The following is a 140,048-nucleotide window of genomic DNA, read 5'->3' as shown; positions in this document are numbered from 1 at the left end:
GGCCAAAGTTCAAAGCCTCTAGCAGAGTGTGCTGACATGAGAGATGGCAAGGAGCTCCTGGAGCTCCTGTTTGGTCAACCTGTGGATAGAGGGACCCTGGGAAAGTTGTCACCTGTGTCCTTTTCCCCAAATGCTCCTCCCCATGGGTCATTTGACTGTCATTCTTTTTTATCCCCCCCAGATTAAAAAGACCAGCCAAAGCAGAGTAATTGTTAAAGCAGCAGAGAATGGGACAGTTTGAATTAGTTTCTGACTCTCATGCAGAGGGAATGACAGTTAAAGCTGTTTTGCTTTTCCTTTTTGTGCTAATTTTTCTTCATTCTAACCAGGGGATGATGCTCAGTTTGAGATGGACATCTGACTGTCCTGTGAGGATCAGAAGAAAAGCAGCAACCCTGATACCTGTGTGTACCTGATTTGGCCATTAGGATCAACGATGAAAAGACAGAGAGGCAGTCCCAGCAGTCCCCACTGCGTCTCCACCTCCTCCTCTTCCTCCGGGTGCCAAATGATGCGAAGATGAGCTTCATTCCACCATTTCCTCTCCCTGTTTGCTGAGCCCCATCCCAGTGAGACAGATTAGATCGAAGGCCCTTGGCATATTTCTGTAGAACTAAGCAGCCCACAGAGGAAAACTGTTAAGCTCTGGCTTCCCTCCTGCCCCCACAAAATTTTTTTATCCCACTTCAAATCTCACCCTACCAACAATTGCCTGGCTGGGAAGTCTGGGGAGGTGATACAGAGGTTTGGTGGGTTCGCCATTATTCATGTTCTTACCCTCTGTCTCTCCTTCGTATCTCCTGCCCATGTTTCAGTGCTGCGAGAGTCTGGGTTTGGGGTTGTCAGAACCATCAGGGAAATGATAAACAAGAAGAGAGCTGCTTTCCCTTTTACCTTGAGGTGTTTGTCCTTGGGGACAGAGCACCGCTTGTGCAACTCTAGTAGCATTACCCTGTGGCACTGTGTTGAGGTCTGCTTCCCCTCCTTTCTCTGGGAGCAATGTCTTCTGTCTTTGGTATTATTGTTCCTCTTCCCATTCCTTTACTTAGCACATTTGTGCAAAAATCTTTACTCTCTCTACATCATAGTATTCTGCGGATGATACCTAGAATGACCTTGGCAGAGCACTGAACCATTTATGAGTCCCCAGTCTCAGTAGTCACTGTTTTTCAATCCAATGAGCATTGTGATATTGTCTCTGATTGCAGTTTCTTAATATTTTGAATTTAAAGTTGACTTTCAGAATGCTCTAGAGAAGAACTAAACTTATTTCCTTTGTGGACCTGTTTGGCTGCTGACATAGATAAGCAGGGGCTTAAAAAATGTGTTCCTCCCGATTTTCTTGCCTTTCTCATCATACCCTGAATTTCTCTTTCTTTCCCTTCCTCCCTCCTTCCCTCTTTCCCTCTCTCTCTCCTTCCTTCTTCTCTGCCAGGCCATTTTTTCAAATGTACATCAGAGGTACCTCAAGTGTTGGTATCTGATAATATCTGTCACTCCTCTTAGCTGAGGAGTGACCTTTTATTTTTAAGATGACTACAGACCTATTTTTAGATATGTTTTCAGTACAATTTTGGACAGCAACTTTTTAATTACACATCTTCCAGTGTTAGGAAGGTGAGAAATGTCCGTAGGCGAGTCTGCTGTTCCACGTCACCAACGTTCGTCTCCACAGTCCCTTACGAGCTCTTTCTTTCTCCCTCTAGTTTTGGGTGTGCATGTTTGGAGTCGTAGAAGGTGGTTTGTAAACTGGACCATTCTGCCTTGCCATGGGTTGTTCATGAACGCCTCATGCTTCTTCCCCACCCTTTGCTTCCTCATCCCCCCTTCTCCCCACCCCACTCTCCTGACTGTTGACTGCCACAATAATCCAGGGAGAGTGACTCCCCTCATGGAAAGACTAATGCCTCCGTCCTCTCCTAGAAAGACAAGTAAAGTAGCCACTGGTGTCCTGGGAATTTCTGATTGGATTTGGTGCCCTGAACCCTCTTATCAAGAGATCAGATCCTGGGGTGAGAGTAATAGGCCAATTGGCTAAGAAAGAAAGCTGTTTGTTTTTCTTTTGAACTGTGAAAAGACCTTGTTTGCAAATACATTTTAGACAGAAGAGAGGAAGGAGGTCTAAGGAACTTTGTTCTGTTTTCTGCTACAAAATGTGAATAGTTCAAAGAGTGAAACCTTTTGTGATGGTTGATGTCTCTCAGGAATAAGCTGGATCTCCAATACTTTGGGGATGCTTTCAGTCTCAAAATTTGATGATCAGATAAGTATTTTTTGTTTGTTTGTTTAATGTATCCCTGTTCTGATTTTAATTAAACTCTAAACTTTGCTTTACATACTCTTGGAAAAACTTAAGTTGCACCATAATTTGCACGAGAAGTTTGCTCGGGACCTATTTGTCCCCTGGGAGCTTGGTTCTTTGGGAATGGAGCTTTTCATTCTTCATACCCTGACCTTGCCTTCTGTGGAGTCTGACTCCAGCTACAGCCGATCAGTCTGTCGATGAGCAGAAGAGCATCCCCTTCTTGATCTTTACTGTTGCACGTGAAAACTTGGCTTCCTCACTGAACAATGGGGAGTGAATTTAAAACATGCCAGCTGGAGTAGTATCAAGGTGCCGTCTTCCCCTTGCCATCTTGGGGAATCGCTGCATGTGGCCCCCTAATCAGAGGCCATGTTTCTAGTATTTCTTGGGAGTGTCAGCTGTGTAGCAGAGCAGCCTCCCAACCCCTCAGCCTTCTCACCAGGACCTCCTGACTGCTTGGGGCAGTTCTCTCCTGGAGGCTGCTGCTGCCAGAGATACTTTCATCGCCTGGCCTGCATTTTAAAGAATTTCGCAAGGCGACAGATAAACGTCCAGCAGATGACACCTTTGTGCCATGCCTCGTAGAATTGTTTTCAGGGCAGCCAGAATCCAGCAGGTGGTTTACTTCTGGATGTTTGGAAGGAAATTCACAGGTGAAGCCTAAATCAGTCATCTATCCTGGCTTTTTCTTGGGGGAGGGAACACCCTTAGGGCACCGTTTGAGTGAGATGGTTCTTAAAATCATAATGATCATTTCTGCTTTTCTTTTTTATGAGGAAACCGTGTTTCTGTACTTCTGGGGACAATCCATCTTAATGAGAAAGGACCTTCTTCCAAATTCCATCAGGAGACGTGCATTGTCGTGGTTCTGCCTCCTTCATAGTGTGGTTCGTTGAGTTCACCACTTCCTCAGATTCTGTTGAAATAGCTATAGCATTCTCAAGAGCACACTGTAGAGAAGCTGGCTTCTATGTATCGGGCTTCCAAGCCAAGAGTTTTGTCCTTCCACCGTATTAGTTATCTATTGCCGTGTAACAAATTACCCCCAAACTTAAAATCTTAAAAGAGCAGACATTACCTGTCAGGTTCTTTGGTTTAGGAGTTGGGAAGCAGCTTAGCATGATGGTTCTGGCCCAGGGTCTCAGGCAGTTGCAGTCAGGATGTCAGCAGGTCTACAGTCATCTGGAGCTGGAGAATCCACTTCTAAGCCCTCTTTGTGTCTGTTGGCCTCAAAGTTCCTTCCCCTGAGTCTCTCTGTAGAGCAGCATGAGCGTCCTCACACCAGGGCAGCTGGCTTCCCGGAGTGGGTGATCTCAGAGACAGAGGGCAAGGAGGAATCTGCAGTGCCTTTTATGACAGTCTGTGAAAGCACACACCGTCACTTCTTCCTTATTCTGTTTCTTAGAAGCAACACTCGAGGGGAGGGGAATTAGATCTCTCCTACTGAATGGAGCAGTATCAAAGAATTTGTGGATATGTCTTAAAACCATCTCAGCCCAAAAGGGGATGAAACCAGGTCAACAGTGGGGGAAGGTTTAAACTAGATGATAGGCTGAGAAAGATTCTCTAAGACATGCATCTACCAACTGGGATAGAAGACAGGCTTTCTCTCTTTCCCCAAAGCCACCTGCTGGTGTTGAGAGGGGTGATGAGAAATGGCAGTTCCCAGGAGAATATAGTCTATACATTTGCCTGACTACCAGCAGCCCAAGGATGCTTCTTTGCAAGTCCTAGGCATGGTGCTTAAGACGCAATACCACTTACTTGTTATCTCCCTTAGCCAGGAATTGGCAAAGGGAATTGGATCCTTCTAGCTGAGCCACTAAAGCTGACTTAATTGGAGACAGGGTTGTCAAGCAGAGGGAGCAAATGTGAATTAGATGTTTGGTTACTGGCCTGAAGAAAAGCTAACAGTTCATTTGGGGTGAAATAGCATCCAGAAGCTAGGTCACCACCAGAGTTGATGCTTGGCACCTGGTCTCTCCAACCACACCAGCTGAAACAGACTTGGGTTGGGTCTCTCACCCAAGAAGCCACTTCTCAGTAAAGTAGGGAACATCTGGGGATTAGAAATGTCTATCGGTGCTTGATTGTTCCTTTAAGTTCAGCGTGCAGGTTAACTGCATGCCCACCTCGTCCTTGTCCTCGGTTTCCTGATGGAAATGGGTTAAGAGAACCAGTCCCGTTTCACCCTCGAGAGAAACTTAGATGAGGCTTGTCAGTTCAACACATTCTTAGTGAATGTCTGCTGTGTGTTTCTGGCACCTGTGTCCAACCAAGTTTTTAGAGATTTCAGACATCTTAAAGATGCAAATTCTTGTTTGCGTTTACACTCTGCCTCTTCCCAGCGTTTTCTTATCTGTAGCTCTGCTTGCTTTAGAGTATACTTGAATAAAAAGCATTGCTGCTGAGGCAGCTATAAGAAAAGGTACTTCTTCCGGAAGTAAGGAACTTGTCTTTAAAGCACCTTCAAAGGAATTTTGTTTTTCCTTGTGATTTTGGGGTGGAGTCAAAACAGATGGTCTTTTATTTTTTGCTGTTTGGGTTACCAGCCTTTGGCCTCACAGACCTTACTTACCTTCCCAGTTCAAACATTACCATTAGCATGCAGCCTGCTGGACGTGTGGGTCTCACCCCCAGGGTCCCTCGTTCAGCCAGTACATGTTGAGTGCCTGCTTTGCATCAAGGCAGCTGGTGTAAGGGCCTCATTGTGTTGGCAGCAATATCCCAGAAACAGTCTTTTTCCATTCTCCCCATCTGGGATACTCGATGAGGTATCAAAGCATCTTGGCTGCTTGAAGCCAGGGCCCTTGGCCCTTTACATTCCCCTTTAGAGAGGAGGCCCACTGCCTTTCTCTGTCTGGGTCAGAACTTTTCATTCTTGGAATGTTTCTGGACTACATGTATATGGGCAGCTATTTATTAATCTGCGGAACCCAATCACTTACCCACCCATGATGTCTGGGAGGGGGGTAGTATTTGTTTTAAAGAACCATTGTTTCTTTAGGGGGGCAATTTCTATCTAGACTTTGAAGGGGGCATAGTTACCACACATATCCCCTGCCCCCAGGTTCTTTACCTCTCAGCTTTTAATAAAAGATGAAATCAGATCTTGAGGCACTTGGGTCACAATTTAGAATGCGTATACCCCAGGTGCATTTCCTGTTCTAGTAACGGTTTTCCAGGTTAGTATTGGAGTTTCCTTGAGTCTAGCTCACAGAAATTTCTTACTGAAGACTCTAAGGATGATTGATACATACTTGTTTTTTTCAAACAGTCATTCATGTCTTCTTTGCCATCCTCTGGAATTGAAATTTCCTTCTCTGGGCTGGTCCTGGAAGTTGACACCTTTTGGCAAAGCTTAGATTTAGAAGTCTTTCAAGTCCCTCTCCAGATGGTCTCTGGTTACTCTTTGCTTAACCTCTGCCTGCAGCCCTGACAGACCATACTGAATGGATGCCCAATGGAAAAGATTACCAAGAAGAAACATGTTTCCTGGGGTACTTAAACTCTCACTCTGCCACCTTTCTAAGAGTGGGAGGCTGGCAGAGAGATGCTGCAATGCTTGATAATCATTTGGCCATATTGAAATTTCCAAAGGGAGCTCTTGCTGGTGCTTAAAACCAAAATTCCTGGACACCTCAAACTTAGAGAATTCCATGAATCTAGCACAGAATATCTATTCTTGCCCCAATGTACCCCCTTCTTTTCCATCTTAATATTAAAAAAAAAAAACTCAAGCCCAGGCCTAGGTTAATTTTTACTTGAAACCAGGAGAGTGGGGGAGGACACGAGAGAGAAGGGTGAGTCGTCTGCCCCTGGTGTCTGTCCACATCACTGAGTACTGTGAGCCAGTGCCTTTCCTTCACCTGAACATGGAGCCCCTCTCTTCCCACCTGGGTGAGGAGACCTCTGCTACCCAGGGGTGAACCTTAAAGAAGGTGTCTTGGAGAGCCCAGAGGACACTCATGTAATTCAGGTGTCCATTTTAAGCATCTTTAAAATATTTTATATATAAAAATAATGCCCTTCCCTGTCAGTGCCACCAGTGGTGCAGTTCCATCCATTCGGAATGGAAAAGTGGAGCCTGCCAGTGCTTTTCTTAGTCTTCCCTTCGACTCCCTCGATGTGGTGTCCCCTCACCCTCCCGTCCATTTCACTGTCGTGGCTGGATAGCAGAGGGCACCGTGCAGTCCTGACGCAGTCCTGTGTGATTCTGTGATCGGTTTTGGGTTTGTTTTTTTTTTTTTTAACTGTCTTTCCAAACCAGCTGGCGTTTGGAAATTAGGGAAAAAAATAAATTCTCACCAATGGTTGCTGTTACAGTTAAATCAATAAAGATCTTGAGTATCAACTTGGTGTTTTATTTGATTTTTTTAAATTTCAGGTGAAATCCTGTTGATTTCACATTTTGGGATTCTTGGCTGCTGAGGGATATGGGCAAAGGCAGTTGGCCACTTTATATGTCAGTTCTTCTCACCACTTTTGGAGCACTGACTTGGTCCATCTGGCCTGTATATGTGAGGAGGTGATGTGTCCCTTCCCTCAGGAGCTTGGAGGTGAACGTGTACATGCTGGGGCTGGAGGCGCCTAAGAAGGCGCTTCTCTAGGTACCAGCCTGGAAGAAGCCCAAACAACAGCTTTTCCTGAAGAGGGCTGCCTCTACCCCTCAGGAGCACGTGTGAGAGACCCATCATATTTGATGTCTTAAACTAGGCTGTGCTGCATGAGCACCACATTCCTTGCTATTGTTAATCCTGTGAGGCTCATGTATTAGTATTGAGAACAAGAATTCTGTCCTTGCATGTTTTAGATGTAAACAGAGGTCCACAGAAGAAAACTGGACTTGAGATGTCTTCCCGTCAGGACAGTGTAGATGTTTAGGGCACAGGCTTTGGAGTAAGACAGGCTTGAGTTCTGGCTGCATTCCCTCCAGCAGGATTCTTCATCTCTCTAAGCCTTGATTTCCTTCTCTAAAACGGGCTTAAGATGAGAAGTCTTTCCTCGGTGGTTGTGAGGCTCAGGTAAGATCATGGAAAGCACTTAGCCCAGGGCCTGGTACATTGAGTTCAGCAAAGGACTCGGGCCCAGGTCAGTTGGGGTGACGACCAGAGCTGGTCGGCTGGGTGTCCTTTACCCCAGACTGCAGGTTTGGGAGTGGAGCTGGCTTGCCTACTGCAGCCACCACCTGGTTGTGGGACCTCTAGGAGGGCTAAAGAATCTCTTGAAGGAAAGAGGGGGGCCAGGTAATTTTCAAAGCACTTGAATTCATCCTTTACTCTGCCCCAAAGGCAAGTAGGATATTAACTTCAAAGGCAATTTAGGATACGGGGATAAGGGTTTTCCTGCTAATAAAAGGGGAGACTTTGCAAGACGGAGATAAACCCCTGACTGTGGTACCATGTGAGTCACAGTCGCTGCCTACCGCTTGTGTGCTCCATGTTGCTGCTTCTCTCCCATGTCTTGCGTTTTCTCCACTCCCACCTACTGCCAGGCCCGTCCACTTCCCCAGCCAAGGAGAGGAATGCATCCGTTTTTCCCACTCAGCTCCTGACTTAGCTCTGCTGTAGGAACAGTAGAAGTTGACCTCTGCCTTGAGAGCAAGTTAGAATACCTCTGACTATTCTGTGAAAGCCCGTTCCTGGCCCCCAGGTTAGGGCAGGACTCAGTTCTCAGAGGCGGTATTTCCTCTGACTTACAAAGCCTTCCCAGCACAGGGTCCAGAGCGTGGAGCTGTGTTGCTGGGCTTGGCCCCAGATACCTCTGGCCAGGCAGAATGCCCCTGCTGCTAACGCACCAAACACTGCGATTTTAGCAAGGGGTCAGCAAAATGTAGTTTCCTGTGTCTTCTGCTTGATGTGAGGCAATGCCTTGTCGTCAGTGAGGTTTGTTCTCTGAGTCAGTAGAGCTGCAAACTGTAAACACTCACACGAGCTGTAGCCACAAACAGCTTGACCTTTCACTTTCCTGGTCCCAGCCACAGAAGAGCTGTTGGGCACCTACTCACCGAAGAAGATGCTCTCAAGCCCTGGGAGGGGATTTTCACTCCCAAGGACTTCAGTTTGGTAGTGGAACCGGGATTCAAATGTCTGGTCCCAAGGGCTAAGGCCTTGGCCAAAGCTAGGGGAGCACAACCCTCTAGAAGCTCTTAAGGACACTGCCTCTGGGGCTCCAGAGATCGGAGCTCAGCTCGTGGCCCTGCCACTCCTGGCTGTGTGGCTGGGCCACACGGCCTCTCTGGGGTCTCATTTAGGAAAGAGGATGGGACAAAAGCTGATGTTACAAGGCCCCCCAGCACTACTGTTAGAATTCTGAGTCGAGTCAGATGCAGAATCCTATTGTGATTCTGCATTGTGGTTAGGGCAGCTCTGTTTCCACTCTAGGAAGTGAGCGGCTGGATCAACTTTGTTGCTGAATCAGGGCATTGAGGTTTCTTAAGCCCAGGCCCGGCTCCAGCCTAGCCAACTCCTGCCTGGGCCGGGATTACTACCTTGACTCAACCAAGACTGCAGGTGAGTCACTTGTAAACACAGCAAGGGTTCCCATACGATTGGAGTCATTCTCCTAAGGCTGGAGTGCAAGTTGACGGCTTTCTTGGAAAAGCAGGGGCAGATTTACTGTGGACTCACATTCCCAATAAAATGTCCCCCTCACCCTGCCAAAACAACAAAAAGCCTCTGTTTTGGCAATGCTCAACAAGGTCGGCTGATAAGAGAAAAGCAGAATCGCTGCCTTGGGGGTCTTTTCATCCAGAAGGCAAAGACTTGTTCTCAGGTGTTGTTGGTGGTAGAGCTTCCTACAAGAAGGCTTGGGTTCCCTTTGCTGTCCTGCTTCGTGGAACCTGCAATAAGCCAGTCTTAGAACCCTAAGCAGCTAAGGAGCTGATAAAAGGTTAGATAAAGGGGATGCGGCAGGGCCTGGGCTTAGCAGGCTTTACAAGCTTCAGAGGGAGATGGGGCTACGGCCCAGAGGACAGTCCATGGCTTAAAGCTCATGGCTCTTCTGAGCCTGCCAACGGACATTTAACAGGAATGCCTTAGGATCCACTGCTTTCATTTCATGGGACAAGGCTGAGCAGTGAATTACTCACTCGAGGTCACACCGCTTCTCTGGCTGAGCTGCAACCATTACCCAAGTCTCCTGCCACCCAGGGCAAGGCCTTCACCCCACTGGATAGGAAACTCAGGGACCCCATTAATAGCACACATTGAGAGATGGAGGTGAACTGTCACCAGCTTTAATAGACTCGGATTGTGTCTGCCAAAGCAGACCGGCTCAGGGATGTCCGAGGGCTCCAGCTTCTGTAGTCCAACGTGGCCAGTTCTCTTGGACGAGTTCCTGCCTCGCCCTTCAAAGGCACCAGCTGGCCTAGAAGGACCGTACAAAGGCTTTATTGTTTGTGCAACTCATTAGCAGAGATCTACTCCAGGGAGCCTCTGGACAAGGCCAACAGATTGCTACTGGCCAGCCAGAAAGATGTGGGGGCTCCGCGACCCAGCCTGAGGTAACAAGAACCCACTGACTGTTCTTAATTTAACACAGTACAGTAATACTTAATCTTTTGGAGGGGTGGGTATCAAAGACCACTTTTGAGAATACATAAAAGTTATAAACAACCTTGTCCCACCTCAAAAATAAATGTACATATGCCCCAACTTTTTGCATATAATTTCCAGAGGTTCACAGGTTAAAAAAAAGGTAAAGAACCCTCGCACTAGTGCTTTTACTGCCACTGTCTGTTTGGTAAAGAGAAAACCCAGCAAGCCCGGGTCACAGGCTTCCTCCTCTCTCTCCTGACAGCAGCCTGTGTGTTTAGCCAGACTCCGTGGAGCCTTCATGAACAGGGTGGGCAGCCCTTTCTCCTCAGGTCTGTGGACAGAGCAACATTCCTTCTTTGTTTCTCCTCATTGGATCAGATGGTTCGCGTGTCTTCCAGGAGCTTCCCAACCTCCAGGGCACAGGCACACCAGCACCCCTCCAGGATCTCCTCAGAGGCACCCACATTCTTCCACGATCATGTCTCTGTGGTGGTCTAGAAGGACTCTGCCGTTGTCCACGTACAGCATGCTCAATGGCTTGGTCTTCACTGGGGCACAGCAGGTGGAAGGGACCCGGTGGGGCTGGTACCGTTTCAGCAGGCTCTGTGAAAGGGAAAATGGGGGTCAAGTCACATGCCGATGGTCAGGTCAGAAAAGCGTCATTTCTGGGTAAGGGTGAAAAACAGTGGAGTTAAAATCAGTTTCTGGGTACAAAAATAGAAGAGATTGTTTTCTTAAAGGAATCAGTATGCCAATACGTCATCAACTCTTCACACCTAAAATAACTTTCTCTATTTTTAAACAGTCCTTAAACAGATTTCTAAAAGCTGTATCTGGGTAGAGCAGTAGCTAACTTAGATATTCTCCTATTGTTCTGGTCTAGAGTGAATACCAATTTAAAAGATATTCCAAGAAACTCCTGGTTTAGTTCCAGAAATATGAAGCAGAAGACAGTCATGCGGAAATTCTTGTGGGATTTGCTTTGCTGCCCAGAGAAGGGCAAACAGAGTCAGTGGGGGAAAAGGTAACAACCCCTGGGCATTCTGGAACTGCGCCCTGTCCCAGGGGCCAGCGACGTCTTTCTAAATCAGAGCGTCAGAGTTGGCGCCTGGGACTCTCTGGGTCTGTGTCTCCCTCTGATCATGCTGCAGATAGGCTGGTGGAGCAGAGGGGCCTGGGAGAGGCTCAGGAGGGGCTCTGCCCAGGACAGGTCCTCCCGGGCACTGGCCCCCACCAGTGCCTCCCTTGCATGAGCTCAGCGCCCACATGCTCCCCAGAGCCTCTGAAACCCCCCTGAGGCTTGGCATGGAGGATGTACTACAGGTCCAAGACATTCTCAGTCTAGGCTTCATGGGGTAAAGTAAAAACACTTTGGTCCCACATGACCTTTGAGAGCAGGGCAGGGCCACCATATTAGGTTCTATTCTCTGCTTTCTCCGTCTCATTCTCCTTCCATTCCTCTCCACCACCTTCTAGACCTTAGGTTGATAGTGGCGCGTGGTGGTAGCCTCTGGCCTTAGTACTCCTGTAAAATGGATGTCCAACTCCTGTTTTAGGCAGCGAAAGTACAGTGGCTGGAACAATACTATCTCAACCACGGCCCTATAAACGTGGCCCCCGTTTCATCAGTTAATCACAGACTTCTAGGAAAGATAATACAACATCAAACATGCCTGTTATCTGCCAACTGCTATACATGCGGTATGCATATCATCTCATTTAACCTGCAACATCCCTATGAAATATGGCATTGCTATCCCCATTTTACAGGTGGGAAAAAACTGAGGCTCAGAGAGAGTAAGTAACTTGATCAATATTACACAGCTAATAAGTAGGAATCAAACCCAGGCCTGTTTATCCCCAAACTCCAGATTCTGAACTTCCTTTCCTAGAATGTCAGGGCTGGGGAGGAGCTGAGACCCTCTGGTCTATACCCTCCACTCCTAATTTTATGAAAGACAAGGAAAAAGTCCCAGGAAAGGAATGTGTTCAAGGCTACCCAATGGGGCATGGCACTCCACGTTGGCTCTCTGAGGGTGCTGTCATTGGTCATCTCCACATCCTTAGGACCCAGCACAGGACCTGGCACGTTGTGGGTGCTTCAATAAGTGCAGGAATGAACACAGTAACTTAGAAGCAAAGCTGGAGACCTGTCGCCCTGATCTGGCAGTACAGCCACTTCTCCGCCACAGCTTACTGCCTCCCCTCCCCCATGCCTTGGCCTCGCACCTGGATGTATGCGTGGTTGGTGGGATGGAACTCCTCCCCCACGGGGTTCGGACACTCGCCCTCGCAGCGATAGGCATTGTACTGCTTGGGGTAGATGATCCAGGAGCCCCATCCGATCACGTTGAAGTCCACCTGGAACTTGACCTTCCGACACAGTTGGCTTCTGTCTGGCAAGTGATGTCGACGGTGCCTCCTGCTCCTCTCCCGGGAGAGCTGACCCTCCTGGGCCCGCCAGGAGCTCTCAGCTTCCCACAGCAAGGTGGAGCCGCCCAGCCGCCTCTGCTCTGGGGAGAGGTTGGAGTAAAGCATGAGGAGCGCATTGGTGACAGGTGGTGTGGGAGGCCGCCGCCAACACTCTCCAGCCAAACTGGACATCTGCTCCTCCAGCTCCCCAGGGTGCTTCAGCCACTTGGAGAGGGGCCTGGTCACCTCCAGGACCATGCTGCCCGAGGAAAAGGTAACCTGGGACTGAGTGACAGTGAACAGGTCCATCCGAAGACGTTCCAGGCAGTCGACTGGGTCCTGATCCGCGTCCAGCTTCGGCTGGTGGAAAATCTCAATGGAGAGCGGGACGTCAGGGGGAAGGTCCACAGGGCTGGACAGCTGCAGCCGGAGCTCAGCTGACACTAGATCCTCTTCTTGGCTCAGAAAGGAGAAGTCAAAAGCAAAGGTCCAGTTCTGCCCATCCACCTCCACATCTGGGTGGGAAAAACCAGGAAGGAAGCAGGGTGAGTGGGGGCCTCCTGCATCTGCAGTCGGGGTAACAACCAAAGCTCCTGTTTGAGCCTTGACCTTATGTAAATCATCTCTCTTAATCCTCACCCAGCCCTATGAGCTGGGACTGTTATTGAGTCCATTTTAAAGATGAGGAAAATTGAGGCTCAGAGAGGTTAAATCACTGCCCAAAGGTGTCATTGGGGGGTGGCAGACAGAGCCAAAGATAAACCTGGATTTGCCCAACTGCAAAGCCCAAACCCCAACCCACTGTTCCGCTGCTCCCCTCAAGAGGCTCCGCAGCCAGACAACAACTGGTAAAAAGTGAGTTCGTCTCCCCCGTCCTCTCTCCCCTCATACTCACAGTCTGAGGCCAAGCCCTGAGCTTTCTGACCTAAATTCACCCTGTGACCCTGGAGCCAGTCGCCTTCCCAGGCTCTGTTTTCTCTTTGGAAAGGCCTGTTCACAGGCACAACAAAGTTGTGCGCACTCACTCATGGAAAGGCTCGGGGCTCTCGGCGGGAACAGGCAACAGAAGCCAAAGACTGGCCACCCTCTCCCCCGCCATTTCCTAAAGATGGAGGCCGAAACTTCAGGAGTTGTTGGCAACCTTACAAATAGGCTTCTAAAGGCATTCTAAGCTTGACTTTGCACTGACCTGACACTCATCCACCCAGAGGTCTCCCCCACCTCCCTGCAGGGCGCCCACCCCTCCTGCCCCAGGTCATTCACACACACAGCCAGCTCATTCCACCCACAAGACAACTAAACCCAAACTGGAGAAGAGGAGTACAGGAGCACATTCCATTTATTTTAGTCCTGGACTAATTTGGTCTGATGTCTGGGAATAGCACGTATTTGTGGATTTTCAGGTCACCTAAAAGTGGTCTTTAACTTTTTTCAAGCCTAGTTTCCTTTACTCTGCAATGGGAATAGTAATGCGCTACCCACCTCTGTATTATCACGAGGACCCAGGGAAATAAAGAGGTTTGAAGGTTTATTGCTAAATAAAAGTCAGGGGTTATTCCTTAGAAATAAAAACAGTAATCCTTTCATGAATGGATCCCGGAGGTAGTAATGCTCTCTGATTTAGGTCCACTCTGGGCAGACCACGTAACAGTTTATTGCTTTATTGTCTCATAGGGCATCTTTGGGCAGAGAGTAAGTGAATTTCTCTGGGAAACCCAGCCTGCATTGGAAGGGGGCAATTCCCAGATCAGCCTCCTGGCAGCTTCTCCCAGCCCTTCTCTAGCTGTTCTTTTTCACTTAATTTCCACTTCCCTCCTCATTAGCACCTGCAGGGGACAATAACCGGCCCCTGACTAGCGACTCTCCCCAGAGGTGTGGGGAGGAGGCTAACATGGTCCACTGCCCATTGCAGCACCCCCGGGGATTAGGTGGGACATGTAGCAACTCCTGGCCACCTGCACCAGGAGATAAAAACATATTATCACAAGTATCCACAAATGGCATTTCAGAGGGAGGCATTCCAGCTCCGTGGTTAAGAGCAGGGGCCCTGGTGGCTCCTGGATGGTCCAAATTCTGCCACGTGCTGTTTAACATTGGGCAGGTTACTCTCTGAGGCCTTCTCTGGGCCTCAGTTTCCCTCTTTGTAAGAGGGAGATGGTGACAGTCTCCACCTCACAGGGTTTTGAGATTTACTGAGATAATGTGTGTCAACTTGGCCCAGCACAACTGCCAAAGAGCAATCAGCGCTGTCCGTCATCAACCCCTCCTGCTTACTGCCCAGGCCCAAAGTTAGAGATGAAGGTGCCCTGGCAGTGAGGGACCTGGACAGGGGACGAAGCCATCTGTCACGGGGATGGGCAGTGTGTATGGAGGGGACTCCACAACCCCAGCCCCAGCCAAGGGCTCCCTGGGACACAGTGCTGATAGGTTCTCCTAGATCTGGCTCTGGTTCATCTTAGAATAGGGTGTCTCATCTTTTGAGGGGTCACTGAGGCCTAAGGAAAGCTAAGAATGCTCTCCCCAGAAAAAACTGCATCTCCCACTTATACAATAAATGTGATTTTGGGGGGGTATGAGGAAGGGGTCCACGGACACCCTGAAACCCACCCATGCACTGAATGCAGACTTGGCCACACAGGCCCCCGGGATATCTTGACCCATCTCCAATCCTAAAGAAGGAAGGGGCTGGGCTCCTGCCCTTGGGTTTCCTTCCCCTCAAACAGAGTGCTGAGGCTGAGTTAGGGTTAGGGGCTCCGCAGAAAAGGAGGGTGTGGGTGTGACACCAAGTGCCCACTCTGCAGTATTATAAATTATAAGGGTAACTTCCACTAACTGCTTCCCCTGCCAACAGTTTTACAAGCACTGTCTCCTTAAACCCTGCCTACCGTTAGCACCACGTTGCAGATGAGGAAACCGAAGGTCCAAGGTGAAGGAGGTTAAACAGTGACAGCTGAAGACACAAACCCAATGTGGTTAGACTCCAACACCCACTGCCCGCTCTCTTGGCACAGCTTACAAAGAAACCCAAGAGGGAAAGGAGCGGGCTTGGGACAGCCCTTTCCCATCAGTTTCCCTCCAGGCAGGCTTTTCTTGCTGTTTGTAAAAAACAAGCCAATTCACAACAATGTGAATGTACTTAATGCCACTGCACACTTAAAAATGGTTAAAATGGTAAATTTTGTTCTGTACATTTTACCACACAGATGAAGCAGAAAGAAAGCCAGTCCCTTAACAAAAGAGAAAACTAGAGGAATCAACAGATGTGCCAGGGACACACAGGAAATGGGAAGCAGGGTTTGAGGGCCCAGCACTCAGTTTTCCAGACTCCCAGACGATGGAATCACCACAAACCTTTGGGAATTCTCCGGAAGGAGGGGCTGAACGGGAAAAGCGCGTCCCCCCTTTGCCCAGCCTCGCTCCCGCCCCGCTCCCGCTTTCTGGCAGAGAGGCCTAGCACTCCAGTAATTTTCAAATTGCCCCGCCCCCCGGGTGTCCTTAGTCTGGCTGGTCCTCAGATGACCCTTCCGGAGAGGGTCATCGGCCGTCTGACCCCAGATGCGGCAGGCCAGGGAGCTAGGAGCCCCAACCCCCAGACCACACGGGGCCGGCGGGTGGCCAGCCGGATCAGATTATCAGATGTGGATTGCGCCCCAGCCCCGGGGAGGCCGTCTGGCCCGCAGCAGGCGGAGGGAGGCGCAGAGCTGCAGGGGTCTGTCCCCCTACACACACACCAGGCGCCAGGATGTGGATTGCACGGAGGAAAGGGGACTCCGCGGGAAGGAGACCCCACGGGAAGGGCTCCCTCTGCTCAACACCCACCTGTCCGCCGCGCCCGGTACCCAGAACGCGCCGCCCGGTCCTGGGGGCGATACTGCTAGGTCACTATGGTCCCCCCCCGCCTCCAAATCTAGGCCCTGAACTCGGAGTCATCCGGGACACCGACGCAGACCCAGCCCGGGCTCGAGAACCCAAGCCTGCCTCAATTCTTGACTTCGGGGCGCCCCATCTCTAATCCCGGATCTCCGAACTCTAATCCCTGAAATGACACGCTTGATACCGGGTTTCGAAGCTAGCTCTCAGCCTGAGACACTCCCAACTCCAGACTCGGGCACCCATTCACTCTCACTCGCAAAAAGAAAAAAAAAAAAAAAACTCAGCAAGACAAAATAATTGTAGCAATAATAACGACCACTTATTGTTACTATGCCTGGTTTTTGTGCTAAACGTTTTATGTGTTTTGTCACCTAACCCTCGCCACAGACTTACAAGGGAGCTACTGGTCCCCCGGTCTACAGACGCGAAACTGAGGCGCCGGAGATTATGTAATTTAACAAGATCTCACGGATAAGTAGCACAATCGGGCTCCCACCCTACAGTACCGCGACCTACCCACCCTAAACCAGAACCTGGAACGCAGAGGTCCCTGTCCGGGACACACCCCCGACGGCAGAATCCCCGCCATCCACCAACCCTGCGCCCAGAGCCAATGCAGGCGTCGAGACGCCCCCAGACCCGGACCCTGGACGCGCCCTCCGAGCGCGTCGGTCCGCCCTCGACCGCGACGTGCCCAGCGCGCAGCCGCAGGCCCCGGCCGGCTCCAGCGCCCCTCCGGAGTCCGGAGGCAGGACGCGGCCCGAGGCGCCCCGGGGTGCTCGGAGGGGCGGGGCAGGGCTGCCTACCTTGCGCCTGCAGGCTGCGGATGATGTCTGTCCGGGGCAGCGGGTCGCGGTAGAGGCTCAGCATATACGCGAGAGGGGACGGCGACGAGGGCTGCCCCCGCGTACGTGGGGGCACGGGGGCCACCGTCGCGGCGCTCGCCTGCAGCAGGGCCCACCAGGCGTGCAGCAGGAGGAAGGGCAGGCGGTGGGCGTGCATGGTGGGCTGGCCGGGCCGAGGAGCCGCGCCTCCACTTCTTATATCCTGGGCCTTCGCAGCCGCCCCGCCCCCGCCCTTCCTGCCTGGGGAAAGCTTTACGATTATATATACCCACCCCCCCCGGTGGCCCCCCCAGAGGGACCCCCTGCTGGGGCGGGCGAGACTTGAGCCTGGCAGGGAGGAGACCCGCAAAGCTGGAGGAGCCGTTAGGTCCAGGGACCCTGGCATTCTGCTACTGCAGATACTAAAGGCCTTGTTCCTGAGACACAGTGAGCTTGTCTCTGGCAAACTAACTCCCAGGTCAGAATTGTGGCTTTCCTTCTCTGCCTCACCTGGGATCCCTGCCCTCTCACGCTCCAGATGGAGCAGGCTCAACAAGGAGCAGGTAGGCAATGGCGGGGACCCTGGGGGCTCTCAGGCAGGGTGCTGTGTACACTGGCCTGGGAGACTTCAGCCCAGCCTCACCGGTGCAGCCTTCCAGGACACTGTCCAGAAGGCTTCTGGGAGCACCCTTGGCCTTATCTGGCAAGGCTTGTCTGGAGGGCTGGCCTCTGGGAAACTGCTGGGTACCCGGAGTGGCTGGAACAAAGAAGGTGAGCTCCAGACAAGGCCCAGAACACCTGCTTCAAGTGCTCTCCCAGGGAAAACAGAGGGTCTGGTGGCCGGAACGAAGGATGGCCTTTTCCATCAGAAAAGGGAGTGTTCAGCAGAAGCTGGAGCCCGGGGTATAGCTACCCGGGTGATGCTGGCCCTCACGAGGGGGGCGCCTGTGGTGTCATCAGGCTCTTCCCTTCCCAGATGCACATCACCCCAGTGATTTCAGGAGAGAGGTGTTGCTGTGTTGTCCGTGGCCTGCAATCCCTGCCTGCCCCGGCGTTACTCCAGGAGACCTGGGTCTCAGCTTGGGACCTCTCACTCCCCTCTCCCTGGGCTCTGCTATCCTCATCTGCACAACAGTGGTCCTTGCCTGGCCTCCCTTCCAGGTGCAAAGTCAGGTCAGAGCTGGAATCACCTTTAAAGAAATGTAAATCCGTGTCCTCGTCAGGCCCCAACTGTTTTCCTCAGCACAGGAGGGCTCCTTCTCCCCCAACCCCCGTTCTTTCTGAGCCCTGACAAGCACATCAGCAGCTGGCTAGCACTTGCTGGAACACGCACTCTGTGCCAGGCACGCCTCGGCTTCTTTCACAGGATGCTGCTAGCTCCAAAGAGCCCCAGGCGCAGCCCTGAGCAGGTGTTAGACAATGGAGCCAGGAGCTCCAAACCTGCGTCGGGCGGAAAGCCTTCCCACCCAGCAGGAAGGTACTCCTAGGGGAGAGCCGGGTTGCAGACCCGAACCGGCCCCAGGACTTAGGCAATCTGCTCACCCTGCCCACTGTCAGTTCCTTAAAGCTGGGGACTGTTGTGTTCCTCATGCTCTCCCCACGGTACATGTCTTGGTTGGGGCCCAAAGAATTTTAGCCGAGTAGATAAATCAATGACCGGCACGTGTCCGGACTTGCCTGAAGGTAAGTATCACCAGGGGTGTTTGTTAAACTATTGATTCCTGAGTCCCAGTCCGGACCTTCAGAATTAGAATTTGGAGAGAGAATCTGCATATTTAACAAGCACCCCTTTGATTCTGATCAGACAACTTTGAGAACCAGGGTGGGCTAGGTTGCGGTTTGGAACCCACCTCTCTGCATTCGGTTTCCTCATGTGTAAAACCTGACTGAAGATACCTCCTTCCATGCAGATTAAGTTAAACGAATGCTAAAATGCTTTGCAAGCTCTAAAACCTGGTGTGTTTGTAAAGCTTATGCATATGGATATTATTATGGGTATGCAGTGGTTGTCGTCCGACTTCCCCAGTCTGGGGCTTACTGGCTCAGGATTGTCAGCCCCAGCCCTCCGCAGCAGACCTCTCCCCAGCGGCACCTTCACACAATGATAGACTGTGGTTAGTGCTGTGGGAGCCCCTGAGGAGGACGCGGGAACACGGGAATGAAGAACACGGAGAATGGCAATGCGAGAGGTACATATAGCTAGAGAGAGGTATGTAAGTCAGCCTCCCCAAAACCCAGATCTCCCCAGTCCCCACATTTCCTAGAATCCAAGTGGTCCCTGTTTAATCAGTGACATTTGGCACAGAGCAGTCTTATCCACCAAGATTGGGGAAGGAACAAAAAAGATGATATATCTACTTCCCATACTGGACCAGAAGCCTCTTGAAATTAAGGGTAACTCTCTATTCATCCTGTGTCCCTTGCACTATGTGGCACACAGTAGGTGCTCAATAAAAGTTTCAGTTGCAATGAATGATAATAACAAGAGCTCACATTTATTGAGCACCTAAGGCAATAGGCACTCTGTTAATCATTGCATTGATTTTATCATTCTCCCCACTTCAGGGATGAGAAAACAGAGGCTCAGAGGGAAGAAGGTAACTTGCTCAAGGCCACAAATTTACAAGTGGAAACAGCCAGTCTGCTTGTTACCCAAACCCCTGCTTTTAGCCCTATTGCTTCCCCCGTAGATGAGAGAGTGAACGTGTGCCTTGTACTAAGACCTTTACAAAACTCTCAAATAAAAGTCTTGCCTTTCCCAGGGTCTGTGAGCGGCAGACGGCTCATTTCTGATGTGTATTGGCCCAGAGCTGTGTGGGGGCCTGGAACTGCTCTCTGACCAGCACGCCCGATTCTGTCCAAGCCCGTCCATCACTGAATTTTCTCCAGCTCTGGCACCCTGGAAGAACCCGAATCTCTGTCCCCTCCTCAAGACAAGGGCTAACAGCCATCCTTCTCATTTTTCAAGGACATTTGTTAATCCAGGACCTGCTTCCTGCAAGAAAGACGGGAAGTCTTCTACCCAGGAAGGGAATGACACTTTCTCACTTCCCCTGCCCCAGACAGACTGACCGACAGGTTACCCGACCTGGGAGATAACCTTTGAGGGCCATCCGCGCTGGCTGGAGGGTGGGGGGCAAAGTCCCTGAAAGTTCTCGAATGCTTTCCATCGGGCCATTCCAGACCCTTCCTTGACATGAGCGACATGATGTGGCATGGTTAAGTGCCAGGCTCTGAGGTCAGGCTGCCAGGAGGCAGAGTCTGGATCCTTCTCCATTACCACCTGGGCATATTAGACCAGTCACTTGCTGTCTTGAAGTTGCTGCTTCCTCAGCTGTAAAGTGGAGATAAACGATAGTATCTACTTGACAGGGACGTTGTGAGTAGTCAATGTGTGTACAGCGCATTGTGCATGTAGCATTTGGTCATTCGTTTATTCATTCTTTGAACAAACCTGCTTATCTGGTGAGTCTAAGGCAGGGTAACTCCAAGGGCTAGATTCTCAGGGAGTCGAGGCAAGAAAGCAGTTTAGCTCTGCACATATCTAATGAGCACTTTCTATATGTCAGTGTGACACTGGCTGTCTCCACATGTATGTTAGCCTGCAGAAGCCTATGTGATCCTATTCAGCCCTCACTGAAGCTTGCAGGGATGGGGAAACTGAGGTACAGAGGATTTAAATAGCTTAAAATTAAGCTTTGCGAGGGTAGAGGGCATCTGCTTTATCATGTCCCTCCAGGGCCTAACACAGCTCCTGGCACACAGGAACTCAGGAAGTATTTGTCACGTGATTGAATCAACCCCATATTCCCGAAGCGGGTTCCCAACCCACCTCTGCCTTTCATGTGCTCCTTCTTCTGCATGCAGCCTCCTGCTGTTTCCACTCTGTCCCCCTGCTAAACTACTCAACTATCCAGACACAGCTTAAAAATCGCCTCCTCTACAAGCCTATCACTAGCTCCACAGCAACTTGGTAGAGCCCTCTTCTACGTAAAGCTTCGTAGAGCAGTTGTCACTCCTCAGTGGCCACCGTCAGATTGTGAGCCCCCTAGACGCAGGGACGACTCCCCAACTCATTTCTCTCCAAAGCCCAGCCCCTGATTCATGACTGACAGTTGCTTGCTGTCATTTTCAGCCTAAATGAATGAATGCAGTCCCAGCAATGACAGAGGCAGGTCTAAGCACAGGCTTCTGGGTTCTTCCATCTTTAGGACTTGTCCACCCCTTCTGTTATCCCCACTGCTCGTCTTGGAGGCCGACACCCAGAGCTGAGAGGTACTGTGTGGGCGCCTCTGCTGAGCACACGAGGCGGCTCTCTATGATCTGGACGTAGAGACCACAGCCCTCCTGCACAATCCCCTTGTACCCCAAATGCACTCCAGCCCCATGGAAACACCTACCCTTCCCCAGAGCTCAAAGCTGTGCTTCCTCTGCCCGGAATGACTTAGCCCCCTCTTCCTTCACACACAACCTCCTATTTATCCCACAGAGTCCAGCTCAAGGGTCTCCTCTTCCAAGAAGCCTTCCTCATGCAGTCTCCCTCCACCTTCAGGCTCTGACCCAGCTGCTTTTTGTTGACGGGTCGAGGTCCTTGAGCCCCTAGAACTTTTCCATCAGCAAGCCTGGTGCCCGGTTTGCTGGATATTCTTCAGAGTGCTCAGCAAAGGGCCTGGCTTGGTTGCAAACTAGGCCTGCCGCCAGCCTTGGCTGATAGCAGTGTTGTGTCTGCCCCCAACAGTGTTTTGAAAGATTTTTATGTGAATTGCCAACACTGAAAATTCTTAAGATTTTGCATAAAATAGATATTTTTTATCATTTGAGAAGTAGAAAGTTCTGGGCCCTCATTTCAACATGGCAAAAGGTCCCTAAAGCTGAATATAGCTGCTTCCTTTTAGGCAGGGTCTCTTCTTTAGAGTGCAACTTATTACACCCATTTTCTGGCTCTGAAGACAAATGAGTTTGAGACCCTTGCTGCATGCTGGATGACAGAAAGACACTGGGATCAGTTAGGAAACGCAGACTCAGGAGTGTTTGGGTTGGGCTGCCCCATGTCCTTCTCCACAGGGACTAACCCATGGATTGTGGGTACCTGGCCCCGGCTGGATGAGATAGGAATAATCTATTATTTAATAAGTGCTTGCATCATCTAATTTACGCCTCCCATCACTCCTATGGAGCACATTGGATATTTACTCCCATTTTACAGGTGAGGAAACTGAGGCTCAAGGAGGTTAAGCAGCTTACCTGAGATGGAACACCGAGCAAGTGGTGAAGCTGTGATGGATCCTCAGTCATTCTGACTGGATACTACCACATCCCAGCACAGTCGTTTATGACCTCCCTTGCACAGAGGGGCCCCTCCCCACTGACCCCATCGAAACTGACCCCCTGCACTTTTCACATCACCCGGTTCATTTCCTCCACAGCATGTCCATGGTCGGAAATTAGCCTGTTTGGTTTGGTGCTGTTTGTTTATTTTGTGTCTGTTCCCCTCCACCAGCACTGGGCTATAAAGTTCACCACAGACCCCCCCCCCCCCCAGTGCTTAGCACAGTTTGATACAAGTACTCAGAATGTATTTGTTGAATGAAACATTTAACTCAGCCCCTGGACTGGGGGACACAGAGGTAAGGCGAGGATGGGGTGGCCCTTCTTGATCCAGTGGCCACCAAAAGGACGTAAGCCCCCCCAGGTCACTAGCTTCCTCTGGTTTCCTGTTCTTCCACCTCACTCTTCTGAGCACCTGGTGGGGTAGACAGTAGGTGCTTGATAAACGCTCAGTACGCCTGTCTTGGCATGCCGATGTCTTGACATCAGCAAGAGAATGCCTTCTAGTGCTGCTGGCTCCTTATGAACACGGTTCACGTTATTACGCCTTCTACGTGCATCGTGTATGTTGCCCTCTCACCTCCATTCTCTCTGGTGATGCTTGCAGGAGCTGTGACCTGAGCAGGGCTGGTGTCGCCTTCTGAGAGCTGGTAGGAGCCAGGCCTGTCTGACTCCGAATCTCATGCTCCCCCCAGCCCCTCCTAGGTGGAGCCAAGGCCTGACTTGCACTTCCCACAGGGTCAGGAGGTGAAGGCTCAGCTTGGCCTGGGAAACAAACAGAGAGACCACCAGGAGGATGCCTCTCCTCCCACCCCAGAAGCTTCTCAGCGATTCCCACAGCCCAGCCAGCCACCCCTGTCTCCTGCCTCCCACCTCCCCATCTCCCCTCCACCAAGAGTTGCTGGAGTTGTATGACCCGACTGAGCCTGGGGCTGGGAGAAGCCGCCGTGCACGTGTGTAGAGGGCAAGGAAAAGAATCCAAACCAAGAACAAAGTGCTCACCGTGGGAGTAAGGCTGCTAGGGAGTGTTCACCGTGTGCCAGGCACTGACGGTGCGAAGAGATTGATGTGCACTGTTAGCTCGGTGTCTCACCAAACTGCTTGACCATAACATTCCCCTGGGGCACTTATTTAAAATAAAGGGAGTCCCAAAAGTCATAGTGCGCTTTTTTCAGTGCTCTTTTAAGCTTTAATAACTTCAAAAGTATAAATGATAGGGGCCAGCCCCGTGGCTTGGCGGTTAAGTGCGCACGCTCCGCTGCTGGTGGCTCGGGTTTGGATCCCAGGCGCGCACGGACTTGCCGCTTCTCCGGCCATGCTGAGGCTGCATCCCAGATACAGCAACTAGAAGGATGTGCAGCTATGACATACAACTATCTACTGGGGGGCTTTGGGGGAAAAAAAGGAGAAGGATTAGGCCATGGATGTTAGCTCAGAGCCGGTCTTCCTCAGCAAAAAGAGGAGGATTAGCACGGATGTTAGCTCAGGGCTGATCTTCCTCACACACACACACAAAAAAAAGTATAAATGATAGAAACTTACAGAAACTATCCTTTGATAGTTTAATTATTTAAATTCCTTTTACACTTATTTAGTTTTGTGAATTTTTAATAATACCTTTTTAATTTTTTTATTTCAGTAAACATCTGCCATCTTCAAAAAACATTAAAATTGAAACTTCGTTTTTCAAAATTCAAAACAATCCAAATGCCCCTCAGCGGGTGACTGGATAAACAAATTGTGGTGTACCTATACGTTGGAATAGGTATTGACAATAAAAAGGAATGAACTGTTGATACATACAACAAGGATGAATCTCAAAATAATGATGCTGAGTTAAAGAAGCCAGACAAAATGTAGTATCTACTGTGTGATTTCATTTATATAAAATTCTAGAAAATGCAAACTAATGTTTAGAGACAAGCAGATCAGTTGCAGAATGTGGATCAGGGGTTGTCTGGGAAGAAAGGGGGAGGGAGGAATTACAAAGGGGCACAAGGAAAGTTTTGGGGGTGATAAATACGTTCGTTATCTTGATTGTAGTGATGGTTGGATACATATGACAAAGTTTACTGAAAGGTATTTACAGTGAACTGAAAGTTCACTGTAAATATTTGCAGCTGTTGTGTGTCAATTATACTTTACTAAAGCTGTAAAAATGAATGTAAGTATAATAAACTTTTAAATTATAAAAATTATTATTCAAAATTTATGAACCTAAATAAGCATAAAAGAGGTTTAGATGATTAAACTTTGATATTCTTTGTCAATTTGTATCATTTATGCTTCTGAAGTAGAAGTATACTTAATAGAATATACTTCTACTAAAGCTTAAAGGTACACTAAAACTTTGGGACACAGAAGTCTTACAGGTCTACAGACTCAGTGGGCCTGGAGCGGGACCAGGAGTCCCTGCACTTCCAGAGAGTCTTATTAGGTAAGGTGGGAAACATAGCATCATCTCTTTCTCTTTCTCTCTCCGGCTTTCCACAAACGCATGAGGTAGGTCCTTCTGTTGGCTTCTTTCTACAGATGAGGTGTCTGAGGCTCAGAGAGGCTGGGTGACTTCCCCAAGGTCACGCAGCTAATTAATGGCAGTGCTGGAATTTGGGCCCAGGCAGTCTGACTCCAAAGCCCACTCTTGGGGTAACTCAGGCAGGGTCGGGGGGACTTGCATCTCGAAATTCCCCAAGCCCTGTGCCCTGTTAGCCATTGGGCTGGCAGGATCCCAGGCTGGTGCACCGCCCCCCCCCCTCACATCAAAGGGCCCCAGACTTCAAAGGCAGCTGGAGGGGAGATGCACATACCTGGCTGGGTATGCAGGAAGCCCGGGAGAGCTAATATGATTAACCCCTGACCCAATGGGGCAGGAAGTGTCTTCATGGAGCGGATAATTCAATGGAAGCAGCTTGAATACATTCTCACCCAATACCCACCCTCAGAGCCTTTCATTCTACGGCTACTAACAGAACCTCTAGACCCGGGAACTAGAGTGAGGTGGGGGCTGTGCCAAATGGGTGTCCATTCCATAGATGGAAAACAGGTTGGAAGCTATTACCAATTTTGTGCCAGGCATAGTGCTGAGTGCTTTGGACACGTGCGTCATGCACAGCTGCGAGGAGCTTCTTTCACATTGTCTTCTACGGTAGAATTACTCCCATTTTACTGATGAGAACACTGAGGCTTGGACTGCTTAAATTCCCGCCTGGGGTCAAGTTGGCACTAAGCAGCTGAGCTGGAATTGGAGCCGAGGTCTGTTTTGACTCTAACCCTCATTCTCCATCCTGTCATTCAGGAGGGGACAAATAGCCAGGCCCCCAGGGTATCCTGGTCTTTCCTTCACTCTGGTGTGAGGGCAGCAGGGCAGGGGGCAGCACTGTGTTTGCTTGCCCACTTCTCACGCTCGCATCCTTGGGGAACAGGGACCAGGCAACCCAATGCTGAGACAACGTCCCCAGGATTTGAGATGTTATAAATTCACAAGCCCCCCACCATCCCGTGGCTCCCACATCCATCCCCCACCCCCAATCATTCTACCAACTCTTGTACCCATCAGCCCCCTGACAGAGGCTGCCATCTCAGAGCCAGAGGACCAGAGTTAGGAGGTCTGAGGGAGGCTGTGCCCCCCCACCCAGCTCCAGCCTTGGCCACCCTGGCTTCCTTCCCAGGGGAGTTCCTGGCCCAACATCCCTCCCAGCCTCCTCCTGGCTCCCAGCATCCTTGCCCTCCCCAACCTTCCCCCTCTCTCAGCTCCCATTTTCCATCCTCCCTGTGGACTGCCCCCGCAGAACCTGTTCCTTCCCCACTGGTAAGATCTAAGGTCACATGACCCTTTTCTGCCTGTGCCTGCCTCAGGTCCGGAGCTGCCCCAGTGGGGCTTGAGGGACTGGTAACAGATTTAGAGAGCCCCGCCCTGCTGGGGAGTCCAGCCAACGAAACTCCCTGAGGGCAGAGGGGGAGAGGGGGAGAGGGTATTGGTTTAAATTAGTACCAGTTAGACTTGTGGTGTGTGGTGTGTGGGGTGCGAGGGAAATGGGGATGGAGCTGGGAAAACTCTCAGCTTAACCCTGACCAGCAGGTGACCCTGGCCAAGCCACGTGGTGGCCTTGTTGAGCCTCAGTTTCCTTGGCACTTGGCTATCCTGGGCGTGGTGGAGATCTAACCCCATGGGCAGAAGCATTTTCTGATGTTCAGGTCCTGCACGTGTGGGCTTTGCAGCTTCTTCCTCCTCTGCTCATCCCCACCAGCTGATGAAATGTAACAAAAAATTTCCCCCTTCATTTGTGTGTATTGTGCTTTTCTGAGTACAAAATTAATGTACATTCACTGTAGAAAATTTGCATACCACATAATAGTACATAGAGGAAAAGAAAAAACTCCTCCACTAATCCTGTGATCCAGATGTAACCGTGGTTCACATTTTGGGGTATGTTCCCCCTGCTTTTCCCCCTTAGGCGTATATGTGCACATCCATCTTTTATTTAGAAGAATCACACTGTGTGAACTGTTCTGTAAACTGCTTCTTTCAATGTAACCTGAACATCTTTCCAGGACAATAAGCATCCTTCTCCACTGCCTTCTAAAAATAATTGTTGCTTATTTTAAAGACCTCCTCCTCCAGGAAGCCACTCTGGATTTCTCCAGTTCAAACTGCACCTTTCTCAGGGCCCTTACATCATGCCCCCATTACCCACCCCCTCTTAGACTATGAGCTTCCAGGGGGCAGAAGTCTCCTCTAGCCCCCTGCACTCAGTGCCCTGTGTTTAACAGGTGCTAATAAATGAGGCTGAAAAGGTACTTTCATCATAGAGCTTGCTTTCCCCAGGAAGTCCGGTCGTCTCATCGCGAGGTGGCCGAGGTAAAAGAAAGGAGTACTGGACTTGGGAGTCAAAGTCTTGCCCTTCAGCGTGCGTGCCTGCCTCTGGCTTTGCCTTTTTGATCGCGGAGAGGGGTCGTAAAGGGATGTGTGTGCGGTGGCGCCCCGGCCTGCCTGGCACTGCGCCCGCGGCCACCGAGGCGCCTGGGAGGCTCGCGGGACGGCAGGAGGACGGGCCGGGGAGGTGAGCGCGCCGGCGCCCGCCCCCGTGGGAAAGCGCGCGGAGGGCGACCCGGCGGCTCTGCCGGCGGGCAGAGCGGGCTGCGGCGCGAGAGGACCGAGGCCGGAGGCGGCGGTGAGTGTCCCCGGGCCGGCGGGCGGGGGGCGTTGTCGCGGGTCCCCAGCGCGGCGGAGGCGCCCTCCCCAGGCCCAGGCCTGAGCGCTGCGCGCGGTGCCGTCTTGTCTGCCGAGCCCACCGCCCGGCGCCGCCCCGCGGGCCTCTCCCTCCGCCGCCGCCCCTGGTCCCAGACGCGAGTCCCGCGGGACAGCGCCGCTCTGGGTGAGTCCCCGCTGCGGCCCGGGGGTCAGGGCTCTGGGTCAGCTGGATGTGGCCCCCTCCCCACTCTGGGCCTCTGTCCAATAGCCCAATTCTCCTGCCGCTGGCGGGGAGGGGTGGCATGTGCCGGCTTGGTAAACTGTGGGGACCCGAGCATGACGTCATAGTTCAGGGCCCTGTGCAGAGCCCCCATCTGGTGCCGGGGCGGGCGGGGGGAGGCAGGAGAGGCGGTGGGTCAGGCACGCGCCCAATGCCTTTTTGCCCTCCACCTGCTTTCTACCCCCAGGCTGCCCTGGGCGCAGGGAGCACAGAGGCTGGTCTCCCTCCTCTGCCCTCCCCCCGCCCCCCGGGGGCCCAGCACACGGTAGCCGCTGCCACAACTTGTCAGAGCTCACCCGGAGACAGAGATGGACCCGTCATGACACTTTGCATCGTGATCTCATCTACTGCTCACAACACTACAGGGTGGGTACTAAGAGGTGACGTCACTTGCTGGAGGTGACGGCAGCCAACAGGTGGAGTTACCTTGAGGCTAAGGAAGCTTAAGTTTCAGACCCTTCCAAGGCCCTCAGCCCTAATTTTGTATTTTCGTATTCTTTTCCTTTGAAAGTCCTCTCCCCCAACAGTATGAGGCTCAGGCCCCATAACACGTGATCTCCCCCTGGCACCTGGTATATCTGCTGCCCTCTGCCACACTGCCCAGGGGGGCAGGGGTGGGGGATTGCTGGGGCCGGCCACTGCGGGCCTGGCAGGGCCCACGTGACCTCAGCACCTTTCTTGGCTTCCCAGGACTCCAAGCAGCCTGGCACACCTCCCCCACCCCACCCCACCCCACCCTTTGCCTGCTGTGGAAGGAGCCGGCTTAGACAGAGCCCTCGGGTGACCTCGGGCCCCTCTCTGGGGCTCAGTTTCCCTCATCAGAGGAAGGGATGGTCATTCCAGGGGTGACCACAGAAACCAGGGTGAAAGTGGAAGGAGCAGAAGAGGCTCTGGAAAGCTGCTGGGTCCCGCAGCCGTGCCTATGTCCTCCATGCTTCCCCCAGGGCCCCCCTTCTCATCAGAGCACACCACTGTTGCCTGAAACCCCGTCCTTACAGCCCCGCCCCAATCCCCTTCCAGATGCTGCATCTTCTCCTCACAGCCAAGTTGTCGATGGCGCTGCCCCCCACACTCCCCAGCCTTTGACGTGGTTGAAAGCCTCTCCTACCTCTGGGCTTTTGTGCCACAAACTTCCCTCCCGCCTCCCTGTTCGTGCCTGCTCAGTGCTCTTGGTCTTCTTAGCCTCCTCCTCCTTCTGTACCCACCCCCCGCCCCCCCATCACTCTCCCCCCTTCCCACTACCTGTGTCTCCTGGGGGTCTCACCGTCTTACAGGTGAGGCTGTAAACCCCACCCGATGTGATGGTGCCCTCCCTTTCTCTACCCCAGACCACTCCTCTGAGCTCAGACCCCTAATCCACCTGCCCCCACCCCCGTGCATCCCCCTGGTGTTCCCTCGTGGGCATCTCGAGCTCTCCCGTCCGAGACTGGGCTCTTTCTGTGTTTCTTGCCCACTGTTCCCGCTTCACTCAAGCCCCTCCCTCTACTCAGTTACTCAACCAGGCACCCTGATTCCTTTCCCCACCAGCATCCCAACATCCCGTCTAATACGCGGGCCCTGTTGTTCTGCTCCCAAAATCGTTCTCTAGAACCCATCTGCTCCTCTCCGTCTCCTCTGTCACCACTGGTCCCAGCCACCACTGGCTCTCGCCTGGACAACTGCAATGGCCTCCCTGCTGGTCTCCCTGCCTCCCCCTGGCCCCTCTAATCCGCTCCTCACAAGAGCTGCTGCCGTAGCTGGGATTGCGGCCCTCCCCTGGTTAACCCCTTCAGCGCCTCCCGTCGCATTGGGATCAAATACAGGCTCCAGAAGCCCTGGCCCGCGTGCCTCCTGGCTCTCCAGCTGGAGCAGGCTTCTTGCGGTTTCTGGAATTTGACGAGCTTGTTCCCACCTCAGGGCCTTTGTCCTTGCCGTCCCCTCTGCCTGGAATGCCCTTTCTCCCACTCTGCCTGGCAAACACTATTCACACTTCAAGTCTTTGCTTAAATATGAGCTCCTTGGAGAGGCCTTCCCCCGCCACCCTGTCTAAAGATGACCCCCTCTCACACTCCCTCAGAGCACCCCGGATTTTTCCTTCAGAGCACTGACTGTCAGTTATGTCTTGACCTGGGGGCTATCGGTTCGTGTCTGCCTCCTCCGCCAGAATGTGGTCGCCACGAGGTCTGCTGGATTCCCCATCTGCGTTGCTCTGCATCCCCCGCACTTTGCTCGGTGCCAGGCACATGGTGGGCCCGGGGAAATACCCGTGGTGAGGGAAAGGAGGAGAGGCCGGCTGCCGGGGCTGTCCTGCCGCCGTCCTTCCAGCAGGTGGCCTCCCAGGGCAGAACTTCACCTCCGGAGGTGGGTACCCTCAGCAGGCCTCAGATTGCAGGACAGCTCCCATCCCAATCCCGGAGCCCCCAGCTGGAGATCCAGTGCTGAAGCCGGCTGCCCTCTTCTGCCTTCCTGTCCCAGCGAGCCCTCTGCACTTCTCTTGCTTCTTTGAGACTACGGCTCTGCATTGTGGTTGTTTTTACGGTCTCCTGCAGGGGGCTAGTGGCAACTTGAAGCCCGAGACTGGATGGAACCCGTTTCTTTGTCCTTGGAGCCTATGCAGAGCTCAGAAAACGGAATGACTAGTGGGAAAACGAAATGACTCATTCCCATGGAGAGGCTGTGCTCCTAGTGGTTAACGTTAAGGCTTCAGAGCCCAATTACCTGGGCTCTGATCCTGGCTCTATTGCTTACTCGTTGTGAGACTTAGAGGAAGTTACTTAACTAATCTGTGCCTCATTTTCCTCCTCTGTAAAGTGGGCGTAGTACCTACCTCATAGGGTTGTTGTGAGACTAGAATGAGGAGGTACATGAGAAGTATTTAGAATGGTGCCTGGCATGTTATAAATGCTCCAGGATTGACAGCTTTTATTATTGGACCATTTTTTACCCCCTACTGGAACCTCCAATCCCACATGCAAGAGAGTGCCCATTGTTGCACTGGACATAATGGGGCATGCTTGTGCTTGGCACGCGCGCACACGCACACACACACACACAAGGAAAAGTGCAGGAACAACACACAACTCTCCCAGCTGCAGCTCGGCAGGCCAAGGTGCCTCCCTCACTGGGACAGGGGAGCCCGCAGACACCCTGTCGCCTTCCTGGCGCTGTGCCTCCTGCACTTAGCCTGCTTAGCTTGGCAGGACAGGTTGCCATGGCAGCAGGTGACCAGGCCTGCAGGCGGGGACAGTGCTGGCCTTGGCTGAGCTCCCTGGCTTTTTAGAGGGGGGTGGCTTCCTGCCAAGGCACAGGCCCTCCTGCTGCCCAGACGTTCAGCTGGCTTGGGCAGCCACGGCCACAGCCAGTACCCACTACAGTCTCCCGGCCTGGGAACTGGGAGGCTAAGCCAGCTGCTCACTCCTGGGCCTTCCCCCAGCCCTGGGCACATGCCTCTTTTGCCCATTCCTCACACTCCACCTGAAAGATCTGGCCTGGGCCTTCCTCCTCTGCCCCACAGTGAACCCCCAAGAGTTCAGGTTGTGCCCAGCACACAGTAGGCCTCTCTTGCATGTTTGTGGGGTGAATGAAAAAACAAAAAGTGAATTCCCTCTCTCCACCTTTAAGAGAGTAAAGTTGTGAGACAGAATCTGACCTGCTCTAGAGGTGGCCTGTTCATCCTACAAATGCTTATTTAGTACCTACTGTGTGCCAGCCATTGCTCTGGGTGGAGCCGAGATTTGAACCCAGATAGACACGTTCCTGCTCTCATGGAGCTGACATCCTAGGAGGGGGAGAAAGACGATAAACAAACAAGCAAATAGAACAAGGAAGGTATCAGATAATGATGGGCACTGTGCTGAGAATTCCAACAGGATGATGCAGCAGCAGCAGGGAGAGAGAGTGAGTGGCTGCTTCAGGGTGGCAGAGAAGGCCTCTCCAAGGAGGCACCATTTGAGTGAAGACCTAAGTGGAAGGAAGGAAGAGCACTGTAGGAAGAGGGACCAGCAAGTGCAAAGGTCCTGAGGAGAGACCACAGTTGGCCGGTTTGAGGAACTGAAAGAGGTTAGGCTGGAACTTAGTGGGTGAAGGGGATGGTGAAAATAATACAGTCAAGTGCACTCATCTTCAAGTCAGACCTGATGAATTTTCACAGGTGCGTACGTCCGTGTAACCTCTACCCAGGTCAAGAGGTAGGACATTCCCAGCACCCCAGAAGGTTACCTCAGGCCCCCTCCCTCTCAGTGTCGCCCCTCACCCAGAAGTGACCATTTTTCTGACCTTGATCATCATCGGCTAGTTTTGCCGGTCCTAGGACGTCATCTCCGTGATGGAATCTTACTCTGCATTCTCGTTTGTACCTGGCTTCTTTCACTCATCGAGTCTGTGATATTCGTCCATGAGGTATGTAGATCAGTAGTTCGTTCATTTTAGTTGCCGGCAAGTATTCCGTTGTGAGACCATGCTACATTTTGTTTATCCATTCTTCTCTTGATGGATATTTGAGTTTTTTTCAAGTTTTTGGCTGTTCTGAATAACGCTGCTGGGAACATTCTCGTACGTGTCGTGCCCTACAAAGCCTGTATGCGCTGTTAGGTGTGTTATATATGCTGGTGGAGGGTCAGCTGGTTCTACCCTTTCATTTTACGGGTGGGGAAACAGGCCCAGAGAAGGGAATGAACTTACCCCCAGGTTCCCCAGGCAATCAGTAGCCCAGGGGGGACACTGCTGACCTTTTGTGTACAACCACTTGTGCTAGGCAGAAGGCCCTGGGTCCCCGGGAGGGAAGAGGAGAGAGAGAATATTTTTTGAGCATGTACTGCATTTCGGGTCCTCCATAGGTTTTATGTCACTTGCTGTAATCCTCAAAAGAACCCCACCAATTAGGTATTATTGTGCCCATTTTACAGATGAGGGGCCTAGCTTGAGAAACGTATTTCCAGGGGTGGAGTTGGGACTCAGGCAGGCCTGTCTGATTCTGAAGGCTGACCCCTTCCATGACACGCTGCCACCCAGGGGCGGGTGAAGGCTCCCTGTGCCAGGGCTGCAAAGGTGGAGTGCAGAACCCTTGGGGAAGTGAGAGACCTGAGGGGCTCCTCAGATGAGGGGGGTCTCCAGGTAGGGTGCGATGCAGCAGGAAGAAATGGCCCAGGTCAGAACACACCCCCACTGGCTGCATTTCCCTTCTGGAGGCGGCTCAGGGTTGGGTCAGCTCACCAGGCCTCAAGCCCCAGCTTTGTGGTTCACTTGCTGTGTGACCTTGGGCCAGGCACTGCCTCTCTGTGCCTCTGGTACCTTCCAGCTCTGACCTCCTTCTGAGTTGGGCTTGGGACTGGGGGTCTCCTGGCCTTCACTGACCTGACGGGTGTCCCTTGCTCCAGGGCTGAGACCCAGGAGGCTGGAGGGGAGAGGTGGCTTTGGGACTTCCAGGACCACTCCACGGGGCTGTGTGGGGTCTCTGCCTCCCACACACTGGTCTTTCTACCCACTTGGGACTTCTTGGAGAGGCTTGTGTGTGTGTGGCAATTATTTCCTCCATTCTGTGGGTTGTCTTTTTCTTTTTTAAATTGTGGTAAAATATGCGTAACATAAAATTGACCATTTTAACCATTTTTGAGTGTACAGTTCAGTGGCATTAAGTACATTCACACTGTTGTGCAACCATCACCACCATCCATCTCCAGAACTTTTTCCTCTTCCCCAACTGAAACTCTGCCCATTAAACCGTAACTTGGAGAGGCTTTTTTAATGGTGGATTTAGGAGGGCAGGTTGGGGGCAGCCCTCCCCGGGGGACCTGGAGGAAGCTGTGAGAGGAAGTGAGGGAATGGGGAACAATCTGGTGAGAAAAGGCGGGAATTTACAAGAGAAACCGGGGGCCCATGAGGGGTGGGCATGCTCACCTCCAAGACCCCGCCCTGCCGGGGCTTTCCTGATCCCCTGCACTGGGCTCTTTATTTCCTTCCTGCTGCCTCCAACTGCTGGCTGCCCCCTGCACCCATCCTGGCTTCTCTCTCTTTCCCCCTGCAGGACAGTGGGCATTTTAACTGCTTCACTGACTCCTGCCGGCAGTGGCTCAGTGTTGCACCTGCTTCAGAGATTTGATGTGGGGGGTGACGGGGGGATGGACTGGGAGCCGGGTGGGGGGCCCCAGAAAGGGATTTGTCCACAAGTTTCTAAATGTCAGATGTCAGCTGGGTGTGAAGTCAGAGCCAGGAGACCAGCTTCCTGGGGGGTCGAGGGGTGCTGAGTGGTGAGAGAAAGAAAGAAGGGCTTCATTCTCTTCTTGACCCACCTTGGGAAAGAGCCCCCCCGGGGGTCTGGAGCTAGAATAACAGTTAAGGCCTTTTGTGGTCCTGGGGGTTCCCAGCGGCCTTTGAAAGCCCTGGGGGTGTTCAGCTGGAGAAGTCTGGGTGCATGGGTGTGAGATGGAATTTCTCAAGTATTTGAAAGGCAGTCTCCCCCCCGCCACCAGGAGGAGGTCCACGTGCTTTGGTGGTCCCAGGAGGGAGGGGAAAGGACCATCTGGGGACTGAGGGGAGTGACTGGGAAGTGACGTCAGATTCGTGTGAGGAGCAGAAGGAAGGACGCCCTAAGGCCCAGCGTGGTTCTGCAGGGAAGTCTCCCTAGGGATACTGCAAGCCTGGTGCCTCAGTTTCCTCCCAGGAAGAGGGGCCGCCTGAGTCTTGCCTGGAGGAGGCAGGTGAGGGGCACAGGGCAAGATCTTTAAGGACCTTCCTTTCTCCGGGGCCTGGGTGTGGAGCCTCCTCCCCTCCCTTTGCCCCTAGAGGAGTCCTGTCCAGGACTTCTTGTGGATGTACCGTCGTGGACAGAGCACAGCAGGCTTTGGCATCAGGGGGCCGTCCTGGGACGAGTGACATCACCACTCCAAACCTCAGGGCTTGGGGAGGTGGGAGTGGCACCTACTTCTCAGGTTGGCCGAGAAGAGCCCATGTGATAGTTTTGAGAAAGCCCTTTGTAACCCAAAAAGCACTTTACAGACTTGTCTCCATGCTTGGCATACAGTAGGTACTCAGGACTTGCTTCCTGGATTTCTTCCTTGTTTCCTCTGCCCAAGACCACCTCTTACAGTGGAAGCGGCTGCCCTGCAGTGGTTGTGGGGTTGGCCTGGCCAATTATACGAGCGTTTATTAAGCTCCGAGTATATGCCATGCCCTGGTCTGGCACAGAGAGAAGACAGTGGGTATTCCCCTGCCCACTCTTGCCTAGTGGCGGAGGGGACAGGCAAGTCAACGTGTCATGCCAGGGGCGGCAGCCTCGAGGTGCGCTCCTCCCAGCGCCCTTCAAGAGAACCTGCTGCAGGATGCATCAGCTGACTGTCCCCGGCTGCCACACCTTCAGGATTCCCTGCTGTATTTGCACAGAGGCCGCCATCTGCCTAGGCTGCTTCTGGCCAGTGGCTGAGCCTGGGGCCCTTCCTCCCAACCCTCCCTCCTGCTCCCATCCCTTCACAGGTATCAGACCTGCAGTGTGGTCGGAAGGCTCTCCCCACTCACCCCTGCCCCTTGCGCCTCGTCTTCTGCAGGCATTTCCTTCGATTAACCTCCTGCACTGCTGACTTTGCCTTGGTGTCTGCTTCCAGCAGATGGGAGCTGACACGCAGCGTAAAGTAGCACGTGCACTGACCGACGGGCGCCGTTATCCCGAGCAGAGCCTGGCTGACCAGGCTTTGAGGGCAGGCCAGAGGGGACATCAGATGTCTTGCCTGGTTGCTGGAGCACGGGGGCAGCCAAGTGTTGTGGGTGGAAAGGCGAGCACTGAAGTCTGGCTGCCTGGTGTGAGTCCTGGCTCTGCCCCTTACCGGCGGGATGCCTGGGGCAGGTGGGTTCACGTCCCTGAACCTCAGTTTCCTCATCTGCTGGAGGAGGATAAGGTGGCTCCTGCCTCCTGGGGTGGGGGGGTGGGGATGAGGCTTCAGTGAGTTCATGCAGGTGAGCTGTGGTGCAGAGTGAAGGCTCAGGTCTCTCCTTCCTCCTTTGCTGCCTCCTTCCCTGTAGGAGCGAGACTGTGCAGGGGAGGGGGCCCGATGCCCTCTCTGAACCCACTGCCTCTAGCCCCAGAAAGCACCGTGGATGCGGGAGGTGTGTGCTCCACTGAGCCTTGGCCAGCACACTTTAAGTTAAGAGGAGCTGGCCTCACCTGGGCCTCTCCCAGCCACAGGTGTGGGGCCTTCTGGGGCATTCTGCCTCATTCTGGGGCAGCCAGAATCTTGGTAGAAGGGCAGGCAGCTAAAAGTCGATTGGCCCGTTGGAGCCAGAAGAGGGCCTCAGAGACATTTGACCCAGTGGTTCCCAAACACTAGACTTTCTGCTGCCTTAGAACCACCCAGGGGGCTTTCCCGGGCTCCAGCCCTGGAGGGTCTGGCTTAGGAGGGCTGGAGTGGAGCCTGGGAATCTGGTCAAATCTCTCCCGCTGGCGATTCAAATGTATACACAGGCAGGCCGGGGAACAACTGTCCAGTCCTGGCCCAAGGTTTATCCCCGACTGCCAGGACAGTGAATGCCTGTCTCAGATGACCTGGGGGTGCTTGGGGGGGCCTTCCGAGCCCACAGAGCTTCAGAGGCCTCCTGTTTATGGGAACATGCAGGCATGCCATTATGCTTCTGAGTTTGCTTTGGAGAGGAACAGACTCCAAGGAGCTGGGCTGTTTCCCGGTGGCTTCAAGCTGCCCCTGCCCGCTGCTGGGTGCCTCCAAGACAGCAAAGGGAGAGTGGGGTTGTGTCTGTCCCTTCTGAGAAGCCTAGCTCTGCGGGCTCAGCCAGGCCTAGCATCTTCCCTAGCCTTCCAGGATTGACTGTGTGTATACAAACCTGTGAGTTAAATTTTTTTTTTTTTATTGTTTAAAAATAGATAATGCATCCATGTGGAACAAAATTCAAACGCACAAGAAGGTATCCAGTGACAAGTTTCCTTCCTGTCTGTGGCCCAGCCACCCAGTTCCCTGGAGGCACCTGAAGTGACTGTTTCTTGCTTGTCCTTCAGAGCCCTTCCACGTGGGGGGTGTGTGTGTGAGTGTGTGCATGTATTTTATATATATATATATATATATATATATATATATATATATATATATATACACACCTTCTTTTTTTTTTCTTGGTGAGGAAGATTAGCCCCGAGCTAACATCTGTTGCCAATCTTTCTCTTTTTACTGAGGAAGACTGGCCCTGGGCTAACATCCGTGCCCATCTTCCTCCACTTTATATGTGGGACGCCGCCACAGCATGGCTTGACAAGTGGTGCGTAGGTCCACGCCTGGGATCCGAACTTGAGAACCCCGGGCTGCCAAAGCAGAGTGCGCAAACTTAACTGTGACACCACCGGGCAGCCCCCTATATACACCCCTTTTTACAGCTCCTGAAGTGCTAGAATATTAGAGTCTGTCCTGCAATTTCAGCTCCTGGCTCCCTCCTCCTTCCCCCCCCTCCCTCCTCCATACCTCAGCTGCAGAGTTGGGTAAACGATTTTCCTTAGTCCATAGCACATTATCATCATCCTTATATGTGAAATCTTTCTCTCGTGGTGTTCTCTTTATTTTCTCTTCCTCTCATCTCATTCCTTTTTCTCATAGGCACCCATGGTAGTGTGTTTGATAAAAGTTTTTATATAATGTACATATCCTCATTTAAAAAAACTATAGTGTTTTTCTGTGCATAAGTGTTGTTACTTTTCATCAATGGTATTATATGGCTACTCTGGCTCTGTTTATTACTTTCATCCCAGGAGACTGTTTTCGAGCTCGCTCCGTGTTTCTGTGTGTGTGCTCGACGGTTGGGTGTAACTGTCGGGCAGGATTCTGTGGGTGGGATCACATGACTTATCCATTCCCCGAGGACGGACGCCGAGGTGGCTCCAGCACCCCTGTCAAGGACAACACTGCCCTGACCGTCCTTGTCCACATCCACATCTGGACTTTGCTCCCAGCTCTAGAGATCGTTTTCCAGCCCCCTACATACATCTGCCTCGTGTTTTAAAATAGCTGCTTGGTACTTCTAGTTTCTGGATGTTCCATAGTTTATCTGGCCAATCGTCTCTCTGTGCAGACTTTTCAGTTGTTTTCCATCCTTCACCATCAAAACTATGAGTAATGTGTACGGTTGTCCATTTGTGCACGTGCAAGCACCTCTCTAGGCTAAATTCCTAGAAATGGAATTGCTGAGGCAGAGTCTATGCATTTGTCATTTGGAAAGATCCTGTCAAAAAGCATAAGAATGTCCCTTTCCCACCCCTCCCTGAAACTCTCTTCTAGCACTAAGATTCTTTCAGGCTCAGCGAGGGTGGGTGCCCTGGCTGGGGTAACACAGCCAGTGAGTGTTGGCACCGAGACTAGAACTCAGGAGGCTGAGCCTGGGGCAGTGATCTTTCTAAGGCACTTTGCCAGCTCCTCTGTGTCCCAAGCTTCATGGAGCCTGGGACCTTCTCTGTAAGTCTGGGGGGCTGCAGCTTCTCCTAGAATGTTTCTGGAAAGCAACCACTACCCCCTGCCCGGTCCGGTGAGGCGTCAGCCCAGGAGCTCTGTGCCTGGGGCCAGGAGCTTGCCACAAGAAGGCCCTGGGAAGCCACCGTGTCAGGCCTCTGTGGCTGCCTTGACCCCCGCCACTCCCCCCACACCCCTGCGGCATCTTCTTAAATGGCTCTGTCAGGGCGACGCATCCTTGGGAGCCTGAGTGGTGTTGCTTGGAGACAACTGGGCCACAGACCTGGGTCATTTAAGGGAGAGAGAGGGTGGGAGGGGAGGGGTGACAGGCTGTTTATTCAGGGATGGACGGTCTCCCTGCTGCAGGGTTTGGCAGAGCCCCTCTCACCCCCCCTCCCCTGCCTCATTATTCCTGGAGTCCAGGGCCTGGGATTCTGCAGTGAGACCCAGCAGAAGGCCGCTGGAGCTCCTTTCTGATAGCAGTGGGGGCAGGGGACTCTGCATGTTCTCGGAGGCACTATACAAGTGCTGGCTAGGGAAAGGGGGGGAGGGAGGAGAGGAGGGCAGAGGGAGGATGCAATCTTCTCCTGATCATAGTAGCCACAACTACTATTACGTATGGAGCTTCCTCTCGAACAGCTATTTGTTAAGGGCTTTACATTTATTAGTTCATTTAATTTCAAAACCCTGTCGAGGTAGGTATGAGTAAACTCATTTTATAGATGTGGAAACAGAGGCTCAGAGAGGCTCAGAGACTTGCCTGAGGTCACACAGCTAGTAAATGGCAGAAATTGAATTAAAACTCAAGAGTCTGTCTGATGCCAAAGCTAGAAATCACTGTATGTTGCTAGAGTGGGCAGGGCTCTCACAGGACATCCGCTTTCACCCTGAGCTGATCTGGAAGGTCATGCTGAGTGCCCCCATCCACGCTCCCCCAGCACCCTGGTCCTACCTCCTCCCTGCAGGAAACACATCGCTCTGAAATGATCAGTTTAGTTGTCTGTGAACACCTAGGGCAGGGCGAGGTCTTGCTCATCTCTGTGCCTTGAGCCCAGGGTCAGGCACATGGTAGGTACTTAAAGAAAGTTGTCACACGAAGCTTGGACGGCTGAGCAGCTGTTCTTGAGACAGGGGTCCTCCCTCTCTCCCCGACAGCCCTGCAGGGACCAGAAGACGGTGTCCTGCCCCTGAGTCTTCTCAGCTCTGGTTGGACAGACCCGGACCTCTCTACAGTCTTGCCGTCTTCCTAGGATTCCACACTCGTGCTCCTGAGCAGACATGGTCTGACCAGCTGGGTGTCCACTGAGGTACAGGGCGGGGTGGTAAAGGCTACTGGGTGTGGGGGCATGGGATATCTGTCCCTGTGTGGTCTGGGACCCCCTGCTAGAAGGAGGTTAACTCTTCAGTGCCCTAGCTATTAGAGAGAGGACAGCTCACACTGGGCTGGGCTGAACTGTGGGGTGGGATTAGGGAGCTGGGGCAGAACGGGGAGGGACAAGTCAATACATGCGTGGGTGCTGGGCTTGTGCTGTAGTCAGCATTGTCCCCTTACCCTCCTCTGAACCCAAGGGCAACCTTATGCTTTGTGGAACTTACGGCCCGCCTTCGGTCCTAGTTATCCATCTAATAAGGATGACCATATAGCCCACTCTGCACCAAGATGGTACTGTGTGGTTTGACTTCATCACTCCATTTAAGCCCCACAGCCACCTGCTCAGGTGAGTGTCATCGTTGCCTTTCATAGACGAGTTACCTGAGGCTCAGAGACCTCCCTCATTTCTCAAGTAGCCCCACCAGCACACTTTCCTTTGCCATTCTGTGGCGTTCTTATCTTCATAGCATGAATCACTCAGAAATGATCTTGCTTCTGTTTACGTGTTTATTGTGTCCCCCACCCCCACTCCACTGAAGTGTCAGCCGCATGAAGGCAGGACCTTGTCTGCCTCATTCACTGCTCAGGGCCTAGAACAGGGCTTGGAATGCAGAAGGGGACTCTATAATTGTTTGTCGACTGACTGACTGACTGACTGACTGATATTTGTCGAGCCAGAATTCTTTCTCTCTTTTCTCACTTCTTCTGATAGAGCCCTCTCCCTGTAGTATTTGAGCAATGTTCTGGAGACAGAAGCACCCTCCTCCCAGAGTTCTGGGCACTCTTCAGTCAGGCACTGAGTGGTGCTGGGGGAAGAAGGGGAGGTCCCCCTGCCCTCGGGGACCTCATCATTCTGCACAGCATTTTCAAATTGCAGGTCACAGGTAAAATCAGTTTTGTGCATTGCAAACTGCAAAAAAAAAAAAAAAGACACAGGATGGGATAGATTAGAAAGTATTAGAACGCATCACAGACAGTAAGGCTAAGCATTTCTTGTGAAACACACACATATTCATGTCTCTGTGTAGCTGGTAGCCCCAGAATAAAATGTATTTCTTACTTTCAGTCACTGTCAAAAAAGTTTGAACCTAGTGTGTGAATTTGGGAGGTGGGAGATGTCGTCTTTGGACCTAGACCCAAAGGAAGGTACAACCAATGAAGTTAATAATCCTGCTGATAATTATGATGCCAATTATTGAACATGTATTCTGTGCTGGGCAAGAGTGCTCAGGTCCCAGGGCTCTGCATAGAGGTGAGGGGGAAGGAGTCCAGAGTAGGCAGAGATCCTGCAAGCAGGGAAGAGTGCCTGGAGGAGGTGGAACCTGAACTCAGCCTTGGAGAACCCCTCTGTCCTGGCAGGTGCAGAGCTGGGTCAGAGTGAGACCTCAGGGGCAATAAAAGTAACAACAACAGTAGCTGCTGTCAGTGAGCTCTGGCTGAGTGCCAGGCGTCCCTTTAATCCTCCAGACATTCCTGGGGGGCAGGAGCTGCTCTTCGCATCATTTTACAAAGGAGAGAAATGAGAGTCAGAGAAGTGTGTTACTCTTAGATGGGGGTCACATGGCGGTAAAGATGCTGAGGCTAGAGCCAGGGCAGGTCCACCCTACTTGAAGCCCGTGTCTTTAAGCCCTGGACTGCACACAGAAGGGGCCTGAATAAACGAGGCATGCTGGATCCTGGAGATGGGGCAGTGGGCCTGGAAGGGCGGACAGCGACAGCAGGACCCTGAGGCAGCCAGGGCAGATGGGGACGGGTCTGTGTTGGGACTCCAGCAGCAGCCATGTGATACTTGAGGCTCAGAGACAGCCTGGCTCAGGGGGAGCTGCAGGCTCCAGGACACCTGCCCTGGAGGGCCCATGGGGATCCTGGTTCTTGGCAATAACATGGCCGCAGGAGCAAGGCCTGGCCGGCTGCCAGCCCTGACGTTGTCCATTCCTCGGGCCCACTGGCCCCCAGGCCGTGGCAGGCTCAGAGGGGAGCGAGGAGCAGAGAAGAGCAGTAGGGCCTGTTTCTCGTCTTTTGTTGAGTCTCATCTTTGCTGGTTTGAACCCAGCTCCTCTGCCTTTCGGCGAGTCATTTGTGCCTGTCAGGAAATAATTCTTGGCTTGAGTGTTCCCAGGAGGGAATTGGAGGTTTCCTCAGCTTATATTTTATGCACAGGGACTGAACTTGAGGGTTCTCTCGCAAGAGCACCAGCAGCTTGCTTGCTCAGGCGGAGGGAGCTGTGGATGGCCACAGGAGAGTCTCCAGGAACTGTGAGAATGGGGTTATTCGCTATTCTTTGCAGCAGCCGCTGGCCTGGTTTTGAACTATGGTGGATTGGTTTGTGTGTGTGCTACACATACTCACATCTACATACGTGCTCACTTGTATATCCACACTTACACCCGTTGGACACTTGCACAAACAAGTACACCCTTATTCACACCTCTGCAAACGTGAGCTCACACATAAATGACCAAGCACATATGTACGCACACATGAGCATACGTTTGTACAGGACCACCCACGAGGCCCTGGCATTCTTTAGATGATAAGGTGGAATCTTGGGCGCTTGTGCGTGTGGGATGTGGGGTGGGGGTAGTGCTGGTGGGCGTGCTGGCTGAGTGGGGGAGGTCCTGTTCTGGGACCTGATGGTCTCTCTCTTTGGGCTTCTGCTCGGAGCTTCCAGATCTCTCAGGGAGCTCCTGCAGCAGTCTGGGCTGAGAGAGTTGCCCTGACTGATTCTTCCCTCCTGCCAGGTCTGGGGAGAGAGGGCACAGTGCCTTCTCTTGGCTATACCTTGGGCTGCTCCGTGTCCCTTCCTTCTTGTCTTCCTCAATATCCAGCCCCTTCCCTCTCCCAGGCAAAGGTGGGACAAATCTGATCCAGAAGGCTTTGTGTGGTTGAGGGGACCCCCAGCCCCATGGCCGGCAGCCAGCCAGGGATGCAGGACTTGCTGCTCCAAGCAGGAACTTGGCAGAACCTCGGGGGCTGGGGTGGGCTGGTGAGTCTGGGCACTGTGGTCTGGATGCAGTCTGTGGCCTGTCCCTTAGACACCTCCAAGCCCCCAGCATTCTACTTCTGGGGCTGACTAGCAGAGCCCTGAGGCTGTCTGTTGGAGCCAGGAGGGCTGTGACTACTGGCTCTCCTGAGGACATCTCTGCTCTGGGCTTTTCTGCTAGATTCCACAAGAACACCTACTGTGGGCACAGTGAATAGGAATGACCGCAGCATCTGCTAGACAGTGAGGGAGGGGGAATAGCGTGTGTGTATATGTGTGAATGTGCATGCATGTTTGTGTTTGTGTGTGTATATGTGTGTGTACGTGCTAGCGCACAAGCCTACCTTAGTCCTGGCTGAAAGGGGGCATTATCCTGGACCGCAGCATCCTCAGGATCGGGGGGCATCAGGTGTGGAATCTGACAGGGTAGGGTGGGTTATGGGGTCGTGGCAAGCAGAAGAAGGAACAGAATGGCGCCCAAGGATGCGCCACACACTCCACCCGGGCATCCCCTGCCCCGGCTCCCTGGCTCCTCAACAGTTCTTTGAAGGCGGACAGGCCGTCTGATGGACGAGGAACTTGGGGATCAGAGAGTTATGTCACTTGTCCCAGACCACACAGCCAGTAAACTGTGAGCCAATTTGAGCTTAGCTCTGCTGGATGCTGAAGGTCAGGTCTGCTTCCCAGGGCCGCTCCTGGACTTTCTCTGCTCTCCTCCTCCTCATATACTCCTGGTGGGGCAGGAGGAGGCCTGGAGCTCAGGGCGTCCTCTTCCTTTGGCCTCAGTTTCCTCATCCACTAGAATAGGGATAATATAAGTATTTATCCCAGGAAATCATCCAGGTAAAGCACCAGAGACCTAGGTGCTGGAGGCTGGGTAAGAGCAGCACAGATGACAGTCATTCCTCTTGTCTTTATTTATTCTTAGCGCTCACGCTGTGGGGATGGGGGCTTTCAGAGCCTGCATGCCCCTCTCCCAGCCCAGCGCCCTCTGGCCCCACCTTGGACAGAGGTGAGGCCTGCTCGGTCTTCATCCTGGGGGTACCGGGCTCCACAGACTCCCGCTCCAGCTCTGACTAGGGGCGAGGCAAGCAGTGACAGGTGAGGAAAAAGGATTTCCGAGTGTGGAGGGGAGAGGGGGGAGGTGACTCACCGACCACAATAAGGCCCGTCCAGGGAGAGGAAGCAGTGGTGAGAGAGTGAACGCACGTGGGTGCCCGTGGGGGCGTGCGAGCCGAGGACAGATGTGGGCTGCAGGGGCGTCCGCAGGGGCCTGGCTGGACTGCCGCCAAGTGCCAGCCCCGCGCTGCGCCGGAGGCCCGGGGAGGCCCCTCTGGCGCGGGGGGATGGTGCGTGTCACCGCCGGGAGCCATGGGATGGGGGCAGAGGGACCTCTCCCCTCCCGAAGTTTCTGCCACGCTCTTTCCTTTTCGCCTCTGGGGGCTGAGGGGCGCGTTTCCCTGGGCGTCCAGAGCTTGGGAGAAGCCCACTATTGAGCGGACAGCCTACTCTTTAAAGGCTCGCCCGTTGACACCTGGGGTGGCTGAGGCCCAGAGAGGACGATCGCCTGGCTCAGGTTGCACAGCACAGTGAGGCTTTTTCCCGGTGTCCGGATGCTTGGCTCGGCCTGGCTTTGAAAAGCAGAGAGGGGCGAGGAAGCCCAGGTCCGCCGATCTCCCGGCGAGCTGGAGTCTGGGAGGGGATGTGGCGCCGAGAGCATTTGCTTCTTTCTCCAGCCAGAGGCTAGATGTAGGGTTTGGGCATCTTCCAGAACGAGCTGAGCTAATGACAAGGGAAGAGGAACTGGCTTTCCAGACAGTCTCCCCCGCCCCAAACTTTTCCTCCCGGCGGAGGGTGGGCCGGCGGAGGGAGGCAGCGGGGCCGGGGAGGGTGGGGCCAGCCGTCCGCCAGTGCCCCGGAGCCGCCGCTCTGGGATGCCAGTCGGGCCGCGGCTTGGGTGAGTGTGTCTTTAAATCCGAGCCCCCCGCCCCCTCGGCGGCTGGGGCCGGGGCTCGGGCTGGCGGGGCGGTGGCGGCCGCGGTGATTGGCGGCTCGGCCGGGTCCGCCCCTCGGCGAGGGGGACGCGGGGCGCCGGGAGCCGCGCGGCGCGCTCGGGCTTGGGCGCGCGGCTCCCATCGCAGGCGAGCGCGGACTCCTGCTCTCGTGGCCTCGCCTCGTCGCGCCCGGCCTGCCCGCCTCCGGAGCCGCCTCTGCCCACGGATGGGCTGGGGAAGTTGGGAGGAGCGAGCCGGAGCCCGCGCCGGGCGCGCCCCGCCGCTGCCTGACTCGGCGCCCGCAGTTCGGGCGCAGCGCGCCGGCCTCAGGAGCGCGGATGCCCCCCGGAGCTGCGGGCTGGCAGGTACCGACGCGTCGGGACCTGGGGCTGGCGAGGGGAGGGCAGATCCGGAGTCCTCTGGGCACTCCCAGCCCGAGGCTGCTCCGACCACCCACTCCACCTCCCCCGGAGCTCACGCCTCCCTGGGTTCCCCGGAGAGGAGGGGTCCTGGGTCTCCACCCAAACCCGCACGGGGTTGGTGCCTGGGAGAGAAGCGGGAGCTCACATATTGAGCAGCGACCAGTTATGCAGTCGTACTGTATGTCGGGCTCTGGGCTGCCCCCTCCCCTGAGGTTTCCCTCGGACTGTGGCAGACGTGCGCCGGCGACACCTCCACCCTTCATGGCTAGGCCTGGGGGCATGGCCCAGGAGTCAGGCTTCCTGCAAAGTTAGGGGGAGGGAAGACATCTTATGATCCACGCGTGGGGTCTCCCGGGCTCATCTTTAGGGAGCTTGACGCCCATGGAACCGGGAAGAGTCCAGAGGTCCCAGTGGGTGCAAGCTTTGATTCTGGGCCCCATCTGGCCATCCGTCTGTGGACCTGGGTCTCTCAGGAGAGCCCCCTTTTTATCTTCAGAGGTTTTTCCTGAAGGGGCAGTGAACTGTCAGAAAGCAGAGTGTGGTGTGTGGGAGACCTGCTGGCCCAGACTCAAAGGTGGCCAGGAGAATTGGAACATGTTCTTATCTCTTGGGGAGTCAGAGATGGAAGAAAAGCTTCCTGGCTTTAGGAAGCTCTTGGGCTTCTCTATTCTCCCAACCAGAGGTCCAGGCACCAACTCCTCAGCTTCTGTGGAGAGTCAACCTGCATCCAGTGACCGAGCACCCCTTAAATGCTGGGCTTTGTCGGGGGAGAGTGGGAGGAGTTGGAGAGCTCTGCCCTTAGGTGGCTCAGCCCCATAGGGGAAGACAAGACATAAACACAGAGAAAGGTCACTGATGTGGGGTTTCCATACCAGTCTGGATTAGTAATAATAGTGGAAATGCCAAGAGGCTACAACAATAATTGCTAAGTGAGTGACAGAGGCTGGGGGATCTGGGATCCAGCTCTCACGCAACCATGCAAATATGTTAAAATGTTCCAGCTCCATACCCATCGTTCCTTATTACCGTGCTGGTAATGAGAACCCATCACCACCTCCCTGGACAAGGAGCAGCAATCAGGAGATTGTCCTGCATGTATGTGCCCCCAGCCCCACTCCCAGCTGGTCTTTTCCTGCCGGTAGTTTTCTGAAGAAACCCATTTGGTTTCTGGGATCAGGCTGAGCACAGGACTCTCCCAGCTGCCCTGGAGCTCCTGAGGTTTGGGGTCTAGATCCAGCCTTATAGGAGGTCCAGAGGCCAGCGGGAAGGAAGTCCCCACTTCCTTTCTGAAGGCAGGCGGCTGGGGATGAGGCTGGGAGGCTGGAGGCCCTGAGCCAGACGCTGTTTCCTGTGAGTGCAAACAGGTGGCCGCTGGCCACAGGGTGTTGAGTTGGGTTGTTGGAGGTGGGCAGCTGGGTGGGGCTGGCTTGAGGTGGGTGAGTGGTACTTCACCTCTGAGGTTCTGCTGTGTCTGGGGCTCTGCCCCCTCCCCCATCATCTCTGGCAGGTTTCTGTTTCTCTAGAACACTGTGGGGGTGGCACTGTGCTTGTGCATATGGCCTTGGGCGCTGCTCTGGGAGTGGGAGTTGCTCAGCTCACCCCACAGCCCTTGGCCAGCCCTGTGAGCACTTGGGTGGATACACCCCCCTGCCTCCAAACAGGTGGTCCACACAGGGTCACTCGGGTGCGGGTGGGGGATGCTGGTGGGGGCCGAGATGTGCGTGCTTAAGTTTACGGCTGCGTGGGCAGAGGCAGAGAGGAACTGGATACAGATGTGCATGAAGACAGACACAGGAGGACAAGCAATCCAGGGGCGTAGACATGTGCAGGGGGTAGACAATGTGAACTCATCAACATGGACCACACACGGGCCACAGCCACTATATAGACAGACCTACACCGTCATGGGGATTTGAACCTATCCACACGGCAGGCAGACTTGTCAGGGGGCAGACATATGGGCAGACCCACGGGAGCACAGACAGGGATGTGAGCTGACATTCACGGACACAAGACGTGGAACCACACAGAAGAGGCTTCGGTGCCTGGGCAGACATGGAGTTGGCTGTGGGCTCCCCAGGGACACAGACACGTGTACCTGCCGAGTCACCCAGCAGCAGAGGCAGGACACGGACAGAGGTGGGACCGAGATGCAGTCCAAGGCACGTGCTCCTGGGCGTCCCCGTGACCCCGTGTGGCAGCAGTGCCCTGAATTTGTTCCGTTTGGGGTGGTGGTGGTGCAGGCACTCTGTGGTGTGGCTTCATTTCTAGACCCCACTTTGGGGTTTGAAGACCCCAAAGGGCTCAGTATCCTTTGTTTTACTCTGAGAGTCATTTGACCTCCCCATTCCCTAAGTTACAGGGCTGCGTGCATGCCTTAGGCCCCAGCAGGGGCTCCTTGAACCTTCCAGTCTCTTCTTGTCTGGGTCTCCAGAGCTTCCTGCAGTGAGACCTCATGGCCAGGGCGGGGGAGGAACCTGGCTGGGGACTCTCCTCCAGAGCCCAGGCCTGAGGGTCTCTGGCAGGGAAGCAGCAGTCCCTAGGGGAGAGAAAGAGTAGATATGCAGTTGGGTCTTTGATGAGACCATTGTCCTCTGTGTGGACTGCCCCTCCTGCAAACCTGGGCTTGCACAGGGGAGGGGGTCCCCCACCTTCTGGTTACAGTCACCTCTCCTCTGCCCAACCTGGAGATTGGGAGTCAGCCCAGACTCAGATACAGTTTGATACTCACTCACTGTGTGACCCTGGACAAGTTACTTAATATTTTAACTAACTCAGCTTTAAGATGAAACTCCTCATCTTAAAAATAGGGCCAGTAACCCCTAGCCCTTGGGGTGTTGTGGGGGTTAAATGGGAGATAGTCACTGGAAAGCATGTGGCACTCAGTCAGTGAGCTTTGATTAGGAGCTTTCCCCGGTGGCCAGGACTCTCCAGAGCTGATTCAGCAGCCAGGGGCCTGGCCCTGGGCAGGCTAGGCAGGCAGCCGCTTCTCATTCTGAAACCTGGGGGGCTTTGTCTTCACCCCCTGCCCACCGGCCACTCCTTAGCCCTGTGGGACCTCCTCATGCAGGGTCAGGAAATGGCAGGCAGGGCATATGGAAGCTTGGTCCTGCTGCCTGCTGGGCCTCTGGGAGGGGAGCCAGTGGTTTGCTAAGAATAGCCCCAAATCATGGCTCTGCCTCCCACTGGGCAGCTGTGTGCCTCCCTGGTCCCAGCCAAGGTGCTTGCAGATGGGCCTTTTATGTTTCCTGTGACTGGCACTCAGCACGGGGGTGGGCCTGGGAGCAGTAGGCTGGGTCTGGGAGGAGGCCCTCCTGCTCTTCCTAGGTCTTTGGGTGATACCTGGGGAAAGAGAAGTCCCAGGAAGCACTGGCCTTTACAATCTCTGCCTTCCTCTTCCACTCAGATCTTGTCCTGACAACTGCCCCCTTGACCATCTTCCTACCCCCTAATGGACCTCTGGTGATTAAGAACACTGGCTCCAGAACTAGACCACTAGAGTCTGAATTTTGGCTCCTTCCTTCACTAGCTGTGTGTCCCCAGGCAACTCACTTAACTTCTCTGTGCCTGATTGCCTTGTGTAACAGGGTTAATGACAGTAACTCCCTTATAAGATTGCCACCAGGATGGAAGGAGGTGGTGCACGGAGAACCTGGGGGGAAGTAAGTGCTCTGTAAACATTAGGTGCTGCTATTTACCATGATTACTATTCTCTCAGCAGAGGGAGAGACCTGTGAGGCCAGGGTGCACACACCCGGAGGCCAGGGTGTGTGCACAGTGCCTCCTGGTGGGAAGGCACCAGGATGCTTCTTATTCAGGTCCCTGGCCCTTCCTGGCCCCCGGGGTCAGTATGAGATGCAAGGGACTGAAGGTGAGTGAGACCCAGCCCCTGCGCGGTGAGAGAGGCTCGTGTGTGTATGTTACACCATACCCCGCGGGGACCTTCCCGGGTCTGTGTAGCTATGGTTGGAGCTGGAGAGAGGGAAGGGCTTGCCTGGGGATGGGGTGATGCTTCAGATGGGCTTTGAAGGATGGCTAAGAGTTTGCAAGCATGAGGGAAGGCTTCCCAAGCAGAAAGAGCAGTCCATGCAGAGGTGTGACAGCTTGGTGTGTTCAGGGAATGTGGGCAGACCCACGGATCTGGGGAGAGGACCCACCCTCAGCACTCCTGGCCTGTCAGGAAAGAACTTGTGTACTGGGACCTTCTGTCCCTCCCACCCTGGGCTCTGGGGCAGCCCAGGTTCCCCTGTTAGGACCCGGAAGCTGGACTCCCATCAGAATTCCGGGCCTTCACTTTCCTTTTAGGAATCACATTTGCTGTCCCCCCATTCTCCAGAGACCCCTGCCCCCCACCCTCTTATAAATGCCTGCCAGCCCTCCCTGGGCTTATTTTTGAGCTGGGGCTCCAGACTGCTCCCACCCCAGTATCAACATGCCTGTTTTTGCTCTTAGCTAAGATGCCCATGGGTTAATAGGTCCCCGCCTGGGGAACGAACGGAAGCCTTTGTAACCTTTCTTTCTAACACTAGCATTCCTAGACCTTGGAAGATGTTTTATATAGTTCCTGTAACTGACATGTGGCCTGGCTTTAGCTCTGAGGGGTGCCCCTACTTGGGCCGGGGCTGGGTACTCTGATGAGAGGGACGTGGGGCATCTGGGGTTACCTCCATGCCCATGGCAGGCAGCAGGGAGCATCTGGGAACGGGGTGTGTTGCTGCTGATCCTGCGGGCTCCCAGGGCGCTAGGACTTTCGGAAATTCCAGGAGGCGGGAGGGTGTGGTGCTGGGAGGGCTGTGGGTCCACGGCCGGGCTTCCCGCCCTCGCCCATGAGAAACAACCCCACTGCCAAGAGGCTGGGTTGAGAGAGGTGGGTGAGAGGTGGGAGGGGAAGGAGGTGGGTGCCCTCAGATGACCTTGGACCTTGCCAGCCTCTGCAGCCTGCCAAGCCCCGGGCCCTGCCTGTCTGCAGGCTGTGTGGCCTTTGTCCGGCCCTCCCCAGAGTGGAGGACAGGGACACTTGAGCGTTTTGAAGATTCTGTTTAGAATCCCCTTTCCTTTTTCTTTTCCTGGAACTGTAGACCCCACGAAGGAGTTAACTCTTTTCCTGCTGCTCACAGAGTGGCTGGTGGAAAAGTCCCATTTGATTGCTGCCCTATGGTTACTGAGTCCTTCCTCCTGGGGTCCCTGAGGTTGGTGCTGACCTTCACCTCCCCAGGGGCAGCCTCCATCAGAGCCCAGGGCCCTGGTGGGCAGGGCCTAGAAGGCCTTATCCAGCCTGGATCTGCATGCTTGCCTGCTGGTGCTTCAGCCCTAGTGTGACCACCTTCCTGATGGGTGCTCACTCCTGCCCCCCTCGGCAGCCCCGTCTGGTGACGGAGCTCACGGACTGTGGGGGTCTCCTGCAGGCACTGCTTGGCTGGCTCCCTCCAGGCCTGGTGGGCAGCTCTGGTTTCCAAATGCCCCAGAGAGAAGGGCCCAGCCTGGAGATGGGGCCCCAGAGTTGCAGAGCCCTTGGGGGAGGTCTCCCCTATACCGGGCTCTGAGGCAGAGGTGGATAAGCCCCAGATTAGCAGTTGTCTGCTTCCTCTGAGCTCAGTTCTCTCATCTGCAAAATGGGTATAATATTTTTTCCCCGTCTACCTTAAAAAAAAGTTTTTTTTAAATCAAAGTGAAATTCACTTATAATTAACCATTTTATTTTATTTTGTTATTTATTTTTTTTAAATAAAATTAACCATTTTAAAGTGCACAATTCAGTGGCATTGAGTACACTCACAGTGTTGTGCAACCACTGCCTCCATCAAGTTCCCTAACATTTTCATCACCCCAAGGGAAAACCTGCACCCATTAAGCAGTTACGCCCCATTCCCTCTTCTACCTTACTTTAAAGAAAAGTTTCATTGAGGTGTACATACCCTAAAATTCACCCATTCTAAGGAGGCAGCCTGGTGAGTGTTGGTAAGTGTCACAGACGTGCAGCCGCCCCCCAGTCGAGTCTGAGCACACTTCTGTCACCCAGAAGCTTCCTCGTGCTCTGATGCCATCAGTTGCCACTCCCACCCCGGTCCCAGGCCCACTTATCTCCTTTCTGTCACTCTGCTTTTCTTTTTTCCAGATTTTCACGTAAATGGGCCCATGGAATAAGTAGTCTTTTGTGTCTGGCTTCTTTACGCAGCGTGATGTTCTTGAGCTCGTCCACCTTGTGGCATGTTTCAGGAGTGCGTTCCTTTTTCACTGCTGAGTAGTATTCCAGTGTGTGGAGGGACCACAGCTTGCTTATCGAGTTCTCAGTTGACATGCCTATCTTGCTTTTGAAAATATTTTCAATTAAAAATAATTATCTTAATGAAAAGATTCAAGTACCTTCATGCACTGCGTAGTGATATTTTGGTCAACCATGGATCGCATATACGACAGTGGTCCCGTGAGATCAGTACCACACAGCCTAGCTGTGTAGTAGGCTGTACCATCTAGGTTTGTCTAAGTACACTCTATGATTGCACAGTGATGAAGTCGCCTAACGACGCATTTCTCAGAATGTATCCCCATCGTTAAGCCACGCACGACTGTAGTAGCTTCATAGAGAGAGAGTAAAATGTAAAACCTCCCCTTTCCCCTTCTGACTTCCTCTCTTCACCAGAGGGAAAGCTGTCGGCACTTTGCTGACTACCCCTCGGTCTTTTTCCTGTGCCTCTATGTGAATTTGCAGTTTTTGATTTGGGGATATAAATGGGATCACACTTGTCCATGGCTCTGGGCCCCTCTTTTCCACTTAGCCCTCGGTCCTGGCGAGTGTCCCCAGCACTTCCATTGGTGTTCTGCCCGCATGCCCTGGAACTGTGCCCCTGAGCTGAGGGCTGAGAGATGGCGGCCTGGGCCATGCGAGCAGGTGTCCGTCTCCCCCTGCCCTGAGCTGGGGCTCAGGGAGGCTTTGGGGAGAGGGAGTGAAGGCTTCCTGGAGGCGGTCAGTTCAGAGCAGGTTCCCGCAAGAGGGAGCAAAGGGAGCAGTCTGTCCTGGGGGCGGGCGTCTGGGTGGACGTGCGCTCCTTCTTACCTCCTTCTTACTTCACCACCACCTCCCGGAAGCGGCAGCAGGGGCTTCCTCTTCCTGTGTCTGTGAAGTGTCTCCGGAAGGAACAGGCCCCAGGAGAGGGAGACTTGTTGGCTTGACAGGAGATGGACCCTGAGGCTTCCCTTCTTGTTGCAGCAGAGTTGCCCCTGGCTGAGCAGACTCTTCTAGGCAGCATGCTTGGGGTCTCACGGATCAGAACCCTGTCCCGCACAGCGGGCTTCGTGTGGCTGGAGGGGGGGATGTCTGCGGCCTCCTGAGGAGGAGGGTGCCTGTGCTCAGGTTTGCATGCTCCTGACTCTACCCCGACCCCAGCCAGCTGGGTCACTGAGGCTCTGAATCTGTATTGTCATCCTTCTTGCCTGCACACTGCCATCGATGCATAAGTGAATCACATCCCCCTTGTTTTTAAGTTTTTCTTAATTTAATAATTCAAAGTAGTGCCTTAATACTGTTGTGTGAAGTGGGTTCCAGGGGATAGGAATCCTGTCTTGTGGAGTTCCAGGGCAGCAAACTGTGCCCCCACTGTGGGCTTGTCTTATGACTCAGGATTTCGTTGTAGCCTCTGTCTTCTGAGCCCTTGGGGACAGTGTAGGGGGAGGGGGTGGGGAGGGGGCCTGGGAAGGAAGCTATGAATAGGTGAGTTCGTTGATTTCTCCAGCCTAGTGCTACTCAAACCTGGATAATATATCGACCCCCCCCTTTAATAATAGCTTTATTGAGATATAATTCACATGCCATACAATTAACCCATTTAAAGTGTACAATTCAGTAGCTTTTAGTGTATTTACAGAGTTGGACATCTGTCCCTACAGTCTAATTTTACAGCATTTTCATCAACCCAAGAAGATAACCCTGTACCCGTAACTCGTCACTCCCCACCCCCAGCCCGCCAATCTACTTTCTGTCTCCATAGATTTGCATGTTCTGGACATTTCATATAAATGGAATCATACAGTATGTGTTTTTTTTTGTGGACTCCCTTTTAAAGGAAAAAAAAATGCCTTACTTGATTTAAATTTCTTTATTTGAATATAACTTATATGTGTACAAATATAAACTGGGTATAAATGCCTTAGACCTATGTAGTTTTTATGTAACTATAAAACAAACATGAAATAAAGCCAGAAAAAAACTAACACCACCAGAAAGACAACCCATTTCCAATGAACAATGTTAATGTAAGTGGAAGGATGTAAACTGGTTGATAGTAGAGAGCTGGGCCCCTTCTGTCCCCCTGCCTCTGTCGCGTGAGCCTGCTCTGCAGAGTGGGATCAGTAATTGGGCTGGCTGGGTGGTTTGGGGCAATTCTCATTCCTCACATTTGAGCCCAAACTACCAGTGAGTAATCCCCAAATGTCTGTTTTAATCGAGCATCGCTTGAGACCTGGAAAGTGGCTTGTTTGACTGAAGATAAGGGCGGAACAGTGGCGTTATTGAAATCTGTGTATAGTGCCTCTTACACTCACTTCTGTGGGAATCAGGCGTTTGGCACAACAGAGATGGCTCTGCTCAGTTCACACAGATGCTCTCAACATGGATGTGGTCCTGACTGCTAAGATGCCGGGCCTTTGAATTGGGCACGTCCAGGCTGCCATGGGCTGTGGGGTGGCTCAGCTCTCCACCCCACCCTCCTTCTCCTGTTTGAACCACAACCTTTGTTTGTACTGTGTGCCATGATGTCATTTGGCCTTCACGAGAAGGAACTGAATCGTAAACACAGGAGCAGACTTGAGCCCCAAATTGCACGGTAGCACTGGCTTACGAAGGTCATTCAGATGACCCAGGATATACGCTCATTATTATTATTTTTTAATTGAGGTGAAATTCATATAACATAAAATTAACTGTTTTAAAGTGTGCAATTCAGTGGCATTTAGTACATTCACAAGGTTGTGCAACTATCGTCTCTATCTGATTCCAAACATTTAAAAAACTTGACTGTGGTAAGAACACTTAACATGAGACTTACCCTCTTAACAAATTTTTAAGTATACAGTACATTATTGTTGACTGTAGGGACAGCGTTGCACAGCAGATCTCTAGAGTTTATACATCTTGCTTAACTGAAACTTTATGTAGTAACTCCCCATTTCCCACTGCCCAAGCCCCGACAGCCACCATTCCACTCTGAGTCTGTGAATTTCACTTGTTTAGATTGCTCATGTAAGTTGGACTCATGCAGTATTTGTCTTCCTGTGACTGGCTTATTTCAGTTAGCATAATGTCCTCAAAGTTCATCCATATTGTAGCATATTGTAGATTTTCCTTTTTTAAGACTGAATAATATTCCATTGTATGTATATACCACATTTTCTTTATCCATTTGTCTGTCAGTGGACCTTTGGGTTACTTCCACCTCGTGGCTATTGTGAATAGTGCTGCAGTGAACATGGGTATGCTAATATCTCTTTGAGATCCTGGTTTCAATTCTTTTGGGTAAATACCCAGAAGTGGGATTGCTGGATCATATGGTAATTCTATTTTAAATTTTTTGAGGAGCCTCCATACTGTTTTCCGTAGCAGCTGCACTGTATTGCATCCCTGCCAACAGTATGCAAGGGTTCCAATTTCTTTACATCCTTGCCAGCACTTGTCTTTTGTTTTTTTTTGATAATAGCCATCCTGACAGGCAGGAGGTGATATCTCATTGTGGTTTTGATTTGCATTTCCTTGATGATTAGTGATGCTGAGCATCCAAAACATTTTCATCACCCCGAAGGGGAACCCCGTATCTATTAAGCAGTCCCTCCTGATTCCCGCCCCCCTCCCCCAGGCCCTGGTAACCACTAATCTACATTCTGTCTCTATGGGTTTCTCTATTCTGGGTATTTCATATAAATGGAATCATACAACTTGTGAATTTTGTGCCTGGCTTTCACTTGGCATAATGTCTTCAAGGTTCCTTCACCTTGTAGCAGGTGTCGGGCTTCATTCCTTTTTATAGCTGAATAATAACACATTGTATGGAGATACCACGTACTGTTTATCCATTCGTCAGTTGATGGACGTTTGGGTTGTTTCCACTTTTTGGCTGTTGTGAATAATGCTGCTGTGGACATTTGTGTATAAGTATCTATCTGGAAACCTGTTTTCAATTCTTTTGGGTGAATTCCTAGGGATGGAATTGCTGGGTTATATGGTAATTCTGTGTTTAACTTTTTGGGTTTGATATTTTGAAATTAGATAGTGGTGATGATTGCACAACATTGTGAATGTACTAAATGCCGCTGAATTATATATTTTAAAAGGGTGAATTTTATGGTATGTGAATTAAATCCCATTAAAAAAAAAAAAAGAGCTCACAGACCCTGCAGTAGCCATCCATGGAGTCTGGATTGAGTCATGTTCTCAGCCCTGGAGAGCCCAGAGTCCTGCACGGCCTCTTGGGATCCCGTGGACTTCCTGGTGGCGGGACGTGGGGCCTCAGTGCCAGCGTCCTTGTGTGGAGTGGTGGGTGGGAGTTGCCTGTCCCCCTCCCTTAGCTCATTCTGGCCCTGTCTGGCTTCTAAACAAAAGGTACCCAGTGTAAAACTCAGCTTTTCCCACCGTGAAGTGGGCCTGTGGGCGGCCGGCCTTGGCCGTGGCCCGGGCTCTGCGGGCAGCGAAGCCTGTGGCGGATCAGATGCGCCGCGCTGACTTCCCTCTGACCCACTTCCTCCCCTCTGTCTTCGTCACACCCTCAGAGTGACCGCACGGGCCTCAGGACCAGTGCCTCTTCCCTCGCGGGTCTCCAGGGCCCGCTGCTTCCGTCTGCGATGGCAGCGGGGGCCGAGACCCTGGCCCTCCTGTCTGGCTGTCCAGGCCTCGCCGCACACCTGCTTCCCCCTCGGTCTGTCCCGTCTCTGTTGGCGCCAACCCCACCCCCGTTGTTCAGGCCCAGCACCTACGTCGTCCCTGGTGCTCCGTCTCCCTCACACTTCAGAAGGGCCGTGTCGGTTAGTGCTGCTGGCTTCACCAGCAGAACGGGTCCCAGAGGAGCCCTTCCCCTCACCTCCCCACACCACCGGCCCCAGCCTCCCGCATCACTTGCGCTACTGCACTAGACTCCTGGCAGGTCTGCTGGCTTCTGCCCTACCCCCCCCCCCCCAAGACTCTTCTAACACAGCAGCCAGGGTGACCTTGTAAGAACGTACATGTCAGATCAGGGCACTTCCCGGTCCCAAGCCCCCACTGGCTCCCCATTTACTCACAGTGAAAGCCAGTGTCCTTACCATGGCCTCCAGGACACCACCATCTAATACCCACCCCCTCACTCATCTTGCTGCATCCAAACTCACGGCTCCTTCAACACACTGGGAACACCCCACCTCAGGGCCTTTGCACAGGCTGTCCCCTCAACCTGGGATGCTTTTCCTTCACAGAGCCACATAGCTTGCCGTGTTGCTTCCTTCAGGGCTTTACTCAAATGTGAAGCCTCCCTGGATACCCTGTCTAAAATTTCATGCCTCATCTCCATACCGTTTTCTTTCTCATCGCTTATCACCTCCTGATATGCCATATGTTTTACTAATTTACATAGTTTATTTCTGTGTCTCCAGCTAGCATGTATGAGGTAGGAGTTTTTGTTCTGTGCTGTTAGCTCCTAGAGTAGTGCCTTGCATGTAGCAGGTGCCCCAGAAATGTTTGTAGAATGGCTGCATGAAGGGAGAATGAATTAGCCCATTTTATACATGAGGAAACTGAGTCTCAGAAAGGTTGACTATGAACCTGGTCTCTTGACTCCCAGCCGAGTGCTCTTTTTTGCTGAGCCATAGTTTCCACCTTTTTCTCATGATATCCCTGTTTCCAGGGACAGCCGTGCTAAGCCTTGTGGGTTTGAGCATTCAGAGCTCCCCTTAGAAAGTTCTCCTTGTTAGCTTGGGAGTTACGGAATTGGCAGTTACCTCCTGGCATTTGTACAGAAATGATGGTAACAGCCTGCCCTCATTGTAGAGTGCTCCTTCTGGTTGCTATGCAAAATGCTACAACCTCTGGAAAAGTAATACGGCAGTATCTACTACAGTTTTCAAAATGCATATGCCTTTTTATCTAAGTAGTCCAAATTTTGATATCCCGTCCTAAAGAAGTGAAACTATCAGGATATAAGGCTTTGTGCACAAAGATTTTGTGGCAGTACACTGGAGACCACACTGTCTCCTTTCAGTTCTGTGTTCTTCTCCACCTCAGGGCATTTGCACTTGCTGTTCCCGCTGCCTGGCATGCTTTTTCACATGGCAGAAACCTTCTTATTCTTCAGATCTCAGCATAGGCCTTCTGTGACTATCATATCTAAAGTATGTCCTTTTCCTGCCTTCCTCATTTTCTGTCTCAGCATCTCAGCCCCTTGTAACCCGCATCACAGTGTATACAATGTGTCATTATTGTGTTTCTTTGTTGACTCCCACCCTCCCTCCATCTCTTTTTCTCTCTTTTGGTGGAATGTCTGCTCTAGGAGGGGCCAGGACCTGTCTGTCACATTGACATGGTTGATACTTAGTAGCCATGTGTTGAATGGGTAGTGATACAATGAAATGACACACCTCCACTAAACAGACAGGGTTGGAGTTATATGTAATTAACTGGGAGGGGTGTTTGTGTTGTCCTGTTAAGGGAAAAAAGCTTATTGTAGAAGGAAGCTTAAGAGGTGGCCTTGGAGAGGGATGGGAAGGGCATAAACTTTTTCTTTATACATCATTGTTTGGCTTGTGACAGTAAGAACACATTTTGTAATAAGAAATCTCGTCAACCAAAAAGTCACAAAAGAAAAAACTATATCCAGTCAGATATCTGACCCCATGGTCAGAGGGAGCATCAGGATTTGAACCCTGGTCCTTCTGACTCCCAGCCGGTGTTCTTACCCACCACCCAACACTTTCCATATACCGCTTCTCAGTATCACCTCACTGCAGGCCTCAGAGGAAGGCAGAGTATCAGTTATCAGCTGTTTGTATTTTGTTTTGTAAATTGGGATATAATTTACAGACAGTAAATCAGGGCATAGTTTGATGAATTGTTACAGATCTATCACCTATGTAACCCATCCCCAGATCAAGATACAGAGCATTTCCAGTGGCCTGGAAGGTTCCCTGGGGCTCCTTCCCAACCCTCCCACACTCTCAAGTGGCCACCATTCTGGGTGCCTTCCCAAGGGTTGGTCTTGCTGGTTCTTGAACTTTATGTAAATGGAATCATGCCATATGAGCTGTTTTTATCTGGCTTCTTTCTCTCAACATAAGCTCTGTGAGTCATCCACGATGTTGCAGGTGTTGGCAGCTTGTTCGTTTTCATCGCTCTGTAGTATTTTCCATTGTATGGGTATACCACAATGTGTTCATTTTTTTCTGTGGATGGACTTTTGCCTTGTTGCCAGTTTTTGATCATGAAAAAAGCTGCTGAACACCCTTACCCGTCTTTTGGTGGACACACTCTCTTCTCTGGGATGTATGCCCTGGGGTGCCTGCTGGGTAATGGGATTAAGTCCTCATTTTACCAAGAAGGAAATTAAGGAGGCTTCAGAAGATGTGGAAGGGGAAGTGACTTGCCCAAGGCCACACGGTGACTCTGGTCGAGTTCAGCCCATCTACCCCACCCCCAGGCCCTCTCACACCCGGTCTTACCTACCTCCTACGCCTAGCTTCACCCTCCTTCTCACCCCAGCCTCGTGGGGAGGGTGGTCAGACCCGCCTGGCACTGGAAGGAGCTTGGCAGAGTGGCTCATCCAGGTTGCTGTATGCCTGGCTGAGCCACATGCCTGGATCGGGCCACCTCCTCCTGAAGCGCTCCCGGGCCCCCTCCTCCTGGAACCCTCCCGGGCCCCCAGGCAGCGTGTATGTCTGTTTCCTCAGCTTCTTCTACTGGGTTCTGTGACTGTGCCAGCTCCCTGGGGGGTGGTGCCTGTAGCTCTTTCCATGTTTGTCCTGCCTCTCAGCCCTGAACCCTATAAGGGCAGGGGCAGAGATAAATACGGGCATCCCTCCCGTTATTTTTAATGATCCTTTAATTTTTTTAAATTATAAAATATACCTACCATAAAATTTACCCTTTTAATGATTTTGAATTGTACAGTTCGGTGGCATTAAGTACATTCACATTGTCATGCAACGCATCACCACTATCCCTCTCGAGAACTTTTTCATTCTCCCAAATGGAAACTGTGTGCCTGTTGATCAGTAACTCCCCGTTTCCCCCTCCTCTGTCCCCTGGCAGCCACCATTATACCTTCTGTCGCTGTGAATTCGATTGTTCTAGGTGCCTCTTAGAAGTGGAATCATACAGTATTTGCCCTTTTGTGTCTGGCTTATTTAAACACTTAGCATAACGGCTTCAAGGTTCATCTATGTTGTAGCATGTGTCAGAATTTCATTCCTTCTTTAGGCTGTCATTGTTCTTTTGAGCACAGTTTAAAGGCACCTCAGATCTTCAGGACTGAGTGAGGGGGTCAGCTTGACGGTGGGAATGGGAATAAATAATATTTGCTCACATTTACCAGGCGCCAGCCCTTTCCCTATGTTGTCTCCTTGTGAAGTAGGTTCCAATATCATCCTTATTTTACAGATGAGGGAACTAGGCTCAGAGAAGTTCAGTAACTTGGCCAATGTCTCACAGCAAGTCATTGGTGAGCCAAGACTGGACGACAGGGCAGCCTGGCTGTGCAGCCCGTGCTCCGTGTTCCCAGCCCCAGCGCAGTGCCCCGGCCAGCTCGGGCTTTTCTTCCCTCAGCACCAGGCCTAGAGTCATTTCCTTGAGTCTTTCTCGTCACCTCTCCACAGCTGATGAGAGCTGAGTGTGAGCTGATCGGTGCCAGCTGGCACTGCAGAGGCCGTGGCCGCGGCCCTCCTCGCTGGCGCGGATCCCTCTTCCTGGGCCCCGGTTTCTGCTGAAAGCCCCTCTGTGAAGCAGCCTGCCTGCACCGGGCAGGGGTCGGCCTGCAGGGACAGGGGCCTCTGCACCCCCCACACAGGGCTGGCAGGGGCTGCCCGCTTCAGGGCTGCCAGTGGCAGGATGTCCCTGTTGGCAGAACTTCCCTGAACAAACAGCTACCAGGAGCTTTGGGATCAAGAGGCTAGATAAACAGGAAGAGGGAGAAACTAAAAAATATTTTTCGTCCCCTCTCGTGCCCTGGCGTTTTCTCCCTGCTCTTCCTCGGCCACTGGAGCTTTGAGGTGCTGGCGCCCTTCTCCTGCCAGATCCCGCCCGGAGGCCTGGAGAGCCACAGCGGCTGGGTTTTAGATTTTAGGGTTTCAGGTTTTGTTTTGCCTGATGGGCTGGGATAAGCCTGGGCGTTGGGGCCCGACGGGCCAGGGTTTGCATCTTGGCTCCACTATTTCTCTGCCCCGTGATCCAGGCCAGGTCGCTCAGCCTCTCCGTGGGTCCGAGTGGCCATGATCCACGTCCCTAGGAGTGCTGGGGAAATAACAGGGCGAGTGTTCACTGAACACGGGCTGTGGCGCTCCAGAGGGCCTGTCGGGGCTGTCTCAGTTAAGCCTCGAAGCCCTCAGAGGCGGGCGTGTTGTTGTCTTCATTTGACAGACGTGGAAGCACAGAGAGGTTAAGTGTTTCTGTCAAGGTCACACAAGGAGTGGTGGAGTCGAGCCTCAAACCCAGGCCATGTGTGGACCCAGTGTCCTGCTCCTGCTGTTTCATCACCTGGCACCTGGTGCAGACCCTGGCACACAGTACTGTTGGTACTGTGAATTTCTTTCGCTTCTCTTTTACAGAGAAACCAAGTTAGTTGGGGATGATGGGATGGTAGGGTGAGGCCTGCTGAGACTTGGGCCCCAGTGGTCCCAGAGTAATATCTAGCCCTTGCTGAGGTGGCTCCCCACATGTTACCTCCTCCATGCAGCCTTCTTAGGTTGACACATGGCAGCATCGTGCCTCACTCCTATTGCCCCAGCCTGGGCAGCACATCTCACCCCACAGAGCAACCTCCTAACTCCCTAGCACAGCTCCAGGGCACTCGGGTTCAGCCCCACCCCACCCCATCCTGTGTTCTGGTCTCACAATACCTTAACACTTCCTAGGAGGCTCTGCACAATGCCAAACGTTTCTCTCCCCATGCTGTTCCCTCTGTGCAGAATGCCTTTCTTGTTCGTCGAATGATGCTCATCCTTCAAGGCCCAGCTCAGTGGCCTCTTCTTCCAGGAACCTTCTCCTGACCCTGAGTTAACATCTCCCTGCTTTGTGCAGCTCGGTGTAGCAGGAAAGGTCCTGCAGTCCCTGCCCTGTTGTCAGCCTCCCTGAGCCTCAGTTTCCTCATCTGTGGAGTGGGGATAATAGGAGTGGGGGGAGGAGAAAGCCTGGGTTCTCTTACTCTGGCCTGTGTGGAGCTGGCCAGGGCCTGGTGAAGCATGGCCCTCTCAGGGTTAACTCCCTGCCATGCTGGGGCGGAAGCGAGGAGGACAGAGTGAAATGAAGTCACTTCCCCGCTGGGGGTCTGCCATGTGCCTGGCCTTCCGCAGTAAATCCTGTTTCCTCCTTGGCCTCTATGTGCCCACCCACTTCTGGCTCCCATGACCCTGAAGGTCACCAGCAGGTGGGGCTCCTGATGGAATGTTGGCCTGTCATTCATCCGGTGAGGTCCCTTCCTGTCTGGATCAGCTGTCCACCTTTCCTGCCACAGCCTTCCACACAGGGCTTTCATGGAAATGATGGGTGTGGGGTTGGAGGGGTCTACCTGAGGTCAAGTCCAGTGCCCAGCCTGCTCTTTACTCTGGGGGCACTGAGGCCCAGGGAGGGGAGGGCACTTCCCGAGGTCAGGACCAGGAGGCAGGCCTCCGGACCACGCTCCAGTTGTGGGGACTCTGTGGGTGTCCCCTGGGGTCCCAGGCCTGCAGTATGAGGTGAGGACATCGCTCAGCCTCCCTGGGCCTCCATTTCTTCTTCTGTGGAGCCTGGAGCAGTCTGTGTGTCGGAGGTGCCCCACGCACTGAGCCAGTGAGGCTGGGGCATCCATGACCTTGTTTAACCCTCCCTCCACTGCAGGGAATCCGAGGCTCAGGGAGCCTCGGGGACAGGCCCCAGGCCTCTGGTGGAGGCAGCACTGGGAATCCACCTAGGTCTTTCTGACTCCAGTGTCCTAGTTTTTTCCACGGGAAGATGTTTAGCTTTCCATCAGCAAGAACCCAGGACTATCCCAACTCCTCTGACCTTCTTCTGTGTGCTCAGGGTCTCTCTGGGCTGTAAGTTTGATACAGAACCAGAATTATTGGTATCAGCGGCCATACTGTGTAGTTCTTTTTCCCCCCCTCTTTTCTATAAGTAGTATTTGTTCATCATAGGAAAATCAGAGAACATGAAGATATGCAGGAAGATTAGAAAAATCATCTGTGACTCTGCTTCCCAGCGATAACCACAGTTCACCATTAATGTTTTGAGATTTAGCCTTCCATACATTTTTCATGTTTGTGTGTGTGTGTGTGTGTCTTTGTGTATGTGTGCATGCATACTTGTATACAAGAGCCCTCCCTCCTTTTTAATGGGACAAAACTCTAAAATACTGTTTGGTGTCTTTTTTTTTTTTGACTAAACAGGCAGTAGATGTTTTCCTATGTCAGTAAATAAACTGCTAGTGCTTTCTTGTGAAACTTTTAAGTTGACGTTTAACATGCGCAGAAAAGTGCATCCGTCACAAGTATACGGCTTGATGACTGGACCAGGTGAGCACAGCCTTCGGAGCCTTGCCCAAGTCAGGAACAGAGTGCTTCCAGCACCTGAGCCCCTGTACCCCATCAGCCCCACCTTCCTCCTCCAGAATTGACTTCTTGCCTGACTTCCAGCACCATAGACTAGCTTCGCCTCTTTTTGAATTTAGATAAATACAGTCGCACAGGATTTCCTTATGTTGGCCTCTTCCGCTCCACATTCTATTGGTGACATTCATCGGACCCACTGTCCCTCTGTTTTAATGACTACAAGATGACGTCCATGATACATTCGACTTTGACCTCCATTGATGTGAAGGATGTCTCCAGTCTTTGACTGATGTAGATGAAGCTGTACTGAACCCCTTTGGCCATGTGTTTGATTATTTCCTTTGAATCAATTGATGAAAGAATTGCTGGGTTAAAGGGTTGCACATTTTTAAGGTATTTTAGAATTATTGCCAGATTGGCCTCGAGAGAGCTGTGCACGCCGACATCCTGCCAGGTGTGTAGGAGGGAGCGGACGCCCCCTCTGGGTATTTATCCTGCTGTACCTATGATACGATGGTAGACGACACGTGGCATCTCATTATTTCCAGTTTTTTCTTTTTTCCAGTTTTTAAATTACAAGTTAGAGTGATATTTTTTCTTACGTTTATTGGCCATTTGTGTTTCTTCTCTGTTGGGTTTTTTTTTTTGATCTGTTTTAGTCTCAAGATGTACTTGTTTCCTCATTTGTTTGGAAAAAACACTCTATATTGAATATGATAAATAATAAACATATGTTGAAAATATTTTTACCCAGTTTGGCATTTCCCTTATAACTATGGTTTTTCTGTGTCGGTTAAAAGCTGACCATTGTTTTGTAGTCTGATCTATTGATATCTAACTGTGTGTCTTCTCTAGCATTTTGTGTAGAAATTTCTTTTCTGCCCAAGGTGATACAACTATTTACTTCTCTTCCTTTGCTTCTGTGGTTTCCTTTGTATCACACCGTCGTTCCTCCTTCTGTACTTCCTTGGGAGCAGAACGTTAGGTGAGGGGCGGCTTGCAGGTTAAGAGCATGCACTCGGAAGCTCTCGCCACCTGTGTACCTTTGGACAGGTTATCAGGCTGTGAGCTCAGTGTCTGTCCCTGCAAAATGGGAATTATGCTAGTATACAGTAACCACAGGGTTACTGCGAGGGCTAAGTCATAGTTATTTGCAAACCTTTTAGTCTCTGGACTCCTTTCTTTACATTCTTAGAAAGTAAAGACCCCCAAAGAGCTTTTGTTTATGTGGGTTATATATATAAATTGATACTTACCATATTAGAAATTAAAACTGAGTATATTTAAAAACACATTTATAAATTCATTAAAAAAACAATAGTAAATTCATTATATGTTAATGTAAATAAAATCTTCTTTTTCTGAAAAATAACTTTTCCAAGACAAAAATAGGGTGAGAGGAGTGATGTTGTTTTGCAGTCTCTGTAACGTCTGGCTGAATAGGAGACAGCTGCATTCTCATAGCTGCCCCTGCGTGCAATCTCTTGGGATGTGTTGTCTCCCTTGAAGTACGTGCAGACAGTCCAGCTTCATACAGATGTGTAGTTGGAAAAGGGAGGAGTATTTTATTAGCCTATGGATATTTTCCTTTGATACTACATAAAAATTCAACAAGTGATAGTTTCTTAAAGGTTAGTCAAAATGTAGATTCCGAAAACTTAATGAACTTTTCTTATTTTGTCACGTTAAAACCCATTGGACTGTCTTGCACTCTGAATGGATCTTTGATCCAGGTGTGATTTTGTAACATCATACATCAGTCCTTGGAAAAATACTGGTTCACTGAGTTGTACAGATCTTCCAAACGTGGACACATTTCATTTCATCATACCCAAAAGTTACGTACGTTCACATCTCACCCATGTCATCGCCAAATCTTAATGTTTTGAGAAGCTGTCAAACTCAGAGTGGCTGATGCAAGTTTTCCAAAATTCTGATTTTTCCCTTGAAAGCTCAAACTTTATCATTGGCAACAGTGCTCTCAGTTGTTTTCCTTGAAGGGACAGGTTCACTTTGTTCATTTTTCAGAAAATTTCTGTCAAATACTCAATTCTGAATAACCGTCATTTGTCTGTTGGCCGTTCTTTCAAGTAAAAGTGGTGTTCCATGGCTAGAGAGGCTGGTTCAGCTGACAGCTCAGACATGCTCAGGAGTGCTGTTCCTCCAGACCCCTGTTTTAGTCCAGTAACCAGCCCAGGTGCATCCTATGTCGTCAAACAGAATATTAAAAAGACCTGTACTCAAGGGCTCAGAGTCAGTGAAATTAATCAATTTTGCTGCTTCATTGAGGATGTTCTTAAGTGACACTGGCCTGTTTTGTCACTGTGAGTGACAACCAGTCCAGTTTGGGGCCAGTGCTGTGCCTCTGCTGAGCTTCCAACAGCTTCTACCGCTGTGGCTTTCGCTCCATCAGATGTCCTCACCGTGAGAAAGGCAGTGATGTCTTAGTACTATCCTGAGAATAGTTTTGACCTTGTGGACCCCTGGAAGGTGTTGGGGACCCCTGGGCTCTGCAGAGCACGCTGTCAGAACTGTGGATTAGATGATAGGTGGACGGCCTTAGCGCAGTACTGGGCCCCTCCCGGGGTCCGGGACATTTCACCTGCTGCCGTAATGACCCTCTCCCCCAACACACCTGAAAGAACACAGCGTGGGGGAGTGATGTAAGCCATTTGGTGTTAAAAATTCATCATTTGTGATTTCAAATCCTGCTCAAGGTGCTAACGTGTTTGGTCCTCAGGAGTGAGTGAGGGGCCCAGGGGACTTTATAGGTGCCCCCTTTTTCTTGCCCTTCTGGGAGACAGGGAGGGCGTGATTCAGCGAGAGAGACCCAGGGGCCTCAGCCAGGCAACCCTCCTGCATGGGTGGGGTCTGCTTCTCCTTTGGGCCAGAGTCACCCTCCTTCTTGGCCCGAAGGGGCCTCTGCGGCCACTGGCCTCCGTGTCCCTTCCTCATTAACCTTCTCAGCTATGTGGGACCTGGGGGTCAGGGCCTCTCCCCTCCCCCCCATTTTTTATAAAGCAATGAAAACAGGCCTGCATTTATGGAATGCCTGTTGTATTCTGGGCCCTGGGCTAAAACTCTGCTTATATTGTCTCATTTGTGCTCACGACATGGACACCTGCAGGGTTGATTTTTTTTGTTGCTGTTCTTTAAAAATCTTTCCAATTTTGTTCATTTAAGTGGCTACTTGGTGCCAAGCACTGGGATGCTGTTGAAGGCCAGCCTCAGCCCCGGCCTGGTGGGCCTCGTGGGGGTGACACTCATGGTGGGATGTGGTCGAGGGGAGGTTAGGGAAGGTTTCCTGGGGCAGGGGGTGGGAGTGAGGTAGACAGGGAGCGAGCATTGCAGGGAGACGTGGATGAATGAGCGGGACGCTGGAGTGTGGTCCTCAGGCTTCATCTGCTTTTGGCAGAAGGAACGGTGGCGTCTGCTCCTTTGCTGGAGGAAGCTGACTAGGTAGGACCCGTTGAGAGATGGCCCAGCCTTGTCCTTTATGAGCTACTTAAAGGATTTTCAAAGGCACAGTTGCTGCCTTCCACAGACTAACACCCCACCCCAATCCCCTGCCTCAGTAAGATGCACCTCTACTTTATTATTATTTTTATTATCATTGTAAATTATTTGCAAAGGCCTGTTGCGATATTGTCTGTTCCAGGGACTGTAAGAAATTCACTTTGGCTGGAGTGTAGAGCAAAAGTAGGAGTTGGGGAGCAATAGGCTGGAAAAGAAGGCTGGGCCTGCTTGCAGGAAGTTATGGATTGCCGTGTGGTTCCTCCTGAGTCTAACTGAAGTCTGTTGTGCTGAAATCTGTCTCCTCTGCTTTGTGTGCTTTGTCCTCGGGATCAGGAGAGCTCTTCCTGGTCAGGGTCTTCCACGGCCCTGAAGGAACATGCTCAGCAAAGCAGATGAGCAGGGAGGTGCAGGGGAGTAGAGTAGGAGACCCCGGTCCGTGCCGTGCCGTCCACTGTCTCTGTGACCATGGGCAGGTCTCTGGCCTGCTCTGGACCTCAGTTTGCTCTTCTGTAAAATGAGAGGAAGAGGATTAGGGTCTCAAAGGTGCCTCTGACTCTAACTCTAAGATTCGTGTTTGTGCCCAAGGGGGACTTATACTCTGTACCGTGTCTGTGTGTGTGTGTGTGTGTGTGTGTGTGTGTGTGTGTGTAAGTGTGAGTGTGTGTGTTGCCCAGGGCAGGTGGGGGGCTGGTCTGAGCCTCTGCCCTGGGTGCAGACCTGAAAGTTTTATGCCCCCTCCCCCAGCTCTCCCCCACCCCTGCAATAGGGACCCTGCAGTGTGGTGACTTCCTCCGTGTTTGTTCTGCAGCGAGGCAGATGTTTCCTGCAGCTGGCCACTCAGCCTCCTGTCCTATTTTTAGCTCCATTGTTACCCGCCCCGGGCATCTGGCTGCCAGGGGTGTGTGAGGCTGTGGCCCGGGAAGAGGCACTCTTCCCTGGGTCCAGCTTGTTCTCTGCCTTCTGGAGGTCCCTGGTTTAAGCTTCCCAGTGGCTGTTGGGAGAGTGAGGGTGGCTTCAGGAGACATGGGAGAGTGACAGGTGGATGCTGCCGTAGAAAGAGCCCAGGCTGTGGAGCCAGAGGCCTGGCTCTGTCATCGTGTCATGTAGTGAAGTTTCCGAGCCTCGGTTTTTCCATTTGCTAAATGGCACGCTGGCCTCTGCTCCTGCCTTTCTCATAGGGTTGTTCTGAAGCTGAAATGAGACAGTGAATGTGAACTTCGTTTAGCAAAATGACATTTGGAATCTACAACTATTGTTTAACCCCATGGGGGCCCCCGAGGAGCATGGGATCCAGAGCGGGGAGAAGAGGCTTGTACTTACCAAACACCAGGCTGGTGGGCTCAAGGCCAGGGTCGTGTGGGGTGCAGGCTGAGTGCTGGAAGGCTTGGAAGGGGAGGGGGCGTTTCCACTGGACATTGATGGATGTGGTGAAGGGGGAGGGTGAGGGTGGTGTTCCTGGTGGTGGGACGAGGAGGGCAGAGGCGTGCAGGCAGGGAAGGGCCAGATGTGTCCTGGGAGGTCCAAGCAGTAAAGGGTCTTGAGCATGCCTGGCCAGCAGCTCTGGAGCTGCTCCTCCCTAGGAGGGGCCCCAGGGTGGGTCTGGGGCCTGGAGGCTCTGCAGCCCCCTTCCTGAGCTGGCGGCCAGCACAGCGGCTCTGCTTCTTGCTGTTTTATGGACTTGCGTGAAAGGTTGATTTTGCACAAAGGGTTCAGCTGCTACAATGTTTGAAAGCCGCCCTTCTTGTCCAGCCCCCTTGCTTTCCAGATGGAAGTGGAGTGTGGCCTGGAGAGGGCTGTGCTGGACTGAGGCGTCTCGGAAAGCCCGTGCTGGAGGGGAACGTCACTGCGGCTTTTCCTGGTCCACACTGGATGGCTGCTGAGACCTGGATTAGCCTGGAATGTCGGGGTGTGGAGGGTAAATAGGGGGTGGTGAGGATGGGAGCAGGGGTCTTGAATGCCAGGCAGGGGAGTCTGGACCGGAGGCCACAGAGGTGGGAGGGATGGGATCAGATCCCAGAATTGGGTCATGATTCTTCCCAGCTCCTTGACATGATGCTTCAGATCTCTGTGGTGTTGCCGGAGGTCAGAAGCGGGGTTCAGGCATAAGTTCCTACGGGCCCTCTGGGGCTCAGTCCCTGGAAGCAGCCAGGACAGTGTCGGCAGGGTCAGGGGCCCGGGTGGGTCTCAGGAGACTGACTCTGGGTTTCTGCTCACCTCGAGATGCCCAGATGCACAGCTTCTTGGAGCCCCAGCACTGAGCACGTGAGCATGTCCAGGTCCTCTGTACCCTGTTCTCTGCAGGGTCCTCCCCGCAGTGTTCCACTCCCCCTCCCCCTTGTCTGGCTGCGTGGACCCTGGGGATGGACAGGAGCTTCAGGCTCTTTCAGGAACAGAATGAATGCCCTTCCCAGAGGGGACTGGCACCTTCCCTGGGGATTTTTCCACTCCCCTCCTGCACCTCCGTGAAAGAACTACAGACAGGGTCCCTCCCATCCAGATACTACCGTCTTGTTTTCCAGGGAGCTCCTCGTCTCAGAAAGGCCCTGAGAGGGACATGGAGGGACTGCAGATGGAGATGCTTGTGGTCTCTCTCTGCCTTTTTGGAGCAGTGGAGGCCAAGCCTCTATCTAGAGTGTGGAACAGACATTTAGCTACTTGGAACTTTCTGTATTTCTGTAGCTGACTCGGGGGAAGCTGCTGTACACTCTGTCTAGCAGTCGATGGTGCTAGGCTTGTCTCTTGTGTGCATCTCCTCACACACCCCTCACAGTGGCCGAGGACGATGTTGTCTGTGTGTGAACCTGGGGGCCCCAGCACAGGCTGGGCTCATAGTGTCCTGGTGTCCCTCTCCCCAAACATGGGACCCCCAGCCCCAGTGCAGCCTGATGTTCACCAGCAGGGAGACTTGACATTCTCCTGCCAGAGGGGAAAGAAGTTAAGTTCTGTCCTGTTGGCGGGTGCCGTGTGGTCATGGAGGGTCAAACCTAAAAATAACGGAGTGTGTTAGTCAGGATTACATTTGGCTGTGAGTAATAGGAAAAGCCAAATATCAGTGGTTTACACAAAATGGAAGTTTATTTCTGTGTCCTGTCCAAGGCCAGAGCTTTGCGATCCAGGCCTGGTGTGGGGGTTCCGCTCCATGGATTCCTTGGAGAACTTGATCTCCACCACTCCTAGGGTGTGGCTTCACATGCTCATGGTTCAAGATGGCTGCAAAACTTCAGTCATCACATCTGTGTTCCAGGGAGCAGGATGGAAGTAGTGAGGGAAGGGGTCTCATAAGGATAGATTCCTGAATTTGCCTTATGACGCTGCCCCTTATGTTCCATTAGCTGGAATTAGTCACATGGCCCCAGGTTGTTGCAAGGGAGATGGGGAATGTAGTCTTGGCTCTGGGGAGCTGTGTGCTCAGCTAGCTGCCTCTGCCCCTCATCTGGTTTGTTTAGTAAGATGGCAGGGAGGGAGGGGGATGAAGGCATTGTGGGCATTTTGATCAGACCTGAGGATGTTCTCGGGCTGAGAAGCTGGGCCAGTGCTTCAGGGATGGCAGAGTCTCACCCAGAGAGACTTCCCAGGGGCGAGGTCACTTCTGCCGTGGGACCAGAAGACCACATGCCCCAGGCCAGGAAGAGGGAACAGATAGGCTTTCGAGGGGTAGGGACTCAGCTCAGTGGCAGTGGTCAGAATGAGGAGGGGGGTCACCTTCCCCTCAGGATCAGAGTGTGCTGAGCAAGTGTGGCCTGTGTCTGGCCGCTGGGGCCTGAGGGAGAGGACAGGCTCGCTCAAGGAGAGGGGCCGGGAGGCCGGGGATTCAAAGGCTTGGGGAAAATGAAGAAGCACTGTAGGTGCAGCGACACAAATGGACAGGACAAGGTTTAGACGAGGAACAGTCTGGTTTAGACCCCAAGGGGTGGGAGGGCCGGGCATGGAGACCAGCTGGGCCTGGAGGATGCCAGCGGGTCCCCTGGGGCACCGCCGCTCCCTCCCTGCCATGGCGCCCTGTTGTTGCACAACTTTCATTCTTCAAGAGAAGCTGGAGATCTTGAGTGTCATCTGAAATCCCTGGATGTTTAAGTACTGGCAGCTAGTGAGAGTGGAAAATCACAAAACTGAGGATCAAGCACCCTGCACCTGTGACCCCTTTGGGCCTGTGGACTACAGCTTTCTCCCTCCAGACGAGCTGGGTTCTCTGAGTCTTCAAGGGGGAGGACCAGGGGGAAGATGAGGAAGACTAGCTTCTCGTAACATAGCTGAACATTTTCTTAAAAAATTTTATTTTAAAAATGTTTGTAACTCCAGTTTTTTATTTTGAAAAATTTCAGCCCTGTAGAAAGTTGAAAGAGGAGTGGAGTGAACGCGTGCCCCTCTTCACCAGGTGCCGATGTCTGTTCGTCTGCACTCTCTCCGTCTCTCTCAACTGCATGAAAGTCACAGACACAGGGTGCTTTAGCCTGTATCTCCTAAGAACAAGCACGTTCTTCTTGTGTCCACAGTATCGTCGTCACACCTAAGGAAGTTAACTTATGTATCTAACATAAAATCCATATTCACATTTTCCCACACTTGTCCTCAGAATGTCCATTATAGCCTTTTCTCCCCTCCCCAATCCAAGATCCACATAGTCAGAGCTTCCTATCAGGCAGAGCTGGCTGACCCACTATGGGGAGCTCCAGAGGTGGGGCGCTCCGCAGGCCTGGAGGCAGGCAACTAGGGGTGCCAGAGGGGCCCTTTTCCTTCCTGAGGGTCCCAAATTCCTGGAGCCTCCAGGCGTATGCTGGAGCATCTGGTGACAAGTGCCAAGGTCTTTGCTGGCTGCAGAGCAGGCAGGAGCCCCTTCTCTGCCCTTCACCTGTCAGGTGAGCTGAGAGGGGTGCCCCCTCACCAAGGGCGGGGGCTTGCCTCTCCACTTGCAGCTTCTCCCGGCTCAGGGCGTCCATCTGCAGTGTGAACCCCCACTCTGCCGCTCCCGCATGCTGGCCTCTGTCTGCCGCCGCTCCTCGGCTGGCTTCCCAGCTACTCTGCCCGCCTTTGTCCACTCCCGGCTCTGAGCCCACCTCGAGGTGTCATCTCAATGTGTCACGATGATGACTTTTCCCTTCTGGAACTCAGACCTTCAAAGGCTCCCTGTTGTTGGCAGGCTGAAGCCTGGAACTCAAGGCCCACCCCATGGGGCAGCCCACCTGCTGAACACATGGCAGCATTTCTAAACAATTCTCCACCTTCTGTTTTTAACTTTTTTTTTTCAGTTTAGAAAAAATAAAAACATATCAGCAACATATAATTTAGCAGCTGAATGTCTGCTGTCCAGACCCCAGACAGCTTTATGTTTTAAATTGATCTCATCCTAGTTTTAAAGAGAAGGAGGCTCAGGGCCAGAGGTTGTGAAGGGACAGGTCTGAGTGACCCTTAGAGACCTGAGGTGACAGTCACACAGCAAAAACCAGGACTCTGCCTCTGCTAAGCTGTGTAGCCTGGAGAGATAAACATCGCTGGCCCTGCTTAGCTGGGTCCTCTTCTGTAAAGTGGGGGTCATAAACCCTGTCTCACCTCCCTTGAGAGTTGTCAGTAGCAAAGACAGAGAAACCACAGACCCCCCTCCCCCAGGCTGTGTGAAGGGAATGATTCTTGTGGGAACCTGGCCGACAGTAGGCAGAGGGCACTGGGCGGATGGCAAAGCACAGAGCTGGAGGAGCACAGGGGGCTTTGCGGTGGGGGCGGGTGGGGACGCCCTTTGTCCAACTTTGAAACTGTTAACGATAATGGTACTTTTAAAAAAATGTTTCCAAAGTAATCATGTTCATTGTAGGAAATTTAGAAGTGACGGATAAGCAAAAAAAGAAGAAAGTAAATCCACACTCAGGCCCCGTCTCAGGAATAGGTACTGTAATGTTTAAGTAAACATCCTTCCTGTCTTCGGTGCCTAATTGTTGTTGCGTGCAGTCCTTGGTCCCGTCAACAAGGAGCCAGGCAGGGTGGGGAGGTAAAGGGACGGAGCCGATTTGTCCCATCAGCATTATGTGTCTAGCTCCTCTCTTGAGCCAGACAGCTGGACAGAGGCAGGAAGGACACAGAAGGGCCCCTGCCAGGAACAGCATGCAGCAGAAGGGAATGGAGTGTCCCATTTTGTGATGCTCACAGTGGGCTGTGGGAGTTGAGAGGTAGGGGTGGGTGTATAGTCAGGGAGGGCTCCCTGGAGGAGGTGGGCTTTAACCTCCAAGGGTGGGTAGAATGTGGGAGGGGGAGGAGAGTAGTCCAGGTGAGAGGAGTGTGGAGTGGAAGCACCTCCCCCCACACCCTCTTACAGAGGGCTGAGACCTGCTCCCTGAGGCTGGGCGCTCGTTCCTCTGTGAGTCCTGAAAGCTGCAGATGCCCAGAGGTGGGTCAGCTGTTCATCTCATAAATATTTCCTGAGCATCTATCTCCTGGGCCCCGGGTGCTGTTCTGGTGCTGGGGCCGCGGCGTGGACAAGTCAGGCTCTTAGGGAATTGGGGAGACTAATGCTACACATGTAATGCTGTCAGTGAGGCGATTAAGAAATAGAAGTGGCTCATGAGATGGACAGGGACTGTGGGGGTGACGCGGGCAGATGACATCGCCAGGGGCTCAGAGAGGCCTCTCTGAGGAGGGACGTCTGAGCCAAGACAACAGGAAGGAGCAGCCACGTGGACACGCTGAAGGGTGTTCCAGGCAGAGGGGTGGTGGGTGTGAAGCCTCCGTGAGGGGGGAGCATGGCCAGTGGCTGGAGTGCAGGGCATGGGGAGGGGGTGAGTGAGGTCAGGGAGGTGGGGCATGTACCCAGGATGATGAGTTTGGAGGTTACAGTGTGATGGAAGGAAATGGTGTGACCTCCACCAGCGTCTTCTGCCTACTGTCATCCATGTTCCCATGATAATCATTCCCTTTGTACAGAATGGGGGGGTTTTTTCTGTCTTTGCTACTGACAACAACCCTTAAGGGAGGCAGACAGGGTTTATGACCCCCACTTTACAGAAGAGGAAACGGCTGAGCAGGGCCAAAGGTGTGATTGAGGGTTTTAAAAGATCCTTCTGGCTGCTGCATGGAGGATGGATTGTGGGGGCACAGGAGGGAAGGAGGGAGACCAGTAGAGGCTCTTGCAGTGGATCCAGTCGGGGGCCGGGGGCTGGGGCTGGGGGAGCAGTTGGACCGACTAGGCTTGCAAACCCGCTCTTCTGTGGGTAGAGTTTCAGAGTGGGCAGAGGACTGCCCAAGGCCCCAGAGCAGGGCTGGGCCTTCGTGGTTCTTGATTAAGGCAAGGAGCAGACAGAAACCTCCCTATGTGGCTAAGTGGACAGAGCGAAAGGGGGAGAGCTGTAATTGTGTGTTACTAGAACAGGGCAGCTGCTGCGGCCAGCCCCACTCTGCTCTTTGGTTTGCCGGGATGAGAGCCAGGGGACCCCTGAGCCCGCTTATTCCTTACCGTTCCCTTTATAGGTGGTGTCTGGCCCAGGCCCCTGGGCCTGGCCAGGGAGGTTCAGATCTGGTAGCTGGTCCCAGCCAGCAGTTGCAGGGAGGGGCTGTGGAGGAGGAGGGGGAGAGAAGTGCGGGGAGGATGGGGCCTGGGTGAAATGAAGGGCGGCTGATGAGTCTGCGCCTTGCTGTGTGTCGGGCTGGGTGGGGGTCACTCTACATACACATTCACGTATTTCATTCTCCTACGATCCAATTAGGGAGGTACAGTTACCGTCCCCAATATAGTTGGGGAAACTGAGACTCAGAGAAGTTAAGCCATGTGCCCCAGGCCACACAACTAATAAGGGTCCCGGGAAGATGGGAATCAGCCCATCTGATTTGGCCCTGGAGTCCATGCTTCACAGAGGGTCACTGTGTCCCCCAAGTAGATGTGAGGACGTTGGAGAGTCACTCAGAACTTCTGCGAATCCCGGCTTCTCTGTCCAATGGGAATGCCGGGACCAGCTTCCTGGGATTTCCTCCTGCCTTGGACAGAGAGTTGTTGATTCTGACCTGCAGCAGGCGTTGGGCTCAACTCCGAGGACCCCGAGCTGACCGAGGATGCCCTCGAGGACCACGGAGGTCTTGAGACTCAGCAGCACTGTCCACTAGAAATATAATGGGAGCCCTGTGTGTCTTTTTAAATAGCTACGTCAAATTAAAAAGAAATAGATGAGCTTAATTTTAATAACACATATTATTTGACCCACTCTATCAAAATATTATCATTTTGACATATAATCAACATAATACATTGTTAATGAGATATTTTACTTTTTTTTGTACTTAGTCTTCGAAACCCAGCGTGTATTCTACACTTGCAGCACATCCCCGTGTGGACCAGCCGCCTTTCAGGGGCTCAGTAGCCACGTGCAGTTGGTGGTGACCGTAGAGCACAGCCAGGCTTCCCAGTCTGACTGATCAGTGTCCCCACTCCTGCAGTGTGTAGTGACAGCCAACACTCACTGACCTGGCCCTGTTCTGAGGCCTTCACCTACGTTATATTATTTAACCCCTGCAACAACTCCACGAGAGATGTACCACTATTGGCCCCATTTCAAGGGCGTGGCAACTGAGGCCTAGAGAGGTGGCTTGGCCGAGGTGGCACAGCGAGTGAATTGTGGTGCTGGGTAGGAAGGTGACTAGAGGAGTAAGCACACTGGGACAGAGGACAGGGAAGCACCTCTTGTTTTTAGCAGATTTATTGAGGGAGATTTCATAATAAAATTCACCCGTTTTAAGTGTACAGTTCAGTTAGTGTTGACAAACGTATGTAGTTGTGTAACCACCGCATTCAATATATGGAGGAGTTCTATCCCCCAAAAGGGGCCCTGGAGGCCCTATCCTCCCCTCCCCCTGACAGCCATCAATCTGCCTTCTTCCCCTATGGTTTTTGTTGTTGTTGAGGAAGATTGGCTCTGAGCTAACATCTGTTGCTAGTCTTCCTCTTTTTACTGAGGAAGATTGGCCCTGAGCTAACATCGGTACCTATCTTCCTCTATTTGGTATGTGGGACGCTGCCACAGCGTGGCTTGATGAGCAGTGTGTAGATCCGCCCCTGGCATCTGAACCTGCCAACCCCAGGCTGCCGAAGTAGAGCGCATGAAGTTAACCACTCCGCCACCGGGCCGGCCCCTGCCACCTCCAGTTTTGCCTTTTCTAGGGTGTCGTATAAACGGAGCTATCCAGTTTGAAGTCTTTGGGTCCTGGCTTGTTCCTCTTTGTATGCTGTTTTTGAGGTTCATCCATGTCCTTGTGTATATCAGTAGTGTGTTCCTTTTTATTGCTGAGTAGTATTCTGTTGTATGAATGTGTTCTTTTTGTTCATCTGTTCACCACTTGATGGGCATGTGAATTGACTTCAGTTTTTGAGTATAATGAACAATGTTGTTATGCACAAGCCTTTCTCTGGACGTGTGTTCATTTCTTGGGTAGTTACGTGAGAGTGGAATTGCTGAGTCATACAGTGAATGTATGTTTAAATTTGTAAGAAACTACAGCTGTCTTCCAGAGTGGCTGGTGATCTTACACTTCAGCAGCCGTACCTGAGAGTTCCAGTTCCTCCACACCCTCACTGACGCTTGGTATTGTTGGTCTTTTAAAATTTATCATTCTAGTGCATTTCCCTGATGACAAATGATGCTGAACATCTTTTTATATTCTTATTTGGCATCCATATGTGTCTTCAAATCTTTTGCCATTGTTTAATTGGATTTTTTGTTAACTTAATGTTGAGTTGTAAGAGTTGACACCTCTTTTTGTGGTTGGGATTAAATGAGATAATATATGGCAAATGGTTTGCAGTCAAAGATCCACCCATTGGCCCTCCTGGTGCCCCCATCTCTGCACTCAGGATCACTGGCTCTCTCAGGCGGGTATTTAACCCCCAGCCCCCAACCCCCCGGGCAGGCAGATGAATCACACACTCTTGGCCAATAGATCCTGATTTGGCTAGTGTGATTACACGCTGGTACAGTGTCTGCTCACCACTCTCCCTGTGCTCACAACAGAATCTTCCCCTTTGCCTCAGGCCAGAGTCAGGGTGACCCAGCCAGGGATCTTAGGCAGGAGGCAGGAGCCCTGGGTTTCAATCTGTCCTTGTGGCCCCTTCCCTTATGACTTGGGGCACATCACTTTCACTCTCTGGGCCTCAGTTTCCTCATGTGTTGAAAGAGAGGGTTGGACTAGCTGACCTCCAGGGGTATAGCCAGCTCTGAATCTCTGCTTTTGGGGGCCAGTGGTGACAGCCGTTTGTGGAGGTTCCTGTGGTCACGTCTTTCCCTAAGGTGAGACTTGGGATTTTGCAACAGGGTCTGAGATCCTGGAGGGCAGAGAGGGCAGGAGAAAGGAACGGGGTGGGCGGTGGCCAGGATCGGTAGCAGATGTCCAGCTTTCTGCTTCATCCCAAGAGCCAGACTCTGCTTTGGAAAAGCTCACAGGGTTTGACAAACCAGGAGGTCACGGCTGCTGCCCCATGCCAAGGACAGAGGAGGGGGGACTTGTGAGCTTTGGATTAGAGATAGGGAAATGGGCCAGAATGGTGACGAGTCACTTCTACCAAGAACCATATGAAGAGAAATGGACTTCAACTCCTGAGACGTTTGGAGCCGGGGCCCTAGGAATCAGCTCTTGAACCTCTTGCCTGCCCTCTTCTACTCCAGGACCCAGAATGCTCGTCTGTAGCCTCCCCTTGGCTTGAATACTGCCACTGATGAGAAGCTCACCACTCTGGCGGGCTGGACATTTCTCCTGCAGTATTGGGCAGTTAGCTGAGTTGGAGCTAATATTCCAGCTTCTGAAGTCTGATTCTTCTTGGGGAAACAGGGCCATCTCTCTGCTGAGGGCTCCACAGGGAAGTTTCTTTTCTCTAGGGACTGACTGCCGTGCGTTTGCCTGGAGGCAGGAGGATGGCGTGTCTGTGTGCAGGACTGTCTCAAGTGCCACTATAGCTGCAGCCCACATGATTCCGTGGCTTCTTAGCTGGTCACCGAGAGCTCCCGTGGTGACGTGGGGCCTGGGTCCTCGATCCCTCCACGGGAAACCGTGTATCTCTCTACTGCTCCAGGAGGCCCTGTCAGGGGTGTTCTGGCAGAGAGTGGAGTGGATAGGGGTCCCCGGACCCTGAGAGGGGGTTGCACAGATCCCAGAGCGAGGGAGAGTGTGCGGGGTGCTCTGCTGTCGGGGTCGGCTGTGGAGAGGAGGGAAGGCATGCTGAGGAGGAGCAGTTACCACTGCTGCCACTTCCAAAGTCGGCTGACCTCACCCGAAAACGGACGCACGGGGCCTGGACCTCACGGGGCTGTGGGGTGCCTGGCACTCAGTAGGTGCTTTGACATGGTAACAAACAGAAGCAGAGGAGCAGGTAGAAGAGGGCCTGTGTCTGGTGGGGATTGTTCTTCCCTTGAAGCAGGGGTTCCTCTGTTTTTATTTGCCAAGACCCCCTTTGGCAATCTGGCAGAAGCTCCTGGACCCCTTCTCAGATTGTTTTTTTTTTCAAATTTTTTAAATTTATTTTTCCCCCAAAGCCCCAGTAGATAGTTGTATGTCATAGTTGCACATCCTTCTAGTTGCTGTATGTGGGACGCGGCCTCAGCGTGGCCTCAGAATGTTTTTAAATGTACAAAGTATATGGGATTCCAGAGGAAGTAAATTTTATTGAGAGAGCTATAAAATACTAAAAAGCAAACTGGTGGTGTAGTAATGCATGTCCTTAGTTATTATTGCATTAACAAGATCATCCATTAGGTAAATTAAGGTTAAATTTTATTTTTTAAGGACACATCAGTGACATGGCTGTGGTTGCTCAGCTTTGGTGGGACATTAAGCTGGGGTGTGCGCTTGATGGGCACGTGACCGGCATGACTGACACCCAGGCAATTGTGGTTTTGATGGTCCCGATGTTGAGACCCCACTTTGCAGATGGAATGGCAGCTTCTTTATAGCTGGCTTCGTAAGGTGAGGACGGGCTTCTCTCTAGGATCGTTGGAATTCTCCACGCTTACTGAGTTAAACTCAGTTGTGAGAACCTGGGATCCTACTGTGGGGGCCCAAGACCGCCAGGCGCAGGGTGGCCTAAAGTTGGCCAGTCACGTCACCCCCGGTCTGTGGGCAGGGGACCCGGGTCTGATAATTGCTGTGGCTTGAAAGGAGGGGTGACTGGAAGCCACGTTCCCAGAAACCTGCACGGCTGTCCTGTGATGTGAAACATCTGGGCGCTCTGTGGCGACCACGTCCCCAGTTCTGCGATGCAGCAGGGGCAGGCTTCACTCGTGATTGAAGGAAATGCTAGCTTTCAGTTAGAAGTTAAGAAACTAAAGGCATAATTATTTACAAACCATCCAGGCTCATGGGCCCCTATCTTACAGTCTGGCCTCATCCCAATCCACCCTCCCCACTCTCCCCCCAGCAGAGGTTTGAGCACTAGTGGCCCCACCAGCACCCCCGCCCTCGCTGACCACTGTCCCTGAACACAGCAGTGATGTGACCACCAGGCTGCCATCTTAGGAGCCAGATCCGTTTGAAGCTGGAAGGGGCTTTCAGATCCAGAGAGGGGAAGGAAGTTGCCGAAGCCCCATAGCATGTGGCCAGCAGGCTGAGGGTCCCTCTGCTGGTGAGGCTCCCTCTGGGCGGGGTTGAGAGAGGTTTCAGTGGAAGAGTTGCAGAGTGAGAAGCCTGGGGACCCCGGGGGTTTGCCCTCCTCCAGACATTTTGGAGGCGGGTCAACTTTCAAAGGACTCTGTCCCCCCCTGCAGCCTGCAGCTGTGCACATCTGTATTGTCTCCCTGCTGGCCCTACAGGGGCCGGCTGGGGCCTGTCATCGCCTGTGGAGCCCGTGAGAGATGAGGGTGGCCGGAGCTGGAGCTGTGGAGGTGTCAGGCCTGGCCCAGCCTGCTGGGACCAGGCCTGGCCTCAGCCCGGCAGCTGGAGCCCGCTGTTGCCTCCTGCAGGCCCTTCCCATGTCTTGTTTGTCACGCCTTCCTCGGGACACCCCAGCCCTGTTCTTGCGGGAGGCTGTTCTCATCCGTGCCTCCTTGGCCCAGACTGCTGAGAGAGGTCTGGGAAACTTCAGTGAGCTGGCTTGGGGGCCTGCCACGGCAGGTGACGTGGAGAGAAGGTTCTGGCTCTGCTGTTGGAGCTCCACGGTGGAGCCCCTCACCCTCTCTGAGCCGCCTGTGTTTCTGTTTAGGAACAGAGGCTCATTCCTTCCACCTTTGACCAAAGAAACAAGAGAGAGAGAAATTAGACTGGGTGTGGAAAGTCATGATGGGGCTCTTATAAACACAAGGTATGCATGCTAACAAAGCTGTCACACGGCCGCTGGGAGTTTTCAAGGATGACAAGGCTGGGCCGAAGCGGGAGAGGGAGCCCTTTTCAGACTGGAGAGGGAGAGGGATGGTGGTGGTTCGGGAAGGTTCTGGGAGGGGCAGATGAGTCTAGTCATTCTGTCTAGGTGGCTCTGGGGGTGGGGAGCCTGAGGACACAGCTGTAGGGGAGGCCTGGGGCAGCCTTGGGACCGGGAACACTGACTCTGGGGGAGAGAGGACACGGTGAGCTCAGCCTTCAGACTGACCTGCTCACCCTGGCTTTGTGCTGACCCGCTGACTCCACCGTCCCCTTCCTGAGCTGCTGCTGCAGGTTATGAGAGGGCTGGGGCGGGGTGGGGGGAGTGTGGAAGGTTGGAGCAGAGTCCCCACGATGTGGAGCAGCTCGTGCCAGCTGAAGGCAGCTGGGGGAGTTGTCGTGTTGTAAGGACTGCTTATTGTCCCTGTGCTTCTGCAGAGTGGATCCATCTCAGGGTGCAGGCAGAGTTGGGGGCGGGCAGGGCAGGTTGCCCCCCCGTCCTGATCCTGGACTGTCAGTGCCATATGGGGCCAGCAGTTGCTGAGCTCTCAGAAAGTTCTGGGAGCCTCTGTCTCCCATGTCTGTTGCCCTTCTTTTGGGTCTGTGGAATTCCAGCCCCTTCCCTTCCCAGCAGCCCTGACTCCCGGACCCCTGAGCCAGTCCTCCCCACACTCTCCTGCAGCTCTTAACGGGTCTCCAGCTTGCTTCCCCAGCCGTTCCCTTATTTGTTTTAAATAGGCCTTGACTGTATTACCCAGTGTTCAGAGGAGAAAAATCAGAAAATGCAGATAAACAAATAGAAAATAAAAAGGAGAAAGTAAAAATTATCTGTAATCTCATCACTTGGTGATAACTCACATTAGCATCTTGATGTGGACCCTCCCAGACTTTTATCCTGATACGCTTTTATGAGTTAAAGTGGGATTGTAGCCTGTACTTGCCTTGCAACCTGCTCCTTCCATTCTAATTTTCTAGATGTCTTTCCATGTCAGTCAATATTTTTAATGGCTATTTAACATTCCGCCTTAGAGACGTCCCATAATTTATTCAACAAATCCCCCGGTGTTGGCTGGAGGTTGTTTCCTGTGTTTTGTTGTTATAAACAACACTTCGATCAGCAAAATACGCTTGTGGTCCACTTTTTGCATACATCCTTAAGTATTTCCGTAGCAGAGAGCCCTACAAGAGGAATTGCTGACTCCACGAGGATGCCCAGCGTGCCTCTTGAGGGGCGGAAGCTTTGGCTGTTGACGATGTTGATGATGTAGGTATTGATGATTTTGATGATGATCATGTTGATGTTAATGATGATGAGGTTGATGATGATGTTGATGATGTTGATGTTGATGAGATTGATGATGATAGTGTTGACATCGAGTTCAGGGGCCGGGGCTTTCTTTGAACCCTTGATCTGCTGAGAGCTCACCCAATCTGGACTTCCCTGGCCTCGTTTTGTGACATTCATGGCTAGAACATCCTCTGGCATCCTCTTCCCATCCAGAGCCTTCAAATGCAAGCCCGACCTCCCTCTGCATCTGCCCCTGGTTCTCCCTCAGGTGACAATCTCCCGCTTCTCCCAGTCTGGAAGGCCTGGCCTCCATGTGGCTTGACGCAGTCACTTAGAGCCCTAGGTCCCGACCTGGCGTGGAGGGTTAACCCTTTGCTAACTGTCTTATTTTCACCAGAGAGGTATAAACTATAAGGGATCAGGGGCTGCGTCTCTATGTCTGTGTCCATAACTCCTCCACAGCATCAGCAGAGGGCCCATAGTGGGCACTCAGTGAACGTGTGGTAGGTGGCATACTTGCCCTCTGTCTCCAGCTGCAGGGCAAGCTGGCCCTCTCTGGGCCTCAGACTTTGTGTCTATACAGTGGGGGTGAGGGGTGGGTTGAGTCCCTTCCTGCCATGGCTTTTCCCACCCCCTCCTTCACTGCACGCCTCTCACCCTGCAGGTCTTGGGTCCTGAGGCTGCTGGCAGACTATGGGTACAACAGCCAGCACAGCCCAGCAGACGGTCTCAGCGGGTGCCCCCTTCGAGGGCTTCCAGGGCAGCGGCACGATGGACGGGCGGCACTCACTCGGTGTCCACTCCTTCCAGACCATGAGCTTGCACAACAGTAAGGCCAAGTCCATCATCCCCAACAAGGTGGCCCCCGTCGTGATCACGTGAGTGGCAGGGGGTACGTGAGAGGGAGGGGTAGCTGGGGGTACACCGTTTTGAAAATACTTTTTTTTTTTTTTTTTTAATTTTATTTATTTATTTTTCCCCCAAAGCCCCGGTAGACAGTTGTATGTCGTAGTTGCACATCCATTCTAGTTGCTGTATGTGGGACACGGCCTCAGCATGGCCGGAGAAGCGGCGCGTCGGTGCTCGCCCGGGATCCGAACCCGGGCCGCCAGCAGCGGAGCGCTCGCACTTAACCGCCAAGCCACGGGGCCGGCCCTGAAAATACTTTTTTGCTGAACGTTTTCAAAGGAAGTTTGTATACTTAGATGCATAAAATTTAGATTTTTTTTTTTCACAACCAGTAATTATGGTTTGAAACTGAGGTTAAGGCCAGGCCGTTAAAGAGCCTTGGGCTGGAAAAGCTGGAAGCTGTTGGTGGACTGTCCTAATGAGGTCCTTCAGGGACATTGCCAGAGGAGGCTGAGGGTTTGTTCTGACACCGTGTTTTGAGAGACCTGGACACACTGTGTGCGTCCAGAGGAAGAGGGTCAGGAAGGGGGCTCGGAAACCCTGTCTGCCCTTTGGGGCCAGAGAAGGAGCAGCTGCTGGGGAGCCCGAGGCCAGACAGATAGAAGGACATGGGATCCATCTCCTGGTGAGTTGGGAGACCTTGTCTTTCATCTAACCTGCCACCACGCTCCCCTGCCTCTGGGCCCCTCCAGGACGTAGAAAGTAGGACACGATGAGTGAAGAATTAAATATGTTCCACACATAGAAGTTTGGCAGAGACCTAGCAGATGGGGCCTTCTGTGTAAGGAGACCTGAGGGGTGGGAATGATAAATCCGGCCTGCTGGCTTCGGGGCCTGACGGGAAAATTGTAATCATAATATATCACTGTGCTCATGATAAGGGGAGGCGAAGAGATGTTACATAAAAGGGACTTGATATTTAGTCTCTCCACCAGCAGATGACAAAACTATGTTTGGACCTCGAGGCAGTGTTGGAGACGCACGTCCCAGACCTGGCTCTGCCTCTCCCTTGCTCTGTGACCTTGAGCAAAACCTTTTCCCTCTCTGAGCCTCAGTTTCCTTATCAGGATATGTGGGGATGACATTGAAAATATTTAACCATAGTGTGGCTCAGAACAGTCAGTGGCCTGCTGTAAAAATCCGCGAAAACGGCACTGTACGCGCCTCCCGGAGCCAGCCATGTCTCAGGACTCCTGCATTGTAGCGTGCTTGAGGTGGGAGGGACTTTAGGGACCATCCAGCACAGGGGTTGGTAAATTCTGTCCTGCAGGCCAAATCCAGCCTATCGTGTTTTTGTAAATAAAGTTTTATTGAAACACTCCACATCCATTCATTTACATCTTGTCTGTGGATGCTTAACACTTCAACTGCAGAGTTGACTCCTTGCAACAGAGACCATGTGACCCACCAAAGCCTAAAATATTTACCATCTGGCCCTTTATATAAAAGATTTGCTGACTCCTGATCTCATCCCTTTTAGATCCGATGTGAAAACTGATTTAGATACAAACTGAGTTTTAAGGAGGTAGAGGGATTTGTCCGCCGCGGGTCCTGTGGTGAGAGGGAGCGGAGCTGGCAGCGGGAAGCCAGCTCTGTGGACTCCTCATCTCGTGCTCCACCCCACCGTTTCACCACCCGCCTTTCTTTTGTAAAGAGGATCAAGTGTCTGATCAGGAGCTCTGGGAGGCTGCGTCTTATTCACTGTTATAATCCACACAGTATCTTTTTGTGTGTTGAGTGCACGGACCTCCCCCTGGCTTAGCATCTACAGAAGTCTGGAATTTTACCTGTGAGTTTTGTTTGAAGGTAGAATACCTGTGTGAAGGTAGAACTCTGTTAGTACTAATAATTGTATTAATAAATGCTCCCTGTGCCCGAGGCACTGGGCTAAGCGTGTACGTTGATTAGCACATTGAATTCTCACAACAGCTCTAGGAGGTGAGACTTACTGGAAAGGAGGCACAGAGAGAGCGAGTAAATCCAAAGCAGTGGAGTAACCAAGCGGTGGGGTTGGGCTTCGAGCCCAGGCCACGCAGCCCCAAAGCCTGTTCTGAGCCCTCTCACTGTGCTGCGGGATTGTCACGGGGGGGTTGTTCTCAGAGACAGTCTGATGGGGGGTCAATCTGGGACCAGAGTAACCCCTGAACAGGAGGCCTTAAACAAGACAGAAGCTTCTCTCCGCACGAAAGTCCAGGAGGTGCTCCGGGCTGGGATGGCTGCTCCATGATCAGCCAGCCATCATCAACGTCTACTTCCTGCCTCCACTTCTGGATGTTAGCCAGGGAGGAGAGAAAGTAGAAGATACCTTCCCTTAAAGGGAATGGCCCAGAAGTTGTACACGTCACTTTTCCTCACATCCCATTGGCCAGAACTTCATCACATGACCATGCTAGCTGCAAGGGAGGCTGGGAAATGTAGTCTTCAGCTGGATGGCCCAGTCACCATTCAGGGTTTTATTGCTGAGGAAGAAGGGGAGAGTGGATCCTGGGGGACAGTGGGCAGTCTCTGCCACAAATGGGTGGCTGCATGGGCAGGGATGGAGTGTCCCCTGTCCACCTCTGGTGAGGTGGAGACGGCCCTGGCCGCAGAGGTAGCCTGACTGGGTCTCCATTCTGCACCTGCAGGTACAACTGCAGGGAGGAGTTCCAAATCCACGACGAGCCGCTCAAGGCCCATTACACCCTGGGCCGGCTCTCGGACACCACCCCCGAGCACTACCTGGTGCAGGTGAGCCCAGGCCCTGCCCTTCCCCGGCCTCTCCCCGCCCCCCTGTCCTCTTCCTCACAGGGCCCTTCCCCGGCCCCTCCCTACCTCCTGCTTTCCCCCACTGTTCCCCCATCTCTCTACTTCACTGCTTCACCCTGCCCTCCGGGGTCCTGGCCCCACTTCTCGCCCCTGGTTTCCGGGACCTCCTGCCCCCTGCTCTTCTCTCCCCATCTGGCCCTAACCTGCCGCCAGCCTCCTCCATCAGAGCACCAGGGAGAGCAGAGACCGGGGCCTGGGGCGCCTCTTCTCTCCCTATCTGGCCCTAACCTGCCCCTAGCCTCCTCCATCAGAGCACCAGGGACAGCAGAGACCGGGGACTTCAGGCTGCTTCCTCCATCCTGTTCTTTTTCGAAGTTTCAGAACTTCTCTAGCTTAGCTATTATTGTTATGTTTTGCCTTAAATATCCCTGAGGAGGTAAAGTCCACGAGGACAGATGACTTTCGTCTGTCTTGTTCACTCCTGTGGTCCCAGGCCCTAGAGCCGTGCTTAGGCGCCATGTAGGTGCTCAGTAGATGTCCAGTGAATGAATAACTGTGATGATTAAACTGTCCTTGAAAGAGTGGCTGAGAATTTCTGGCGTCACAAGAGCTGGTCCCACTTCACGTCCTACATGAAGCCTTCTCTGATTCCCCCTCAGGAGTCTTTCCTTTTGCTGCACTCTGTGACACCCTTTCCAGGATCACAGATGGTCACCTATTTTGTCTGTTTTTTCCGTGAGCCTACGGACAATTTGAAGACCATGTCCCCCACCCCATCCCCTTGCTCCCTGTCCCCTGGGATCTGGGATAGAGCCTGCCTGTAGAAGATGTCCCTGAGTCATCTGAGTGAACCCCCATGGCTCTTCCTCTGCCAGGGCCGCTATTTCCTGGTGCAGGATGTTGCTGAGAAGATGGATGTGCTGGGCACCGTGCGGAGCTGTGGGGCCCCCAACTTCCGGCAGGTGCGGGGTGGACTCACCGTGTTCGGCATGGGACAGCCCAGCCTCTCAGGGTTTAGGCGGGTCCTCCAGAAACTTCAGAAGGATGGACATAGGGTAAGCATGGCCACTTTCCAGGCAGGGGCTAGCCCCCCAAATTTGGGGAAAGGAGCTCCTGGGAGGGACAACTTCAGAGGCTCTGAAAGGGCCTGGCCACATGCTACGGAGGGCAGCTGGTGGCCTGGACCAGGCCCCGCCAGGCCTTGAATGCGTGATGGTTGTTGTGGTTGGCATGGTTGGGAAATTCTGGGTGAATGTTTATCGCACTGTCTTGTAGGGACGTGGGAGCCCTGAGGTCAGAAGCCCCTTGTACATCCCACTCTGAGAATCTCGGAGGAAGTGAGGAGGGTGACAGGGTGACAGGAGGGGCCAGGTCATAATGAGAGAGCCACAGGATGATGGTCACAGCTAACACGTATATCCTCACATCAACCCTATGAGGGAGGGGCTGTTATTCTCCCATTTTACGGAGGAGGAAACTGAGGCCCAGAGAGAATAAGTGACTTATCCAAGGTCACTCAGCTCATGAGTGGTGTCCCAAGATCCAAACCCAGGCAGCTGGACTCCAAGCGCCTGCTTCTAATGACTCCTCTCTACTGCCTGTCAAGGATGTCGAGGTGGGATTTCGAGTGTCTCCAGGACAGAGGCTGAGGGTCCACTGTGATTGCAGGCTCATCGAGGGCAGCCTGCATCTGAATTGACCCGGGGTTAAGGTGGAGAGGCCTTGAGTGAACCAGAGTGGGGTGGGGGTGTTAGCTGTGTGCAGATCCTGTCTTCCCAGCTTGACTGTAATTCCTCAGGAGTGGGGTCTGCACATGTATCTTCCTCTGTCTGTACACTGCTCAGTGAATGAATGATTGCCTGGTGGTGGTGGGCATTCATTTGTTCAGCTGATGTTTATCAAGCATCTGATATACCCAGGGCTCCATGCTAGGAATTGTGGAGACGTGAAAATGACCAGGAAATGATGCCCCCTGTGAGGAACCTGTAGTCCATGAAGGCAGAAAAGATGTCTTCATTGATCATGTTAGTACAAGGCAGGAGTGAACACCACGAGGTTCAGATGAAGGACTGTCAGCCCCGAGAGGAGGGGGGGTCCGGAGCAGGTGGCATTTGGGCTGAGCTTTGCTTTTTGAGTAGGATTCGGGTTTCAGGCACAGGGTGGTGATGGGCCCTCGAGGAGGGGGGAACGGCCTGGGCAGAGGCCCGGAGGTGGGGCAGTGCAGCGAGTGTCCATGCTGGATGGTGATGCTTCCTTCCTCCCGGGGCTCCGGCAGGAGTGCGTCATCTTCTGTGTGCGGGAGGAGCCCGTGCTGTTTCTGCGTGATGGGGAAGACTTCATGCCCTACACACCTCGAGAGAAGCAGAACCTTCAGGAGAACCTCCAGGGTCTCGGACCCGGGGTCCAGGCAGAGAGCTTGGAGCTGGCCATCCGGAAAGAGGTGAGGGCCAATGCTGTGGGCGGGAGGCCCCCTCCCTGGTAGGCCTCGGGCTGCTGAGATGAGACCCCAGCCCACAGCCCGTCTGGCTCTCGCCAGCCCACACTCAACCATTTTTCTGCTCTGCTTGGGTGAGAGGTTGGCTGTGAGGCCAGCTCACGGACAGCCAGAGGAAGGACTTCCCAGTCCTGGCTCTGTTTGCCTCTGCCCCTTTCCCACCCTGTTTTTCTCCTCCACGCTCAGCATCCTTGTTTAGAAAGGGATCTGGTGGAGTGAAGAGAGCTAGAGTAGGAGTCCCAAGACTGGGGTTGAGTCCTCTGTGGGCTGTGAGGCCTGGGGTGAGTCACTTCTCTCGTTGGGCCTCTGTTTCTGAGGGTCCTCTGTCCTCCTCCATAACACAGAGGCTTGGCAAGGTCTCTGAGGCTGTTGACACATGACAGAGGTGTGTGAGTAGAGTGTGGGTGGTGGGGGGTGCTCCTAGAGACTCCCTTGGGCACGACCTGAGGCCGTGTTGGTCACTGGTCTTTTCCTCTAGCTCCCAGCTGGCCGAGCCTCGCCCTGTCCAGGAGTCTGGCAGCTCAGCTAATTCCTGCTGCCCGCTGCGCAGAGCCCTTCCTACCTGGCCCCGATGTGGGCCTGTCAGCCCATGCATAGGTGGCTGCCCTCGGGCCAGTGGCCACCCTGATCCCGTCAGGACTCCCAGGGCATAGAGAGTGGCTCTGGCCACATAGCTCCCCCTGGAGGAGGAGCAGCCTGTCTGTGGCCTCTGTGTGGCCTGGTCACTCCAGAGCTCAGCCAGGAAGGCCAGGAGGGACCTGAGGTCCTCATGGCCCTCTGCCCCCACACCTCCGTCTAGATCCGAGACTTTGCCCAACTGAGCGAGAACACGTACCACGTGTACCACAACACCGAGGACCTGCGGGAGGAGCCCCACGCCGTGGCCATCTGGGGCGAGGACGACGTGCATGTGACCCAGGAGGTGTACAGGCGGCCCCTTTTCCTGCAGCCCACCTACAGGTACTGAGGGCCAGTCCTGCCTGGGGTTGCCGAGAGGCTTGGGGCTGCACGGGACCCCAGTGTGCTGGGCCTGCTCCTAGCTGCAGCCTCAGTTTCACCATCTGCAGGTTCACACACCCCATGGGATTGCCGGGTTGGGGGATGCCCGGGGTGTGTGGCCTGCCTGATGGGCTGCTCCCCCTCCCCTGGCAGGTACCACCGCCTGCCCCTGCCAGAGCATGGGGCCCCCCTGGAAGCCCAGTTTGATGCCTTTGTCAGTGTCCTCCGGGTAAGTGGGGGCGGGAGGGGGTGGTGGGAGCACGGGATGGGGGCAGGTGTCTGGAGGGTGGGTCTGTGTCTAGGCCCTGTCTCCATGGAGATGCTCAGGGCGGGTGTAGCCTCCAGCCTTCCTCAGAGGAAGGCCTAGTTCTGTGTTGTGTATGGGGTCGAGTGTGTCAGGTGTGTGTGTGTCTCTGTGTGTCGGGGGTGTACACGTCTGTCTGTGTACGTCTGGGTTGTGTGTGTCTGTGTGGGTGTGTACTTGTACCGGCTCTAATGACAGAGCTCGGCATTGACCGTCTGGAGGACGACTCTGGCCGTGGCTTGGCTGCTCATTGCTGTGTGATCTTGGACAAATCTCCTAACCTCTCTAGACCTCAAGTTCCTCCTTTCTTTCTTGGAGCTAAACATTCTCACCCTGTGACTCTTCAGGTGACATTTTCTGAGTCCTGGTGGTGTTTCTGTCCCACCCCTTCAGGAGGTCACCAGTTTAATTTGCATCTCGCATGGGGTGTTAAATAGGCCTTGTCTGCTCTGAGTCATTGTCACTTCCAGGGCTTCCTTGAGCTCCCCAGGGCTGGGGAGGTGGAGCCGATCAGCTGTGGGTTTGTTGACAGAGGCCCAGCTGCCTGTCCGGCCCCACCTTACTTCAGACCGTGGGGTGGGAGTGGCCGATGTCATGATCCCTCCCCCGACTTGGTCCTCAGCCGAGGGGTTTCCAGGTCACACTTTTGCCTGATATTCATGGTCCTTCCCCAGGAGACCCCCAGCCTGCTGCTGCTCCGCGATGCCCATGGGCCTCCCCCTGCTCTCCTCTTCAGCTGCCAGACGGGCGTGGGCAGGACCAACCTGGGCATGGTCCTGGGTACCCTCATCCTGTTTCACCACAGTGGGACTGCCTCAAGGCCGGAGTGAGTGGCCTGGGACCCAGTGTCCCAAGGGGCTGCGGGGATGAGGAGAGGAGGAGACGGGGCTGCCCCAGGATGCTGGGGACTCGTCAGGAGCCCAGAGCTGGAAATAGGGCACCTGTGGTTCATTTCCTGGTTTCCCACAGACTTGCTGGGTGACCTGGAGAAAGTTTCTTTCTGGGCCTCAGTTTCCCCAGTGGAGAAAACGCCCCTTGCCTCCCTCAGCGTGATTTGGAAGGAAGACTTGGAACCTGTGGTCTGGTCCCTCTCAGCAGCCATACGAATGGGCGAGAGTTGACAGCAGGGCCGTGCTAGAGGCCTTTGGGAGCACTGATTACTGCTCCCTTCCTTGTCAGGGCTGTCCCCTTGCAGACCAAGCCACTCCCCATGGAGCAGCTCCAGGTGATCCAGAGCTTTCTCCACACGGTGCCACAGGGAAGGAGGGTGGTGGAGGAGGTGAGCGAGGGGGCTGGGCTCGGAGCTGGGGACGGGGCAGTGGAGGGGCTGCTCCCTGCTCCCTGGTGAGGTCTCTCCCTCCCCAGACACCCCCCTTCTCAGCCAATCATTTCTCTTTCCCTTGCTCTCTTGTATCTCCCACCATCTTTCCTCGGCCCTGCTCCCACCTGGCTGCTGTCCCCTCCTCCCTGCCCTGGTCCCTGGCCCCAGGTGGACAGGGCCATCACCGCCTGCGCAGAGTTGCACGACCTGAAGGAAGAAGTCTTGGAAAACCAGAGGAAGCTGGAAGGCATCCGGCCGGAGAGCCCGGCCCAGGTGAGGCACGGGAGCTGCTGCTTTTGCTCGAGTCCTGCAGCCGAATTTTCTTAGGCCCCTTGACTGGTTTCTGTTGGACTCAGTTTTCCTGGTTGCTTCTTCTCCCTTGAGAAGAGCGGTTTTCAGAGGAAGGGGCGATAGGGAAGCTGGGCCTGCAGGAAGGAATGACGAGGAAGGGGGAGGTGTACTTTTCTGACCAGGTCCCCTTGCTGCAGGATAAACAGGAGGGAGGAGGGGGCTGCTGGCGGGGCACTGGGGACCTCTGCATCCAGACACTTCCCAGACTGCTCATGGCTCCCCTTGCAAATAAAACCCTTGGTGTTTTGGGAAGGCCGGGGTTTGGTCCAGCCGGCTGCTTCTGGAAGAGAGATGGGCTCTGCGCTGTCTCAGCAGCCCTGTCCCACCTCTGCGAGGTCGCACGAGGCCTCTGTGGAGAGGAGCTCGGCTTGACAGTGTTTGCACACCGTGCATGGAAAGAATCTAAAGCCCGCAGAGCCTTTTTCTTCTTTAACACTTTAAAAAATGTCTTTTAAAAGCAGTATTATGTTATGGAAAATTGAGAAATTAGGGAAGAAAGGAAAATAATCACCTGTAATCCCAACACAGCTGCTGTGAGCATTTTTTGGGCCGGTTGCCTTCATTTTTTATGTTTTTCGTGTTCCTGTGTAGTTTGCCCCAAGCAAGGTTTGCACCCTGCTTATTTTCTTTGGCCTTGTCTTTCTCAGGCCGTTCCCGGTTGTCACTGAGATTTTGTTGGCTGAGTGGCTTAGGCCCGTTGCGTGGTGCAGCCATCGCTGGCCTGGCAGGCTGAGCGTGGGCTCTGGCCTGACTGCCTGGGTTGCAGTCCTGGCTCTGCCACCTACAGGTGTGTGGACATGGGCAGCCTGCCTAACCGCTCTGTGCCTCAGTTTCCCCACTTGTAAAATGGGGCCACGAATAATAACTACCCCATAGGGTTGTTGTGAGGGGTAGGTGGGCTAAGATCCATAAAGCACTGAGAAGGTCTCCCTGGCATGTCACCTGCCGTGGTTTACTAAACATGCCCCTCTTTTTGGACAGTTGAATCACCTCCAGTTCCTCATCAGTGTAAATACTTTTGCATTGAGCTGCTTCATGAAAATGAGGCTTTGTGCGTTTAGCATTTTTTTCCTTAGTCTAGATTTGGGGTTGGCGGACGATGGCCTGTGGGCCGAATCCAGCCCGCCACCTGTTTTTGTAAATAAGTTTTACTGGGACATGGTCTTGCCCATTCATTTATGTACCGTCGATGTCTCTCTTATGCTGCAGTGTCAGAGCTGAGCAGTTGAAACAGAGACTGTGTAGCCCATAAACCTAGAATATTTACTGTCTTGCCTTTTATGGAAAGAAAAATTGGCCGACCCCTGGCCTAGATTCCTAAAGATGGAATTAAATTTCATCAAAGGGCATGAACTTTCTTTCAGGCCTGTATGAATCTCACTTGTCCTCCAGAGGGTGGTACTGACCCAGCAGGGAACCCTGAGATCCAAAGATTGAGAGGGACACTTGGGATTAAACCCTCTTTGACAGCCCCCTACCCAGAGGGTGCTGGGCTGGGGTTAGGACGGTTGTTTGGGGACCCAGCTCTCTTTGCCATCAGCTGGGTGACTTTGAGCAAGTCACTTCATTTCTCTGAACCTCAGTTTCCCCTCTGTAAAGCAGGAGTAATAATTACGGTCCCCACGGAGCACTGTCGAGAGAATCTTTCTGTTTTCTTGGGGGAGAGGGGGGTCACAGCTCCTAAGCAAGGGCCTCTGGCTCAGGGAAGAGTGTTTATACACTTGCTGCTCCAGCGCACTTTGTGGGCAGCCCTGCAGGGTGGGTGGCATTGGAGCAAAGCGGGGAGCCCCAGCCTGCCTCTGGGCGCAGAGCCTGCGGGGGAGGCAGTCCCTGTGCGGAGAACTGTAGTGCCTGCTGCAGGCACCAGCAGCTCTCCCCGCACCACGGATGAACCGCAGCAAATGGGTAGGGTTAGATACTTGGAAGAACTTCCAGCCTGCCAGAACTGTGTTATGAAGGGGGGATTAGGTTGTCTTCTGGGGATTTCTGAGGCTTAACTCCTGCCCTTCCAGGGGTGGGGACGGGGTGGCCTGAGCAGCCCCATCTTGAGCACTCTGCCCTCCTTCCTGTTCCCCTCCTCTCAGGGAAGTGGCAGCCAGCACAGTGTCCGGCAGAGGGCGCTGCGGAGCCTGGAGCGATACTTCTACCTGATCCTGTTTAACTACTATCTCCATGAGCAGGTGGGGCAGGGATGTGCAGACCCACGCCCCCTTTTCCTGGGGCCCCTCCTGCCCTCCCCACCGCAGTGACTGGCATGGGGTCATTGAGGATCCTCATAGACCTGGGGAGAAGGGTGGACACATGTGTGTTGGCTCCAGAGGAAGGTGGGTGTGGGGGAGGCAAGGAGAGACCCAGATAGAGGGGTGGTCTCTGAGCAGGTCAGAGAAAGGGTGGCCCCTCCTCTCCCTTCCCTGGGCCCTGGGCTCTGTACCCTTAGCCAGGGCATCAGGGCCTGGAAGGATCTCACTGTGGATGTCCTGGTCCTCTCCCCTGCCCCCTCATCCCTGCCCTGGCTGTCATGGATGACTCTTGGGGCTCCCCCACCAAGGGGCAGGCAGGGAGAGTTCAGGATGGCCCTGTGCCCCTGAACTTTCGTCTTTCTGCCTCGGGCTGCAGTACCCGCTGGCCTTTGCCCTCAGTTTCAGCCGCTGGCTGTGTGCCCACCCCGAGCTGTACCGCCTGCCCGTGACACTGACCTCAGCGGGGCCTGTGGTCCCCGGGGACCTCATCACCAAGGGCTCCCTGGTGAGTTGGCTGGCCGGCTGGGGCAGTGGGAGTGGGTGTGGGCCGTCCGGGGGCCAGTCGGCCGCTGGTTCCTGCAGGGTTGGTTTAAGCATTGCCCTTATAGGAGGCAAAGGGATGTCGGCCTGTGGCGGGTAGAATCCTCCTGTGAGCGAAGTGGGGTTGTTCTCAGGCCCCAGGAAGCATTTGCAGCTTTGGCCGCTGTTCTAGTGTCCTCTCCTCAGTCTCAAACCAAGTGCTCTGGGCAGGGAGTCAGAAGACCTGCTTCCACTGTCTTTGCCACCAGCTTCGCATCTGTGAGCCTCAGCGTCCTCGTCCGGAGAGTGGGCGCCATCACTATTCTCCTTGCCGGGGTCGTGATGAAGCTCCAAGTGTCCAAAAGTGCTTTGTAAACTGTAAAGTGCTGGTCCTGTCCCTCCTCTGCCCAGCTTGGGCTGGGCTCTGAGCCTCTCACTGGCTGCTGTGGGTCCCAGGCTTGCTGCTCTCCCCACAGGGGGCCGATGATCTTGTCTCCCCGGATGCACTCAGCACCGTCAGAGAGATGGATGTGGCCAACTTTCGGCGGGTGCCTCGGATGCCCATCTATGGCACGGCCCAGCCCAGCGCCAAGGTGACCACCCCAGGGGGCCTGGGTCCACTTGTGGGGCAGGGGGCCGGGGAGCCCTTTCACTGGCAGCCCTCCTGTCCCCCAGGCCCTGGGGAGTATCCTGGCCTACCTGACCGACACCAAGAGGAAGCTGCGGCAGGTCGTGTGGGTCAACCTGAGGGAGGAGGCCGTGCTGGAGTGTGACGGCCACACCCACAGCCTGCGGTGGCCTGGGCCCCCCATGGCCCTTGACCAGCTGGAGGTGAGGCCTGCCTGCCTTCTACACACCCCAACCTTGGAGGCCTTCTGGGGAATTGGCCTGGGAGAGTCTTCAGAAGGTCCCGTGCTCCCGTTATACAGAGGGGGAAACTGAGGCCCCAGGAGGCGCAGTCTCTGGGAGCAACTGGATCAGGACTCCCATTCGGACCACCTGCCCGGCTCTGGGTCTGGTTATGAACCTCGCAGCTCGGGAAGGGGTAGAGACGGGCCCAGAAGCCAGGACTGGTCCTGGCCATGGCAGGCTCTGGTCTTTCAGGGCTGGCCTGGAGGCACCCTCAGCGGCCTGAACCCTCTGTCCCTTGCTCCTCTAGAGCCTGGAGACCCAGCTGAAGGCCCACCTGAGCACGCCGCCGCCCACCGTGGAGGGCCCACGGGCCCCCCGGTTCCAGACGTGCCTCACCATGCAGGAGGTCTTCAGCCAGCACCGCGGGGCCTGCCCCAGCCTCACCTACCACCGCATACCTGTGCCAGACTTCTGCGCCCCCTGCGAGGAGGTGAGGGGCCGGGCAGGCCGGGCTTCTGGAGCGGGAGCAGAGGCTGTCCTCGCCTCCCCTCTGGCCCGGGCCTCGGCTATGGGCCTGGCTCCAGGAGCAGAAAACCAGCCCACTCCTCTGAGGGGCAGAGAGCTTCTTCCACAGGGTGTCAGATGTGGCCCGGGTGGTTGATTCACATCCCTTCCAAGCTTGGTGTTTGCACGTGTGGGTACATGTGTGGTTATTATGTGTTGTAGGTGTGTGTAGGGGTGAGCATGTCCATGGTGTTTATGGTGAATGTGTCTGTGGGGGGAATGTTTGGAGTGGGTGTCGTTGTGGAGTGTGTGTGTGTGTGTGTGTGTGGTGCACACATGTGTTATTGTGGAGTCTGTGATGTACATCTTGTCTTTAGTGGGGGACACGTGTGTGGAGTTGTGTGGTGTGGTATGTGTATGGGGTTTGTGGAGGAGGGTGTTGTGGAGTCCTTGTGTATGACAGGGGTTTGTGTCTTTGTGCGTACATGGTCTGTGTGTCTTTAAGGTATGTGGATATGTCTGTGTGGTGTGTGTGCATGGCATGTATTGTGTAGGGTTGCTCTGTGCCAATATGACATGTTGGTTGTGTGAGTGATGTGTCTGTGTGGGTCTGTGTGGGGAGTGTGCTGTGCTCCGTGTGACAGGTGGTGACAGAATTATTTCCTGCCTCGCTTTGCCAGGTGGGTCCCATTGCCCAGTGTTTGTCACTCCCTGGTGGCCGAGAGCTGCAGGGATCGACTGGAGTCGGGACCCTGCCCTCAGTCTGGGACCTGGGTTGGGTCCAGCTCAGGGGGGCAGCAGGGCCAGGGGGTCCATGCACAGCCTCGGGGCGCAGCACATGGGGGTGGCGTACCCATGTGCATGTCCTGCCTGGCGGATAGTGGGCAGCAGGAGGCCCAGGTGTGGATGTGTGTCTGCTCACACATCCGGTCCTGGTGCCCGGGGTGGGGGGTTATGGCTGTACACGGGGGTGTGGCTGTTTCATGAGTTGAGTGTGAGCATGCAAGGTTGTGAGCCTGACGCAGAGCCTGGCACGGAGCGAGCATTCCTGGGACAGCTACCGGGGTGGCCATTTGGAAGGTGGGCCACATTGGGGGCACCCACTGACTCAGACCTTGGTCTCCCCACCCAGGATTTTGACCGGCTGCTGGAGGCCCTGCGGGCTGCCCTCGCCAAGGACACGGGCACTGGCTTTGTGTTCAGCTGCCTCAGCGGCCAGGGCCGGACCACGACTGCCATGGTGGTGGCTGTGCTCACCTTCTGGGCCATCCAAGTATGTGTGGCCTGTTGTGTGTGCCCACAGGCAGGGTGGGCACTCGGTCCCTGGGGCACGGCTAGGGCAGGAGGGAGTGGGGGGCAGAGGCGGTGCCTAATGTGGTCCTGGAGCCCCTCCCATCAGTCCTGGGCAGAGGACAGAGGGGCTCCCATCCCAGCACTGTCCTCCCTCAGGGCTTCCCCGAGATGGGCGAGGAGGAGCTCGTGAGCGTACCTGATGCCAAGTTCACCAAGGGCGAGTTTGAGGTGAGCATGCCCTGTGGGGTTCCCAGGGGACACCCAGGGGAGGGGATTGTCAGAGCTCTTCTCAATGCTGTCACCTTCTTCCACCTCGTCATGTCAGTACTTCCCTGTTCCCATTTCACAGGTGAGCAAACCAAGGCACAGGGCCCTGGCAGATGGCCATGGGAGAAAGGGGGGCTGGACCACCCCACCCCACCTGGCCCTGCTGCTGGGATGCTTTGTGTCCTGGGTGAGGGGGCCTCTGGCCACCATCTTGTCTGGGTAACGTTGACTGCCTCGCAGGCACCTGGGACCCCGCTGTGGCTGGTGACCTTGGTGTGGGGCCTGGCCCGCCCCCATTTCAGTCCAGGACACTGTAAGGACAGCCACCAACATTTCCGATTTAGTCACCCAGGTTTCATGTATCTGCCGTGCGTCATCTTCTCAGACACCTGTGAGTAGGTGGCAGTGTCCCCATCTTACAGAAGGGGAATGAGGAACTCACAGTGGCTGCCTGGTGTCAGCGTTGTGGGCGCCTCCTGCCTACCTGGCCAGCCTCGCCATGTGCCCCGCCCCTCCCCTCCCTGCTGTCCTGCCACCCTGGCCTCCATGCAATTCCTCGGACTCTCCAAGCTCTTCCAGCTCCGGGGCCTTTGCACCTTTGCGTATGCTGTTCCCTCGCCCTGGACCTCTTCTCTCTTCCTTCTCCTGGCTGATTCCCTGCTGCTTTTCTTTTTTGTTTTTTTTTATTGTAGTAAACTATACATAATATAAGATTTTCCACTTTAACCATTTCTAAGTGTACAGTTCTGTGGCATTAAGTACATTCACATGATTGTGCAACCATCACCATCATCTACAGAACTTTTTCATCTTCCCAAACTGGCTGTGCCCCTTAAACACTAACTCCCCGTCCTCCATCCCCCACCCAGCCCCTGGTGACCACTGTTCTACATTCTGTCTCCATGGATTTGACTTCTCTAGGTACCTCGTATAACTGGGATCATACAGTATTTGTCCTTTTGTGTCTGGCTTATTTCACTTAGCATAATGTCTTCAAGGTTCATCCATGTTGTAGTATGTGTCAGAATTTCATTCCTTTTTAAGGCTAACATTCCATTGTCTGTATACAACACGTTATGTTTATCCATTCATCTGTCGATGGACACTTGGGTCCTTTTCACCTTTTGGCTATTGTGAACAGTGCCACTATGAATGTGGGCGCACAGATATTTGTTCATGTCTCTGCTTGCAATTCCAGAGGTAGAATTGCTGGATCATATGGTAATTCTGTTTAATTTGGGGGGAACTGCCATGCTTTTCCACAGCAGCTGCACCATTTTACATTTCCACCACCAAAGCACAAGGGTTTCAGTTTCTCCACAGCCTTGTCAACACTTGTTATTTTCTGGTTTTTTGATAATAGCCGTCCTAGTGGGTGCGAAGTGGCATCTCCTTGTGTTTTTATTTGCATTTCCCTGATGATGAGTGATGTTGAGCATCTTTTCATGTGCCTGTTGGCCATCTGTATATCTTCTCTGGAGAAACGTCTATTCAAATTCTTTGCCCATTTTTGATTTGGGTTGTTTTGTTGTTGTTGAGTTATAGGAATTCTTTATGAATTCTGGATATCAGTTTCTTATCAGACACGTGATTTGCAAATATTTTCTCCCGTTCTGTGGGTTGCCTTTTTGCATGGTCGATGGTGTCCTTTCATACAAACGTTTTTAATTTTGATATTCAATTTGTCTGTCTTTTCTTTTGTGGCCTGTGCTTTTGGCATCACACCCAAGAAGTCTTTGCCAAATGCAATGTCATGAAGCTTTTCCTCCATGTTTTCTTCTAAGAGTTGTGTGGTTTTAGCTCTTACGTCCAGGTCTTTTTTTATAATTTTTATTTATTTATTTATTTTTTCCCCCAAAGCCCGAGTAGATAGTTGTATGTCATAGCTGCACATGCCTCTAGTTGCTGCATGTGGGACGCAGCCTCAGCATGGCCAGAGAAGCGGCGCGTCGGTGCGCACCTGGGATCCGAACCCGGGCCGCTAGCAGCGGAGCGCACGCACTTAACCGCTAAGCCACGGCGCCGGCTCTCTTACGTCCAGGTCTTTGATGCATTTGAGTTAATTCTGCATGTGGCTATCCAGTTTTCCCAGCACCATGCGTTGAAATGGGTCTTGAGGCCGGTGTGGCCCTCGGTATGGGCTGAGCCTGTTGCTGGGGCTGGAGGCCCCACTCGCCCCCTTGGTCTGCTCTCTGCTCATGCCCCCTCCTCTGGCCCCAGGTGGTGATGAAAGTAGTGCAGCTGCTGCCTGATGGGCACCGTGTGAAGAAGGAGGTGGACGCGGCCCTGGACACGGTCAGTGAGACCATGACGCCCATGCACTACCACCTGCGGGAAATCATCATCTGCACCTACCGCCAGGTGAGCCCGCCCATGTGCACAGCCCGGGGTGTGGCTGCCTGGGTGTCGGGTGGTGAGGGGGTGGGACCCTCATCGGTTCTCGGTAACTTTGTCACCTTCTGGAAGTGGTGGTCATCCCTGAAATAGAAGCTTGCCCAGCTTCTGGAGCGCGTGGTGGGGTGTGTGCAGGGAGGATGTTCAGAGTATTGAACAGCTGCTGTCCCCGTCAAGGATGTGGCCCGTCAGAATGATCACCTTATCTAGACCCCTGTGGTGCCAGGCTTTACCCCTCCGCTTAGTTGCTGGGTCCTGGGGGGCAGGGTCCGGTTGGCAGGTGGGCCCCTCCAAGGCCTTGGAGAGTGGTTCTTCCACAACCCGCAGGGAGGCGGTTCAGCGTTTTACCAGCTGATGCTCAGGACTATGTATGTCTGCACTGCCCGGGAACCGGGTCTGGCCCCCAGATGGACCTGCTCAGTTAAAAACTGTTTTTGAATAACTCATTAAATTATAAAAATCAGAAGGTTTCTATAAAAGTCCAGATTTCATATAAAAATCTGGATTTTCAGCCTATCTAGAAAAAAATGTGCCCTCCAGTTCGTCATAGTCCCTGGGGCTCTATCACACGTGGCCTTCCTCGTCCAGTCATGTGACCCGCTGGGCCGCTCTGGGCGTTGGACTTTGCGTCCTCTGGTCTCTGTGTGGAGCACGCTGACGTGCCGAATTCTGTTCTCTGGCCCAGTGAATTTGATTGGCTACTGGGACAAAGGAGGGTGCTAGAGTGGGAGGGAGCAGCCGTGAGGGGAATGGGGGGCTTCAGGAAGGCTGTGCCTGAAATGAGTGAGCACCCCCATGGGTGCTGACCTTGTGTTCTCCGCTGCTGACCCAAGGATGGCTTCTGCCTGTGGCCCCTGCAGAGAGGGGGCTGTTCAAGCCTGCCCCGTGCTCCGCCTGTAGCCGTGTACACATTGGTGAAATGCCTGATCCAGGCCAGCGTTTGCTCAGGGTCGCGGATAACACCATGATTGGGCAAAGGGTGGGTGCTTGGCTGGAAGCAGGGCGTTGGGGTCAGGCTGTGCGCAAGGTCAGAGGTCAGTTGGAAGGGGAGTTTGCAGAGATTAGGAGGCTGCAAAATGTGGGGTGGGGAAGATGGTTAAGGGGTTTCAGAAAGTGGACTTCGTTGAGCTTTGGAAGATAGACAGGTTTTCCCAGGGCCAGCAGCTAGATTGTATCCCCTTTTGAGTTCCCTTTGGGTCCCACTCACATGGGGATACTGCCACCAGGTGGCAGTGATGAACTAAGAGACACTGAGAGGGCAGAGAACTGAGGCTTCCAGTTCTCTCTGTAGCTGGAGGCCCAGGTAGTTGAAAAGGGATCCTAGCCCTGCTTCAAAGCACCATAGGTCCCCCACCCCACACTGGCCACGCTCTGTCAGAGTCCCCCTCCCCATGCCCTTCCCTCCAGCCCTGCTAGCTCTTCACTGCCTTCAGGCATTCCAGGTATCCCACCCCTGCCTCCAAAGCTGACAGGCCCTCCTCTCCCCTGAGCTCTGCAGCCAAGCCTGTCCATGTGAGGCACACAGAGAGTGGAGCAGGGAGCGTTAGGGGGATGTGAGCTGTGGGGAGAGAGGCGAGGTTCCCCAGAGCTGGCCTTGAGCAATCCCAATATAATGAGAGCCAAGGGAAGGCACGTCGGGCGGGAGGGACTGCATGGGCGGAGGCCAGAAGGCTGGAAGGTGCAGAGTGAGTTTAGAGGCAGGGAAGGTGCTGTGGTGCCCACGAACACCGTTGTGTTGGAAGCTGTCGGAGAGGAAGTCGGGTGTGTAAGTTGGCTCCACTCCACTGCAGTGAGGTGGGAAGGGGGTTGTCGTTGGGGCTGTGTTTAGCAGTGGTTACTCTGGCTGCCTTTGGGGCGTGGGGTGTTTTAATGAGAGGAGGGAAGCAGAGCCAGTGGAGGACTCTCATCCCCTCCCCACCAGGCCCACCTGCCCCCATTCCAAAGCCCAGGATGGCGCTGATCTCTGCAGCGAGAGGATCGGGATCCCTAAACCCCATCTCTGGGCTCTGTGGAGGTGGGGTGGGGGAGTGCAGAAGCAAGATGTAATGTCATTCCCCACTATGGCCACCAGGTGGCCCCAGTGAGCAGAGCTTGGGCCGAACTCCTAAAGGGACTGCAGAGCAGAGGGGCCCGAGACACCCTCTAATCCAGTATTCTCACGCTGGCTGCATCATAGATTCACCCGGGAGCTTTGAGACGTACCTATGCATGAGCTCCATCCCCAGAGAGCCTGATTTAGTTGGTCTGCTGGGGGGGGCTCGGGCATAGGTCTTTTTTAAAGTTCCCCAGGTGATTCCAATGGTTGAGAACCACGTGCTCTAAGTGAGCTTCAGGTGAGCTTCAGGACCACCTGGAGGGCTGGTTACAGTGCAGATTGCTGTCCCCCTTGAGTTTCTGACCCGTAGATCTAGATATCTAACGAGCTCCTGGGTGATGCTGCTGCTCCTGGCCGGGGCCACACTGGGGATTCAGCCGCTATAATGTCTTGTCCTTTCACTCTCTTTTTTTAAATAAAACAGCTTTGTTGAGATATAGCTCACATACCATACGATTCGCTTATTTAAAGTGTGTAATCTAATGGTTTTTAGTACATGCAGAGTTGTGTAACCGTTGAACATTGTCATCATCCCAAGAAGGAACCTCATACCCATTAACAGTCAGTCCCCATTGCCGCCTTGGCCTGGTCCTAGACAACCACTAATCTACTTCTGCCTCGATAGATTTGCCTATTCTGGACATTTCCTATACGTGGAATCACACACTATTTGGTCCTTTGTGACTGGCTTCTTTCACTTAGCATAATATTCTCAAGGTTTATCCACATTGTAGCATGTATCAATATTTCATTCCTTTTTATAACTGAATATTATTGTATTGTATGGATATACCACATTTTGTTTATTCATTGGTTGATGGACATGTGGGTTGTTTCCACTTTTTGACTGTTATGAGTGTAATGCTGCTGTGAACATTTGTGTACAAGTTTCTGTGTGGACATGTTTTCACTTCTTTTGGAAATATACCTAAGAGTGGACTTGCTAGGTCATATGGTGACTCTAGGTTTAACCTTTTGAAGAACTGCCAGGCTATTTTCCAAAGCAGCTGCACCATTTCCCATCCCCATCAGCAGTGTGCAAAGGGTCCAGTTTCTCCACATCCTCGCCAACACTGGTGACTGTCTTTTTTTTTTTTTTTTATAATTTTTATTTATTTATTTTTTTCCCCCAAAGCCCCAGTAGATAGTTGTATGTCATAGCTGCACATCCTTCTAGTTGCTGTATGTGGGACGAGGCCTCAGCATGGCCGGAGAAGCGGTGCGTCGGTGCACGCCCAGGATCCGAACCCGGGCCACCAGCAGTGGAGCGCACGCACTTAACTGCTAAGCCACGGGGCTGGCCCTGGTGACTGTCTTTTTTGATTCTAGCCATCCTAGTGGATGTGAAGTGATGTTTCATCATGGTTTTGATTTGCATTTCCCTTATGACTAAAGATGTTGATCATCTTTTCATGAACTTATTGGCCATTTGTGTATCTTCCTTGGAGAATGTTTTATTCAGATCTTTTGCCTATTTTTAAATTGGTTTTTTAAATCTTTTTATTATTTAGTTATAGGAGTTCTTTATATATTCTAAATATTCTTATATACTCTAGATGCAAGTCTCTTATCAGATATATGATTTGCAAAAATTTTCTCCTATTCTTTGGATTGTCTTCACTTTCTCGATGGTGTCCTTGGAAGCACATACATTTTTAATTTTGATGATGTCCAACTTATTTTTTCTTTTGTTGCTTGTGCTTTTGGTGTCATGCTTAATCTAAGATCATAAGGATTTACCCCTTTTTTCTTCTAAGAGCTTTATAGTTATAATCTTTCATTTAGTCTTTGATCCATTTTGAGTAAATTTTTATATACAGTGTGAGGTAGGGGTTTAACTTCATTCTTTTGCATGTAGATACCCAGTTGTCCGAGCACCATTTGTTGAAAAGATGATTCTTTCCCGATTGAATTGTCTTGACACCCTTAAAGAAAATCAATTGACTATAAAAGTGAGGGTTTATTTCTGGACCCTCAGTTCTATTCCACTGATCTGTTTGTCTGTCCTATGCTAATCTACACTGTCTTAATTGCTTAGTTTTGTAGTAAATTTTGAAAGTAGGAACTGTGAGTTCTCCAACTATGATCTTCTTTTTCAGAATTTTTTTGGCTATTCTGGGTCCCTTTCATTTCCATATGCATTTTAGGATCAGCTTATCAATTTCTGTGAAGAAGCCCGCTGAGATTTTGGTAGGGATTGCGTTGAATGTATAAATCAATTTGTGGAGTATTGCCGTCTTAACAGTAGTCACTCTTCTGACTCATGAACATGAGATCTCTTTCCATTTATTTGGGTCTTTAATTGCTTATGTGACGTTTTATAGTTTCCAGAGTGCAAGTTTTACACTTCTTCTGTTAAATTTATTCCTAAGTATATTATTTTTATGCTATTGTAAATGGAATTGATTTCTTAGTATCATTTTTTAGTTTGTTCGTTGCTACTGTGTAGAAATGCACTTGATATTTGTGTATTGACCTTCTGTCTTGTAACTTTGGTAGACTTGTTTATTGGTTCTAATAGGGTTTTTTTAGTGAATTCTTTAGAATTTTCTATCTACAAGGTAATGTCATCTGCAAATAGAGATAGTTTTACTTCTTTCTCTCCAATCTGGATGCTTTTAATTTTCTTGTCTAATTGCCCTGGCAAGATCCTCCAGTCCAATGTTGAATGGAAGTGGCAAGAGCAGACGTCCTTGTGCTGTTCCTGATCTCAGGGGAAGAGCGTTTGGTCTTCCACCATTGAGTATGATGCTGCCTGTGGTGTCATAGATACCCTTTGTCAGGTTGAGGGTGGAAATACCCTTCCATTTCTAGTTTGTTGAATGTTTTTCTTGTGAAGAGATGTGGAATATCGTCAAATGCTTTGTCAGTGTCTATTGAGATGATCATGTGGTTTTGCCCGTTATTCTATTGGTGTAAAACGTATTATGTTCATTGATTTGGGATATTAAAGCAACCTTGCATTCCTGGGATATTCTTTTTTAATTAATTAATTATTTATTTATTTTGAGGGAGCTTGGCCCTGTGCTAACATCTGTTGCCAATCTTCCTCTTTTTCTTTTTTTCTCACCAAAGCCCCAGCACATAGTTGTGTATCACAGTTGTAGAGTAGTAGCTCTTCTATGTGGGACCCCGCCTCAGCATGGCTAGATGAGCGACGAGTAGGTCCGCGCCCAGGATCTGAACTGGTGAACCCCAGGCTGCCGAGGTAGAACCACCAGGTGCATTCCTGGGATAAATCCTACTTGGTCATGATGTCTAATCTTCTTTATATATTGCTGCCTTTGGTTTGTTGAGGATTTTTATGTCAGATTCATAAGAGATGTTGATCTGTAGTTTTCTGTTCTTATGCTGTCTCTGTTTGGTTTTGGCGTTGGGGTAACACTGGTCTTACAGAGTGATACTCTCTCACTTTTACAGATAGGTAGACTGAAGCCTAGAGAGGAAGAGAGGGTTTTACATGTGTGTTATTCTGCTCGGGCTGGCATAACAAAATACCACACAATGTGTGGCATAAACAACACAGATTTATTTTCTCACAGTTCTGGAGGCTGGAAAGTCCAAGATCAAGGTTCTGGCCGATTCTGTCTCTAGCGAGGGCTCTCACCCTGGCTTGTGTACGGCTGCTGTCTCACTATGTCCTCACGTGGCCTTTCCTTGGTGCATCATGTTAGTGTGTGTGTGTGTGTGTGTCTGTGTGTGTGTAGCTCTCCGGTGTCCTTTCTTATAAGGATACTGGTCTTAGAGGTCATCTAATCATAGGCTCCTGGAAGTGCTGTAAGAGATCAAAGAAAGAACTAAAAGGGATCTTAATTCCAGTCATTGGGATTTCACAGAACAGTTAAAAAAAAAGGAAGGACCTTTCTAGAGTTGCCAACATATAATTTTGTTAAATGTGTCCATTTTAAAGAAAGAAAGGAGGGAAGAAAGAAAGAAACAAAAATTTAAAGACCCAACTACCATCTGATATGGTTGGCATTTCATTAAAGAAAAGATATTTTAGTACCAGAAAAGTAGAATGGACATAAACTCAGAATAGAGGACAGTCCTTGAAAAGATCTATAGTTCTAAATTCTTGTGGATCTGTGAAACTGGTCATGGACCTGGTTTGGGAATCACAGCTTTTGGTGCCCAGGCTGCTGTCTCCATCAGCCAGAAAGGCAGAATGCCTCCTCCAGGGTCACCCTGTGCTTGCGCTGTCCTGGCCAGGCCGCAGCCCATATCCGGCCTGAGGTCAGGATGGTCTGAGCTGTCCCAGCTGCCTCCGGATTAGAAGGGGCCTCTGGCCAGCTCAGCATGTGTGTGTGGACCCTGGAATGGACTTTATTTTGGTCGACACAGCCCAAAGTCACTCCCCGTGTATCTGAGAAGGAAGCAGTTGGATTGTTCCAGGCTGATTGGCGGAAGGAACGTGGATGTGGAAGTTGAAGGGAGCTGGGTTCCGATAGGGCCGTCTTCTTCCTCTCCGACCGCCTGTGTCCCCACTGCCTGGCTGGACTAGTGCTGCTTCCTGGCAGGGCTGTGTGGGGGACCTGTGCGAGGGACTGGTGCTCAACTAGCGAGAGGGCTCCAAGGATCATTGTAGGGCCAGAGTGTCCTGTCTTATAGCTTCAAAACCCCTATATAGACCCTCAGATTTTAGTGCTAAGGGGTCTTAGAGAGTGTCTGGCCCCTCCGTTTACAGATGAGGAAACAGGGCCCATGCAAGTTGACGGCAGACCGGGGATGAGAGGCAAAAATCCTCTCTCCCAGCCCCCAGCCCCTCCCCGACATCATCCTTGACTGAGGATCTCGGTCCGTGTGGCTCTGGTGGGCATCAGGGGCTTGCTGAGCCTCCAGAAGGGCAGCTGCCTCCTCTCGCCTTTCCCTCAGATGGACTGACTCCTCTGGAAATTGGCAGCTGTGTCTCACCCTTGGTATCTGGCTGTTTACTTAAACCTGTGCCCTCTGGTTTCAAACCAAAGTCCACAGGAGATCTCCGGGAGCCTGCAGGGTCTGCGCAGAGCAGGCCAGGGGTTGTGTGTGGAAGTGACGCTCGTTAGCCTAGTCAGGGCCCCGGCAACTCCGAATGGAAGTGGTACCCGAGCCCAGGTCCGGGCGGGGATTTGTCACTACTTGGGCTCCGTTTGCCTGGGAACATTCCAGGTCCTGTCCACGTTCTGCCCATCTGAAGTTTTCATCCCAGGTGTCCACAGCCTTGGAATTCTAAAACCCTCAAATCACATGGCTCCTGGGCTTCCTGCCCTGCACCGCCTGGAGTGCCCAGACAGTGAATTTCCCTTCTCTGGCCCCTGCCAGGCCCAGCAGTCAACTTACTTGAATAATAAGCAACTAAGAAAACAGCTCCTGGAACTCAGTGTTTGTGCTTCTTCCAGCAATAAAACTATTTCCGGGCCCTCAGCGGAGAAGAGAGGGGGAATGTGGAGGTCACTTCTCTGCTGTGGATCAGAAAGGAAGGCTCAGTGTGTGCACAAATCTCCATCTGCATGGAGAGGTTACACAATGCGGCTGAGGACTGTGGGTAGCCTGTTTATTGTTGGCAGACAATATTAGACCAGTACCTGAAACTTCGTCCAGGAGAGAAAGTCTCCCACACTCCCGCTAACCCAGCGGTGGTTTCATTTCTGCCTTTTTCTTTCTGATCTCTGTGCATATGCGTGCACTTTCTCTCATAGGTGTGATCACGGTGCATGCTTAGGATGTCCCGCTTGTTCACCTGGACAACGTTCATGCATTAAACATGCGCTCAGCCAGCGCGTGCTCACCGAGCGCCTGTCCCTTGCGGCCGTGTCTGGGGATGGACAGTGGGTGGAGCCTCCTGAGCTTACGTTCCAGTAGAACGAGGAGAGGCAGGTTAATAAAGAGTTTCAGCTCATGGACATTTTATCCTGTTTGTTGAACAGCCTTTTCATCATCATGTTTAATGTTGGCATAATATGCAGTCAAGCAGAAGTGTGCGGTGTCACGAGCTGCTCCTAGAGAGATGCCCATTAGATTAATTCCTGTTGTTCCCGGGGTGGGTGATGCCACAGTAAAGGGTGTAGTGCATGTGGCTCTTTCATCCCTGTGGGTTTCTTCTGTAGACTGATTCTTAGAAGTAGAATTATTGACTGAGTTGAAAAGTAGGAACTTATTTTTTAAAAATTATTTTGGAAAATTTCAGACAGGGAATTTCAAAGTAGAGAGAATAATTCCATGAACCTTGTGTGCCCAGCTCCCAGCTGCAGGAATTACCAATCAGGGCCAATCTTATTTCATCTAAAGCCCCCCCAGCCCCCCAACCCCTAATGGATTATTTTGAAGCAAGTCCCAGAACTCGTACTGTTTCTTTGTAAATATTTCAGAACATACCTTAAAGAGGGAGGATCTTTTAAAAAAGATCATCATAACGCCATTATCACACCTAAAACGACAGTAATGTCTTACCATCCAGTGCCTAGTCGGTGTTTAGATTTTCCCACTGGTCTCCTAAAGTCTTTTTGCAGTTGGATCAGGATCCAGACAAGATCCACAAATCTTGCTGGTTTGGTTGATGTGGCCCTTAGTCCCGTTGAATCCAGAACAGTTCTCTCTCCCCTGCAGTGTGTTTGTGACGGGCTGTCTTCCTGAGTGTCCCACAGTCTGGATCTTGCTAATTGCACCCCGGATTTAGTTGAGCCTGCGTCCCAGTCCCCGTGCTTCCTGTAAGCGGGTAGAGCCAGAGGCGATCAGATTTGGCTCGGTTTTTGGCCAGCATAGTTATGGGTGGTGCCGTGTGCTCCCACGGGGGCACGGAAGGTCCTGTGGTCTCTCTTGTGACCTGGCGGTGGCCGGCGCTAATCCCCTCGATTCCTTTTTTCCTTGGGGGCTTGCAAAATGCTGATATACCAACTCTTTCATTCCCTCTGCATTGATTAACTGCAATACTTCCAGAGAGAGACTTCTCCGAGGTGCAGCGGGAGCGAGCAGCAGATCCAGTGCTTGCTTTTCTTGGATTTACCCGTCTTCAGAGGAGGTTTAGGGGTGCTTCTCTAAAGCTGGGGGTTGGATTTGGCGCGCCCAATGTAATGTTCCTGCAGACGAGGATCCAGAGCAGACCAGATGAGGGTCTGGGCGACGTGTGGGAGCGGGGTAGGAGAAGGAGGGGCTCATAGGGGAGGCTGGGAGTTGCTAGAGGCCGGTGCTGGAGGCCAGGCGCCCCATCCCCAACGTGTCCTGACATCTCGGCTCCCTCAGAACCAGCCCGCGAGGTGCCCACACCAGGCTGACTGGACGTTTTCACATCCACAGTCCCGCTCAGTCCTCACTATGTGTCTGTGCCTGGCGAAGGGCAGGCTATGATGTTACCCTCACTTCTGCATTTGAGGAAGGGAGGCACTGGGCTTGCCCAGGAACACACAGCCGTTGGATGGCAGGAGGAGAGCGACTTCCAGATGAGGCCCTCTCCACCAAGCCACACTGCCTCCAAGGAGAAGGAGGCTCAGTTTCCCCTCCCCTGCCCACGTCAAGCCCTACTGGGGGGATAAATAAGAACTAGAAGCCGTGATCCTTGCCCCTGTATTCCCAGCCTGAGTAGGGGGGGAGAAAGCCAGAGAATACAGACACACCCCAAATGGGTCATGGTACAGAGCGGGCCGGGACCAAACCTGCACACACATTTTCCACGGAGGCAGACCTTCCCTGGTGTAGCAGTCTCGGCTCCTCTCTCTGCCCAGGCCTGTCTCAGACTGCCCAGCGTCTGGGGGCCGCCGCCCGGTGATGCGCCTCCATTCTCTAGAGTGTTGGTGACATTGGGTCAGGGCCTGGTCACCCCATGCGTGTGAGGGTGCCAGAATACTCAGGACATTTTAAAAACCACCTAAGAAGGAAAAAAGAAAGAGAAACCCTTTGAACTAAGCCACTCTGTGGGGTCGGAGTGGAGGTGAGAAGGCTGGGCCTCAGGCTGAGGAGAATCCGCGATGGCCACCAGCCCACAATGGTGACACCATCTGGTGAACTAGTTGTTTCCTGCTGGGCCTTGAAAGGGAGAATGTTTGTGAAAGAAACCAAAGTCAGGGCTCCTGGAGCCCTGGAGGAAACCCTGCTAGAATCATTAATGCCAGGGGCCCTTTTCCTTAGCCTTGGCTGGTGGCGTTCCTTCTCAGTGTTCTGTGTTTAAAACAGTCTAATGCGTCTCCCGGCTGCCCCTCAGAAAGAGTCTGAAGAAAAGCTGAAGTGAAGGTAGCCACATAGAGAGAAAATGTCCTTTGTTCTCAAATTGAGATTTATTTTTTAAAGACGATAGTGCTTTAACTTTGAGCAGTGCTTTTGGCGTTTTCTAAGAACTTACCTTTCGTCTCCTCTAGTCCTTGGAGCATCTGGTGAGGAGACGAGGGCAGGTTTTATTAGAACCATTTTACTGAGGAAGACACTGAGGCCTAGTGAAGTTTTGTGACCAGCCAGAGGCAGGGCCAGAACCTGTCTCTCAGCTCCTCGACCTGCGTTCCTTTCCCTCCACTGTGGCAGCCACGACCAAGAGGGCAATTTTGTTGTGGCAGAAAAAGGAAGGGTTGGCAAGGAAGCCGCCAGCCCCTACTGCCTGCACTGCCCTGAGTGGGTGCAGAGCTGCCGAGAGGTCAAAGAGATCCACTCAGCACCCCGAGGACTGAGGTTATTTCTTAAGAAAAATATCAAGTGACATAGCTCTGGCTCTGAGCCCCAGACGGGGTCTCTCTCAGTGTCTCCCAGACTCTGGCTTGGCCCAGACTCTGGCTTGGCCCACGTCGTTCCCTGGAGACCTTATTGCAGTAGGTGATGTGCCTCCAGGGCCCGGGCTGTCCGATTAGAGCAGCCCTGGAATGCTGTGAGCTGTCACATAACATATGACGGAAGGGAAGGGTTGCTTTCCAAGGCTTTTTCACACCCAGCCCAAAATAGAGCCAGTGGTCAGTGAGCGGATGCACGAAAAGTGCGTGTGCATGCGCATGTGTGGGTCTGTGTGTGTGTGTGCAGGGCACGTGTTCTCAGTAGCTGAGACCTCTCCTGCTTTCCCTTCCTGCCCATTGTATGGCTGAGCTGGAGCCATGTCCGCCCTCCCGGGGGACTTTCCTGGTTCATTCAACACCATCCATCCACTGCACCTGCAGTGTGCCTGGCTTGGTTTCTCAGTGGGCACTGTCAGGCTGGGAATGTTCAGTGGTTTGGGAGGGGTTACAATCTCAACTCCAGCACGCCCCCCAGCACACTCCCCATCTACGGAGACCCTGCCTCTGCTTACTGCTCTCATTATCTGGGTTGTGGTTGTCACCAGAGGTGCCTCTTCCTGCTGCTCATCTCTGTTCTGCTGTGCGAGGCTCATCTCTGAAACCATGGCTCTCAGATGCTGCCTGGCACAAATAAGGGCTCCACAAATGTCTGTCTGGTGAGTGGCTGGACGGGTGAAGGTTGATAAATCATGGTATGATTAAATAGAAACCTGACTCTTACCGTCGTGATACTGTTTGGTTCTCGTCCACATTGTTGGTCTTCCAGGAGAGGGCGCTCTTCTGCAGCAGCCTGAAGAGCCTGGGGCGGTGGTTGGAAACCCTGGGTTCCAGCCCTGGTTCTGCTGGTAACTCTGCACAGACTTGGGCAGATCCCTTTGACCTGCGTGGGCCTCTGCTTTTCTGTCTGTCACCTGGGGCCACGACCGCTGCTCCACCTGCCTTGAAGGGTGGTGGTGAGGACCAGCCTGGGGAGGGTATGAGGTGGGAGTGGGTGTGTGGGGTGTGGTGGCCAGGGGGCTGGGACACTGGGCTGACCCATTGGCTTGTGTGCAGGGACAAGGGGCTCCTGAGGGCGGGCCATGCCTGTGGTGCTGAATCCCAGAGCCTGGCCCAGGGGTGAATAACGTTTGTTGAACGAATGGCACGCCGAGAAGCCCATGGCGCCAGGTCTAGCCCCTTCATTCTTTGAAAGCGCTGCACAAAATATGACACATCTTTGGAAAACCAGTTACCTGCGGATGGGCCCAAGGCCATGTTCTCCCTTCCGGGAATTAGGTACAAAAGCTTCCTTGTGCTCCAGGCCCCACTGCTACATCCTGAGGGTGGAGTTTACGGGGACTCAGGGAAACCCCCGGAAGCAGCTGGCGCTGGTTGCTTGGGGGCCAGTGGCTGCCAAGGTGAGGGGTGGTGTTGAACTTTGAGAAGAAGGGGGAGCTCTGAGCTCTGAGACCCCGCCTCTTAGAGACTGACCATCTTTGAAGGCTGTCAGCTGCCTGCCCAGCCTAGACCCCACCTCGGCTGGAGGGCAGAGGTCACCAGACGGCTTGTTCCTGTTGAGTGGGTGGAGAGGGCCGCAGGAGGCTCCAGGAGGGGGGTGTTGTCTGGCTTGCATTGACACAGGCTCTGAGCCTGGCTTTGCTCCTCTTGTGTCCCCCCTCGGGCTCTGTTCTCCTGGAGCCTGTGCTGTGTCCAGCCCTCCCAGTGACCCTGGCAGGTGAGTTCACCTCTTTGACCTCACTCTTCCTTTCTGGAAAGCACAGATTGATTTAGGTAACCCCAAGCAGTCTGTGATGCAGGGCTTAATGACAATGCAGGATGCGAGTGCTAGTCATTCACTGGTTCTGCCAACATTTGCTGTGCGCCTCCTGAGTGCAGGCGCGGTGCTGGGTCTGGGGGTGCCTCATGAACAGAGCACGGGAGACCCTGCCCTCGGGGAGCCTGCACTCCAGTGAGGGAGACACACAGTGAACAATCCACAAGAGAAGGTCGTGGTGGGTCGGGTGGTGATATGTCTGTTGGGGAGGGGTTTGCAGTTTTACGTAGGGTCTGGGTCAGGAAGGGACTCATGAGAAGGTGGCATTTGAACACAGACCTGAAGGGGGTGAGGGAGGGAGCCATGCAAACAACATCCAGGCAAAGGATACAGCAAGTGCAGAGGCCCTGAGGTTGGAGCTGCTTGGTGTGTTTGAGGAGCAGAGGGAGGGAACGGGGAGGGGCAGGAGAGGAGGTCAGAGGTTGTGGGGGCTGAGGCAGATTGGATGGGGCCTTGTCTGGGATCACACAGACGCATTACAGGGACTTTGGCTTCCACTCTGAGTGCCGGGGGCCAGCGCAGGGTGCTGGGCAGAGGAGCTGACTTAATGCTCTGGTAGAGTCACTCTGGTGCTGTGTTGAGAATAGACAGCAGGGGTGGGGGTGATGGTGGTGGCAGGGAGGCTAGTCAGGGGCTGTCACTCAGGTGAAGTGGCCTGGACCAGGGTGCGGAGAGGTGGGCAGCTTCTGGGAGCGTTTGAAGTAGAATCGACGAGATTCCCTGATGGGTTGGATGTGCGGTTGAGAAGGGGAAAGTCAAGGAGGAATGTTGGGTGTGGGCTGAGCAGCAGGAATGATGGAGTTGCCCTAAGATGGGATGAGATGACCTGGGCGGTGAGTACCCATTGACCCCACTGGGCACCAGCTGCACACCAAGTCCTGGTCAGACCCTCCAGCCGTGAGGAGGGGGAGATACAAACCTGGTTATAATCTGGTGCCTGCCCCAGGGCTTATCACTGTCAGGACCTGATCGCGCCTTGGCGAAGCAATTAGAAACCCTCAAGACGGAATGTGATGCCATATTTAATGAAATGGTTCAGACTGAGAGCGAGAGGCCGGGAGGCTGGGGCTGTGGGGCGGAGCGCGCAGAGCCCGCTTTGGGAGAGTGGAGGCTGTCCTAGGCCTGGAGGGACAAGCTGAACAGGGCCAGGCCGGGCGGAGGGGAGAGCATTCCAGGCAGGAGGAGGAGGGGGTACCAGCACAGAGGCAGGAGTGAGGCCTGGGCTGGTGAAGGGGCTACGGTGGTAGGAGAGCTGGGATTTTGGAGTTCGTGTCCCAGCTTGGAAGGCTGTGACCTTGGGCGGTTACTTAACCTTGCAGAGCCTCAGCTGCAAAACGGGGTGTCCCTGTTCCTTCATGGGGTGGCTGGGAGAGCGCATTAGAATCTAAGAATCAGATCTGGATATGACTTGCTCAGCCTGGCACGTGGCATGCCATAGGCCCTGAACACACCTGGGGAGGCTCGCCAGCCCTGCTGCAGTGGGCCTCTCCCAGATGGCCCAGCAAAAGCAGAGCTTCAAGAGAGTCACTGCTGGGCCTGCGTTGATGCCTGGCAGACTGCAGGTTCGAGAGGCCTGGCCAAATTTCCTGGGCTCTTCTATTTTAGGGCTCAGTCCCGATGGACGAGGAAGCCTTGTCTGGCTCTCCCGCAGCTAATGACAGCCTGGCCTGCCGGGCCATTTAAAAACAGCTCCACTGTGTTTATCGACAGGAGGCGCCTGGCCTGTCCTTCCCAGACGGTGCCAACATGGGGTGACTTTAAGGAAACCAGGGCCTTGATGGGAAGATGGGTCATTGTCTCAAATCACAGACTGCGATCAGGCAGGATATGTCCACGGAACCTTCTGGGGGTGTCAGGCATCACCTTTACCCAGTGGTCTGAATTTAGAGATAATTCTACCCTGCCTTGCCAGGAGTGCTCAGAAGGAATCATTCAACCTCTGTGTTCCCAGTAGTCCTCAGACTCAGTCCTCGGTGGTGTCTCCCAGGGCAGCAGGCCTCTGTCCCCACGGGAGTGGGGGACGGAGAGGATAGGGCTGGTGTGGCCCTGTCCACGGGCCAAGCCCGGAGCTGGGGCTTTTCTTGCCCACAGGATGTTTCTTCTGAGCTCTTTAGTTGAAATTTCAGTTTAAAATGGCTCTTGCCTGGTGGGACGTCGGCCACAATTTGTATTTAGGTAAAATCTTCTTTTTGGTCCACTACCTAATTTCTAAACAAAATTGCATTCCTTTGAGCACTTGGTTGGTTGGTCCTTACAACAACAGGCGTCCTGCCCCCACCCCGCCCCTGCCGTCTTGCTGCAGCAGCTCTGAGGCCATTCCCAGCCTCCAGTCACCAGCAGCCTTCGCTGGCTGCTTTGTCTGTAGGGTCAGGACGTGGTTTGGCTTCCACACCTGCTCTGGGCCCCACTTCCGGCCATCGCCCCTCCCCTGCTGCCATAAGCCTCACTCTGACTCCTTGCCTCCTCCTCTCAGGGCATCTTTCTGCCCTCTTCCTCCTAGTCCCCCTCAGATGCCTCCTCCTCTTTGATGGCCTCCCTGGTCCAGCTACCGCCCTGCCTGGACCCCATGATCCGGTTGTTCTGGGTGCTATGCATTGTCTTCTGCCTCCCCAGACGCCAGACCGCGGCGTCTCTGCGGGCGGGGCCTGTGCGGGCTTCGCTCTCGAGGTGTAGCCCTCCCTCCCATTCCATGAGTGATTGGACCACGTGGCTCTCCGTGGTTTCAGGTGCTTCCTCATAGCTTACTTTACTGAGTAGTCCTGCCTCCAGAAACGCGGTGGCTGAGAGTTTTGACGGCAAAACCAGGACCAGAACTCAGTCGTGTCTCCCAGGGAGTCAGAGCACTGGCTGGGGCCCCTCGGCCCTCCTGGGCCCCGTCCTCTGTCCGCCTTGCACCCTCGCCCCCACCCCCAAGGCCCCAGAGCTCCTCTGGATGGTGTGGGTGGGCTGGCTGTGCAAGTTACTGTCCACTCACGTGACCCCAGGAGCAAAGACAGCAGAGGCATCAGAGGCTGAGTCACCCGAGCAGAAGTGGGATGTGAGGGACCACAGGCCTGGCAGGCAGGCCCACTCTAGCTCGTGGTTCTTGGGGCTGTGTGTCATGTCATGTCAAGAGGGTCCCACCTGGAAGCCTTCCTGCGATAGCCTGGAGGAGACACACGTAGGCTGACTCTGCCTGTGCACGAAGGCTTCCAGCTGTGGCCCAGCTGTTGGGAGACTGCCCATCCTGGTGTCCAGGGGCCTGGGGCTGGCTGTGCCCTCCTGCGGATGTTCCAGATGCTTGAGGGGTGGCCCCTGTGCCACATCCTCTTCCCGGAGCAGAGGAGCAGAGAGAGCTGCTCTGGCGGGGGGGCCTGGGCATGGGGGGGGGGTGCCAGGTGAGGCCTGGTGTTGACTCTCCCGGCAGGCGGCCCATCTGTGGTGGTGAGAGGAGCTCAGTCCGTCATGCTGGCAGAGACACTCTGCGGGGGGAGAGCTGGCTCTGTGTGTCCTGGGCCTTGTCCCCTGCCTGCCCTGACCCCTACACAGAGAAGAACCTCAAGAGGACCCCTTGAGTCCCCTTCCTCCCAAGCATTGGTCTCCCATGAGTCTTCTGCTAGCAGGTCACTCCTACCCCCAAGCCTTCAGTGGCTCCCAGCCCTAAAGGCCCGGTGCTCAACCCTGGCTACAGTCACCGGGAACTTTCGAATTCCTGCTTCCCAGGCCTGCCCCTTGCAGATTCTCATTTGATTGGTCTGGGGTGGGGCCCAGGCGTCTGCATATCAGAATTGGGAAGCTGGCCTCCAGGATAGACTTCCCAGGCATGGGGACAGCTTCCATAATTGGTGCCAGCCTACTTCCCCTTCTTGTCGCTTCATATCTTCGTTCCAGCCAGGCCAGCCCCTTTCCACTCCCCACCTGCTGGGCCCAATCCTCACCTCCATGCCGCCCCCACTTGGTGCTTGCTCTCTCCATCCAAATCCAGCCAGGCCCTCCTGGCCCAGCTGAATCACATGCTCTCTGGGAAACCCCTCGTTAATTGCCTGGCTGTCCCTGCTCTCCCCAGTGCTGGCCTGGTATCATCCTCCTAGAAGGTGCTCAAGATTGCTTGTTAAAAACATCACTGCCCCCACGACATACTCCCCCAACGCACACACCTGAGTGCTCTCCCCTCCCTGAGCTGCTGCATCTCTGGCTGATCTTACCCCTGGTGGCCTCTCTGCAATCTGTCCCCAGCCTTTGGGAGGGTGAGGGCTGGGGTCTGAGGGCCATAGGCATGCCGTCTACCTCTGATCCCGAACCATTTGAGAAATAGGCAAGAAGTCAGTTAGGGACCACTCGGGATCAGAGGGCAAGCTGGGGTTTCTCCCCGTACTCCCCGCTGTGAGCAGCTGGGGGCCTCAGAGCCCAGGCCGGGGCAGGGGAGAGGGTCCATGCTGCATCCACAGTCAGAGCGCCGAGACCTTAACCTTGCTGACCGCTGCCCCGGCCCCCTCCCGGGTCACTGATCAGAGCCCTTATAGCCACCCTTCCCTGAGGGAGGCCTGAGGGGTTGGGAGAGAGAGGAGCCGAGAGTCTTTCCTCTAGTCCTGAGGGTTGGGGGCTGGAGGAGGAGCCGCTGCCAGGAGCTGGCGATAAGGGTCCTCCCAGTGGTTAGAGCTGGGCATCAGTCTCGGGGTCTGTGGGGTCTACCACCCGGGAAGGCCTCTCTACACCTCAGGCGTGATGGAGGAGGCCTGCATGGAGCTTTCCTGTGGCAGCCGGTCCTTGTCTGGTCGCCCTTGAACAGGATGGTGGTTATAATTTCACAGTGAGGAAATGGGGGTTCAGGGAGGCCGGGTGACCTGTCCACACCTCCCGGGTAGGAAGTGGACGCCCTTGGCCTTGCCGTGTGAATCCCTTCCTCCTGTCCCCACCCTGGTGCTGTGAGTGTGTATGTGTGTGTGAGTGGTGTGTGTGTGTGGGTATGTGTGTATGGGTGTGGTGTAGGTGTGTTTGGTGTGGTGTGTATGTGTGGGGTGGGGGTGTGGGGTGAGTGTGTGTGGGGTGTACGTATGTGTGTGGTGTGTATGTGTGTGTGGGTGTGGTGTATGTGGGGGTGGGTGTGTATATGTGTGGGGTGGGTGTAGGGTGAGTGTGGGGGTGTATGTGGAAGTACGTGAGTGTGTGGTGTGAGTGTGTGTGGTGTGTCCATGTGTGCTGGGTGGGGACGGACCTGCACACTGACTGCCGCCCCGCGCCGTCCTCCAGGCTAAGGCAGCCAAGTCGGAGCAGGAGGCCCGGAGGCTGCAGCTGCGGAGCCTGCAGTACCTGGAGCGCTACGTCTACCTGGTGCTCTTCAACGCTTACCTCCACCTGGAGAAGGCCGGTTCCTGGCAGCGGCCCTTCAGCGCCTGGATGCGGGAGGTGAGAGCGGGCTGAGGCTGCCCTGAGCATCGCCTGCAGGGACCCGGTGACAGGCCTGTTGAGTGGGAAGCGTTCTCATCTCTCACTCTTGCATTTGGCTGAGATTTTGTCTTGTTCGGCCTTGGGTCCCCAGCAAGGCGTCTGCTCTTGGCAGGCAGTGAGTAAAAGTTTGATGAGTGAATAAATGAGTGAATGAATGAGGAGGAAGGAGGAGACAAGGCGTGTGGGGAACAGAACAGGGCAGTGTCCTACTTCCTGCCCAGTTTGTGTTCACCCCTTACCTGCTCTGCGAGGGGCAAGATGGCATGGTGGCCCAGCCTCTGCCACCTCCCAGCTGTGACCTAGGAGAAGTTAGTTAACCCCTCTAACCTGCCGCCCTCAACATTAAAATGGACATAATGTTGACACTGTCCCCACTGCCTCAGAAGGTTGTGGTGGGGCCTCCAGGAGATACACACAGTGCTGTCTGCCAGACCCTGTGCTGGGCCGGTCCACCTTAAATGGATGCTGTTACTCCCCCATTCTACAGAGGAGGAGACTGAGCACAGAGAGGTTAAGTACCTTCTTCATGGTCAGCGTTAGAGCCAGTTGGTTGGTTCCAAGTCCACCATGTCTGGCCTAAAACCCTGCCCTCACATTCCACCTCCGCCGTCCTTCTCTGCTTGGCCGCTCGGCTCTTCTCCAGCTCGGCTGGTTTCAGAGGCAGAGCTGCCACCTCGGCACCTCTAGGCCAGGAGAGAGGCCTCCTTCCCTCCCCAGCAAAGCGGCCTGTAATTACCCTCTGCCAGGAAGCTGCCCCTGCTGACCTCACCAGCCCAGCCCTGGCGGCTCTAATCTGGACTCAAGGCTGGCATTAGCTGCCATGGCGCAGGTGGGCGGGAGGCCGGTGACCCCAGCCAGAGGGGGTCTAGGAAGGGTATGGGGGCTTAGGCAGGTGTGAGATGGGTTCAGAGCTGTAAGGGGATGGAGGCAGGGAGGCCACTGCAGTGCTCGGGGGCCAGAATGGTGCTACTGGGCAGTTGTGGTGAAGATGAGCCTTGAGGGTGGTCCTCAGGCTCATGAGTGGGAGTCAGGAGACCCGATGGGGGGTGAGTCACACCAAGGCCACGGCAGGGCCCCCTCTGAAGCAGGCCTGGGCTCAGCTTCCTCTTTGAGCCCCTGGGTGGGATGGAGGTGGTGGGGGACCTAGGACGCTTCTGCTCGGCTTCTGCTTGGAGACTGGAAACAGAGAGCCAGGGGCTGGGGAGACGCTTGCCTCCAGGCAGGAGTGTGGGCTCCAGCCTCAGGGGCCCTCAGCCCCTCTCTCCTGGGATGAATGGAGGGTGGGGGTGAGGGTTGCCCAGGGTCCTTTGTTCTGAGTGGAGCCTGCATCCTCCCCAACCCCCAGGATGGTGGGGAGAGAAGGGGGCTGGTTGATGGGTGGCTCGAGTCTGGGCCAGGGCCTGGGTGACAGGGTTGTGGGGAAGTAGGGGCCGCGGCTGAGGCCTATGTGGGCCTGCCCGGGGTCCAGCCGGAACTCCCAGCCAAGGGCTCTTGTTGGCTCCTGCATCCACACTACCCTCCCCAGCCCTCCCTGCGGGCCCCAGCTGTAATGCCCTGTGCTCCTGGGAGTCCCTGTGGAGCGTCGAGGCTGCATGGGCACAGGGCGTGCTCAGCCGCCGCCGCTGCTCTCCACTTGCTGTCTGCTGAGTGCTTTCTGTGCTTCTGTAGCCTCCACGACGGTCCTGGGAGGTAGAGACTGTTACCCTGTCATAAGGAGACTGAAGCTCAGAGCCATTAACAGAAGTCAAAATGTACACTCGGTCAGGGCACTGAGCTGGCGGGAGGCCCAGACTCTCCTGTGTGCTTTGGAGCCCATGAGGGGCGGACGGCATGGCAAAGGGGGCAGGCTGACCCGAATGACACCCTTTCTCACTGGAACGCTGCCCCCATCTGTTTTCCTCCCAGGTGGCATCCAGGGCCGGAGTCTACGAGATCCTCAACCAGCTGGGCTTCCCAGAGCTCGAGAGCGTGGAGGACCAGCCCTTCTCGAGGCTGCGCTGGCGGTGGCAGGAGCAGGGCCACAGCCCCGAGCCCTCCGCTGCTGGGGACTTCCTGTAGGACGTGCTCCCCCGGCCCCTGCGCCTGCCCCCTCCCGCAGGGCCCCACGCAGGCTGGAAGCGTGAGAGGTGCTCTTCACTGGGAGTGGCCCTGAGGCCGTGATTCCCCAGCTTCCCAGAGAGACTGGGGTGGGGTTGGGACCCGTTTTGAAAGAGTTTTTTATAGGACAATTAGCACACAGTTATACCTTGTAACGGCAGGCGTGTGGACAGCCCTCCAGCGAGGCCCACTGTGCGCCTTGCAGATGGGCGGTGTCAGTCCTCTAAGGAGCTCACTCCCCAAGGTGCGAAACCAAGCTACTGGCCACTTCCGTACAGAGCAGCTCTGACAGTCCCTGGCGCCCAGCGGGCCGGCCAGTGCTGGTTTCCTTCTCTTTCTTTCCCTGGCTACAGCTGTCCTGCTTGGCGTCTCCCCTTTTGCTGTCTGAGCGCTCCAGGGCTGGGCCCCTCGCTCTCTGGGGAGTGGATGGCGCTCCGGGTGGATTTGTTACTTTAAAGGCAGCTTTACCCAGTTTTCTTGCCTCTGGTACCCCATCTCCAACCTGGAGACTTCAGGAAGGACAGCCACGTGGTGCGGTGGGTCCGCCGAGGCCTCTGCCTCTCTCTGCTTCCCCTCCCCTGGGGCTGGCAGGACTGCAGGTTTCCAGGACTGGAAACATCAGCGAGTCTCTCTCAGGGGAGGAGAGAGCTTCCAGAAGATGGATGCAGCCCTGTGGAACAGGCCTGCTCCCTTTCCCCGGAGCTTGGGCAGGAAGTTCTGAGGAGGCCAGAGCCCCCTGCTGCAGGTCCCTCTGCTCATGCTCCCTGCCCCACCAGCGGAGGATGGCCCCAGACCCCTACCTGCTGCAGCAGGAGCCCCCAGGACTGTGGGCACCCCGAGTGAATCAGGGAGTGTGTGACAGTGGGCTAAGGATGGCGCAAGGCGTCACGTGGATCCCAGGCCATCCTCGAGGAGCACCGTTGAGCTGCCTTCCAGTGGGAGCTGAAGGGAACAAGTGCTCTGCGTTAGCGGCCGGGATCAGCTCCGTCCAGACAGCGGGAAGGCTGCTCAGAGAGGCAGGCGGTGTGGATTCAGTCTTGCAGCTCTGCCTCTGGGGACTGGTGTCTGCTGGAACTGGGGGCTGAGCAATGCAGAGGTGTCCACCTGGCCTGGCTTGTCAGGGCCAGGGAGGCCTTTCTGGATGGGCGCGCGCACTTCTACAGAGAAATGGGCTGGCGTGTCTCCGGGCGTGATATTGGAAAAGGGGAGGAGAGGCCGAAGTTGTTCACATCTACCTAGTATTGGAAAATATTTGACCATCTTGGATGAATTCTTTTGCAAAACTACTGTATATCTGTTCACTACCTTCTCAGATTTGTTGTTTTTGTTTTTATTTTTGCATGTATTAAAAAGTTTTAATTTCTTTGCAGACAAGGTCTAGATGAGGGATCAGAGATCAGGGCTGAACTGGGAGGGCTCCTTCGTGTTCTTACGGTTGGCCCTGACTTTCAGCTGTGCTGCAACCACTGGCCGGTCACTTCACCTCTCTGCCTCAGTTTCCCCATCTGTAAAATGGGAGAATAATACTTGCTTACCTACCTCACCGGGGTGTTGTGAGGATTCATTCGTGATTTTTTTTTTTTTTTTGTACAGAGCTTTTGAGCATTAAAAATGGCTAAATGTGAAGTGTGCCTGCCTGCTGATGTCTTCAGTGTGGGGCAGATGTTATGGTACTGATGCAAGCTGGGGTCCCTGCTCTTTCAGAGTAATGGTGGGTGGGCAGGGTGAGTTGAGAGCACCTGCCCTTAGTGCTTCTGATTCTCAAAGAAGGTAGGTTTTTACAGATGTCCCTCTATTTCATATCTCCAAACTCCATAAGCATGTCGCTATGGATGCCCAGGGCTGTCATGCTGAGCTCCTCCTTGAGGAAAGCAACATAACAGACTAATTCCTACTAAAGTGTGAAGGGCTGCTGTATCCAGGGAAATGGAACAAAGTGGAATTTCAGGGGCTATGAAGGAGGGTGGACCTCAGCCTCCACTTCCTCCTCTCACCCCCCCCCTTCAGGATGCTGGAACACACTTGCATTGAGAGACTGGTGTGTAAAGAGGCCATGGGGAAAGTGAGGCAGAGAGCACTGACCCCAGAATTCTCCCCAAGCTCTTCCAGGATTAAGGGAAGAAGGCCTTCTGGGTTGTAGTTCCGAGGTCAGCTGGGGTGGTCAGTATGGAACCCAGAGCCCGCACTGCGCTAGGGTTGGTGATCTCCCCATCCTGGGAGGGAAGGCCTCCCGGGGTCATTTCCTAGTAGTACAACAGAGTCAAGGATGCTCCGTGTGGCTTCTGAGTGTAGAGGTGTGTGCTCCAGGATATGTGTGTGTGTGTGTGTGTGCGTGCGTGCATTTCTGCAGTTCTCTGCCTGGGACGAGGGGGTCTGGGTGGGGACACACAGGAGTGGGTGGGTGTGTTCACGTGTGTCCCCGAGTTCTGCAGGCCTGCGGCAGCCTGTGGGAGGACATCCAGTAGTGACACAGATGGGACAGGCTCACATTTCAGTACCTCCACTGGTCAACATGGTCTGAAGCCTTTGGTTAAACAAGTGAGTATGTGTCTGACTTTAGACCAGTGCCCAACACGGAGTAAGCCTGCGGTCAGTTTTAACCAACTTTGCAGAGCTCTCTCCAAGCCCTTTGGGGTGCTCAGGCGTAGTCCCCCACTCACCGACATGTCTGGTCACTGTCAGGCGGGCATCCGGGCTGCTCTAGGAGGTCAGGCATTGCCGATGCCCTCCCCCGCCTCAGGTGCCCTGGCTGGGAGGTGTCACTGGAACGAGCCCTTGGGTCTGTGCTTACTTGTAGCTGAGGATCCCGACTGGGTCACTTGGTTGAGCTGCCCCCTGAGGACCTGGTACCCCTGGCCAGTGACCTTGATATGCCTGGCTCCCACTCCCTCATGATTTGTTCTCTCCTGGAGGCTCCCAGGTCTTCTGGGGTCCGGCCACACCAGTTTGCCACCATGCGCAGACCAGACGGGCCTTAGCTGGGTCCTGCTGGGACCCCGCCTGGCTCAGGAGTGTACCTGTGGGTGGTAATGAGCGCACGCAGGGTTCTGTATATAAGGGTGGGTGTGCAGGGTGGCGATACTGGCACGTGGGCTGTGAGCAGTGATTCAACGAATGAAAACTGGGCTGTGTACAGAGACAGCCCTGCCCTCCCGGAGCCTGTGGCATTTCAGGGAAGAGAGTGAACACGTCACTCTTGCTGGGCGTGGCGAGATCTAGGATGGCGCGGGCGCTGGTGCACAGGGGCAGTGAGGTTCCTGATCAGAATTCAGCCTGGGGCTCCGGCCTCCATTGCTCTCTTCTTGAGGAGCTCCTAAGACAAGGAAACACTGATGGCGTGGACCCTGGGGGCAGAGGGCTAGGGGGCACGCCGTGCCTGGGATCCGGCCACCACACCCCAGGAAACCCTACAGCACTGATGGTCTGAGCTCTTCTTGACCTCCCTGACCCTCCCATCCCTTGGCCAGACTCCAGGAATTGGCCATACTCCGTGGAAGGGCATCCCCCCAGGGGTCCCTTGGTTTCTTTACTCTTCACAAGGACCGGTTTAGGATGAGCTGAAAGAGTGAAGGCCCACCCAGAGGTGGCCTGCCTGATCCTCTCCTGTGGTGTCCAGTACGGGGGCCCCCAACTTCGCCTGCAGGGTCAGCACAGTCATATCTTCTCATCGGTTTTATCTTACAAAAAGCTGTTCATCTTTTATTCGCATGAGTGAGGTGTGATCACATGCTAGTTGTGAAAATTCAACGAGTATCTTTAACCTCCCACTTTCTGCTCCACTCCCCCCCTCCGGTTATAGGAGGGCCCCTTGTGACCAGTGCAGCCCTGTGGGGTGGTCGGGCTTTTCTCCGGGCTGCTCCTCTGGCCATCTAATACTGTGTGACACACACACCCCTTTCTGCTCAGGCAGCAAGAGTGGTTCCAGCATCCATCCCCTGGCACTTAAGATAGTGGGTGAGCCACCCTGCCTCTCGGAGGCTCAATTTCCTCAACTCTCAATGGGATTAAGATACTCATGTTGTAGGGTGAGATCAGAGTTAATGTGGCGAAGAACCACGTGCCATGCCTTACAGCAGTATTCCTGCAGGAATTGCCTTTTTCTGTGGAGTTTATCATGACACCTGGAGCAAAGGAGTCCAGCTGAGGTGTCACTGAAGTAGTGACCAGGAGACAGGAGGCTCCTTAAAAGTCAGGGGAGCTTGAGCGAGTAGGCAAGTGACGGCAGGGGGTCAGTTGGTGCCCCCAGCTCTCAGAGATCACCCAGGTCCCTCCGCCCCTAGAGGAGCCAGTATGAGGGGACAAAGGTACTCCTTATGTCTCATGTAGTCATTCTCTTAGGGAAGCCTCCATGACTTCTATAAGGACCAGAGCAGGGCTAGGGCAGCCTGGGGCGCGAGGTGGAGGCTGGTGGGCCAGGGAGAGGCCTTGGGAAGGGCTGACTTGGCGGTGTCCCAGAGGAAGCCAGCAGTGGGCGAACCCTCGATGAGCCTAATGGGAGAGTGTTTCCATAAGTTTGTCGCAATTGGATTAGGGCAGACAACCCGGCTTCCAGAAAACCCCCCTGTCTTTGCATGGCCCAGGATAGAGCAGAGTAGGTCAGGAAACTAAAGGTGACTTGAGTTCTAGAGTTTGCTGGGGGCCCTTCCTGAGGGGGCTGCCCTTCTTGTGAAATGTCAGAATGATCCTGCCCCTCTTGTCTTGAGGTGGGCTGAGGGAAAACAAGGAAAAGCTGTCTCCCTCTGCACCTTGGCCTGATGGAGGGCAGGACAGGACAGATGCTAAGGCCTGTTGGGGACTAACACCACGCTGGGCCCTGCATCAGTTCTTTACATGCACTATCGTATTTACAGTTAGGAACGAGGCCGAGACTACGACATTTACAGATGAGGAAACAGCGGGTCAAGTAGAAGGTGAGAGATTCATTCAAATCAGAGAGAGCTTGGAAAACAAAGAAGGAAAGAAGAAAATAAAAATCACATGCAGTCTCGCAGCCAGACAAAACCATGTTCAATATCTCAGTCTAGGGCCGGCCCCATGGCTTAGCGGTTAAGTGTGCGCGCTCCGCTACTGGCAGCCTGGGTACAGATCCCGGGTGCGCACCGACGCACTGCTTCTCCGGCCATGCTGAGGCCGCGTCCCACATACTAGAAAGATGTGCAGCTATATCATACAACTATCCACTGGGGCTTTGGGGAAAAAAAGGAGGAGGATTGGCAATAGATGTTAGCTCAGAGCCGGTCTTCCTCAGCAAAAAGAGGAGGATTAGCACGGATGTTAGCTCAGGGCTGATCTTCCTCAAAAAAAAAAAAAAAATCTCAGTCTAGCTCTAGTCTATCAATATACATATAATGTGTTTGCCATGTCTTAAAAATGTGCATGCAATTCATTCACGTATGCTTTAGGAAACTAGGACCGGGAGGTTTTGTTACCCTATCTTTTCATCTACCATATTGTGATGGTTAATTGTATGTGTCAACTTGACTTGGGCCCCGGGTGCTCAGATTTTTGATCAAACGTTATTCTGGGTGTTTCTGTGAGGGTAATTTTGAATGAGATTAACATTTAAATCAGTAGACTGAGTAAAATGGATTTTTGACCCTAATGTGGGTGGGCCTCATCCAATCACTTGAAGGCCTGAATAGAACAATAGCCTGACCCTTCCATAAGTAAGAGAGAATTCTCCTGCCTGATGGCCATCAAACTTGACCTGGGACACTGGCTCTGTAGATTTTGGACTTGCCAGCCTCCATAATCACATGAGTCAATTTCTTATAATCAATCAATCTATCTCCTATTGGTTCTATTTCTCTGGAGAACCCTGACTAATACACATATTAACAAAAGCATTACCCTCCTGCCTTTAGCCTTTGGAACATTTTAATGGCTGCGCAACATTTCATTGTGTGAATACTTACTACTTTTTTAAAAATCAATTCCTTTGATCTAAGGCATCTAGGTTACTTTGTTGTTATTATTAAGGTCTTTTTTTCTTTTGTGGTAAAATTTACCTACCAAAAATTGCACAGATCTTAAGTGTACCCTTTGATGGGTTTTTACAAATGCATACACCTGTGTAGCCCAAACCCCTATCAGGATATGCAGCCTTACGTTTGGCTTATTTTTCAATGTTAAAATTTATAAACAATACTTCAGAGAACACCTTCAAACACCAATCTTCATGCAGGTAATAGTTAGAGCTCCTTGGATTGCGTATTACTGAAAATGGCCCCGGCTGGCTTAAGCAAAAAAGGAGGATTGTAGAAATACGGTCAGTAGGAGGATCTCATGGGGCCCCTGATAGGACTGTAGTAGGCGCTTGGGAGGACTGCAACTGGGAACTGGAAGGCAGTGACTGGCCCAGGGTCCCCAGAAAACTCTAGAACTCATGTCTCCTTGAGCTTCTTGACCCAACCCTGCTCTGACCTGGGCCATGCAAAGGCAGGGAGGTTTTCTGGAAGCCGAGTTGTCCGCCCTAATCCAATTGCAACAAACTTATGGAAACGCTCTCCCATTAGGCTCGCTGAGGGTTTGCCCACTGCTGGCTTCCTCTGTCCAGAAAGCCCCAGAAGCCCTCTGTGGTGTCCATGTGGGGACACCACTCTGGTCTTCCCTCAGGAGAACCTGCTTTGGGGAGCAGTTGACACAACCTCCAGCTACTGCACCTTCGGGTCCAGAATGTGCCATGCTCCCCACTCTAGCACTCTCCCCCCTTGGGCTGCTCCCAGACAGTGACTAAGAATGGCAGGGCTCCTAGAGCCACCAGAGCCAGGCTTCTGCCCATTGCAGCTCTCCTCCGTCCAGTCGCCTAGCTTGGGGCCTCCCCATTGGTCTGGGCAGGAGTTCCTCAGAGCTACCCAGCCGGGTGGGGCCCTTCCTCCCCTCTCTCCTTTCACAGGTGTCAGACCCCCATTGTGGTCTGAAGGCCCTTCCTTTCTTCTACTTCCTCCTTTATCCTTCATTGGAGTTTCCCCAAATAAATCACTCTGAGGACCTGAACGACACACCCTCACGCTTGTCTTGGCCTCTCTGGGCAACTGCTTTGTCCTTCTTTCCGGCGAAGGTCAGCCTTCTCTGGCACTGCTTGGGGAAAATGACCACCGTGGGTTCCAACTTCATTGTTACGGTTCCAGCCAGACTAAGTTGTCTTTCTCAATCTTGCAGTGCCCTGCCCTCCCATCTTCAGTGAGGGGACCGCTGGTCCTGTGGATGTGGCCGGGAAATTGTTGCTCAATCTTCCCTGTGGATGGGGATGGGGAAGGGAGGAGGACTGAGGGGGTTGTAATGATCTGGGTTGAAACCCCAAATCTGCGTATGGCAGTGCAAACCTCTGATTGTTTCCTAAATAAAGGGAATGCCCATTGTAAAGGTTTTCAAGATGCACCTTCAATTTGTCCTCCAGAAATGTCCTATTTTACAGTCTCAAATAGCGGTGAAGGAGCACACTGTTTCCCAACCCTTGCCAACACTGCCTATTACATTTTTTAAAAAGTTCTTGCCAGTTTTGTGGCTCAAAATAGAATCTCATTCTTGTTTAATTTTATATTTCTTTTAAGCTAATAGAGAGGTTGAACTTTTTTCATATTTATTGGCCATGTATATTTTCTCTGTTATGAATTGTCTGTGTCCTTGGCTAACTTTTTCTTTGGGGTGTCTGACTTTTTCTTGTAGATTTGTAAAGATGGCAACACTTTATTTCTCATATACATTGCATTATTTTTAGCCTTAAAACATCATCAGACACACATGTTCCCTTAAAGCCTGTCATCTCTGTTCCTCTGTGCCCTTAGTCTACACTGCAGCTGACTCAGTCCCAGATCAATAATCTTTGTTTATCTTATTATGATCTTTATTAGAGTACTTACCTTGTCAGGCACTAACCTGGCTTCGTTTACAGTCGTCATCCCATTCAAAAGTCCTATATACTACAAGGTAGTATTATGATCCCCATTTTATGGATGGGGATCCTGAGGCCCAGAGAGTGTCTGATTCCAAGCCCTTGCTCATTTCAGAGGTGGATTTTGGAGCCAGCTCTGGACACTGGAATCCTCGCTGACGTTTTCAATGATGGGATGAGAAATATCAGTCCTTCTGGAAGTGTTCTCTAGCTGGGTGGAGTTAGGGGGCTGAGGGGAAAGAATGATTGCTTTGAAAACCGTCCCTCAAGGTCTTGTGGTTCTCAGACTTGAGGCTATTCAAACCCCTATGTTCTTTCAAGAGGTTCCCCTCAACACCCACAAGAAAATGCTTGTTTCCTATGAGTCACACTAGTAGATTGTCTATGACATGGCCTTTTAAGTTTCACTTTGCTCTTCCTCTGAGCTTATTTTTTCCTTTTCCTACCATCCGCCCACCTCACCCGTCAACAAACTCTATAAGACATCATGTCTACATCCCAAAGTAATTTTCATTCTTTCTTTGAACTAAATAAGGCCATCTTCTGGGCTGAATTAAACACCAAGAGTTTATGAAAATACCCATTTTCCCATTCTCACCCCAACATTTGAGGTCACCAGTCTTTTAAATTTTTGCCAATCCGATAGGGGGAAAGAATAGTCTTTTATTTTTATCTTAATACGACTTTCCTGATTACTAATAAGATGGAACATCTTTTCATACAACGTTGTCTTTTATGTTTAGTTCTTTTTTTTTTTGTGAGGAAGATCAGCCCTGAGCTAACATCCATGCCAATCCTCCTCTTTTTGCTGAGGAAGACCAGCCCTGAGCTAACATCCGTGCCGATCTGCCTCCACTTTATACGGGATGCCGCCACAGCATGGCTTGACAAGCGGTGCCTTGGTGTGCACCCAGGATCTGAACCCAGGCCGCCAGCAGCAGAGCACGCGCACTTAACCGCTACGCCACATGGCCCCTATGTTTAGTTCTATAATTCATCTGGAATAAATTTTTGTGACTGACATGAGGTAGAGAATAGAATTTATTTGTTCCTGAATGGATATGCAGTTGGCCCCATATTATTTATTGAGTAGCCAAGTTTCTCTTCTCCTTGGACCATAGCTTTCGTCATCCTTTAGGTCCACATATACACGTGGATCCATAGGGTAGACGTGTGGCTGTCATTGCTCCTACCATCCATTCATCTTCCAGTAACCATCTCTGACTTTCCATCCTCAGGAGGGGCCAAGGCTTGAGCTGACCTGTCCATCTCATTGTCCTGAGCACTGCGATGACTCCGAGCTGGACATGTGACTCAGCTGATTAATTAGGCCCAATCAGAGATTATCCTGAGCACTTGCCTGAGTGACCAGAAGAGTCTTAAGTATTCTTGCTGAACTTGAAAAGAGATGCTGGAAGTGGTTACAGTTGTCACACAGCCACGAGGTAAAAATAAATATGACAATGAAACCAACACACAAAGGCCGATGGAATTGAGCTGAGAGATGTTGACTTTGAGCTTCTGCATCGCATCGTGCCTGGACCCAGGGATCTTCATCCCCTGAGAACTTTTAATTAACAAGCCGATTCTCTTTGTGCTCAAGCGAGTTGGATTGTGTTTTCTGTCATTGTATTGGCATCATATTCCATATCTGTATTCTTTATTCTCTTCCATTGATCTTTTCTTGTCTTTTCAAGTTCTCTCTCATTTTCTTTTCTCTTTTATTTCTCCTTCTTTCATTTCCAAATGAGTTTTAGAGTCAACATGTCAAGTTTTATTTCAAAATTCCATTGATATTTTGATTGAGATTATATTTAATTTATTGGCTAACTCAGGGAGAATAGACTCTTTTACAATATTGAGCCTTCCTCCTAAGGAATATGTTTTTTTCCCTATATTTATTAAGGTTTCTTTTGTGTCTTTCAGTAAAAGTTATTAATACTCTTCTTATAAGTCATGCCTATTTCTCGTGGAGCTTAATGGTTTTTTAATAGTTTTTTTGCAATTATGAATTATTTTCTTATTCTAGTTTCTAATTGATTATTGCTGATGTAGAAAAAAATAAAAAAAATTATATTTTTGCTTGAATTTGGCCACATTCCAAACTCACTTAATATCTCTAATAGTTTTTTAAAAATTTTTCTTGGATTTTAGAGGATGATTATATAATCTGAAAATACTATTTCATTTCTTTCTGATATTTATAATTAGTATTTCTTTTTCTTGTCCTGTTTTCTTGTCTTGTCTTGACCCTCCTGTACAATGTTTGAAATAGTGACAATCCTTACTCCTTTCTGAATCTAATGGGTATGTTTCTACTATTTCACCATTAAAGGTAATTCTTCTTGATCTAGGTTCAAAATAGACACCATTTATCATGTTAAAGTAATTTCCTTTTATTCCTGGTTTGCTAATTTTTAAAAATCTTGAATGGATTTTTAATTAAGAAAATTTTTTTGGCATCCATTGAGACAGTCATATATTTTCTCTTTTAATATATTAATATTGAAAAGTACATTAACAGATCTTTCAATGTTGAATAATCCTTGTATTCCTAAATAAATATTTCTTGGTCATGATGTTTTATTCTTGCTGAATTTGAATTCCTAACATTTTATTTAGGATTTTTGCATCTATCTTTATAAGTGTTTTTTTCCTTGTGTTATTCATTTTAGTGTTGTCAGAGTTGTGATAACCTTAAAAATGCGTTAGGTAGTTTTCTATCCTTTTCAATGTTTTGGAACAGTTCATATAACTCATGGGTTATCTGTTCCTTGAGGGTTTCATAGAACTCTTAACATTGGGTTGGTATTTTTTTAGGGATGATTCTTTCATAAACTTTTCAATTTCTTCTATATTTATTAGTCTTCTCAGGCTTTTTACTTTTCTTTGGGTCAATTTTGGTAAATACCAACATTTACCCAGAATAACACACAGACAGAAAATCTTCAGCCAATATTTTAAAATTTATTAATGTAAAATCATATATAATATTCTCTTAAATATTTGAAAGCCTCTCTGCATCTGTAAATGTCTCCTTTCTCAATTTTAATGTTCAGGAATGTCTTACATGTTTTTCTTGGTCACATTTGCTAGATTTTCTATTTTATTGTTATTTTTAAATAATCCATTTTCATTCTTATAAATGTGAGCACTGAGAATTTGTAATCACATAAACTAGTAGATGGACATGAACTTTTGCTATTGTAATGCCACTCGATTCTATGAACCTCTTCTGAATAATATGCCAAAAATCACATCATGATCTCTCATCAAGACATTAAAATTTTTTTTCCGTTAGCTGCCAGTTCAACTAGGTACTCCTGCAATTTTGTTACAAGCAGAGAATTGGAAAAACTTGAATTGCAAAAGTATTTATCACCTATATTGGTGTCATTAACTCTCATTTTCTGGGCAATATGCCCCCAAAAGTTTACTAAGACTTGTCAAATGACTACTAATTATGTCTCTTACTCTCTTACTCAGAGGTACCCTATATAACCCAACATACTCAAAAATGGGTGAGAAAAATATTGTTCATTTTAACACTGTTTTTCCAATACAAACCTTTTTTTTTTTACAGTTCCATGAGGTTTTTAAAAACAACTTTATTGAGGTGTAATTGACATACAATAAACTACATATATTTAAAGTATATAATTTGATAACTTTTTGTTTGACATATGTATATATCTGTGAAATTACCATAATAAGTAAGACAGTGGACGTATCCATCATCTCCTATATTTTCCTCATGTCCCTCTGTAATTCCTCCTTCCTGGCCTTCCCTGCCCCATCCCTCTCCACAGGTAACCATTAATCTGCTTTTTATCACCATAGATTCAGTTGCATTTTCTAGGGTTTTGTATAAATGGAATCGTCAGTATGTACTCTTTTTTATCTGACTTTTTTCATTCAGCATAGTTATTATTATTATTTTTTTGTGAGGAAGACCAGCTCTGAGCTAACATGTGTTGCCAATCCTCCTCTTTTTGCTGAGGAAGATTGGCCCTGGGCTAACATCTGTGTCCATCTTCCTCTACTTTATGTGGGATGCTGCCACAGCATGGCTTGACAAGCGGTGCGTTGGTGCGCGTCCGGGATCTGAATCTGTGAACCCTGGGCTGCCACAGCAGAGCGCGCACACTTAACCACAGTGCCACCAGGCTGGCCCCCAGCATAATTATTTTGAAATCATCCATGTTTGATGCACATTAATTGTTCATTCCTTTTTATTGCTAAGTAGTATTCCATTGTATGGCTATACCTCAGTTGGTTAATCCAATTTGTTGTTGGATATTTGCATTGTTTCCAAGTTTTGGCTATTACAAATGAAACTATTAGGAACACACAGGCACAAGTCTTTGCATGGACATATGCTTTCATTTCTCTTGGGTAAATACCTAGGAGGAGAGTGGTTGAATCATATGGTATGTGTGTTTGTTTAACATTTTAAGAAATTGCCAAACAGTTTCATCCCCATCAACAGCGTTTGAGAGTTCCAGTGCCTCCACACCCTTACCAACGCTTGCTATCATCAGTCTTTTTAATTGTAGCCATTCTAAAGTGTGTAGTGGATCTATTTCCCCTCTGCCCCTCCCTGCCGAGGTCACATTTTTAATTTATAAGATTTCCAATTCATTCTTTTTTGGGTTGAATAAGCCTCACCTCTTTGAAGATATTAATTATTCTTATTTGAGGGCTTATTCAGTTAGCTCTGCTTCCTTGGGTGTTAGTTCGTCTCTTTGGGGAGTTTGGTGCCAAAGCAGCATCGCTGAGTGTGTGGCTAGAGAAGCTGGGGTAGATGCCCTGACTTCTCTCTTCTCTCATCCTCTGATCTCCTGTCTGTGCCTTCCTTTGATTGCAGGAGGTCCCAGCGATGTGGTCCATGGGGTCAGCCTCCAGAGCTGGGAAGTGGGGAGACAGACAAACAGAATCAGCAGCACAGCCCTCTTCCAAGCACTCCGTGTGTGCCGTCACCTCCAGGAGGTCCATGACAGCCCGAGGAGGGGGGTGTATTATCATCCTCATTTTACAAAGGAGGAAGCCCAGGCATCCCCTGATCTGTGACTCTTCATGTTCTTTCACGCTCCAGAATCGACTTCCGCTCTTCCCTCAGCCTGATACACTTTCCCTCCTGAGCTCACTGCTTCTTATGTTTCCAAGTTCCGCTCAACTCAGGTCTCCTGCGATCTAAGTACCCTCAAGACCCCTAGAGAAAGGGCTCTGACTTCTCAAAAGTGCTGTACCCACATCGTCCCCAACGTTTCATTATGAAAAATTTCAAACTTACAGGAAAGTTGAAAGAATTGCATAGAGAACACCCATGCGCCCCTGTGCCCACTTCTCCAAAGCACCTTCACACCATTGTCCATTTACTTGTCTATATCCTCTACTAACTTGTGAATGCCTTGAAGGAAAGGGCTGCATAGGATTTGTTTTTTGTCTACAGAGTCTAAAGGGGCCTGGGGCCGGCCCCGTGGCTTAGCGGTTAGGTGCGCGCACTCCGCTGCTGGCAGCCCGGGTTCGGGTCCCGGGCGCGCACCGACGCACTGCTTTTCCGGCCATGCTGAGGCCGCGTCCCACATACAGCAACTAGAAGGATGTGCAGCTGTGACATACAACTATCTACTGGGGCTTTGGGGGAAAAATAAATAAATAAAATTAAAAAAAATAAAAAATAAAGGGGCCTGGAACCCAGAAGGTTGTCAGTAAATGTTGGATGAATCCATAACTCACAAAGCATTTGGTTTTTCCTAGCAAACGAAGAGGGGGAATTTTATTTATTGAATGCCTCTGGGGATTTTCATACGTTGTGTCAGGGCATTGCATACATTATTTCACCAGAGCCTCACAAATCAGGCGAGGCAGGGATTACTGTCTCTGTTTTACAGACTAAGAGAGGTTTCATAATTTGCTCCCATTGTATCCCTCAGGGAGTCGGGATTCAGATCATCAAGCTGCCTTCAAAGCCCATGCTGGTGAGGTTGCACTGGCTCCTTCTCCATAGACTGGAGGCTACTTGGGGCTGGGGACTGTGTTTTATGCATTTCGAAATATCCCAGGACCTGGCAACTAGCAGGTATAATACATATTTTTTGAAAGAACGAATGAATGATCCTTTGGTGAATATTTTCATACCACTGGAATTCACTACCAGAATATGGCATTCACTGCTGGAAATTCGTTCCCTACTGGAATACAACACCTGAAGGGAGCTTGTCCTTCACCTCAACCAACCTCTTCACTTAGTAGATGAGGGCTCTGGGCCTGGAGGGGCAATGACTCAGCCAAGGTCATGCAGGGAGCCAAGGGCAGAGCCAGCCTGCTGACTCCCTGTCCAGTGAGCTTTCTTTCCCTTCCTCTCCAGATCCACCCGAACATTTAGATTGGTACCACTTGCTAAACCCAGAGCCCGGAGACCCAGAGAAACTGCATTTCCTAAGAACCTCTCAGTGTCTGTGGGCGCCTATCCAGGCACCTGCTGATGGGGACTTTCTTCTTTCTTCTTCATCGACGGTTCCATGGGCTTCAGAGGCTTGAAGCTGCACGTGAAATTGTGTTTATATACTTTTCGCAGGAGAAGATCCAGAGTTTGCATCAGGCTCTCAAAGCAAATACAAAAACCGTGACCCCAAAGAATGGGTGGGGGAACCTCCCTTTCATGTTCTCTCCAGCGGTTCCCCGACTTCTTGATTGCAGAGACAAATAGAATTTTCAAGAGAATATTAGGATGCAAAGTAAGCCCATTTAAAAGAAATTAACTACCATCACAACACTATCACATCATAAAAGAACGTTTTAACCCCTCCAAACCAAGAAGGACGAATTCTACAGGCAGAATCATGGCTTCATAGAGATTTTCCAGGAAGGTTTGCTGAGGAGGAAAGTTGGTCCCAGCAGGAGCAGGTCTCTTGGTGGGGAGGTGAGAGCAGCAGACCAGAGCAGCAGGCTGTGGACAGGTGTGTCCTTGTGTCCCTATGGCTCCTCACCCAGTAAGGTCTCTGTGAATGTTTCTTGAGTAAAAAGAAACTCTTGAGCATCTAATACGTGCCTGACAAATTGCTTCTACCCTCCCAACCTCAGTTTCGTCATCACTAAGATGGAGTTGATAACGCTTCCCTGCCCCAGACACCCTCTTTGAGCTCAGGCAGGATTTCCCAGCTGTCCGCAGTGTCTGGGGCAGGACAGGCATCGAGCCATAAGCGAGGCCCCTTTTGAACACTGCTGCACCCGACATGTTTATAGATGCTTCCACATTAGGCCCTTTCCACACATGAGCACACGTGTGATCTGAAACCCAGATTTAGCTGTTAGAATATCCAGGCAACATGTGAGGAACTGGAGACTTGAAGGAGAAGACATTTGCTCAAGGTCACATAGCAAATAAGGGCATAGCCCACCGCACACATGTGGTCTGGGAAGGCTCTGGGTATGCTGTTCACTGCAGATGGAACCAATAACAGCCCTTCACCCAGTTTTGTTGATACAACAAAGACAATAAACAAGTGCTTTTTGGAAAGAACCATAATTAGGGAAGAAATGACCAGAACATCTAATCATTGAACCTTTTCAAGGAAAGCCCTGGGATTATTTTCAGATACACTATAGATGATAGCCAAGAATCAGCTACTGCTGACCCAGCTGGCGCCCCAGCAGCACCTGCTTGGAGCACCGGATGAGAGGCACGAGGGATTTCGTGGTTTATAAGCTAATTTGTGTGGTTTGCTTAATAAGCACATTTGCATGGTTTAAATGGTTTCCAAAGGACTTGAAAGCAGTTTAGGTTCTTAACAAAGTTATAGAATTCCCTGCCATCTCATTTGCCCTGTGAATTGGTTCAGCAAACTATATTTTTGTTTTGTTTTTGAAATCATAAACAGATGTCTATGTTCAGACTGCCGGCTCCAGCTTAAACACAGGCTTTCTATTTCTCCTCTGCCCAGCTTGTTCTTTAAGGCACAGAGAGGGAGGTTCTAGCCAGGCTGGAGTCCTGTCCCCCCAGCTCCCTCCCCCACCCCGCATCCCCTGAGCTGCCTCCAGCAACTGGCTCTCCCTTAGCTGTCAGCCTCCTGGGGGAGGGGAGGACCCTTGGGAATAGAAGGAATGGCTGCTACGGAGCAGGGCCTTCTGGGCCAGTCTGCATGGCCTTCACCAAGACCCCCTCCTGTCCTGCCTGTGGGGTCCTTACCTGTGAGCTGACGGGGTTAGAGTGACAGAGAGAAGGAGGGTCAGCATGCCCAGCACGTGCCTGACACAGAAAGACGCTCAGTACACGTGCGCTCCCTACTTTTCCTTCAAGCTCCTTGGAATTCCCACTCCAGCCTTCCCACCCTCTTCTGGTCCAGAAGGTGGGAATGGGAGCTGTTGGGCTGGCTCAGTGAGTGCCCCGGGGAGGGAAACCAAGTGTGCCGCTTGCTCTAGCCCCTGGGGAGCTATCTGCAACCTATGGGAGTCAATTCCAAATGCCAAGGAGAACACAGGGGGACGGCCAGGGTAGGCTGAGAACTTGCAGCGCAAGATGGACCAGAGTGGAGGGGGTGAGGAGCCAGAGAGAAGGGAAGGCCCCAGTGTGAGCCCCTGCCCTGGCTGGGGGGAGAGGAGTGATTGAAGGTCCGCAGTAGCTCTCTGCCAAGGGAAGACAGATTGGGGGGTGTGGACTGGGAGCCAGAGCAGGACCCACACCCTGGGCCAGTGGCAGCAGACAGCCCTCGTTTGAATCTCATCTTTCCTCCCAGCACTAAGCAACTGGGGGACTTTGGGCAGGTTATCGAACTTTCTTAGCCTCAGTTTCCTCATCTGTAAAGTGGAGCTCTTAGGAAAATTAAAGGAACTAATGTGTATTTACACAGGGCCTGTCCCACAGTAGTCACTTAAGAAATGGTAGATAAAGGTAATTCAAACAATAAACCCTGAAGTCTCATCCTCACCTTGACATTTATTCTAAGTTTGTGCCTTTTTATGCACCTGTGCCTGAGGGTGGGGGCACCTTGGCTGGCTCTGGTGGGAAATCCCTTCCTCCAAACCTGTCAGCTCACTACTCATGGGCCTCAAATTGTTTTGAGGTCAAAGGGGGAAGAGTTGGGGTGGAGTTGGCCTTTCTGGGTGGAGGAGGGGTGGGGGGCTGCTCCTCTGCAGGGGAAGCTCTCTCGGAAGGGGAGGACGGAGGAAGACAGCTTTGCCTCCAGCCTCAGCCCTTCCCAGCCCTCTTCCTTAGGAGCAGGGCTCCAGTGCTTTCTCCCACTCTCCCCAGTCTCATTGACCCCCCACCCAATCACTGTCATGTTAATTCACTTCCATCCAACAAATGTTCTCTTGTTTGTGAATTTCCCTTTCAGAACAGGCTTGATGGGAATTCTGAGATGAACAGGCCATGGCTCCTCCCCTCAATAAGCTCATAGTCCTGTTGGGGGTGGGGAAGACATCTCAATAGTCATTCATTCATTCAACAATGTTTACTGAGCACCTACTATGTGCCAGGTCCGTGCTAGGGGCTATGGAGACAGTGATGAATACGGCAGAATGAGATAGCAGACCAGGCAAGAGACTACCGAGGCCCAGTAACAGGTGCCCACCACTCAGCTTTCTTCACCGCCGCCCACGGGCTGGGGCCCACTTCTCTATGGGGGAGCTCTAGGAGGAGGGCGGAGTGGTGGGCAGGGCTGAGTCCTTGGCGCCTGGGGAGGCTTGAGTCGTCATAGCCCTGCCCTGAGGTTGAGGATGGTCTCCCCAGTGCTGGAGAGCTGAGCTGGATCCGTGTTCAAGACCTGATTTGACAGGTGGGAGGGTGGGCCCAGGAAGGTCAAGGCAGAGGCTAGCTAAGAACCTCGAGGCAGGCTGTGGGAAACAGTTTGGTGGCCTCCGAAAAGCTTAAAGAGAACTACCATAGGACCCAGCAATTCCACTCCTAGATATGTGTCTAAGAGAAGTGAAAGCAGGAACTCAGACAGATGTTTGCAGCCCGTCGTTCACAGCAGCGTTATTCACAACAGCCAAAGGTAGGAACAACCCAGATGTCCACTGATGGAGGAATAAATTAACAAAGTGATATCTCCGTACAATGGGATATGAGTCAGCCATAAAAGGAATAAAGTCCTGACACACGCTACAACATGGATGACCCTTGAAACCTGCTTAGTGAAAGAAGCCAGACAAAGAAGCCAAATATTGTACGATTCCACTTACATGAGGTACCTCGAGTAGGCAAATTCATAGAGACAGAAATACTAGAGGCTGGGGGGAGTTGTGGGGAGAAGTTATAGTGTGATGGATACAGAGTTTTTGTTGGAGGTGATGCAAAGGTTTCAGGTTTAAATAGGGGTGATGCTTGCACAACGTTGTGAGTGTATTTAATGCCACTGAACTGTACACCTACAAATGGTTAAAATGGTAAATATTATGTTCTGTATATTTTATTACAGTTTTTAAAAAGTGAGTGGCAGGTGGCATGGAGAGATTGCACCCCCGAGAATATCCCCCTAAAGTGAGGCCTCTTCAGCCACTTGAAGGCATTGAGTTGAAGATGGTTGTGAAGACCATGAAGGAGAGACAATGCAAAATACACTCTGGAAGCTGCCGGAGTCAGACAGTGGAACTGTGGAGATGGTCCAGAACAGACGCGAGGGGAAGGGCCTCGGCTTTCTGGGATACTTCATTTCTAAAATGGGCATAAGTAACTCCACCTCATAGGGTAGCTGGGAAGACTAAATGCACTAATACAGGTATGGTCCTTAAAACACTACAGTTAGCACTCAAGGAATGTTACTTATCAGTATTTCATTTGTGGTGTTAGCGAGAGAAAGATAACAGAAGTGAAGAGGCGAAGAAAGGGAGCGAGGACTCTCTCAATGACTCCCTCTTGGAAAAATGCCTTACAAATGAAATCACGTGAAGTCCCACGTTACCACCGCAGAGGGACAGGCGTGAGCAGTAACCACGTCCTCGCTTAACTACTGCTTCCCACCCGCGGCAGGACGTTGGGCGAAGGTCCCCAGTCCTAAAGGTGCTGATTCCGGTGAATAAAGAGGAAAGGGAGACAAAGACGTTCCCCTGGGGTCAGCCTCACTCACGAGGGTTGAGTCTCACAGGGAGTTTGGGTTTCCCAGGGGAAAAGCCAGTGTCCTGCCAGCAGGCTGACGTCAATACCCTTTTAAGATGAAACGGGAACCAGCTGTTATGAAGATTAACTGTGAGCCCAGATGTGCAGTCAGAGCCCCACAGTAAACAAATTCCGATTATACCCCACAAAACAGCAGCAGCTGTTCTGGCTCTGGCTGGTGGGGGTTGCACGTCTGGGCTTCTGGGAAGAGAAAGGCAGAGGGGGCAGGCTGCTTCCAAGCATCGGGCAGGCGGTGCTCGTGGAGCACGCTTGGGGAGCGGATTCAGGTGAGAGGGCTGTTGGGTCCGTTCTGCCACGCCCAGTGGGTATCGGGGACTCACGGCCTGTGGAATCAGGGCCCAGCCCCTCCCAGCCGGACAGCTGCGCAGAAATCACTGTGCCAGCCCCTCCCATTACAGCTGGGGACCCTGGGGTCTGGAGAAGTAGAGGTACTCAAGAGAACTGAGGATGGGGCTCAGTCGAACACAAGGTTCGTAGATGGGTCTCTATGGCTAGCCTGGCGTGCATGTGTGGCCGGGCTTGTTTCATTTGTGGCCCGGGTTGGATGTCAGTCCTTGGCTGCTCTCGAGGGTCCTATCTGTGATGGTGGTTAAGCTTTTTGTGTGTGTGACACTAACCCTAAACACCCCATGAGAATCTCACCTTGTGACCCTGGGCTCAGTTGTACCAGATCCCCTGTCTACCCTCATCTCGAACAGTGAAAAGCCAGGTGGACGCTCAGTCTGCCCTTGTCCGTGTGTGTGGCCACCTGGGCTGTGGAAGTCTTGGCTGGAAAGAACCTCGTCAGGCAGTGGGGCAGGGGTGGGGGTGGGGAATCCCACGTGCAGGTTAAGGCGGTGGGCCTGGCCCTTCCGAGGTCACAACCTGCCTAGGCCAAGTGGGCACCAGCTGTGCCCAGAGAAAGAGCTGCCCCAGCTGGAACGGACTCAGTTGGTGACTGGGTCTACTGAGACACAAGAAGTCTGGGTAGGTAATAATCAAGAGCCATCACTCACCTTCCATGAGAGGTTCTCATTTCTGTTGTCAGTAACAGAGAAGAGGGGCCCGGCCCAGTCCCGTGTTCACTTGCACCCTGGCGGTGTGTCCTTTCTGTGGCTCCTTCACAGGAAAAGGAGTGAGGGGCAGTGGCTGCCTGAACTGGAATCAGCCTACTGGTCCTTCTACCCAACCAAGTCGGAGAGGGGCCCGGAGATTTAGATACACAGAATCCCTGAGCCACGACCGGGGCTGGACATTGTAAGGAGGCAGGTTTCTACATAACATGACAGCTCATGGTCAGAACCTTCCACACGTAGAACAGCTACCTCCAGAGACAGTGAGCTCTCTGCCTCTGGGAGAGTTTGAGCAGAGGCTGGAAGGTTCCTTGGTGGATTTCATTCATTCATTCATTCATTCACCCATCTAATCATCCATCCAATATTTTTCAAGCATCAAATTTATGCCAGGTGCTGGACTAGTTTATTCAACTATGAATAAGATAGAAATGGCCGTTGGCCTCACAGCCCTGTGACAGGGAAATAATGGGGACCATAGGAGCAGGGTACAGGGACCATGACCTAGGCCTGGCAGTCAGGGAAGGTGTCCTGGAGGAAGCTACCTTCGAAGCTGAAGCCTGGAGGCTGAGGAGGACTTGGGGTGGAGGAGAAAAGTTCCAGAAAGAGGAGGCAGCATGTGTGAAGGGCTAGAGAGAGCCTGGCCAGCAGAGGAACCAATAAGCTCATTGAGACGGGACTTAGTGAGAGGGGAACAGAGCTGAGAGCGAGGTCAGCACGTGGGTCACATTAGAGGATTTGAGCTTTATCCCAAGAGCCACAAGGAACCAATGAAGGATTTTAAGCAAGGCAACAATGTGGTCAGATGTGCTTCTTAGCTGGTTTTCCCGGAGACAGACCTTGGGACAGGGGCTCGTGGGCAGGTAGTTTATGTGGGAGGTGATTCCAGAAAGTACCAGTAGGGGAGTGGGGAATTGAGACAGGGAAGGGAGACAGCCAAGAGAGCATGTGTGGTCCAGCAAGTCACCACTGTGGGTACCAGAGCTCAACCCTGCTGGAGAACTCTGGGAGCCAGCACAGAATTATCCCTCAGAGTTACTTCCCCCAAGGGGGAGGGAGATGGGGTATTTATATACTACCTCCTATTGGCCACTGAAGGCTGGTCCGGGCTGGGTGGTGCGTGGACACTTCCTGAGCACTTAGGTCTTCCAATGGGGCAGACAGAGTGGCTGCAGTGTGGGCCCTCAGGCAGAGATGCAGGGGCCGGCTTGGAGTGGGGTCAAGGGGATATGGGCAGAGTGCCAACACCATTGTGGCTGTGGGGTAGAGGGACAGGGATGTGCAACAGGAGGCTGGAGATCAGTGAGGAGGCTACAGGAAGACTAGCCCAAGCAAGAGATGTTGGTGGCCTGGGCTGGAGAGGCTGTGGTTATGGGCAGAAGGGGACAATGTTAAGATGCAGAGATGGCTGGCCTTGGTGACAGAGGTGCGGAAATGAAGAACACTGCAGAGAGGATTCACAGCCTCTCAAAGCTGTAAGGGGCCCCCTTCACCTCCTCCACCCCCATACTGCTTCTCCTCCAACAGGTCCTCCTCTGCTCACACACGTCAGAGACACTGACACGGCCCTCAGGGCAGCTGGGGGCCACGCCCCAGAGACCGCGAAGTGTGTTTGAAGGGCAATGAAGGCGCTGTGGCAACTGCTTAAAAAGCAAAAACTGGCCTGTCATCAGCGCCAGCCCCAAGTCTTGGAAGAGACCACTCGGACCAAGTGTGTGTGTGTGTTTGTGTGTGTTGTATGTGTGAAAATGAGAGAAAAGCAGTCTGGCCAAGCCCGATACCCTGAATATCACCCTGCTCCCCATGTCTTCCTCCACATCTACATCTGTTCCCCCCATCAGATAC

General features: G+C 52.5%; 3 protein-coding genes across 7 annotated transcripts in view; 2 read left to right on the top strand and 1 right to left on the bottom strand.

Annotated features, from left to right (window-relative positions):
• EIF4EBP2 (eukaryotic translation initiation factor 4E binding protein 2) overlaps positions 1–2,336 on the top strand; it is a 22,019-nt gene extending 19,683 nt beyond the window's left edge. Inside the window, exon 3 of the mRNA XM_058543265.1 lies at positions 330–2,336. Within this exon, the coding sequence (XP_058399248.1) occupies positions 330–361 (32 nt within the window). The 3' untranslated portion in view covers positions 362–2,336. The remainder of the gene's footprint in view (positions 1–329) is intronic.
• Positions 2,337–10,140: 7,804 nt separating this feature from the next.
• NODAL (nodal growth differentiation factor) lies at positions 10,141–17,160 on the bottom strand. Its single transcript, XM_058543264.1, has 3 exons — positions 16,935–17,160; positions 12,073–12,770; positions 10,141–10,446 (listed from the first exon to the last, which is right to left on the bottom strand). Exons 1-3 carry the CDS (start codon positions 17,128–17,130, stop codon positions 10,294–10,296), a joined length of 1,047 nt encoding a protein of 348 aa, XP_058399247.1. The 5' UTR covers positions 17,131–17,160; the 3' UTR covers positions 10,141–10,293.
• Positions 17,161–27,098: 9,938 nt separating this feature from the next.
• PALD1 (phosphatase domain containing paladin 1) lies at positions 27,099–119,762 on the top strand. Of its 5 annotated transcripts, XM_058543259.1 has the most exons (22): positions 77,928–78,117; positions 79,110–79,230; positions 79,349–79,447; positions 81,456–81,669; positions 84,325–84,427; positions 85,321–85,500; positions 86,721–86,885; positions 87,739–87,899; positions 88,092–88,167; positions 88,917–89,068; positions 89,422–89,521; positions 89,732–89,836; positions 91,999–92,094; positions 92,531–92,659; positions 93,150–93,266; positions 93,349–93,504; positions 93,833–94,015; positions 95,162–95,302; positions 95,479–95,550; positions 97,810–97,950; positions 115,844–115,999; positions 117,947–119,762. In XM_058543259.1, exons 4-22 carry the CDS (start codon positions 81,485–81,487, stop codon positions 118,097–118,099), a joined length of 2,571 nt encoding a protein of 856 aa, XP_058399242.1. In that variant the 5' UTR covers positions 77,928–78,117; positions 79,110–79,230; positions 79,349–79,447; positions 81,456–81,484; the 3' UTR covers positions 118,100–119,762. The 5 variants fall into 5 exon arrangements, with proteins under 5 accessions (XP_058399246.1, XP_058399245.1, XP_058399244.1 ...); XM_058543260.1 differs by lacking the exon at positions 79,110–79,230; XM_058543263.1 differs by lacking the exons at positions 77,928–78,117; positions 79,110–79,230; positions 79,349–79,447 and adding an exon at positions 27,099–27,138.
• Positions 119,763–140,048: the final 20,286 nt, after the last annotated feature.

The sequence above is a fragment of the Diceros bicornis genome, chromosome 6 (genome assembly GCF_020826845.1).
Source record: "Diceros bicornis minor isolate mBicDic1 chromosome 6, mDicBic1.mat.cur, whole genome shotgun sequence".
NCBI lineage: Eukaryota > Metazoa > Chordata > Mammalia > Perissodactyla > Rhinocerotidae > Diceros > Diceros bicornis.
The sequence above is the reverse complement of the archived record's forward strand: the minus strand, read 5'-3'. Positions and strand labels throughout refer to the sequence as shown.

What these genes read in the sequence shown, in the direction of transcription:
- PALD1 (XM_058543263.1), top strand. Translation starts at nt 81,485, where the DNA reads ATGGGTACAACAGCCAGCACAGCCCAGCAGACGGTCTCAGCGGGTGCC. An exon ending in GGGACTGCCTCAAGGCCGGA is followed by an intron (nt 89,069 to 89,421) that starts GTGAGTGGCCTG and finishes CTTCCTTGTCAG; the next exon opens with GGCTGTCCCCTTGCAGACCA. An exon ending in CGGCCCAGCCCAGCGCCAAG is followed by an intron (nt 93,267 to 93,348) that starts GTGACCACCCCA and finishes CCTGTCCCCCAG; the next exon opens with GCCCTGGGGAGTATCCTGGC.
- NODAL (XM_058543264.1), bottom strand. Translation starts at nt 17,130, where the DNA reads ATGCACGCCCACCGCCTGCCCTTCCTCCTGCTGCACGCCTGGTGGGCC. An exon ending in CCGCAGCCTGCAGGCGCAAG is followed by an intron (nt 12,771 to 16,934) that starts GTAGGCAGCCCT and finishes TTTCCCACCCAG; the next exon opens with ATGTGGAGGTGGATGGGCAG. An exon ending in CCAACCACGCATACATCCAG is followed by an intron (nt 10,447 to 12,072) that starts GTGCGAGGCCAA and finishes TCCCTTTCACAG; the next exon opens with AGCCTGCTGAAACGGTACCA.